The sequence below is a fragment of the Pyrus communis genome, chromosome 12, assembly GCF_041283825.1.
Source record: "Pyrus communis isolate YQ-2024b chromosome 12, ASM4128382v1, whole genome shotgun sequence".
Taxonomy (NCBI): Eukaryota; Viridiplantae; Streptophyta; class Magnoliopsida; order Rosales; family Rosaceae; genus Pyrus; species Pyrus communis.
Genome location: NC_142576.1, coordinates 20,707,728 through 20,851,210, shown reverse-complemented (window position 1 = coordinate 20,851,210; position 143,483 = coordinate 20,707,728). Strand labels below are relative to the sequence as shown.

The 143,483-nt window shown below is 37.3% G+C and overlaps 11 protein-coding genes, 1 non-coding gene and 1 pseudogene across 16 annotated transcripts; 5 read left to right on the top strand and 8 right to left on the bottom strand.

Annotated features, from left to right (window-relative positions):
* Positions 1 to 1,491: 1,491 nt before the first annotated feature.
* On the bottom strand, positions 1,492 to 3,694 carry LOC137744526 (disease resistance RPP13-like protein 4). Its single transcript, XM_068484322.2, has one exon. The coding sequence runs from the start codon at positions 3,692 to 3,694 to the stop codon at positions 1,736 to 1,738; it is 1,959 nt and encodes a 652-aa protein (XP_068340423.2). The 3' UTR covers positions 1,492 to 1,735.
* A 19,227-nt stretch (positions 3,695 to 22,921) lies between these two features.
* On the top strand, positions 22,922 to 25,178 carry LOC137744122 (putative L-type lectin-domain containing receptor kinase S.5 pseudogene; annotated as a pseudogene). The gene has a single exon (XR_015954298.1). The product of XR_015954298.1 is annotated as a putative L-type lectin-domain containing receptor kinase S.5 pseudogene (transcript).
* Positions 25,179 to 79,192: 54,014 nt separating this feature from the next.
* Positions 79,193 to 81,741, top strand: LOC137746306 (putative L-type lectin-domain containing receptor kinase S.5). Its single transcript, XM_068486384.2, has one exon. It carries the CDS (start codon positions 79,330 to 79,332, stop codon positions 81,331 to 81,333), a length of 2,004 nt encoding a protein of 667 aa, XP_068342485.2. The 5' UTR covers positions 79,193 to 79,329; the 3' UTR covers positions 81,334 to 81,741.
* A 2,701-nt stretch (positions 81,742 to 84,442) lies between these two features.
* LOC137745841 (metal tolerance protein C2-like) lies at positions 84,443 to 88,600 on the bottom strand. The gene is made up of 10 exons (XM_068485866.2): positions 87,992 to 88,600; positions 87,789 to 87,897; positions 87,649 to 87,688; positions 87,059 to 87,135; positions 86,290 to 86,378; positions 85,553 to 85,622; positions 85,267 to 85,305; positions 85,019 to 85,169; positions 84,840 to 84,929; positions 84,443 to 84,728 (listed from the first exon to the last, which is right to left on the bottom strand). Exons 1-10 carry the CDS (start codon positions 88,407 to 88,409, stop codon positions 84,627 to 84,629), a joined length of 1,185 nt encoding a protein of 394 aa, XP_068341967.2. The 5' UTR covers positions 88,410 to 88,600; the 3' UTR covers positions 84,443 to 84,626.
* Positions 88,601 to 89,616: 1,016 nt separating this feature from the next.
* Positions 89,617 to 93,799, bottom strand: LOC137745690 (nudix hydrolase 23, chloroplastic). Of its 3 annotated transcripts, none has more exons than XR_011069712.2 (8): positions 93,339 to 93,764; positions 92,535 to 92,666; positions 91,104 to 91,180; positions 90,819 to 90,954; positions 90,576 to 90,667; positions 90,429 to 90,487; positions 90,145 to 90,212; positions 89,617 to 89,920 (listed from the first exon to the last, which is right to left on the bottom strand). XR_011069712.2 is itself a non-coding variant. In XM_068485689.2 (8 exons), exons 1-7 carry the CDS (start codon positions 93,624 to 93,626, stop codon positions 90,152 to 90,154), a joined length of 894 nt encoding a protein of 297 aa, XP_068341790.2. In that variant the 5' UTR covers positions 93,627 to 93,799; the 3' UTR covers positions 89,617 to 89,926; positions 90,145 to 90,151. The 3 variants fall into 3 exon arrangements, 2 of the variants coding, with proteins under 2 accessions (XP_068341790.2, XP_068341791.2); XM_068485689.2 differs by having other exon boundaries at positions 89,617 to 89,926; positions 90,576 to 90,716; positions 93,339 to 93,799; XM_068485690.2 differs by having other exon boundaries at positions 90,576 to 90,716.
* Positions 93,800 to 95,161: 1,362 nt separating this feature from the next.
* LOC137745916 (uncharacterized) lies at positions 95,162 to 99,656 on the bottom strand. Its single transcript, XM_068485948.2, has 6 exons — positions 99,397 to 99,656; positions 97,551 to 97,643; positions 96,635 to 96,764; positions 96,008 to 96,287; positions 95,846 to 95,900; positions 95,162 to 95,456 (listed from the first exon to the last, which is right to left on the bottom strand). The coding sequence occupies exons 1-6, from the start codon at positions 99,517 to 99,519 to the stop codon at positions 95,379 to 95,381; spliced, it is 759 nt and encodes a 252-aa protein (XP_068342049.2). The 5' UTR covers positions 99,520 to 99,656; the 3' UTR covers positions 95,162 to 95,378.
* A 5,846-nt stretch (positions 99,657 to 105,502) lies between these two features.
* Positions 105,503 to 108,446, top strand: LOC137745208 (actin). The gene is made up of 5 exons (XM_068485123.2): positions 105,503 to 105,676; positions 106,204 to 106,276; positions 106,387 to 106,780; positions 107,333 to 107,946; positions 108,103 to 108,446. The coding sequence occupies exons 2-5, from the start codon at positions 106,217 to 106,219 to the stop codon at positions 108,166 to 108,168; spliced, it is 1,134 nt and encodes a 377-aa protein (XP_068341224.1). The 5' UTR covers positions 105,503 to 105,676; positions 106,204 to 106,216; the 3' UTR covers positions 108,169 to 108,446.
* Positions 108,447 to 110,943: 2,497 nt separating this feature from the next.
* LOC137745765 (putative protein phosphatase 2C 68) lies at positions 110,944 to 113,980 on the bottom strand. The gene is made up of 4 exons (XM_068485773.2): positions 113,339 to 113,980; positions 112,103 to 112,467; positions 111,769 to 112,005; positions 110,944 to 111,648 (listed from the first exon to the last, which is right to left on the bottom strand). The coding sequence occupies exons 1-4, from the start codon at positions 113,637 to 113,639 to the stop codon at positions 111,406 to 111,408; spliced, it is 1,146 nt and encodes a 381-aa protein (XP_068341874.2). The 5' UTR covers positions 113,640 to 113,980; the 3' UTR covers positions 110,944 to 111,405.
* A 4,683-nt stretch (positions 113,981 to 118,663) lies between these two features.
* On the bottom strand, positions 118,664 to 119,984 carry LOC137744039 (uncharacterized). Its single transcript, XM_068483903.2, has 2 exons — positions 119,547 to 119,984; positions 118,664 to 118,937 (listed from the first exon to the last, which is right to left on the bottom strand). Exons 1-2 carry the CDS (start codon positions 119,913 to 119,915, stop codon positions 118,848 to 118,850), a joined length of 459 nt encoding a protein of 152 aa, XP_068340004.2. The 5' UTR covers positions 119,916 to 119,984; the 3' UTR covers positions 118,664 to 118,847.
* A 1,156-nt stretch (positions 119,985 to 121,140) lies between these two features.
* POLD2 (DNA polymerase delta small subunit) lies at positions 121,141 to 126,381 on the bottom strand. Of its 2 annotated transcripts, none has more exons than XM_068485508.2 (15): positions 126,076 to 126,381; positions 125,689 to 125,818; positions 125,125 to 125,231; positions 124,919 to 125,045; positions 124,339 to 124,446; positions 123,656 to 123,771; positions 123,484 to 123,567; positions 123,150 to 123,218; positions 122,996 to 123,067; positions 122,817 to 122,908; positions 122,579 to 122,706; positions 122,266 to 122,367; positions 122,073 to 122,140; positions 121,866 to 121,929; positions 121,141 to 121,429 (listed from the first exon to the last, which is right to left on the bottom strand). In XM_068485508.2, exons 1-14 carry the CDS (start codon positions 126,139 to 126,141, stop codon positions 121,870 to 121,872), a joined length of 1,329 nt encoding a protein of 442 aa, XP_068341609.2. In that variant the 5' UTR covers positions 126,142 to 126,381; the 3' UTR covers positions 121,141 to 121,429; positions 121,866 to 121,869. The 2 variants fall into 2 exon arrangements, with proteins under 2 accessions (XP_068341609.2, XP_068341608.2); XM_068485507.2 differs by having other exon boundaries at positions 121,274 to 121,429; positions 121,866 to 121,948; positions 122,074 to 122,140; positions 126,076 to 126,232.
* On the top strand, positions 126,256 to 126,328 carry TRNAA-UGC (transfer RNA alanine (anticodon UGC)). Its single transcript has one exon. It is a non-coding gene; the product is annotated as a tRNA-Ala (tRNA).
* A 119-nt stretch (positions 126,382 to 126,500) lies between the features above and the next one.
* LOC137746195 (putative plastid-lipid-associated protein 13, chloroplastic) lies at positions 126,501 to 131,340 on the top strand. Its single transcript, XM_068486269.2, has 7 exons — positions 126,501 to 126,782; positions 127,171 to 127,292; positions 127,377 to 127,460; positions 127,604 to 127,700; positions 128,294 to 128,510; positions 130,048 to 130,100; positions 131,014 to 131,340. The coding sequence occupies exons 1-7, from the start codon at positions 126,501 to 126,503 to the stop codon at positions 131,098 to 131,100; spliced, it is 942 nt and encodes a 313-aa protein (XP_068342370.2). The 3' UTR covers positions 131,101 to 131,340.
* A 3,916-nt stretch (positions 131,341 to 135,256) lies between these two features.
* On the bottom strand, positions 135,257 to 136,281 carry LOC137744112 (VQ motif-containing protein 17-like). The gene has a single exon (XM_068483980.2). It carries the CDS (start codon positions 136,035 to 136,037, stop codon positions 135,504 to 135,506), a length of 534 nt encoding a protein of 177 aa, XP_068340081.2. The 5' UTR covers positions 136,038 to 136,281; the 3' UTR covers positions 135,257 to 135,503.
* Positions 136,282 to 143,483: the final 7,202 nt, after the last annotated feature.

Below are 143,483 nucleotides of genomic sequence, written 5' to 3'. Positions count from 1 at the left end.
TGAATTATTGAAACATTTGGGGCATTCTCACTGCCGGGTGGACACCGGTTGGAGGGTGGATGGGCTGAATATGGGTGGGTTAGACTTGGTGTTGGTGGAGAGGATGGTTGCTGGGGATAATGGGATGAAAGGAAATTCAGTGAGGGAGAAGACATGGGTTTGGATAGCAGAACAAAATATGTTTGGCAAAAAGGATAAAGCCTAATTGGCTATGTGTGGGCTGATTTGGATAGCAGAACAACATATGTTTGGCAAAAAAGATAAAAGGCTGATTTTTCATAAAAAAAAAAAAATTTATTTTTGTTTTTGAAATAGAAGGAGAGAGGAAGAGAGGGAGAGAGAACGTGGAAGTAGGAAGTTTATTTTTTATTTTTTTTTACAATTAGAGATATATTAGGAATACATGTAGGTAAGGTTTTGAAAAAAAAAATAGCAAAATTTGGTTGTGTGAAATTACATTTATGTCCCATATTTCTTATTCAAGTTTTGAAAAAAAAATAGCAAAATTTGGTTGTGTGAAATTACATTTATGTCCCATATTTCTTATTCATGTTCTGTATTAATTAGAGGGTTAAAATGGTAATTTTACAAATTTTTGGTTGACAATGAATGTTTTATTAATTAGTAAAGATTAGTAAAGATAAATATAAATGATGTTATTATTTTTTTGTTCCGTTTATTTGTTTCTCTCTCCATGGAGGGTATATGCTTAGTTAAACGTAGAGGTAAGCATATTTCATTTAGAGGCTTTATCACAGGAATCTTTATTTATTACAGATTTTTATATATTCATGTTTAATTATAAATTTGAAGTATTATTTTTAATATACGTAACATTTATTATAATTTTATTATATTTTATTGCCATACCCTTAGTCGTGTCCGTGTTCTATTTTTTGAGATTTGTTGTGTCATCGAGTCGCGTGTCATCGTATCCGTGTCCGTGCAACTTAGATGATAACAGCGGTATGAAAAGGAATGCATCATCTAAATAATTGTACAGGTAAATCACCTTTGGCTTTTGTTTGGCAAGATTTTATAAGCACCTTTGGCAGCCTCGTCACTCACTTGTCTGCATTGCCAAGTAATTCCTCGGTTTATTCCTGTTCCACAATGCCAGAAGAAGTTGACAGCACTATCGAATCGTAAGAGCTGCTAAAATTAGATCTGCAAATCCATTCTTTGCTGATCGCAACAACTCTGCAGAAGAAAAACAAAGATGCCAAGTTATGCACGAGAACATGAATATGTAGGAAACAACAACAGTAACTGAAAAAAGCAGAAACCCTGGTTCCATCCCTCCTTTCTTACATCCAATTAGTTTTACTTCAATCATTCTTCTCCGCGGATCAAAGCAGAAACCCTGGTTCCAGTTTCTTTTTAAGTTGGACTACAAAATATGGAAGTCCAAAGAAGTTTGAAACATTGTCCACTCTTTCTAGTGCATATTTGTAAACTCGAAGTGACATGAATCGTCTTTGCAGAGACGAGTAAGTATCAAAGTGTCTATAGTTTTATAGATTCCCATGACAATATTTACACAGAGGTAATTTCTCAATAGCTTGAATACAATCCACATTCAACTTTGGAGCAACATTAAATTTCAATAAACAGAACTAAATTCACTTTCCAAAGAAAAAGGCAAAAAGAGAGCATAGCATTAGGGGGAAAAAATTGACGATATACTTCAACCAATCTAGTGAACCTTCAGTTTAACTGTTTGAATGCATCACACTCACGCCGAGATGATTTCATTTGTTCCATTTCGCGGTTTCAACCAAACTCCACTCTCATCACATGGGAAGAAAGTGAGCCTAGGGCATCTAAATTTCTCCACATATGTTAAATGTGGAAATGACATCTGCAGTTCATTCCAGTCCATCTTTACTTCACTCAAGAACTTCAGACGTAATATCTCAACTGTCCACTTGTCATTCTCCTCCGCATGACCTAGATTTCGAAGCGGCCCTCCTCTAACGTAGAGCTTTTTTAGGCTCTTAGGCCTACCGGGCACCAACCAGCTAGGTGCTGTCATCCTAGGATAGCACTGAAGGTCCATCTTCTCAAGTTCCTCAAAATATTCTCGATTTTCCTGAATATGAGTTTTGGTCCCAGTTGGTCCTCCCAGCTCTGGTGCAGCATTGGCTTGGATGGATAACCCTCCCCACACTATTGTCAGCTTTCGAAGTGATTTAAGATGTTGGAAATCAATTAGCTCTTGTTTGCTGGGAAAATCTTCCCTGCTAGTGCTGATTGTCAATTTCCTCAACTTCTGCAATGCTGACAAATCCTGAAGAGTACATGGAGTATCATTCTTATGATATTCGCGAATTATGAATCCTTTAAGAACTTGAAGTTCTGAGAGCAAGGCAATCCCCTTAGGCATATGCTCTAGCAAGTAACACTCGGACATATCCAAGTGTGTGAGATTCTTAAGCAAGCCTATTCTTTCCGGAAGTACCTCTAAGTTGTGACAGGTACTGAGATCCAAGATCCTCAAACTAACAAGCTTGCATACAGAATCAGGAAGCTCCATGATCCTCGATATTCCTCGTAGACTGAAGAATATCAACTTTACCATATACTGCAACCCGTGGAAGAATTCAGTGTCATCTACTTCAATGTGATGCTTAGCTCTGTTGTGCCACCTTCCAAGATAAAGAACATTCACATTCCTCAACTTGGACCACTCCACTTTGGAAAAATCTGGATAGGACTCATTGACATTGAATATCGTCTGCAGGTTTTCTGGATCGCCATGAGCTCTTACCTGCATCAGATGCTGAGAACCATTCATCAAACACGCACGTCGAGACCATGAAAATTCGGTTGTGGGGTTCCCCTTATGGTCAAAACCAAAGAATCCCACTTCTTTGGCAAAAACAATCACCGCAGAACGAATAATAGGATTCATTTTAAAACTATGCACCACGGAAGGTCTCCGTTTCTTATTAACAGGTTCAACGCAGCCCTTCTTTGTTATTTCTTCAAATATACCATCAGCAATTTCCAGAACCGTCTCTTTGCCACCAACCGGAGGATTCACAAACCCTTCTCCAACCCACCATTGTATCAAAACCCTCTTCTTTACAACCTCATTCACAGGAAACACGGCAAAACACAACAAACAGAGCTTCGTAGTAACACGAAGACTGTTATAAACAACCTGAAATTCTTTATAAGCCGGGCTTTCTTCAAACACCTTACTGAAGTGTAAGCCAGACAATTTGTCAAGCACTTTGTTGGGATGATGGGACTCAATGCCAGTAGACAACAAAGACTTTTCCTTACTCAACAAAAGTTTATGTGGGGATGGAAGTAGGAGTTTCAGTTTGATGATGGTCTCGTTGAGCACCTGCAGTTTGGGCTGAAATTGCTTAGCTTGTGAGTCAAGGATGTGGGATCGCGTAGACTGCTGATACAATAGGTGGCGGAGGCTGTGTTGAGCCTGTTGGAGGATCTTGAAAAGATTACTTGCGCTTTCCTCAAAGTTCTTTAGTCCTGTAAATGCATGCTGGATGTAAGTGAGGTCTTTGCGTAATTTTTCAAATTGATTGGCCATTTCAAAGTGGCTGGCGGAGAGGTAGACTATGGCCGAGGAGAATTGGGCAAGGAGAGAGGGAATGATGGTTTCTCTGATTCTCTCGAGGGACAAGATTTCATTGGGATTTTCAGAGGAATTGGGAGTAGACATGTGTTAGACGAAGTCAGTATTGGAAGAAGGACAGCAGGCCAAACTGTACAGACAGCACAGCAAGCATTTGCTGACTCATGAACAGCAGGGAAAGGAATGTGCATGTGCATGTGTGCTGTCCGAAGTATTCCCATGCGTGCTTGGTTACTGCTAAAGCTTTTTCCCATGTGTGCTGTCAGAAGACAGCAGATGGTGCTGCTGCATGTGTGTGTAGTTTAATATGTAAAGGTGTATAGATGGTGCTGAGGCATGGGTGTGCATGCTGTCACCTAGTAGTTTAATATGTAAAGATGTTGTTGTGATGTACATATAAAAGCCTTCCCGTAAGGCTTGGAAACTGTGTGAGATTTTGAAGTATTATAATTGAGATCAGAAATTCTTTCATGGTATTGAGCCTCTCATTGTCTAACGACTAGATCCTGTTTGTTTGTTTTTTTTTCCACGCTTCAATGGCTGAAAACAATGTCAGTTCTTCCACCAACCCACCTACCACCAATCAGTTTCATCCGTTTTCCACTATTGTGTAATATCAAGCTTGACAGAACCAACTACCCACTGTGGTTGGCTCAAATTCTCCCAATTCTCAAAAGTAGAGATCTGATGGGGTATGTTGATGGTACTTTGGTGTGCCCTCCAAAAAACTTGCCTGGTGCTACCACTGTCAATCCTGCATACAGTGCGTGGATTCAACAAGATCAAATGATCTTGAGTTGGATAAATGGCTCCTTGACAGCGTCTGTTTTAGCTACTGTGGCAAGCAAGAGAACTGCGCGTGCCACTTGGGAAGCTTTAGAGCAAAGGTATGCCTCCACTTCTCAGAACAGAATTTTGTTCCTGCGGAATGAGTTGCTGCAGACAAAGAAAGGTAATCTTTCTGTTGCGGATTACCTGGATCGCATGAATGCGATTGCTGATAATCTTGCTCTCGCGGGTCAATCGGTCAGTGATGATGAACTCGTGCAGATTGTGTTGAACAATCTAGGACCTGCATTTGAGATGACAGTAAGTGCTGCTCAAGCTAGGGATACCCCGATCACCTATCCCACCCTTGAGGCACTTCTGTTGACAACTGAACGACGAATGGTGGATCAGAATAATTCCTTGGCTGAACCTGCACCTGTCAACGCCTTCGTTGCCACTAGAGGACGTGGCGGTGGACGATCGCGTGGGAATGGAAGAGGAATGTCTTCCTTCACCCGTGCTTCTCTGTCAAATCAGCGTGGCAACAATCCCCGCAATCCCACCAATCAGCGCAACCAGCAGTTTAATGGTGAGAAATCCTCGTTTTCTGGTGAGCGTATTATTTGCCAAATATGTGGCAAACTAGGTCATCCTGCGCTTGATTGCTTCCAAAGGATGAATTCTGCTTATGAAGGTCGGATTCCTGCTCACAAACTCACAGCCATGTTACCTCGCCTATTACTCTCAACAAGCAATCCAATGGTACCTGGCTGTTAGACAGTGGTGCGAATGCACATGTCACTCCCGACCTTCAAAATTTGGTTAATCCCAAAGAGTACACTAGTAATGAAACTATTGGAGGTGTAGGTAATGATTCTGGCATCACTATTTCTCATTTTGGTTTCCAACAACTAAATACTAAAGCTTGTTCTTTTGATTTGAATGATGTTCTTCACTGCCCAACTGCTTCTCAAAACATCATATCTGCTCATAGGTTTACTTTAGACAACAATTGCTACCTGCTAATCTTCCCATATTTTTTTCTTGTTAAGGACCTCAAGACTCGGAAGACGCTTTTCCGAGGGAGATGTGAGAATGGGTTATACCCATTTCCAAATGGCAGTGGACGGTTCCAGTCTTCAATGTCAGCCTTGGTAGGGGTACGGTGTTCAGTGCAAAAATGGCATGCTAGACTTGGTCATCCTGCCAACTCAATAATTAAGTTTTTAATTTCCAATAAACTAGTACCACTTCATGGTCCTCCTCATGTAAGCTTTTGTGAGTCATGTCCCTTAGGAAAGAGTAAAAAGTTACCTTTCAATTTGTCCGAGTCTGTTTCTACGTCTCCATTGGAACTTTTGCACTCTGATGTCTGGTCTTCTCCCGTTATTTCTAATGAAAATTTTCGTTACTATGTGTTGTTTGTGGATGACTACTCTAGGTATTCTTGGATTTTTCCCATGAAAAATAAAAGTGAAGTTTTTGAGATATTTGTAAAATTTAAAGCCACTGTCGAGAACATGTTTAATCTTGCCATTAAAACCTTTTAATGTGATGAAGGGGGGGAATATAAAAGTCGTGCTTTTCAACAGTTTCTTTATGACAGTGGGATTTCACAACGTTTTTCCTGCCCAAAACATCCTGAACAAAATGGACTTGCAGAAAGGAAACATCGCCATATTGTTGAAACCAGTATAGTTATGCTTTCTCAATCTCACGTTCCTAATCAGTTTTGGTTTGACGCTTGTTCTACCGCTACGTACCTGATAAATCGCATGCCAACAAAACTTTTATCCAATATGTCACCTTATGAGAAGTTGTTTAAAAGAGTTCCAAAGTATGACATGTTGAAAGTGTTTGGTTGTCGATGTTTTCCATGGTTAGTCCCATACACACAACATAAACTGCAACCAAAATCAAAAGCTTGTGTTTTCTTAGGTTATTCACTGAATCACCAAGGCTAAAAATGTTTGGAATTGTCCACAAGACGAATTTACTTGTCTCGCCATGTCCTATTCGATGAGGACTCTTTCCCTTTTAAGGGACTCACATCTACCTCAGAAAATGTCGTCGATTCAGGTACATTTAACTCTCCGTGGTATTATTTAATTTTGATGATATTAGCACGTCTCCTTTATCTCACTCACCTAATGTACCTGCTATTCCTCTCCGTCAAAATTGTCCTTCTAATGAAATTCTTTCCTTACCCTCCACTGCACCGTCTGAACCTGTCCCCAATCCTTCAATTGACTCATCCAGTCCACCCTCTACTACACCCGTGTCGGCCTTACCTCTGTCATCACCCATACCTTCACATGAACAAGCTGTGGTATCCATGGAATCAGTACAAGTGCTGTCAGAAAATAATGACCATCGAATGACTACACGATCAAAGTCTGGCATCCAAAAACCTAACCCTAAATATGCTCTGCATGTAACTGTTGACCAGTTTCCAATTGAACCGACTTGTTTCAGTCAAGCTGTTAAGTCTCAGGAATGGAGAAATGCCATGGTACAGGAATTTAATGCGCTACAACGATGTGGCACGTGGAGTTTGGTCCCGTTTCATCCAAAGATGAATTTGCTCCCAAATAAATGGGTGTTCAAATTGAAAAGACATGCAGATGGAACAATTGAGCGCTATAAGGCTCGCCTTGTCGCAAATGGTTTTCATCAGAAGGCTGGTGTGGATTATAATGAGACTTTTAGTCCTGTGGTTAAACACAGCACCATTAGGCTTGTTTTAAGTCTTGCAGTTTCCAAAGGTTGGCAAGTTAGGCAGCTTGACGTCCAAAATGCGTTTCTGCATGGTTTCTTGAACGAAGAAGTTTACATGCGTCAACCGTCGGGTTTTGTTGATCAACAGTTACCCAATCATGTTTGTAAACTTCAACGGAGCATTTACGGTCTTAAACAGGCTCCGAGGGCATGGTTTCAGAGGTTTTCAGATTTCCTGCTTCAACTTGGTTTTCAGGAATCAACTTGTGATTATAGTTTGTTTGTGTTCAACCAAAAAGGGGTGTATCTTATCCTGCTCATCTACGTGGATGATATTCTGATTACTGGCAACAGTTCTTCTCACATCATTCAGTTAATTCAAAAGCTGGGTACTTTGTTTTCCATGAAGGATTTGGGACTACTTAATTATTTTTTGGGTGTAGAGGTTAAGTACGATGGAAATCGAATGCATTTGTGCCAATCCAAGTATGCTCTTGACTTATTGTCACGCACACATTTCACTGATGCCAAACCGATTTCTACACCCATGTCTTCTGGTCAAAAACTCAGTGCATATGTTGGAGATCCGTTTGATAAACCAGAAATGTATTGTAGTGTTGTCGGTGCTCTACAATACTTAACGATAACTCGTCCCGATTTATCTTATGCAGTTAACCAAGTATGCCAGTTTATGCATGCTCCAACAATTCTTCACTGGATGGCAGTCAAACGGATTCTACGATACTTGAAGACGACGCATAGTCATGGTCTCCTTTACAAGCCAGGTACTACCCATCTTTCTGCTTTTTCAGATGGGGACTATGCTGGGAATCCGGATACTCGGCATTCAACTGGGGGGTTCTGTATTTATCTTGGTTCAAATCTGGTTTCATGGAGTTCAAAAAAACATAAAACTGTTTCTCGATCGAGTGCTGAGGCCGAGTATAGGCAACTTGCCTACACCGCAGCTGAGCTTTCGTGGTTGAGGTCTTTATTTCGGGACTTGCAGTTACATCTTACTCGACCTCAAATATGGTGTGACAATGTGTCTTCAATTGCTCTTGCTTCCAATCCAGTGTTCCATTCTAGAACCAAACATTTAGAGGTTGATTATCACTATGTCAGGGAGAAAGTGGTTCGTGGTGAACTGTTGGTTAATTATATTTGTTCACAAGATCAACTTGCAGATTTATTTACCAAAGGTCTGTCTTCGTCTCGATTCAATTTGTTGGTGTCCAAGCTTCCAGTTGCTCCTCAACCTGTTAGCTTGCGGGGGGGGGGGGGGGGGGGTGTTAGACGAAGTCAGTATTGGAAGAAGGACAGCAGGCCAAACTGTACAGACAGCACAGCAAGCATTTGCTGACTCATGAACAGCAGGGAAAGGAATATGCATGTGCATGTGTGCTGTCCGAAGTATTCCCATGCGTGCTTGGTTACTGCTAAAGCTTTTTCCCATGTGTGCTGTCAGAAGACAGCAGATGGTGCTGCTGCATGTGTGTGTAGTTTAATATGTAAAGGTGTATAGATGGTGCTGAGGCATGGGTGTGCATGCTGTCACCTAGTAGTTTAATATGTAAAGATGTTGTTGTGATGTACATATAAAAGCCTTCCCGTAAGGCTTGGAAACTGTGTGAGATTTTGAAGTATTATAATTGAGATCAGAAATTCTTTCAACATGGACGTGCTTCAAGAAAGCAAACAAAATCCTAAGCTTATAGCAACAATACAGAAAAAGCAAGAAAATAATTAAAATAAAATGTTTGTGCTGACAAGGTTAGCTTACCAGTGCTTTTATATAGAAATTTCTAATCGTCAGCAGTACAAGTCTCTTTTCCCAGACAATACGCCAGGTACAAAAAACTTTAGAAAAATGGAGGAGGAATCCAAATTATCTGGGTTGTACGCCAAAGATCAATTCCAACTAAAAAAAAGGAAAAAGAAAAAGGGAAAAAAAAGAAAAGGAATTGGAGGGGCCAATCCTGGGTCTTGATTCTTTCTTTTCGCTTGCGGATTTAGAGAATAAGGTTTTTATTGTTGTAGTTCAAGCCTTATAGGTAGATTGACTCACTTAATCTTTTATTATTCTTTAAAATAAAAAATAAAAAAATAAATAGTACTACTCAAAAGAGATTAAACATTTAAGCAGGGTGATCTCATTAGTCTTGTTTTGTGCACGATTGTTTCTTTTTTTATGGTTAAAATTCAAGTGTTTATTTGGTGCTTGTGGCTGTCATTTTCTGATTGTTAGACTTAGAGGTTTTTACATGGTGATGAAAAAAAGTTAAGCTATATTGTTTTCTTGTATAATTTGTGTAGAATTATCAGAGGACTTCCAACAACATCGATATTATCCCTAACTTGGTAATTACCACATGCACAATTCATCAGGTGTCAGGTTTCATCACAAAAGGCCTCAGGTGTGGGGTTTTATCACAAAAGGTCTCGGTATTAGTTGGAGTGAGATTATGGTATTTAAACTCTTCTTTTGTCATTGATACGGTCGATGTGGGACATCTCAATATGCCTCCCCCTCATGTGGGACCCAATTAGTGGGTCAAATGTGGAAGATCCACACATCGACAACCACGTAGAACCAAGGGAACTCACCCTACATGCGGGGCCAAGTGACCCACCCATCACGTGGCATTACAGTACAGGCCCGCTCCCTGGCTCTGATACCATGTAGAATTATCAGAGAGACAGATCATACTGTCCACTTCCAACAACACTGATATTGTCCCCAACTTGGTAATTATCACCTGCACAATCAAGTGTAGGGTTTTATCACAAAAGACATCGGTATTAGTTGAAGTGAGATTATGATATTTAAACTCCTCTTTTGTCATTGATACGGTCGATATGAGACATTTCAATAATTTGCTTAATTTGTGTAATAATTTGTTAGAGATTTGTAGTATCATACTATAATGATGAGATTGAACAAACAGATTTCGTATACTTTATGGCTGCATCTAACCTTCTCGTTAGACTGCCTACGTACACTAAATAGGGATCAAGCCATTTGTAGTTCATCATTCACTACACTTCGACGTTTATCACAGTACGTTCAAGCAGAAAAGCATAACATTCCTCAATCAATCATTTGGACTTAACAAGCATGAATTATTCGATTCAAGCTACATAATGAATCCACATGACAATCAAGGTTTCTATTTCATCCATTATATAAATCACTATGTTTTAACATAATATCACAATTCATAGCATGTAATATATCAAAGAATCAACTAAGCACAATAGTATCCTCTAGTCACATTGATCAACTAATCCAATCGTATTAATAACAATCATATCCAATATCATTCCGCAATCACTTCAAGTAACCAAGTCCATGAATCAAGGAGGCACAATATTAACATTTAATTACGTTAATCAGTCAACAAGATCACATATCAATGCACGCAATTCAATAAAGGAATTCTACATAATTCCCTGCCTGGATTCCAAGTAATAACATAATAATTCTAATTTATAAACATAACGCCTACTATGAGCAAGTCTCACTCACTCGAATCTAGGGTTGAACTAACTTTATGGAAATGAGTAAGAGTAGGGATTCCAGACCACTCAACGAAATCTAACCCAAAATATAATCGCCTATTGGAATGTACCAAGTACGCAGGTAGTGATCACCCAACGCGGATATACCAAGCATGATCACCCCTGAAATACGTATGATCCCCCAACATGGATATACCAAGCAAGACCACATCCTAACTCTAGGTAGTGATCACTCAACGCAGGTATACCAAGCATGATCACTCCTAGAATGCATATAGTCCCCCAACGCAGAAGTACCAAGTAGAACCATATGCATAGTCTAATAACGTAGGCAATGATCACCCAATGCGGATATACCAAGCATGATCACCCCTAACAGTCCCCCAAGGTGGATATACCAAGCAGGACTGTATCATATAGCTCTCGGTAGTGATCACCCAACGCGGATATACCGAGCATGATCACTCCTAGAATACGTATGGTCCCCCAGTGCGAATATACCAAGCAGAACCATAGCATAATCTCATTGTGCAGGTAGTGATCACCCAATGCAAATATACCAAGCATGATCACCCCTGAAATATGTATGATCCCCCAACGCGGATATACCAAGGGACCATCCGTGTACCACTGCTACATGGTGCAATTAGACTAACACACACCATATCTCCTACCTCCACGCTTATGATTTACAACATAAGTACATACACTATCCATTTCTGTATTTCCCATCTAGGTTCCAAAGCGTTGTTTCGAATTATTACTACAAGAACCCACCACCTCGATCAACTCCTATTCTCAAGTATATGCAATTATTAAATACATCACTTTCAACTCTAGTCTTAATTAGATTACTTGGAACTACTAATTCACACTATGAGATCCAAGTACTATTTTGGTTAACTTGAATTAACATGATCAAAATAAATGTAACATTTAAATGAATACACTTATAGAAAATAAGTGAAGATGCTTTCTTTTATAAATATAGATGTACCTGTATATAAAAGCTTTAACAGTTGATGTATATATATTTCCAGGGATATAAGTAAGTTCCTTTGAATATGCACGCATAAACATATGTATACGGTAAATAAAAAAAACAATTTCATCCCTTCAATATTCTATACATACATATAAGTATTCGTCCAACTTCAAACATATGCAAAAAGGTCTGATAATGTTAAACCAATGAGATGGAATTAATGCACTGAAACAAATATTACTAGAACCATAAGCTAATCACCCTACTTCAAACATGGCTGGGGACCAGAAAACGAAGTCTACACTCAAACAGATAACAAATTCGATGCTTATAAATTAAAAGACACAAGAAAACAAAATCCAGTACAACAACTAAAACAGTTCACTATCAAATTGAGGCAAAATCAAGAACCATACATAGAACTCGCTCGGTAGAAGATCGATTATTTGATTTAGTATAGCCAGTCTCAAGAAGCATTCGATGATTAAAAGAAAACAGCATTTATAGGCATAAAGTTTAGGCATCAAAATGCTGCTTAACTAGTGGATACTCTGGATCAGGTTAACCGATGCACAATGCAAGCAAAGCAATGTACTAGAGACGGCATACTTACTCACCTAAACACTGCCATAAATCATTAAGCAAAGGTGTAGACCGAAACTAAAAGACCTATAAATATGCATCCGATAAGACAGTAATCCTTCCACATAACCATCATAATCATTAGTTTAACAATGGATCATGAAATTATTTTTCATTTTCCTTCGCAGAAAGCATTTAGACAACAAAGAACAACAGTGCTGCAAATCACTGAAATTAACCAAACTAAACGACCACACCTGCTCCCAATTATGAACAGAAGAAGAGTGTGCAAAATACATGACCAAATTATTCACCACAACAACACTCGGCTATCAAATTGAAGAAATGTAAACAAGGACAGAAGAAGAACTTACAGCAGTAAGCTTTCTGATTCTGTGGAATTTGGGCAGCCATACTTTTTTGCAAGGCATAGTTTGGCGGCACGGAACGGCATCCAACGAAAAGGGGATGTCCTATTTACTTGCTCTTACACGTCCATAGCAACAAGTACTATCCATATTTGCTAACAGGTGTAACAAAACACAAAAGGATCCAATAAGTAGGATTCCACGTAGTCCAACATGGGCATTTTCATCATTTTACTTAACAAAAAAAAATTATACACCGTAAATATATACACAACATGACTATAAAATATGAAATACAATATTTAAATAGTGAAATCTAGGGATGGGATTTCACATCCTTCCCCCCTTATAAAAATTTCGTCCTCAAAATTTTCAATACTATCTACGCTTCCAAACTATTCTCAAATTTAGTTAGCATCAAGTTCGACACTTTCTAACTTCCATTCACAAGAATGACATCGTCACTCACGCCCGGCAACATCACTAATCTTTATACAAGAGCAATGCCACTTCTAACAATAAGTTAACCATAAAAGTACGAATCAATTCACAATCATCCATATCCATACTTTAAATGAAAGACATTCCAACTACAATACAATGAATAACAATCTAATACTCCAAAAGGAGTTCAACTGAATAACTTAGTCAACACATGAACCATATTCAAAGACAGCACCTCATATTATAAGTAACTTATTACAACACATCTACTCAATACAACGAATCTACCAATCAGGAGCAATGCCACATAAGCAACACATAAAACCAACAAGGTCAACCGTTCATGTAGAGTCTCGTCTTAGCTACCCAAAGGTCTTCCGAACTCTAAGGTAAAGGTACTAGAATCTTATACCTAAACTCTAATACCATTAAAACTTGTCACGCCCCGATCTCAATATTCGTCCAGGATCGACACATGGCGTCACGTGTCGATCCTGGATGAATGTTGGGATCAGGGCGTGACAACTAAATGGCTATACATGGATTAAGTTTTTGCAGTAAACATTCCTCACCCAAAGGTGTTGTATCTTATTGTGCTATTCCCTACCTCATTGTTTTTCTAACGTCTGTCTTCATGGCTTCTTTAGTGAATCCCATTTCAACGAATTTTTCCTCTATCGAGCCTCTAAGTGGGGGAAATTACAAAAAAATGGAGACAGGACGTAGAGATCATCCTAGGACTAATGGACTATGATATTTGCATTAAGGGAAGATGAGCCACAAGCACTAGATGACAAAAGCACCGTTGAACAAAGGTTGAAATTTGAAAAATGGGAGAAAGCAAATCGCATGGCACTGTTGGTGAAGCTGTTAGATGAGGCATTCCTGCAACTGACAAAGCAAAGAATTATCTGGAAGCAATTGAGGCCAAATTCGGTTTCAGAGAAGGGAGAAATGGGGAATCTCATGAGTACCTTGACAACTTTGAAATATGATAGGAAAGGCATTGTCAAAGAGCACATCCTGAAGCTAGTGGAGGCTGTTGCAAAGCTCATGGATATGGAGGTCCCCATTGATGATGCTTTTGTTGTTCACATGGCCCTTAATTCCCTCCCAGACACTTATGAACAACTGAAGACATCATACAACACACAAAAGGATAAGTGGAGCTTGAACGATCTCATTTCCATATGTGTCCAAGAGGAAAACGGGATAAAAAATGTGTCAAATGAAGCAGTGAATTTTATAAGGGCTGAAACTGCGAGGAAGACTATCTCGACATCTGGTAAGCCATATATTCTCATGCTACTGGAAATGACACTCCCTCATCCTCTAAGGGATCTCACGGTTTTAAAGGCAACATTGAAAATGTTAAATGCTACTTTTGCAAAGAATTTGGTCACCTGAAGAGGGATTGTGATAAACGAAAAAAATGAGCACCTAAGAAAGGTAATAAAATTGAAAATGTTTTTGTTTGTGTTAATGTTAATCTTGTTGAAGTCCCTTCAGATTCTTGGTGGTTTGACACTAGTTTTTCAGAGCATATTACCAATTCCTTGCAGGGATTCACAAGAAGGGAAATTTCAAGAAATGAAGTCTACGAAGTCCATGTTGGGGATGAGAATAAAGTAGTTGTGGAGGCGGTAGGCACCCTAAAGCTCAAGTTGTCAAGTGGTTTCGTTTTAGAGTTGCTAGATGTTCTTTATTTTCCTAGGTTAACTAGAAGTTTAATTTCTGCATCAAAGCTTGTAAAAGACGATTATATTTTTGTGGGAGATGAAGAAAGTGTACGGATTTACGAGAAAAATAATATGAATCCTTCGCTTGGTATTTGTTTTTTAGACAATGATCTTTGGAGGTTGAATTGTCAAGTAATGCTAAATACAAAATGTTTGGCGGTGGAATCAAATTTGTCTTTGAAAAGGTCTCTGAATGATGAAGGGTTTTCTATGCTTTAGCATAGGAGGCTTGGACATATTAATAAGAAAAGTTAGAAATTCTAGTTAAAGAACAAATGCTCCCAACGTTGGATTTTAATGATATGCAAAATTGTATCGACTGTTGGAAAGGGAAAATAACAAACACAAAGAAGATTGGTTCAACAAGAAGTCTTAACCTCTTAGAAGTTGTCTACTTAGATGTTTGTGGACCTTTCCCCACACAAACAATCTGCAAAAATGCCTACTCTATGTCTTTCATTGATGATTTTTCTAGTTATGGATATGCATATATCTTATATCTGAGAAAAATCAAGTGTTTGATTGCTTTAAAACTTTCAAAAATGAAGTGGAAAAACATCTTGAAAAGACAATTAAAATCTTGAGATAGGACCGTGAAGGGGAATATTATGGCAGGTACACAAAGAAAGGTCAACAAAAGGGTCCAATGGCTATGTTCTTGGAAGAAAATGGGATTCAAGTACAATATACCATTCCCAGAACACCATAACAAAATGGTGTAGCCGAGAGAAAAAATAGGACTTTGATTGAAATGGTGAGATGCATGATGAGTATGATTGATCTTCCTATGTTTCTATGGTGTGAGGCGCTTAAAATGGCAAATTATATCTCCAACAGAGTCCCAAGTAAGTCTGTGCACAAGACTCCATTTGAACTTTGGACTTCAAGAAAGCCTAGTTTGAATCATCTTCACATATGGGGTTGCAAGGCAATAACAAAAATGTACAATACAGAGGCAAAGAAACTTGAACCTAAGACTAGAAGTTGTAGCTTTATTGGTTTTCCAGAGAGATCAAAATGGTACAAGTTTTATCCTTCAACCCTACATACGAGAATATTTGAAACAAATAATGCAAGGTTTATTTAAGTGGAAGAATCAAATGGAAATGAGGCTCGTGATTTTGTTTTGGAAGAAGAAGAAGAATAAGAAGCTGTGACAACAACTTCCCCAAAGTTATCAACCAAAATTGATTTTGCAATTCTTAACACACAAAACCAAGTGTATGAAGATTTTTCTTAAAGTAATTTTAGTGGGGTTACTGACTTCCAGCATGCATTAATCAGCAACAATACACAAATATCCACCATGCAACATAATGGAGATGAAAATCATGGTACAACTGCCATGCAAGCAATGGTGGTCCCTGCGATAAGTAGGCAGCCTCAATGTACAAGAAAGTCACTAATTTTTGGAGATTTTCTTGTTCATGTGGGAGATGTTGAGAAACTAGACAAGGATGATGATGATTTTTTTGAGTTTCAACAAGCTAATAGAGATAAAATTGAACACGAGGAGGGTATAGAGATTGATCTAGTCACCTTCAAGCAAACAATGGCAAGTGAAAAAGGTGAACAATGAAAAATAGCTATGCAAGAGGAAATTGACTCCATGTATTTGAATGAAGTGTGGGTCTTGATAGAAGCAAATGAGTCCATGAAACTCATTGGGCGCAAATAGGAATACAAAACGAAGAAAGATTCGAAAGGAAAAGTTGAGAGGCATAAGGCAAGACTAGTTGCCAAGGGGTATACTCAGAGGGAAGGATTAGATTAATCCGATACATTCTCACCAGTTTCTTCAAAGGATTATCTTAGAATCATCCCTGCTATAGTTGCTCACTACAATCTAGAGCTCCACCAAATGGACGTGAAAACTGCATTCCTTAATGGAGTCCTAGATAAGGAGATTTACATGGTCCAGCCACCTAGATTTGTTGAAATAGGGCACGAACAAAAGGTGTGTAAACTGAGGAAGTCAATTTATGGGTTGAAACAAGCTTCTAGGCAGTGGTTCTTAAAGTTCGATGAGAAAGTAACCAGTTTTGGATTTGTTGAAAACAAAATTGACGATTGCTTGTATCTCAAGGTATGTGACTCGAGGTTTATCTTTCTAATCCTATATGTTAATGACATTTTATTAGCATGCAATGATCTTAATTTTTTGCTGGAAACAAAGAAATTGTTGCGACAAACGTTTGAAATGAAAGATATGGGCGAGGCTTCTTTTGTGGGCATAAAAATTGTTCGTGATAGAAGCAAATGTCTTTTGGGTCTTTCACAAAAGAGCTACATTGAAAAAATTCTAAAGAGGTACAACATATAAGATTGTTCAAAGGGTGAAGCACCAATGAGCAAAGAATATAAGTTGAACAATTCTCAGTGCCCTAGTAATGAAATTGAAATGTGAGGGATGGCAAACAGGTTATACGCGTCCATTGTTGGCAATCTAATGTATGCTCAAGTGTGCACTAGACCAGATTTGGCTTTTGCCATAAGTATGCTTGGGAGATTTCAAGCAAATCCAGGAGAAAAGCATTGGACAACATCCAATAAGCTTATAAGGTACCTACAAAGAACAAAAGATTACATGTTGGTGTATGAAAAAATTGAGAAATTAGAATTGGTTGGCTATTGTGATTCTGATTTCGTAGGTTGTGAGGATGACAAGAAGTCTACGAGTGGGTTTATTTTTCTTTTGGCTTGCGGTGCAATCTCTTGGAGAAATGCAAAACAAAAGACCTTGGCTACTTCAACAATGCAAGCTGAGTACATTTCATGTTTTGAAGCCACACAACAAGCTGGCTTCTTAAGGAATCTCATCACTGGAATGAAGATTGTTGAAAGCATAACCAAACCAATTGTCATTTTCTGTGACAATAAGGCAGTGGTGTTCTTCTCCAAAAACAATAAGAAATCTTATGCAATGAGGTTGATGGATGTAAAGTATCAATCAGTGAAAGAATAGGTGAAGGCTGGGATAGTTTCCGTTAAGCACATTAATACCTCAGAAATGATGGCAGATCCTTTCACAAAACCACTTCGAGTTGGAGTGTTTAAAGACCATGTAACATGCATAGGTGTTGTGGAGTCTTTTGATGCTTTTGTGACACATGCATGAAGGTTATTTTCTTTCATCAATTTTCTATTTTTCATGAAAATTTGAATAAGCATGGATTATTATATTCATATGTTTTTTTTTTTTTTTTAAACAATGAATTCAAGATGATTGTTTCAGTTATTGTGTGTATGTACAAATATATATGTATATATGCAGTGTTTGAAATGATGAGTTACTAATCAAAACGAGGTTAGTAAGCTGGTTATTGTAAAAGGCTTATCATTGGAGCCAAATAAAAGCTTGATAATGATGTTTGGTTTAATCAGTGGGAGTGTAAATAGTAGACATGTTAAATATGTTTGTTTGCTCTGTTAATATCATGCATGAGTAGTTTTGGGGGATGTGATCTCAGAGTGTTAGTACAAATTACGAAGTATGAATTTTCTGGAGTTTAACTCTTTGAAGCTATTCTTGGCAGATATGAGTTACTGTATGGTTGACATGACTCAAGTGATCACTTAAGGGATTGGTTTAATGTGTTGGACAATGAACATGATAAGTGGAAGTTCAAAAGTGGGAGAATGTTAGGTTTTGAACTTACACGTATCATGATAAGGATACCTAAACATGGGTTTAAACCAATTAGAAGTCATGGCCATGTCAACAACTGATCTCCTAGAATTAAGGGATTATGGGAACATCATACATTCACTAATCCCTTGATAGTTGGGATCACGTTAGGAATATACTCTATAAATATGAATGTCCCTGCTCATCAGATATACATTCACTCAATCACTAGACTATCACTAGTATTGGACATAAGGGCTGTGTGAGTAGAAGACCTTCTGTTAGTATTCTCTTCAGTGCATTCATACAATTTTTCATGGCTTCTTCAGGTATATGTGTGTGTGTGTGTGTATATAATGATTCAGTAGGAAGGATATTGTGCTCATAATTCTGCCCATTTCTTTTCATTAAATCTCAAGTTTCTTGTAGCCAAGGCCAAGGCACCTAACTTGTTTATTTATTGGCATTGAATTCTTACTTCATAGCAATTTTTTTTTCTTCTTATTTTTATGTTCACTCAATCAAGTAGACTTGTAAACGGGTTAGTTTTTAGGGAAATATACTAAAATGAGACAATTTCTTAATTTGGGGACAGAAATAGAACAAATCCGCAATGCACACCATGCACAAAACCAAAATTATTAAAATACCCTCATATAAATGGGCTATTCCTCACTTTCTGTCTCCCATTTTCTGATTTCTTTCTCTACTCTCTCTCTCTCTCTCTCTCTCTCCTTTCCTTATATCTCTGAGCTCCGATTTCGAAGAGTGAGCTGGGCTTTAGGTTCACCTCATACCTCTTATTTCGAAGAAAGGGAAGCGAGAGAGAGGTGAGAAGAGTAAGTTGGGTTTTGTACCATATTTTCTATTTTGGCCGAAAAGTTCTAGTTTTTTCTGCGCTTGAAGCTTTGGCATGCATAGTAAGGTATGGTGTTTAGTTCCAAGTTCCTTCATCAATGATTTATGGAATAAATGAGTTGTTTGTAAGATGAATTAATACTTAGAAGTTAAATTACGGTTAGTGTTTCATGTTGGGACGTATGGGTTGTGGAATAAATTTCAAGTTTTGACGTGCTACGAGACGGGGATGGAACAATTTCTAGTTCAAGTGTTCAATTGCAGAAATTTGTGAAAATTTTTCCGTAATGTGCATGTGGTGTGCATATGGTGTGCATGACTACATCTTAATATGAGAAGTGGGAATGTTCACTAGTTATGATGCACGTATGTTGTGCCTCAGAATTTAGCGAGTATGACCACAACCTAGTTGTCCTCAGTGAAAAACAAAATTAAGAAAAAACTTAGAGGACGTTAAGGTTATGCATGTCCTTGAAATAACGACAACGAGTATCATGTTTTCCACGTTCATGATTAAGCGGTGGTTAATATACGTAACATGAATTTTCAAGATATCATTGTAACCTTATATACATAACAATTATGTTTTAATTATATCCACTATACCAATACGTTGCTGTTAAAGTTTTTCTCGTTCCGTGCATATCATGTGCATGTATTGTACATATTATGTGCATGTGGTGTGCATATAGTGTATTATGTGTAGATGATGCGTATTTACATCTTTGATACTCTTCACATTAATGTAGTTTGCTACTTTTTCCTTTGATTTAGAGGCAGACCCTGCAAATACGAAAAAAGCGAACGAGTTCTTGAAACAATTTCCTTTGATTCAGTTGGGTTCTTATGTGCCCATTCAAACTGCAATTTTTTCAAATCCTTGAAATATTTGAACCCAATCAAATTTGATACCAAATTGAAATTATCAAATCTTTGATTCTTCATATAAAGTTTAGGGTCATTTATCTGATTGCGTCATTTTTCTAATTTCAAATAGAGAACTGTGAGCTATGGGTTTTTGGGTTGAGCTCAGATATGTGAGCATAACATGTGCATGTTATGTGCATGTCCTGTGCATGTCATGTGCATACAATGTATGAGCGAGCTTAATACGATGAGAGCGAACGAGTACATGAAACAATTTCGTCCATATCCTTCTCTTTTCCTTCTTTCCAATCTGATTTCTCTCTTTTCCCTCAAATTTTTCTCTTCTCCAAAAGGCAATTGACTTTTAATAAGTTTTTTCATTTAATTGCAGCAAAAGCCAAACCTTATTTTAGTGCTTATAAATTTGGATCAAAAGAGGGAGCAGAGGGAGGGAGAAGACAGAATAAATGAAAACCCACATATAAATTAGAGAAATGATAAAAAAAATAAAAAATAAAAATTGAAGGATTTGAGTCTCCTTTAAGAAACACCAAACCAATCACTTCAACTCCAAAAATCTATCAATCAAAAAGCAAAATTAAGTAAACCCATTTCACAAAACCTACGAATGAAAAGGTAAAAATCAAAGAAGATGAGTGGGTTAGAGAGAGAGCTCTTGTGCATATTTGAAGTGTAGAGAGAGAGGAGAGAGAGAGAAAGAGAGAGCTCTTAGATGAAGAAGATGGGTGTGTTAGGGTTCTTTGAACTAGAATTGGGGGAGATAGATTTTCTCCTTCCTCTCTGTTTCTCTCTACAAAATGAGAAATGAGAGCTGAAATTTCTAGATAGCCCATTTATATGAGACGAAAATTTGGTCATTTCAAAGTGTGGGAAAAATCATTTTTCTCTCTGATTGTTGTGGATTGCGTGTGCATACCGTGTGCATATTTGAAATGTCCTATTTCTGTCACAAGATTAAGAAACTGTCATAATTTTGGGTATTTCCCTAGTTTTTATGTGTTTGGGTTGGGTTCATTCTAAACAGTTAAGTCAATGAATCACGTAAACTCAATCTTGTACGCAATAGTTGTTGGATACGATCTTTCACCATCCGAATTCCATACCAGTACCATCGAATCGATACGGTGGCGATTCGGTTGTAAATTCAGTTGTCTCTCATTCTCTCAATTTGATCTCTCTCTCAATTTGGTGGCAGTGGCGCTGAAAGTGGAAACGGTAGAAATGCTACATTTACCACGTAGTTGTACCATCTCTCCGCTAGATGTAAGGGGCTTGCCAACGCATGTGAGTCCTATTTTTATTATAGAGATATTACAAATGATAGTACAAATAAGTGGTAAGAATAATATTTTTGTTATAGGAATCGGAAGAGAGAGTGGGTTGATGTGGGCCCAATTTGAAAATTTTGTTTTATTTAGTATTTTTTTTTAATCATGTTCAAACATGTATAAACGATATGTTTTTTTAGTTTCTTGTGCTCAAACTTCATATCCATGAAAATATTTTATCTTAAAAGACAACGTTAGTTTTATCAATATGAAAAATACTTTATATTATAAGAATGTTGGTGGGTTGATGTGGGCCCAATTTGAAAATTTTGTTTATTTTGGATTTTGTCACCAGGTTAAACATGTATTAATAATAACATGTTTTATTGGTTTCTTGTGCTCAAACTGACATCCAAAAAAATTATATTAAAATATAAGATTGCTATTATCAATATTAAAAAATAGTTTATAATATAAGAATGGAACATTGGTTTTATCAATTAAGAACATTTTATATTATTTTGGGTAAACAATCAAGAAAATTACTTACTTTTGATGATAACTACAAAATATAATTCTAAAATGTATAATTACAATATGTTTACAATATAATAAGGAAATAGTTATTAGCACTCCAAAAATTTCATTTGACATTCCAAACTTTTTATAATTAGAAAGAAAAATACTTGTAAGGGAGTGTAGAATGAGATTTTTGAAGTGCTAATAACATTTTCCTAAAATAAGTATATTCTTTAGTCAATTTAAAACAAGTAGAATTGAAAATTGTATTGTTTATGCTAATTCTTTGACGAATAATATTATAGGTTACTAGCGTATTTCAACCCAAACTGAACTGAGAAATTGAACCATACTCAATGTCTGGCATCTATGCTTTAAGCTAATAGGTCATTCAAACTCAAATTGTTAAATTAACAGGTCACCCGTTAACACCCATTCACACAAATCTACTGTTTCACATTGACAAACAAAAATCATAAAAAGAGGTGAAAAAACAAGAGGGGAAAGCATCGGGCCAGATTACTCTGTTTCTCTGACCATATCACATGATGACTAAGTATGTTTTAACCAACAAAGTGGAGATTGTGTGCTCTGCTAAATCAAATGATCATGAGTATGAGTACTTTGTCTAGTTGTTTGTCTTTTACAAGAAAGCAACTTACAAGAAATAAATACACCGTCATGATGGCGTCCTGGTACATATAAGTCTTTCTCCTGTTACATGTACATGATTAACATTCATCTTGACTTTTCTTTTTCCTCTTAATTTTGTTTTTTGTTTTTTTTTTTTTTTTTTTTCACTTTCTTCCTTGTGAGTGAACATTCCTCGTAAATTTCGTTAGGATAAAAAACAGGTTTAGAAGTATAAAAAAAAAGAATTCAGTTACCCCAGTTTTGTTGACTTTTCAATCCTCAAGTAACCATCATGGTGCTAAATAATATAAGCAAAATACAATTCTCTCCCTCTGTTCGAATCGATCGACGTCTCCTTCTAATACAGGTAATTAAATTGACCTCAATTAGCTTAAACATATTGCAAAACTGTGTCCTCCTCCTACTTGAACTTTGAAATTAACCCTCACCTTCTTCCTTGGATTTCTTTCGATCTCTCGAACTCTGTACCAAAAAACCTTCATGAGTAGGATGCAAGTTTCTTCGATGCGAAGGTCTGCAGTCCTACTAGCCCTCTTGCACTTGTGTGCTGTTAATCCAGCAGGAAGCTTGAATTTTAGCTATCCCACATTTCGAGAGCGCGTTGATGATGAGGATTTTCTATTCGAAAACTCTCGTATATATTTAAACGCCGTCCAGGTAACTCCTGATGTTAGTAACGCGGCCTTGATCATGAACCAAGCTGGAAGGTTTTTGTATAAAAAACCATTCAAACTTTGGGGGAAAGGCAAAGCTTCTTTCAATTCTACCTTTGTACTTAAAATCGATCCCAAAACCAATCCAGTTGGTGAAGGCTTGGCCTTTATCTTAACTGAAAGCCCCACTCTTCCGGAGCACAGCGAGGGTGAATGGCTTGGAATTGTAAATGCAACGTCAAACGGATCTGTTAAAGCTAAAATAGTTGCAGTAGAATTCGACACAAGAAAGAGCCACGCAGAAGATGTGGATGACAACCATGTGGGGTTGGACGTAAACAGCGTTTACTCGATTCAACAAGTGCCTTTGCTTGGCCATGGTGTTAATCTATCAAGCGGAACGAATTACACAGTGAGAATTGAGTATGCCAACCAGAACATCACCGTCTTTGTTTCCCAGACCAATGAAACTACGGAAGGAATGGAGAATGCTCCGGTTTTGTCTCGCACTCTCGATCTCTCAACCTATCTTTCGCAGGAGGTCTATGTTGGATTCTCAGCTTCCACGGGCAGTAACACTCAGCTAAATTGCATCCTGTCGTGGGAGTTCAACTCTTCGCATATAGATGAAGATTCAAACCTGCTGTGGGTTTGGATTCTGGTCCCAGTAGTAGTACTACTTTTGGTAACTGGAGTTTCTTGTTACTTCTTCTGGACAAGGCGAGGTGAAAACGAGGATGTGCTTCCGAGGATTCAAGATGAGATCCAAACAACTTCCATGGCTCCAACAAAATTCAAACTGAAAGAACTTCAAAGAGCAACAGGCAGATTCAATCCCAAGAACAAGCTCGGAAAAGGTGGCTTTGGAACCGTCTATAAGGGACTCCTGGGAGATAAAGAGATAGCAGTCAAGCGAGTCTCAAAGAATTCGCGTCAAGGCAAGCAAGAATTCATAGCAGAAGTCACCACAATCGGAAGCCTTCGTCACAAAAATCTGGTCAAATTAATTGGATGGTGCTACGAAAGCCATGAGCTTCTTATCGTTTATGAGTTCATGCCAAATGGAAGCCTAGACAGATTTATATACAGGGACGAGAGTGTTGGCACGGAGATGGGCAAACCAACACTGAGCTGGGAAAGAAGGCGCCGCATAATATTTGGAGTTGCTCAGGCGCTAGATTATCTTCACAATGGATGTGAGAAGAGAGTGCTTCACAGAGACATCAAAGCCAGCAATATCATGTTGGACTCAGATTTTATCGCGAGGCTGGGAGACTTTGGGCTCGCGCGTACCATTCAGCAAAGTAACTTGACTCACCACTCCACTAATGAGATTGCAGGAACGCCAGGCTACATGGCTCCGGAGACATTTCTTACTGGAAGGGCTACCGTTGAGACGGATGTTTATGCATTTGGTGTTCTTATGCTAGAAGTTGTCTGTGGACGAAGGCCTGGTAATCAAAACGAACAGAACAACTACAACAACAGCATAGTGTATTGGCTGTGGGATCTTTATAGCAGAGGAAGGATCCTTGAAGCTGTTGACTCAAGAATGGATGGAGACATCGATGAGGATGATATGGCATGCGTGCTGATGTTGGGGTTATCGTGTTGCCACCCTAACCCACATGAGAGGCCATCTATGAGAACCGTCCTTATGGTTCTTACAAGGGAAGATGATCCGCCAGCTTTGCCCCAAGAACGACCTGCTTTTGTGTGGCCAGCCATGCCTCCATCTTTCAAAGACGATACAGAATCTAATGTGGTTGAAGGTCAAATGACTCCACTCACAGACCTCAGCGGAAGATGACTAATTAATATAGCCTGATCAGAAATCAAGAAAATCCTTGGTCTTCTGGAAGTGTAAATCTGTAACAAAAATAAATAGTGTGTATGTGTTATGCTTGTTCATTTGTATCGTATCACGCAAGTTAATTAGTCATAGAAGTTTTGCTGAAGCACTTGATTTGCCCAAAACCCCTCTGCTTTACGCTTCGTTCTTGTAATTATATCCGCTTAGGAGAAGCCAAGGGCTCCTTTCCCTGCAGGCTGCAGACAATGCTACACTAATTATAACTCTTTTTCATTTTATTTCAGGGCATTGCATTTCTTCCTGCCGTATCAAACTCTACAGGCTTAGAATTCGCTGGAGTTTCGTGGTTATGTTATCTCAGCGCAATCAAAGTCATTTAAACTATGTTAATCTGATTAAAGTATAGCACGAGAACTAAATTTTAACAGGAAACTAATCAACCTTCGCATGCATGGCATATATAAAAAACTTGATCCATGCAAAAAGAGAGGAACACATATCTGAGCTCTGTTGCCGAAAGAAACCAAAAGTAAAAATGCATGTAAAATTTTGTTGGAGAGAACATTTTTACCCAACACCTAGGTGCCCCTAGAAGCTGTACCAAACGCAGCCTACGTTAATTTTTTTTTTTTTTTTTTTAGTTTTTTGTGAAAGTAAAGAATTGCCTGCACGGTAACTAAATTAAAAGTAAAGAATTACCTGCACTTCCATGGCTGAGGCTCCAAAGAAATTCAAACTGAAAAAAGGCAGGGAGATTGTTTTTTCTTTTTCTACTAATTACCTGCACTTCCATGCTTCATTACCTTTTTCACCTTTCCCACTCTCTCTCTCTCTTTCCCTCTCTCTCTCATCAAAATTTCACTCACTTTACTACTTTCCTGCTATCTTTCGGCTTTCTTCATTCTTCCACTCCCAATTCACTTCACTTGATGTTTTAATTTTGTCTATGTACAATAGAATTTTACGGCTTAATTTTTCATGTATTACATAATTGAGTATATAATACATACAATCCTTTTTCTCAAAGGAAAACTAAAAAAGGACACGAGATATCTTTCCTAATAAAAGACTCTAATATTTACACAATATTTACATTCCTATTTCTAAAGCTTACTCATAGCAACACTCGCCCTCAAGTTGGAGCATAGATGTCACACATGCCCAACTTGACAAGTGTGAGTCACCAAAAAACCTACTACACACGGCATGAGTAAGAATATCCTCAAGTTGTTCTTCTGAGTTCACAAACGGTATTGACACAATCTTCTTCTCAAGCTTTTCCTTAATGAAGTGTCAATCAACCGCCACATGCTTCGTTCTGTCATACTATACCGAGTTCTCTGCAATCTCTCGTGCTGACTTATTGTCACGGTACAAATTTGTAGCCTACTTGGGTTTGAAATCAAGACCCCAAAGCAACTTAGATAACCAAAGAACTTCGCATACTTCATGCACCATATCCTGAATTCGGCCTCCGCAGAAGACCTAGACACTACCTTTTGTTTCTTGCTCCTCCAAGTAACTAAATTTCCACCAACGAACGTAAAGTATCCATAAGTAGAATGCATATCAGTCACATCACCTGCCTAATCAGTATCAGTAAACCCCTCAATTTTTAGATGATCGGAATTTTTATACAAAATTCCTTTCCCCGGGGCCGACTTTAAATAAGCTAAAATTTGCATAACAGCAGACATATGATCCACACTTGGTGAGTCCATGAATTGACTCACCACACTTACTGTATAGGCTATATCCAGACGGGTATAAGCTAAATAAATTAGTCTTCCTACTAGTCTCTGATATCTACCTTTATCTATTGGTTCTTGATCTGAATAAATTCTCAAGTGATGTTTCTCCACAATAGGAGTATCCATAGGTTTACACCTAAGCATACCTGTTTCCTTTAACAAATCTAGAACATATTTTCATTGAGACAAGAAAATACCTTTGGATGAACGAGCAACCTCAACTCCAAGAAAATACTTTAAATCACCCAAACTCTTCATCTCAAACTTGGCAGCAATTTTTTTTTTTTTTTTTTTTTTCCAATTTGACAATCTCATCTGAATCATCACCTATTATTATCATATCATCCACATAAATAATTAAGGTTCTTACTTTACCCTTTTTTTGTTTCACAATAAAGTATGATCAGAATGACTTTGATAATACCCATTCTTCCTTATGGCCTGAGTGAATTTCACAAACCATGCATAAGATGACTACTTAAGGCCATAAAGTGACTTCCACAATTGGCACACTCCCGTTTTATTATATCTTGGAGGAAAATCCATATACACTTCCTCCTCCAAATGCCCATGAAGAAACATGTTTTTTATATCAAATTGTTTCAATGGCCAATCCAAATTTGCAGCTAATGAGATAAGAACTCGTACCGTATTCATCTTAGCTACCGGAGAAAAAGTTTCCTGTAATTAACACCATATGTTTGAGTATATCCTTTTGCTACCAACCTTGCTTTGTACCTGTCGAGTGATCCGTTAGCCTTGTATTTAACTGTAAAAACCCATCGGCACCCAACTGGTTTTTTTCCTTTCGGCAGCTCTACTACTTCCCATGTATTATTTTTCTACAGTGCCCTCATATTTTCATCCTTTGCTTCAGCCCATTCTCGATTCTTCAAAGCATCATCTACTCAAGTTGGTACTTGAATTGACGCCACATTGTTCACCCAAGCTTGACGTTCAGGTGAAAGATTTTTACATGATACATAATTGGCTATTGGATACTTCACTTTTCCTTCCGGAGAAAACCTGTCAAGGGGTACACCACGATTTTACCGTGGTGGCAACTTATATGTACTTATAACATCATTAGTTACATAAGCATCACTAGCACTTACCTCAGGGATATTCAGAGAAAACATATTGGATGACGACACTATCGAGCTAGAGAGAGGGGGAAAACATATTCCGCACAAGTCTTGGGGCTACTAGTTTCGGCAAAAGCCTACGGTGAAGCTAGCTCAGATTCAGCAGTGGCTAGATGAACGCCAGCACAAGGACACTCTGCACACCCTTTTTCGGCAATTAATGGCCGACCACCTGCAGTAGTTTTGGCAGGAAGGGACTGAGACTCTATTACATCACCCGGCACGGCACCATCAATATCACGGTGCACTCCCCTTGAAGCAATTACGTCTTGTACATCCAACCACCCAAAATCACCATCAAGATCACAAATATCATTCTCCCCCTTGTGATAAGAAGGTGATGATACTGGAGTATAAAAATATTCTGATTCAAAGAAAGTCACATCCATGGTTACTGTAGACATCGAAATTTCAGTAAAACAAATGTTCACCAATGCATTAAAGTTTTGACGTGTCAAGGCATACATGGCATACGCCACGTGTTGTACAAATTGTACACATGGCGTGTGACTCAACAAAATAGGAAGAAATACCCTTGAAGGATTAAACAAGTTTTTCTTCTCATTTTGGGCAATGACAAGGCAAGTACATTTCAATCCATTGAGGATCAAAACAAGTTTTTCTTCTCATGTTGGGCAATGACAAGGCAAGCACACTTCAATCCATTACGGATCAAAGCAAGTTTTTTCTCATTTGGGCAATGACAAAGCATACACATTTCAAGTTTAAAATGGTGTTAAGTGGGAAATTAGGCCATAAGTTAGACCACTTCAAGTTTAAAATGGTATTAAGTGGGAAATTAGGCCATAAGTTACACCACTTCAATTTCAATATTGCATTAAGTGGGAAAATTAGGCAATGGTGCTTGGAAAGGAAAAAAATATTTTGTGGTGGTGATTCATTCTCAAAGCCTATAAATAGGCTTCTCCATCAAGGTATCAAGCATCAACCAATTCACAAATACATTTCTCTACTCCCAAATTGGAAGAGAACTCCCCAAATCCTTGAAGCTTTGAAACTCTAAAGCTTTCAAGCAAATCCCGAAGGATCAAGAAAGCTCTCTTTATTCTTCGTTAAATCCTCTTTCAAGATCAAGCCCCGACGGCCCTTGAAGAAAGTGTTCATCCGTTCATCCTAAGCTCAAGCCCCAACGGCCCTTTGGATCAACAACCTCAACAAATCCACACATCCAATCGTTCTTCAAGATTAAGCCCAAAAGCCCTTGAAGATCCGCTCATCCATCAACCTTCAAGATCAAGCCCAAAAGCCCTTGAAGAAATCCTCACAACCATTATTCAAGATCAAGCCCCGACGGCCCTTGAAGAAAGTGTTCATCTGTTCATCAACTGTTCATCCTTAAATCAAGCCCTGACGGCCCTTTGGATCAACAACTCATCCACAAACCTACACCCTACGAAGATAGAATCAGAGGACCAAATTTGAGAGAGATCGTAACCCCAAAATCATAAACACAAAAATATTATTTTTGTACACGTTATTCTTGTTTCTTGTTTCAAGGAATCTTTCGTGTTCACAGTTACTGGTGTGATACGAATGTGACACACAAATTAAACCCTATTTGTGACAATTGTAGTAATGAAGTAAGTAGGGATCGTTCTAACCGGGGATTAACTAGGGGTGCTAATCTAATTTGAATTGACTCAAAAACACAAAAACTAAACTTAAAGACTCTTAACAAGACTAATATGACTCAGAACAGCTTTGAAACACTCAAAACTGCCTAAAACAATCGAATTAACTCAAACAGAAACTAGAACTTAGTTTGGATGAATTTGAAAGTGTTTATGACTCCAAATGCTTAAAAACACAAAATAAAACAAATACGAATGACTACGACTCAACAAAATATGGGGGGATTGTGGTTGGACAAATTTAAACTAAATGGGCAGATTGTAAAGAAAACAGATTTTAAGACGAAATTGTGATGAATCAATGGATGATGGAATAGCTAAGGGGTTCTTCTCCACACATGAAATATATGCAACGTAAATCAATTTCCAGTTATCACTTCAATAAGTTATGAACCTCGACACTCCAAGTTAATTAGGTCCGCTTAAATTAACCTTCAGATTTCCCTAGAATCATTGAATTGGATGAATATGCATCGCAAACAAATTATTCCTATCAAGTTCTCTATATGAACAGCATGATAAAGATACAAGTTAGAATCATTACGTTCTTTGGAAATCATAAGCATCGACAAGGCATTTGTAACTATGAAAAGCATGATACTTTTGCCAGGAATCTACTTAACATGATCATGACTACCGACCTTCACTACTTGTGAATATAAATTTATAACGATTAGGTGAAACAAACTTATATCCTAGCACCAAATTCAAGCATGAAAATTAAGCGTGCACTCTCAATCAACATACAAGAATAAGTTCTAAATCAAACGGTTAAGCAAATTGTATTCACGACTTATGCAACGATAACTGGAAGTAATCAACTTATTTCACATATATAATCATGGTTTCGAATACACCCTTAGCCAAAACGAATTTAGCCAATCATACTCAAAGCAAAACAAAGATTACATGAATTAGACATTGAAATATAAGATAGAATACACCTAAAATTGTTCAACAACTCAAAATGAAGAGCCAAACAATCGCGTGAATCTGTCCCTTTTCCTTGCTTGCGGCAGATTGGATAGTGATGGTTTATGGGCTGTTTTGATGATGTAGAATGAATTTTTGGGGGTGTAGAGGCACGGCAAGGGGTGTAGGTTGAGTGTGGATGGGTGTTTGATGGTTGGAAAGTTTGTATGGTGGCTGGAATGGTGGCTGGAGGGCACGGCAATGGAGAGAGTGGCTGGAGTGGTGCTTGCGGCTGAATGGGAATTTATATATCTCCCCCAAATGGAAGGGGAATGAACGACTTTATGTCCAAATGGGAGATAATGGAGCTGAAATATATAATGGGAAAGCATGTGGCTGACAGCTAAGGTGATTGGTGGATGCAATGGATTAAAAAGGGAATATGGAAGAGAATGGAGCTGAAATATATAATGGGAAAGCATGTGGCTGACAGCTAGGGTGATTGGTGGCTGCAATGGATTAAAGAGGGAATATGGAAGAGAATGTGCTGCAATGATGAAGAGTGAATGAATGGGAGAGCATGTGCTGCAATGATGAAGAGGGAAAACTAGAAATGGAAGGGGACTGCACAGCACAAAGGGAAAGCATGTGGCTGATGAATGAATAATGTCATGGTGGCTGAAATAATAGGAGTTAATGAATGTGACAGCTAGGGAATATGGAAGTGCAGCTGCAATATGAAAAGAATGACTAAATAATGCATGTAGGGTGCGGCTAAGGTTGGAAAGGTGTGGAAGATGGCTGGAATTGGTGGTGATGGAGGGGAAAGGCTACGGCAATGGTGTGTAATTGGGCTAGGGCCATTGTTTTGTGTCCTAAAGTGCCTACAAGGCCTTCAATTTCGTCCAACACTTTGGCTCCAAGCATAAGTTATCCATCCTTAGCCCAAAAGTGCTCCAAAAGGCTCCAAAATGCACTTCTTTGCTCCTTTAGCCCTTAGAACCTGAAAACATACGAAAATAACTTAAAAGACTTAAAGAACTAAGAAATAACAACGTAAATGCACAAGAACAAGCCAACTAAGTTGCCTAAATATGCTCCTATCAAATTCCCCCACGCTTAGCTTTTGCTAGTCCTCGAGCAAAACAAAACAACAAAAGAACACGAAACTAGACAAAACGAACAAAACACAACCTACACCTTCCAACATTTCCCTCAGGGATTTCCAATGCACATGACATGTTAAAAATCATCATTCTCACATATTTTAGTCATCTTCACACTTAAGTACATTCTTAATCATAGTCACCACATACTAGTTCACAATTAAGCATTTAAAACCATGTTTTGAATGTAGTAACATGCCTTAGAGAATTTGCTCAATTCCTTACAAGATATGCACTCAATTTTCACTCCAATTTTCTAACTACACACCCTAATCTAGTTATATGTGAGAAGATTGAAGTAAGCATGAAAACGAACACTCACATATATGTATCACAAAGAAAGCAATTTCTGGAGTTAATAAGCATGTTTAGATATGATCTCATGAATGGAATGCTACTACTTAGATGCGAGAACCAGTGACACCATATGCTCATACCAAGTTCAAACTCCACGAATTGAAACACATAACACTCAAGATTGAAGTCAAGGGTTGTAACGGGGCTTGGGGTATTGGCTCACAAGGAAAGGTAAGGATAAACAAAAGTTCTTTAAACAATAGCAAGCAAAGTAATGAAATTAAGACTTAGAATTCACTTGGCATGCAGAAATCAACTTTTAGACATAAGGGGGAGATTCAACAACTCTTAGGGCCTAATTCATTCTTTTGGGCCCTTACTTCAACAAACAATACTTTTCAACTCTTTTTTTTTTTTTTTTTTTTTTTTAGCCGTGCCTATGGCACATCAACTCTCATAAATACTCTTTCCCCCATACTTATTTTCTGCAACACCTTAATCAAAAGGAATTCATTGCTTACTATGCTTCAAGAACAAGGGTAAAGATGGTCCTATTCTAGGCTAGGTGAGGATAATGTGGGTTAACAAAGAACGTGGGCTAACACGGCTCAATGGGGTTAAACTTAAACACAAAATGAGTTAAGGGCACATGGTTTTTTGGCTTTGATGGTGGTCACTACACAACTTCATCTTGAATATGTGTTATGCAAATCAATAACATGCTTTGAATGAAATGGGCATGAGTTCTAGCATTTGGAACTAAGTGATGAAACGCCTTCTAAGTAGTAACCAAGCAAAGAATAATGAGACCATGCAATGACTTTAGAAAACAATAATGCACAGATTTTAACTCTCCAAATAACGTTTAGGCTCAAGTCTCACAAGGTTGTAGCGTTTGTATGAGTTCCTTCCTTCAAGCATGTTACAAAAAAAAACGAATTTTTCTTTTATGATTGCATGTGAAGTCATACATTATAACCATAACCAAGCATATACCAAGAGTAAATCAAACTTTCATCCATGTTTATAACTCTCTTTAACAGCCATGCAATTACAAACCGAATCCTCATCATTGTGTTGGAAGGTACCCTAAGACACAAACACACAAAAATGACTCAAAACACTCTTTTTAGGCTTTTCAAAACATGTTTTTCAAATTTTTATGTGATTTTCGAAGTTATAAAACAAAACACCCTAAAACACTCTAAAACAGCTTAAAAACACTTAAAAATAGCAAGGAACAACATTGGAAGTTATGGGTGATAAAATCCCACGAATTAGCCTCAACATACTTAGTTACCCCCCCACACTTCAATCAAACATTGCCCTCAATGTTTTAAGCCTAAAATCACACCAAACAAAAGTAAACACATAAACAGCAACTAAACATACTAAACATGGCAGAATGTAACTAACAAAGAGAAGAGTTTAGGGACGCAAATCTGGTTATGGAGTGTAAATTTCATCTTCTCCTTGGTGATTGCATTGAGGCTTGATCTTGAGTTTGACTGGAAGATTTTCTGGTTTCCTCCAATCGTTGATTTTCCACAGGCTTAATCTTGAATTGGGCTGGAGGATTCTTTTGGTCTCCCTCGAAGGTCTGAACTTACTCCTTTTATCTGGAGTTGAATTTGATTCAAGGGTGGTGAACACTTGATTTTGAATCGGACTTGTGATTTCTTCAAGGGCCATCGAGGTTTGATCTTGAGTAAAAATAGGACCATGAGCGGTTTCAGGATTCAGACACATGGCAGGCAAGTACGAGGTGGAGGTGATGACCTGTTTCTTTGTTCAATCTTTCCAATTCGTATTGAAGAGGGTTAGAGGATAACTCAGCATATGCAGTTGTTGCGTTTGCTGACGATCCACAAGATTGATGTTTCATTGTCACTCGTCTTAGCTGTTCTCCAAGCAGATGTGGTCCCTTCTCTGGAAGTGTATCAACCGTTGAAGATGACTACTCGAGAGCAACGCTAGGTAAGCAACCAGGGAATAGATTCCAGGTAGTCGATTCCAGATCGGAAGACTGACTCCAAGTGCCGGTTGATTGCTCCCTCTCACTTTGCTATGCGAGTAAGAACAAGGACAAAGGAAAAGACAGGGAAAGAGCATGATATGAGATGCCTTTGCTTTCGCCCTTGATGATATGAGATACTTTTGCTTTTGAAGAAGCAGCGAATGAATCAGCACATATATTTGTTGCGCTTGTCTCCACATGCTTCGATCTACCGTTTCGTCCTGCCTCATCTGTACTCCAAGCATCTGGTATATTCTTTGGGGGTACATCAATGGTTGAATAGGTGTTCTCAAGGGAAGAAGAAAACTGAGCATGTTGAGAGGTCTAGTTGCAACTACATTCTCGGCTGAGAAGAAAAGTCATGCGTTTTTGGATGTATGCCTTGCCATGAATGTTGACGTATATAGGAATTTTAATGGCAAGTAGTAGTGCGGATGCGGCTTTGTCACCCACGCTTGTCGGCAAAAGTGTGTAGTTGGGATAATGACCTCCACGCGTTTTCAACTTTGTCAGAGATCTTTTGACAAAGTTGCACGTGTTATCTGAAAAGCCGAGATTGTGTCTGAAGAGTGTTGACGAACTTTACGCAGGAAAATCCGGCTTTTTGAATCGGTGGTTGTGTCGCCTCTCCTTTTATAGTGGTATCGATCACCTCTAACATGCACACTTTGAAGATTGCCCATTCGTGAAAATCGTCTCCGGCCCTTTGAGATTTTACTACATCCAACCCTTCTCTTTTAACATCTTTGAAAATGGCTAACCCATCTAACATTTGCTTAGATTTGAGTCTCAGCAGTGATCCGGGTGCGCCGCGTCAGGGTAATGTATGGTGCCCGTCTTTCTTATCTTCTAATGGCCCTCTTACAGGTGAAGACTCCATGATGAAGGATGCAACAACAGCTACGATAGTAGCTAGGAACCTCCTCACTCCTAAAGATAGTAGGCTGCTTTCAGGACGGTCCGATGAGTTGGCCGTTCAAGAGTCCTTAGCTCTCAGTGTTTAGTGTGCGGGCTCTGTGTCCAACATGGGCCAACGCCTACTTGCTCGATCCCATCAAGTTGAATCATTGATGGCGGAGGTGGAAAATCTTAAGCAAGAGATCAAACAGCTTAAGCACGAGAATAGAGGTTTGCACGTGCTTGCAAATAATTATTCGACAAGCATGAAGAGGAAGCTTGATCAGCTGTAAGAATCTGAAGGTCGAATTCAAAGTGACCGTCAAAGGCTTGCGGCTTTCTTCCAGAGGCACCTTTTTCCTGCGTCATCTAGCGTTCCATCAAGTATTGAGGCCTCGAATGATCTATCTTCGATGCCTCCCGCTCCTGGAGTTTTGCCAAGTAGTGGGGCTTCACGTAAACAACCTTTGTGAAGGCTCCATCTTTCTTTTTCTTTTTTTCTTTTTTTCGCACTTGTAATTTATCGGAGATCAATGGACATGCTTTATTTTATTCAGTGTATTGGGTTGCCTCCCAAGTAGCGCTTTCTTTATCGTCTTGCAGCCGGACGATGGTATGCTCATTCCTCACTTAGAGCCCACGGCATGGAGGGGTATGTCCTCCACGGTATGCTCTTTGAAATTCTCGTAGTATACATCAATGAATGGGAGGGGATAGTGATCCTCCCTGATTGTGGTGTCTGGGTTCCTAAAGCCCGTGTAAGTGCTCCCACCACCTTGAACTTGCTTGGGTACCTGCACCAAATAAGGTAACAACCTATTAGTTGAAATGGGAATTGGAATTGGGATTGGAGACTTACTAGGATGTTGTGGCAATGCCCCTAGGGCCGCCACCATCTCCCCAATTTTATCACTAAGCACGGCCTTATTGGGTGTTTTTAGGGTAGTTGCGTGCTCCTTGTGCTCCACTCTAATTCCTTCCTCGATGGTGGTTCTAGATGCATCCTTCTTGATTGGTGCTGAACGTTCTTGCCCTAAATTTTTAATTATACCAATGGCACAACAAGAACGAACATCATTAGTATTCTTAATAGATTCAGAAACTTTAAAATTAATCATATCACCACCAAACTCCATAGTTAAGGCTCCTTTGGCCACGTCAATCTTGGTGTGGGCTGTTTTCATGAAAGGTCGTCCAAGTAAGAGTGGCGATGGTGGAGAGTGGGTTGAATCCTCCATGTCAAGCACATAGAAATCTGCAGGAAAAATCAAGTGGTCCACCTGCACCAAAACATCTTCCAAAACTCATCTCGGGTATGCATTAGATCAATCAACTAATTGAATAATGACACCATCATTTTTAAGCTCTCCTAGATTCATAGATGCATAAACAGAGTATGGCATGACATTAATTGATGCACCTAAATCTAGCATAGCATGTTCGAACCTTTTATTACCAATTACACAAGGGATGGTGAAACTACTGATAGGAGCATATTCATGCGACTTAAATGGCTTGTTCTCGTGCATTTACGTTATGTTTCTCTCGTTATTTTAGTCCTTTATGCTTCTTTTGTGTGTTTTCAGGTTCTAAGGGCCTAGGGAGCAAGAAAGTGCATTTTGAGGCCATTTGGAGCATTTTTGGGCATGGATTGGATAGCTTATCCATGGAGCCAAGAGGATGGACGAATTTGAAGGCCTTGTATGCACTTGAAGACACAAAACAATGGCTCTAGCCCAATCAAACACATTATGCCATACAAACCAACCTATTTTAGGCCCATTCTATGTACTTAAACCCTAGCCCTTTAAACTAGTTCATTTATCACTTATCAAACCATTCACTTATCACTCACCACATATCATTCACTTATCACTTAACATATCATTCATTTATTTCACTTCCATACTCCTCTTAATTCCACATGCATTCTCACACATGCACATCATTCACTCACATTTCCACCATTCATTCTTTATTCCTTTCCAAACATCTCACATGCATTCATCATAATTCACAACACAAAACAACTTCATTGCCGTGGGTTCCCATTTCCTTTCCAAACATCTCACATGCATTTCTTCATTATTTCCTAACCCTACATGCATTATTTATTGCATCTTCACATGCACATTCACACACACTTCACACAAACAACATTCACATGCAAACACAAGCTTTAACCAACAAACAAAACAGCCAACACATGCACCAAAACACCTTTGCCGTGGCCTTCACTCCCCCTTGCATTTTCAGCCATTCCACTTCATCATTACACCACCTTCTCCATCTTTAATCACATGCACCACCAATTCAACACATGCACTTGTTCCTCCATTAAATCAACCACATTCATCACCAAAGAACCTTTGTGCCGTGAGTTCCATTTCATTTCCAGCATCCTCACATGCATTCCCTTCACATTCACCCACATGCACATTCAATCATTCACACATCCACCACTCATTCTTCATCATTTCAACCACCTACATGCATTAATTATTAAACTCTTCATCATTGCATCCAGAAAATGAGCAAGAAAGCTTCCCAAACACATGCAAATCCATCCATGCCGTGGGTTCCCTTTGCTCCCCTTGTGCAATTCCAGTTTTCACATGTGTCCTAGCTATTTTTCCATCATTCCTCCACACAAATGCTTAAACAAACAGCCATATGTTCCCTCCACTACCCCTATAAATACCCTAGCATTCATTCATTCACTCCCCATTCAATTCATATCTCATATTTCCATTCACAACACTTCACACAACACAAATACCATTCCATTGCCGTGAGTCCCACTTCATTTTCTGCATATTTTCTCTTCATTCTTCCATCTCCAACCACTCCCTACTCCATTCCACATACACCTAAAGCCCTTAAGCTCACCTTAGACCTTGTGCTACAACAACGAGGAAGAAAAGAGTGCTTAAACGTTCATACAATTCAAGTTTGAGTTGTTGGAATGTTTAGGTGTTTCTTTGATTTCAAAGTTTAAATTTAATTCTCTTTGTTTTGTACGTATGAGAAGGGAAGAGAAGAGTGCCTAAACGTTCATACAATTCACGTTTGAGTTGTTCGAATGTTTAGGTGTTTCTTTGATTTCAAAGTTATGAGGAACTAAACCCCCCTTTAGCTAGGGGGTGATTCGAAACTATGTTTATATTTGCAATTTGAATTGATTACGTTTGGTTGGAATTTCATAAGTTGTGGATTCAATTCGTTTAACTGTTTGATTGATAACTTATTTATGTATGTTCATTGAGATTGCAAGCTTAATTTTCATGCATAAATATGACGCTAGAATATAAGTGCGTTAAACGAATTCTTGGCATAAGTTTCATGCGTATTCCATAGTAACGAATGCCTCGTCGATGTTTATGATTTCCGTTGAACTTAATGATCTTTGTTGAATGTCTCTATCATGCGTATTCCATAGTTAGGGACTTTGATTAAGAATAATTTGGTTGTAATGCGTATTCCATTCAATCCAACGAATTTAGGGAAATCTGAAAGTTAATCTAAGCGGATCTAATTAACTTGGAGCATTGAGTTTCACAACTTATCGAAAGACCAACTGAGAATCAATTTTGTTTGCAAGTGTAACATGTGTGGAGAAGAACCCCTTGGCTATTCCATCATCCATATTTTTATCACATTCATATTTACATTTTGCCTTTAATTATATTCTGTCTTTTTAATTTAATATCGTCCAAACACAATTCCCCCCCCCTCTATTTTGTTAAGTTTTAATCATTCGTATTTGTTTTATTTTTGTATCTTTAAGCTTTTGGAGTCATAAACATTTGCAAATTCGTCTAAATCAAGTTCTAGCTTCTATTTGAGTCAATTTGATTGTTTTAGACAATTTGAGTTTTTCAAAGCCATTCTGAGTCATAGTAGTCTTGTTAAGAGTATTTTAATTTAGTTTTTATGTTTTTAAGTCAATTTAGAAGGTTTTAGCAAGCCCTCCTAATCCCCGGTCTAGAACGATCCCTCACTTATCCATTCTACTACAATTGTCAAACGAGGGTTTAATTTGAGTGTCAAGTAATTCTCGCATCAAATTTTGGCGCCGTTGCCGGGGATTAGCAACTTTGCTAATCCTTTGTCTTTATTTTTATATATTTTTTTTTGTTTTTCATGCATTCTTATTTTAGATTCTTAGTTTGTTTGTTTCCTTGTTTTTTTAGGTACTGTGTATGACTCCTCGCTCTCGGCCTATTATAGAGAACATCTCCGACTTTGACGGTGATTTTGAACGCACTTTGAGGAGAACGAGGAGTCAACAAGAGCCACCACAACCTCCACCACAACCTGGGCTTGAAGAAGACGAAGTAGGTGTAGAAGAAAAGCCCACGGATCAGATTTTTGAAGAAGAACAAGCCATGGCAGCAGATAATAGAACCATCAAGGAGCTTTCGGCCTCAGGTTTGGATAATGCATTGCCTCTTTGTATCCAATACCCCACGGCTGCAGAGGGGAAGACTGAGGAATTTGAACTCAAATCCAGTTTGTTACACCATATTCCGAAGTTCCATGGCTTGTCTATGGAAGACCCCAACAAACACTTGAAGGAGTTCGAGGTGGTTTGTTCGAGCATGACCCCCGTCAATGTGGATGGGAGTATATTGAAGATGAAGGCCTTTCCATTTTCACTTATGGACAAGGCCAAAGATTGGCTCTACGAACTAGCCCCGGGAACTGTGACTTCGTGGGAGAGTATGAAGCGTGCTTTCTTGGAGAAATTCTTCCCTACTTCGAGAGTGATTCTCCTACGGAAGAAAATTAGTGGTATTCAACAGAATCATGGTGAGACATTCCCGGCTTATTATGAGCGCTTCAAGGGCCTTGTAGCTTCATGTCCTCAACATCAAATGAAGGAGGAACTTCTCCTTCAATATTTCTATGAGGGCCTCCTTCCTATCGAACGTCAAATGGTTGATGCATCAGCGGGATGAGCATTGGTGGACAAAACACCAAGGGATGCCAAGATTCTCATAGCCAACCGAGCGCTCAACGCTCAACAATATGAAGGAGTGGGCCAAAGGGAAGCCCCACGGCAACAAAGTGTAAATGAGGTGAGTGCTATTTCTGAAATTCAATCACAACTTGCTAATCTTACTTCTCTTGTTTCTCAGGTTGTGATTGGTCCAAAAGCACAAGAACACCAAGTATGTGGCGTGTGGAATCTGCCAATGCAATTGGTTTCCAAGGACAAAATCAAAACAACCCATACTCGAACACTTACAATGCCGGATGGAGGGACCATCCAAACTTCAAATGGAGGGAGCCACAACAAGCTGCCCAACAAGGAGGATTTAGGCCAAACCCCCCTGGTTTTTATTCCAAGCCGTATGCACCCCAACAATCCCAACAACCTTCGGCATCATCTCATTCAGGTACGTCTTTGGAAAGTAATCAAGCTATGCAATTACTAACCTCTATTTCGCAGGGGTTGCAAAATCAAAACAACCGAATAGAAAATAACGAGAAGGAGATGATGGATATGAAGAAACAAATAGGGCAGATTTCTGAGTTCCTTGGACAGATTAGAGAGCAAGGAAAGCTTCCTAGCTCAACCACAGTCAATCCAAAGGGAGGATTCGAATCCGCCAAGGCCATCACCCTAAGGGGTGGAAAAGAAGTTGGGACCGAGCCAAACAATCCCAAATCTGCCCAGAAAGTAGATGAAGAGACGACACAACCTGAGGCAGATCACCCTAACTCGGCCAAATCAGGTAATTTAAGTTCAAATTCATGTACTTCACGTCCTAATCTGCCCAATGTACCTTTTCCTCGCAGGTTCATGCAAGAAAAAAAGGAAGAAAGCGAGAAGGACATTCTTGAAACGTTCCGGAAAGTGCAAGTGAACATACCGCTTCTCGATGCAATCAAACAGGTTCCAAAGTATGCTAAATTCCTCAAGGACCTATGCAATACAAAGAGAAGAAGGGCAAACAAAGAGGTAGTGAAGGTAAGCGAGAATGTGTCCGCTGTTTTGCAACGTAAACTGCCTACCAAGTGCAAAGACCCCGGTAGTTTCACGATTCCTTGTGTAATTGGACATAATCGTTTTGAACATGCCATGCTTGATTTAGGTGCATCCATAAATGTCATGCCTTATTCTATTTATGCATCTATGAATTTGGGTGAATTAAAACAAGATGGTGTAATTATACAATTGGCTGATCGTTCTAACGCGTATCCAAAAGGAGTTTTGGAGGATGTGCTTGTGCAGGTGAACCATTTAATTTTTCCGGCTGATTTCTACGTCCTAGACATGGAGGATTCAGCCCATTCTACATCTTTGCCGATTCTCCTTGGTAGGCCATTCATGAAGACGGCCCGAACGAAGATTGATGTATACAAAGGCACCTTGACAATGGAATTCGATGGGGAAGTGATTGATTTTAATATTTCTGAAACTATGAGATATCCCGTTGATGACCATTCTTGTTTTTCCATTGATGTTATCGATTCTTTGGCGCAGGTATACCTTGAAGAATTGAACGAGGACGCCCTGGAAACAACCATCACTAAGGCCATAGAGCGCAAAAATGAAGGATTTGGGCCAATGCAAGGCCACGGCAATGAGGAGGAATTCTTTGCAATGGGTTCTAGTGAAGAAATAATTGAGGTTGTGGCAGCCCTTGAGTCATTGCCACAACAATATGGTAAGGTTCCACTCTCACTTTCAAATTCAGTTTCCACTAAGATGCTACCTTCTGTTGTTCAGGCACCATCGCTTGAACTTAAGCCGTTGCCGGACCATTTGAAGTATGTGTTTTTGGGAAAAGGCGAAACATTGCCCGTCATCATTTCATCAAGTCTCACGGCAATGGAGGAGGAGAAGCTTGTGAGGGTGCTGCGAGAGCACAAAACGGCCATAGGGTGGACTTTGGCCGACATTAAAGGAATAAGCCCTACCACATGCATGCACCGTATACTTCTTGAGGAGGGGGCTAAACCAACTCGAGAGGCTCAACGCCGTCTCAACCCTCCGATGATGGAAGTGGTTAAGAAGGAAATAATCAAGCTTTTGGATTGCGGAGTGATCTACCCTATCTCCGATAGCCGTTGGGTCTCTCCAGTTCAAGTCGTTCCCAAGAAGTCCGGAGTAACTGTTATCAAGAATGATGAGAATGAGCTCGTGCCTACACGCATTCAGACTGGATGGCGGGTATGTATCGATTACCGGAAGCTAAATGCCATGACTAGGAAAGATCACTTTCCTTTGCCATTCATCGACCAGATGCTCGAAAGGTTAGCCGGTCATGCTTTTTACTGTTTTCTTGATGGATACTCTGGATATAACCAAATTGTGATAGCCCCGGATGATCAAGAGAAGACCACATTCACATGTCCCTTTGGAACATTTGCTTATCGTCGCATGCCATTTGGCTTATGCAACGCACCGGCCACTTTCCAAAGGTGTATGGTAAGTATATTTTCCGATTTTGTTGAAAAGATCATTGAGGTTTTCATGGATGATTTCAGTGTATTTGGGAGTTCATTTGATAATTGCTTGGATAATCTGACCTTAATTTTGAAACGATGTGTTGAAACTAACCTTGTCTTGAATTGGGAGAAATGTCACTTTATGGTGAAACAAGGTATAGTTTTAGGACATATTGTTTCAGAAAAAGGAATTGAAGTAGATAAATCGAAAATAAACCTTGTACGTCACTTACCCTCTCCTACTTCGGTTAGAGAGGTACGTTCGTTTCTTGGCCATGCAGGGTTCTATAGGCGTTTTATCAAGGACTTCTCCAAGATGTCCAACCCTCTTTGCCGATTGCTTCAAAAAGATGTGCCATTCAAGTTTGATGAAGAGTGTAATTCGGCATTTAACCAACTCAAGGAGAAGCTAGTCTCGGCCCCCATTATTGTACCTCCAGATTGGAGCCTTCCGTTCGAGCTCATGTGCGATGCATCCGACTATGCATTAGGAGCTGTTCTAGGACAAAGAAGAGACAAGCGGCCGCATGTCATATACTATGCCTCTCGGACTCTCAATGATGCCCAATTAAACTACTCCACGACGGAAAAAGAACTTCTAGCTGTGGTTTTTGCTTTAGATAAATTCCGTTCATATTTAATTGGTACTAAAGTAATCGTTTATTCTGATCATGCAGCTTTGAGGTACTTGCTCACGAAAAAGGAAGCAAAGCTGAGGCTTATCCGTTGGATTCTTCTTCTTCAAGAATTTGATATTGAAATCCGGGATAAGAAAGGAAGCGAGAATGTAGTGGCTGACCATTTAAGCCGAATGATCCACGAGGAGCATGAACATGCCGTGCCTATCCCTGAAACTTTTCCCGATGAGCAGCTGCTATCCATTGAGGTAAGTGAACCATGGTATGCAGATTTAGTGAATTACTTGGTGGCTAAACAAATTCCAAATGAACTAAACAAGCACCAACGTGATAAGCTTAAAAATGATGCACGTTTTTATGTTTGGGATGACCCTTATTTGTGGAAGTATTGCTCAGATCAAATTGTACGTAGATGTGTGCATAATTCTGAATTTCACTCAATTCTAAGCTTTTGTCACACATATGCATGTGGTGGTCATTTTGGCACACAACGCACTGCCCTCAAGGTTCTAGAGTGTGGTTTTTATTGGCCGACTATATTTAGGGATGCTAGAACCTTTTGTATGTCTTGTGATCGTTGCCAACGAATGGGTAACATAGGTACCAAGGACCAAATGCCGCAAACCCCTGTCTTTAATGTTGAAATTTTTGATGTTTGGGGCATTGATTTCATGGGCCCTTTCCCTCCATCTTATGGTTTCACTTATATCTTGCTAGCCGTTGATTATGTTTCTAAATGGGTGGAAGCAAAAGCCACCCGTACTAACGATTCTAAGGTGGTTGCAGATTTCGTGAAAACTAACATTTTTGCTAGGTTTGGAATGCCGAGAGTAATCATAAGTGATGGAGGGTCTCACTTTTGCAATCGGACCATTGAGGCGTTGCTAAGAAAGTACCATGTCAACCATAAGGTCTCCACACCTTACCATCCTCAAACAAATGGCCAAGCCGAGGTGTCTAACCGAGAAATCAAACAAATTTTGGAGAAGACCGTTGGACCAACAAGGAGGGATTGGAGCTTACGTTTAGATGATGCACTGTGGGCATATCGTACGGCATACAAAACACCCATTGGGATGTCACCTTTTCGGCTCGTCTATGGTAAGCCATGTCATTTGCCCGTAGAGTTAGAGCACAAGGCACATTGGGCCGTGAAGACTTTCAACATGGACATAGATGCAGCGGGAGTTCATAGGAAGCTCCAATTGAATGAACTTGAGGAGATTCGGAATGAAGCCTATGAGAATGCCGGGATGTACAAAGCCAAGACCAAAGCATTCCATGATAAAATGATTCGAACCAAGACCTTCACAGTTGGGCAGAAAGTGTTACTTTTCAACTCTCGCCTACGTTTGTTTCCTGGTAAGTTGCGTTCTAAATGGATTGGCCCGTTTATTGTTACTAATGTTTTCCCTCATGGTGCAGTGCAAATCAAAAGTTCAAGGACGCAGCAAGAATTCAAAGTGAATGGGCATCGATTGAAGCCCTATTACGAGATGTTTGAGGAGCATGTCGTGGAGGAGGTACCCCTCCATGCCGTGGAACCTAGTCAAGCTTAAACGGAGGTACCGTCCGGCTGCAAGACGTAAAAGAAAGCGCTTCGTGGGAGGCAACCCATGCATCCGAATAGAGAAGAACTTGGAAACCCCTTTAAGAGACTTATTTTTATTCCTTTCTTTTTCTTTACTGCCTTTACTTTGCTTTCTTTCTCGTATTTGTTTATTTGCTTGCTCTGTTGTGACTTTCTGCTTAAAACATTGAGGACAAAGTTTGATTTAAGTGTGGGGGGGTAAACAATTTGTATTTGCATGAATTTCGTGGGATTTATTCACCTTTCACTTAGAATGTTGTTTCTTGCTGTTTTAAGCGTTTTTAGAGTGTTTTAGTGTGTTTTATAGTGTCTTGGTATAAAACTCCGAAAATTTGATAAAAATAAAAAAAAAATAAAAAATAAAAAATAAAAATAAAAAAAAACTCTTCTCTTTGTTGCTATTTCGTTTCTGCCTTGTTAGGTTGTTTACTTGTTATTGTTTGTTTGTTTATTAATTGTGTGAGTCTATGATTGTAACATTGAGAAAATGTTTGATTTATTGATAGGCACTGCTAAACAAAGAAAGATGGTGCTTCACAAAGGTTGTTTGCTTGAGGCCCCACTACGTGGTTTTACTCTTGAAGCGGAAGGCGTAGGAACAGAAGGCATCGGAGCGGAAGGCGTAGGAACAGAAGGCATCGGAGCGGAAGGCGTAGGAGCAGAAGGCATCGAAGATAGAGCATTCCAGGCCTCAATACTTGGCCAAGCGCTGGATGAGCCAGGAAAAAGGTGCCTCTGGAGGAAAGAAGAGAACCTTTGACGGTCACTGTGAATCCGACCTTCAGACTCTTGCAGCTCATCAAGCTTCCTCTTCAAGCCCGTCGAATAGTTGTTTGCAAGCACGTGCAAACTTCTATTCTCATACTTCAGCTGCTGGATCTCCTGCTTGAGACTTTCCACCTCTGCCATCAATGATTCCACCTGACGGGAGCGGGCAAGCAGGCGTTGGCCCATGTTGGACACAGAACTCGCACACTGAACACTAAGTGCGAGGGACTCTTGAACGGCCAGCTCATCGGACCGTCCTGACAGCAGCCTACTATCTTTCGGAGTGAGGAGGTTCCTAGCTACTATTGTAGCTGTTGTGGCGTCCTGCATCCCGGAGTCTTCACCTGTGAGAGGACTGTTAGAAGAAAAGAAAGAAGGGCGCCATACGTTACCTTGACGCGGCGCGCCCGTATCACTGCTAAGGCTCAATTCCAAGCTAAGGTTCGATGAGTTTGCCATTTTTCAAAAGTGTTCAAAGAGAAGGGATGGAGTTAAATTTCAAAGGGCCGGAGTCGATTTTCAAGAATGGGAAATCTTCAGAATGTGTTTGTTGTGGTGATCGATAGCTCAATAAAAAAGCCAAGGCGACGCGTCCACCAATTCAAAAAGCCGGAATTTCCGGCGTAATTTAGGCGACGCTTTCTCGGCTTTTCAGAAGGCGCGTTCAACTTTGTCAAAAGATTTCTTCTTTTCTGACAACACGTGGAGGCCATCATCACAACTACACATCTTTAGCCGACAAGCGCAAAAGTTCGGCGACGCTTTCTCAGCTTTTCAGAAGACGCGTGCAGCTTTGTCAAAAGGAGCCGCATCTGCACTACCACGTGTCGTTCAGAAAGCGAAGGGGCGTCGTTCAGAAATCGAAGGGGCGCCTGCTCAGAAATCGAAGAGGCGTGTTCAGAGATCGAAGAGGCGCCATTATTTCAAAAAGCCGGATTTGCGGGATCAAAACGTTTGTCGACAAAGGTAAAAAGTACCACAACTTGATATTATCTCTATATATGTCGACCTTCGTCTTTTATGGCAGGGCAAACCTGAAGAAAATGCCCAACTCTCTCTCACCTCTGAGGGCGCACTCCCAGCAAAGCCTTTCGAAATACTCAATTCTTTCTTCTTCCCCAAAGATGATACCAGATGCCTGGAGTACATATGACCCAGGAGGAAGCAGCACAACAAATACATGTGCTGATTCATTCACCGCTTCTTCAAAAGCAAAGGTATCTCATATCATCAAGGTCAAAAGCAAAAGTATCTCATATCATGCTCTTTCCCTGTCTTTTTCTTTGTCCTTGTTCTTACTCGCATGGCAAAGTAAAAGAAGCAATCAGCCGGCACTTGGAGTCAGTCTTCCGATCTGGAGCCAACTGCCTGGGATCTATTCCTGATTGCTTACCTAGCGTTGCTCTCGAGTAGTCATCTTCAACGGTTGATACACTTCCGGAGAAGGGACCACTTCTGCAAAGGGGAGCGAGTAAGGCAAGTGAAAATGATACATTGAAGCATGTGGAGACAAACATAGGCTGAGTTATCCTCCAACCCTTTTCAATACGAATTGGAAAGATTGAACAAAGAAACAGACCAAAGGGGTAAGCTCAGACCTTCGGGGAAGACCAAAAGAATCCTCCAGCCCAGTAGCACAAAGGAAAATCAACAAGTGGAGGAGACCAAAAGATTCCTGCTGCCCAGTTCAAGAAGTAGCACAAAGGAAAATCAACGATGGGCAGAAACCAGTTCAAGAGTAAGCCTGTGGAATCACAAAGATCAAAGCCTCAATGCAATTACCAAGGAGAAGATGGAATTTACACTCTATAACCAGATTTGCGTCTCTAAACTCTTCTCTTTGTTAATTACATTATGCCATGTTTAGTATGTTTAAGTGCTTTTTGTGTATTTACTTATGCTTTGTGTGAATCTATGCTTAAAACATTGAGGACAATGTTTGATTTAAGTGTGGGGGGGTAACTAAGTATATTTGATGCAAATTCGTTGGATTTTATCACCTATCACTTCACATGTTGTTTCTCACTGTTTTAAAACTGTTTTAGTGTGTTTTGTCTTAAAAATTCGAAAATCCCATAAAAATTTGAAAAAAATTGTTTTGAAAAACCCAAAAAGAGTTGTTTTAAAGTTGTTTTTGTGTGTGTGTTTGTGTCTTAGGATACCTTCCAACACAATGATAAGGATTTGGTTTGTAATTGCATGACTGTTAAAAAGAGTTATTAACATAGAGAAAAGTTTGATTTACTCTTGGTATATGCTTGGTTATGGTTATAATGTATGACTTCACATGCAATCATAAAAGAAAATTTAGTTTTTGTAACATGCCTGAAGGAAGGAACTCAAACAAATGCTACAACCCTGAGAGACTTGAGCCTATAACGTTCTTTGGAGAGTATAATCTGTGATTTCTTGTTTTCTAAAATCGTTGCATGATCTCATTATTCTTTGCTTGGTTACTACTTAGAAGGCGTTTCATCATATAGTTCCAAATGCTAGAACTCATGCCCATTTCATTCAAAGCATGTTATTGATTTGCATAACATATATCAAGATGAAGTTGTGTAGTTGCCACCATAGCCAAATAGCCTCGCTTCCCATATTTCGTATATGTTGTAAGTTTTACCCCCGTTGAGCCATGTTAACCCATGTTCTTTGTTAACCCACTTTATCTTCACCTAACCTAGAATATGACCGTTACCCTTGTTCTTAAAAGATAGTGAGCATGACTTAATTGAATTCCTTTTGAGTTACATTATGAAAGAAAATAAGTGTGGGGGAGAGAATGTTTAAGTGTTTTTGTTTTGAGATTCAAAAGAAAAAAAAAAAAAAAAAAAAAAAAAAAAAAGAAAAAAAAGAGAAAAGAATAAGTGATTGAAGAAAGGTTCCAAAACACCAATTCTGGGCGTAAATTGTCTAAATTCTCCCTTTTTGTTCAAAAGTTGAGTTTTCATTCAAAAGTGAATTCTAAGTTGATTCAAATGCTTTGCTCACTATTTCTTTAAGAACCTTTGTTTTCCATATCCCTTCTTTGTTATCCACATACCCAAAGCCCCGTTACAACCCTTGACTTCTATCTTGAGTGTTGTGTATTTCAATTTGTGGAGTTTGAACTTGGTATGAGCTTATGGTGTCACTGGTTCTCGCGTCTAAGTAGTAGCATTCCATTCATGAGATCATATCTAAACTTGATTATTAACTCCAGAATTTGCGTTCTTTGTGATACATATATGTGAGTGTCGTTTTCATGTTTACATCAATCTTCTCACATATGACTAGATTAGGGTGTGTAGTTAGAAAATCTGAGTAAAAATTGAGTGCATATCTTGAAAGGAATTGAGCAAATTCTCTAAGGCATGTTACTACATTCAAAACATGGTTTTAAATGCTTAATTGTGAAATAGTATATGGTGACTATGATTAAGAATGTACTTAAGTGTGAAGATGACTAAAATCTGTGAGAATGATGATTTTTAACATGTCATGTGCATTGGAAATCCCTAAGACGGTTGTTGGAAGGTTTAGGTTGTGTTTTACGTGTTTAGTGTCGTTTTGTTTATTTGTTTTTATTCTGTTTTGCTCGAGGACTAGCAAAAGCTAAGTGTGGGGGTATTTGATAGGAGCATATTCATGCGACTTAAATGGCTTGTTCTCGTGCATTTACGTTATGTTTCTCTCGTTATTTTAGTCCTTTATGCTTCTTTTGTGTGTTTTCAGGTTCTAAGGGCCTAGGGAGCAAGAAAGTGCATTTTGAGGCCATTTGGAGCATTTTTGGGCATGGATTGGATAGCTTATCCATGGAGCCAAGAGGATGGACGAATTTGAAGGCCTTGTATGCACTTGAAGACACAAAACAATGGCTCTAGCCCAATCAAACACATTATGCCATACAAACCAACCTATTTTAGGCCCATTCTATGTACTTAAACCCTAGCCCTTTAAACTAGTTCATTTATCACTTATCAAACCATTCACTTATCACTCACCACATATCATTCACTTATCACTTAACATATCATTCATTTATTTCACTTCCATACTCCTCTTAATTCCACATGCATTCTCACACATGCACATCATTCACTCACATTTCCACCATTCATTCTTTATTCCTTTCCAAACATCTCACATGCATTCATCATAATTCACAACACAAAACAACTTCATTGCCGTGGGTTCCCATTTCCTTTCCAAACATCTCACATGCATTTCTTCATTATTTCCTAACCCTACATGCATTATTTATTGCATCTTCACATGCACATTCACACACACTTCACACAAACAACATTCACATGCAAACACAAGCTTTAACCAACAAACAAAACAGCCAACACATGCACCAAAACACCTTTGCCGTGGCCTTCACTCCCCCTTGCATTTTCAGCCATTCCACTTCATCATTACACCACCTTCTCCATCTTTAATCACATGCACCACCAATTCAACACATGCACTTGTTCCTCCATTAAATCAACCACATTCATCACCAAAGAACCTTTGTGCCGTGAGTTCCATTTCATTTCCAGCATCCTCACATGCATTCCCTTCACATTCACCCACATGCACATTCAATCATTCACACATCCACCACTCATTCTTCATCATTTCAACCACCTACATGCATTAATTATTAAACTCTTCATCATTGCATCCAGAAAATGAGCAAGAAAGCTTCCCAAACACATGCAAATCCATCCATGTCGTGGGTTCCCTTTGCTCCCCTTGTGCAATTCCAGTTTTCACATGTGTCCTAGCTGTTTTTCCATCATTCCTCCACACAAATGCTTAAACAAACAGCCATATGTTCCCTCCACTACCCCTATAAATACCCTAGCATTCATTCATTCACTCCCCATTCAATTCATATCTCATATTTCCATTCACAACACTTCACACAACACAAATACCATTCCATTGCCGTGAGTCCCACTTCATTTTCTGCATATTTTCTCTTCATTCTTCCATCTCCAACCACTCCCTACTCCATTCCACATACACCTAAAGCCCTTAAGCTCACCTTAGACCTTGTGCTACAACAACGAGGAAGAAAAGAGTGCTTAAACGTTCATACAATTCAAGTTTGAGTTGTTGGAATGTTTAGGTGTTTCTTTGATTTCAAAGTTTAAATTTAATTCTCTTTGTTTTGTACGTATGAGAAGGGAAGAGAAGAGTGCCTAAACGTTCATACAATTCACGTTTGAGTTGTTCGAATGTTTAGGTGTTTCTTTGATTTCAAAGTTATGAGGAACTAAACCCCCCTTTAGCTAGGGGGTGATTCGAAACTATGTTTATATTTGCAATTTGAATTGATTACGTTTGGTTGGAATTTCATAAGTTGTGGATTCAATTCGTTTAACTGTTTGATTGATAACTTATTTATGTATGTTCATTGAGATTGCAAGCTTAATTTTCATGCATAAATATGACGCTAGAATATAAGTGCGTTAAACGAATTCTTGGCATAAGTTTCATGCGTATTCCATAGTAACGAATGCCTCGTCGATGTTTATGATTTCCGTTGAACTTAATGATCTTTGTTGAATGTCTCTATCATGTGTATTCCATAGTTAGGGACTTTGATTAAGAATAATTTGGTTGTAATGCGTATTCCATTCAATCCAACGAATTTAGGGAAATCTGAAAGTTAATCTAAGCGGATCTAATTAACTTGGAGCATTGAGTTTCACAACTTATCGAAAGACCAACTGAGAATCAATTTTGTTTGCAAGTGTAACATGTGTGGAGAAGAACCCCTTGGCTATTCCATCATCCATATTTTTATCACATTCATATTTACATTTTGCCTTTAATTATATTCTGTCTTTTTAATTTAATATCGTCCAAACACAATTCCCCCCCTCTATTTTGTTAAGTTTTAATCATTCGTATTTGTTTTATTTTTGTATCTTTAAGCTTTTGGAGTCATAAACATTTGCAAATTCGTCTAAATCAAGTTCTAGCTTCTATTTGAGTCAATTTGATTGTTTTAGACAATTTGAGTTTTTCAAAGCCATTCTGAGTCATAGTAGTCTTGTTAAGAGTATTTTAATTTAGTTTTTATGTTTTTAAGTCAATTTAGAAGGTTTTAGCAAGCCCTCCTAATCCCCGGTCTAGAACTATCCCTCACTTATCCATTCTACTACAATTGTCAAACGAGGGTTTAATTTGAGTGTCAAGTAATTCTCGCATCAACTACCTGGATCTTTGCATTTAGGTGGTAACTTTCTTTGCAATATTGCAGAGACATTCTCACTTACATGTACCACCTCTTTCTCCCGAATCCGTTTCCTTGTTGTACAAATCTTCTTCAAAAACTTAGCGTACTTTGGAATTTGCTTTATTGCATCAAGGAGTGGGATATTGACATGCACCTTCCTAAACGTCTCCAGGATGTCTTTTTCATCCTCATCTATCTTGGCTTGCATAAACCTGCTAGGAAAGGGCACATTTGGTGGAATCACATTAGAAACAATTGAGTTTGGACCTACCTTACATTTGTTGGACGGCCTAGGAGCTTGAAGTGGTTGCGGCAAAGGTTGCTCCACCCTTGCCGTGGCTTTGCCCTTGCTCTCTTCCTCTTTCAGCAACCTTTCATCCTCTTCTTGGCTTGATTTTGGTGGTTGTGAGGTGGTTCCAACTTCCTTGCCACTTCTTAAGGTGATTGCATTGGCGGTTTCGAAACCACCCTTTGGATTGACTACCGTAGTGCTTGGTAACTTACCATTTTCACGGAATTGTCCCAAAAATTTGGCCATTTGGCCCATTTGCTTCTTTAGCTCATTAACCTCCTTTGCTTGGTTCTGCATTCCCTGCGCCATTGTGGTTAGTAACTAATATGTTTTATCGTCATTCATAGACGTACCTGAGTTGGTTTAGGATGAGTGTGCTTGAGAAGGTGGTTGTGGTGCCATTGGCCTTGGAAAGAAACCCGGGGGTTGTCGGAATCCACTTTGTTGGGCATATTGTGGTGCATCTCTCCATCTGAAATTGGGGTGGTCACACCATCCCTGATTGTATGTGTTGGAGAAAGGATCACCTCTTGGTTGGTTTTGATTCCTATAGCCCACGGCATTGGCAGATTCCCACCCTCCGTTCTCAATTAATTGAGGGCATTGATTAGATTGGTGTCCTTGAATGGAGCATACACCACAGATTGTAGTTCCTTGCGTTTTAGGGCCTTCAACAAACTGCGATAACATAGACGTAAGGTTAGCCATCTGGGATTGTAACTCAAAAATAGAACTTACCTCATTTACATGATGTGGCCGTGGGGTGTCTTTCTGCCCAACACCTTCATATTTTTGTGCATTGAGTGCTCGATTAGCAATGAGAGTTTTGGCATCCCTAGGTGTCTTGTCCACTAGAGCTCCTCCCGCGGATGCATCCAACATTTGCCGTTCAAGTGGTAGAAGACCTTCGTAAAAATATTGAAGAAGTAGCTCCTTCTTCATTTGGTGATGTGGACATGAAGCAACAAGAGTTTTAAAACATTCATAATAAGTTGGAAAAGATTCACCTTGGCTTTGCTGAATTCCACTAATCTTCTTGCGAAGAAGAATGACTCGTGATGTCGGAAAGAACTTCTCTAAGAAGGCTCGCTTCATACTCTCCCATGATGTGACAGTTCCGGGAGCCAACTCATACAACCAATCCTTGGCCTTCTCCAACAAAGAAAAAGGAAAAGTCTTCATCTTCAATATGTTGTTGTCCACGTTCACCGGTGTCATACTTGAGCATACGACTTCGAACTCCTTTAAATGCTTATTGGGGTCCTCCATTGCTAACCCATGGAACTTGGGTATATGATGTAGCAAACTGGACTTCAACTCAAATTCATCGGTCTTCTCAGGGGCTGCCCTAGGGTATTGGATGCAAAGAGGGGCTGCATTGGCCAAACCCGAGGCAGAAAGCTCTTTGATGGTTCGATTGTCCACTGCCATGGTTGGTACTTCCTTTTTAACCCAATTCGTGGCCTCCTCTTCAACCTCAACTTCAACTTCCTGCTCTTCTAATTCAGGTTCGGGACTAGGAGGATTAGACGCTTGCGATTTCTTTTTCCTTCTCAAAGTCCTCTCGAAATCACCGTCAAAGTCGGAGATATGCTCACGAACAGGTTGTGAGCCACGGGTCATAAACTAGTACCTGCACACAAAAACTAACAAGGTTAGCAATCAATCTAATAGACTCGGCACAAGTAAGGAAATAAGGTGCCACACACGTCACAAAAACAAAACACACACACACGGTGCAAAAAAAAAAAATTAAAACAAAACAGAAACTAAACAATTTAAACAAGACTCAAGACAAGGGATTAGCAACTTTGCTAATCCCCGGCAACGGCGCCAAAATTTGGTGCCATACGAATGTGACACACAAATTAAACCCTATTTGTGACAATTGTAGTAATGAAGTAAGTAGGGATCGTTCTAACCGGGGATTAACTAGGGGTGCTAATCTAATTTGAATTGACTCAAAAACACAAAAACTAAACTTAAAGACTCTTAACAAGACTAATATGACTCAGAACAACTTTGAAACACTCAAAACTGCCTAAAACAATCGAATTAACTCAAACAGAAACTAGAACTTAGTTTGGACGAATTTGAAAGTGTTTATGACTCCAAATCTTAAAAACACAAAATAAAACAAATAAAAATGACTACGACTCAACAAAATATGGGGGGATTGTGGTTGGACGAATTTAAACTAAATGGGCAGATTGTAAAGAAAACAGATTTTAAGACGAAATTGTGATGAATCAATGGATGATGGAATAGCTAAGGGGTTCTTCTCCACACATGAAATATATGCAACGTAAATCAATTTCCAGTTATCACTTCAATAAGTTATGAACCTCGACACTCCAAGTTAATTAGGTCCGCTTAAATTAACCTTCAAATTTCCCTAGAATCATTGAATTGGATGAATATGCATCGCAAACAAATTATTCCTAACAAGTTCTCTATATGAACAGCATGATAAAGATACAAGTTAGAATCATTACGTTCTTTGGAAATCATAAGCATCGACAAGGCATTTGTAACTATGAAAAGCATGATACTCTTGCCAGGAATCTACTTAACATGATCATGACTAGCGACATTCACTACTTGTGAATATAAATTCATAACGATTAGGTGAAACAAACTTATATCCTAGCACCAAATTCAAGCATGCAAATTAAGCATGCACTCTCAATCAACATACAAGAATAAGTTCTAAATCAAACGGTTAAGCAAATTGTATTCACGACTTATGCAACGATAACTGGAAGTAATCAACTTATTTCACATATATAATCATGGTTTCGAATACACCCTTAGCCGAAACGAATTTAGCTAATCATACTCAAAGCAAAACAAAGATTACATGAATTAGACATTGAAATATAAGATAGAATACACCTAAAATTGTTCAACAACTCAAAATGAAGAGCCAAACAATCGCGTGAATCTGTCCCTTTTCCTTGCTTGCGGCAGATTGGATAGTGATGGTTTATGGGCTGTTTTGATGATGTAGAATGGATTTTTGGGGGTGGAGAGGCACGGCAAGGGGTGTAGGTTGAGTGTGGATGGGTGTTTGATGGTTAGAAGGTTTGTATGGTGGCTGGAATAGTGGCTGGAGGGCACGGCAATGGAAAGAGTGGCTGGAGTGGTGCTTGCGGCTGAATGGGAATTTATATATCTCCCCCAAATGGAAGGGGAATGCACGGCTTTATATCCAAATGGGAGAGAATGGAGCTGAAATATATAATGGGAAAGCATGTGGCTGACAGCTAGGGTGATTAGTGGCTGCAATGGATTAAAAAGGGAATATGGAAGAGAATGGAGCTGAAATATATAATGGGAAAGCATGTGGCTGACAGCTAGGGTGATTGGTGGCTGCAATGGATTAAAGAGGGAATATGGAAGAGAATGTGCTGCAATGATGATGAGTGAATGAATGGGAGAGCATGTGCTGCAATGATGAAGAGGGAAAGCTGGAAATGGAAGGGGAATGCACAGCACAAAGGGAAAGCATGTGACTGATGAATGAATAATGTCATGGTGGCTGAAATAATGGGAGTTAATGAATGTGACAGCTAGGGAATATGGAAGTGTGCAGCTGCAATATGAAAAGAATGACTAAATAATGCATGTAGGGTGCGGCTAAGGTTGGAAAGGTGTGGAAGATGGCTGGAATTGGTGGTGATGGAGGGGAAAGGCTACGGCAATGGTGTGTAATTGGGCTAGGGCCATTGTTTTGTGTCCTAAAGTGCCTACAAGGCCTTCAATTTCGTCCAACACTTTGGCTCCAAGCATAAGTTATCCATCCTTAGCCCAAAAGTGCTCCAAAAGGCTCCAAAATGCACTTCTTTGCTCCTTTAGCCCTTAGAACCTGAAAACATACGAAAATAACTTAAAAGACTTAAAGAACTAAGAAATAACAACGTAAATGCACAAGAACAAGCCAACTAAGTTGCCTAAATATGCTCCTATCAGTTACATACATGTGGCAGGTTTCAAGGTGATAGCACTTATAACCTTTATGTTAGGATGCAAATTCAACAAAGACATATCGAAGAGTACAGGGATCCAATTTACTACAATGAATCTTGTGGATATGAACATAAGCAACACATCCAAACACCCAAGGAGTAAGAGTGTTGGTAGAGACAACAGGAACATGTTCCATTAATACTTGGAGTGGAGTACGAAATTCTAATTTCTACAACCCATGATGGCATGCGATTAATGACATACACTGCATAAGTGATAGTGCCTGGCCAAAAACTCTCAGGTACGGACGCACCAATAAGCAATGCACAAGCAGTTTCCAAAATATGACGATTTTTTCTCTCAGCAACCCCATTTTGTCGTGGGGTATGAGGACAAGTTGTCTCATGGAGGATTCCTTGATCATGGAAAAAAGAAAATAGGTCAGACTTAACATATTCACCCCCGTTATCAAAACGAAGAACCTTAATAATAGAGGAATATTGTAAAGCCATCATTTGAGAGAAAAACCGAATAATCATACTAAAAACACTTTTATGTTTCAACACATATACCCATGTCATACGAATGCAATCACCAACAAACGTAACAAACCACTTAACCCCTGAAACGGTATTAATGGGTGAAGGCCCCCAAACATCTGAATGCACAATCTCAAACAGAAGCAATTTTTTAATTATACTAGGAAAAAACGAAGCACGATGACTCTTAGCAAGAATACATACTTCACAATGTAAGTTTGATTCTTTTATTTCATGAAACAAACTAGGCAACATATGCCCTAAATAACTAAAAGAAGCATGTCCTAACCAACGATGCAACAAGCAAACTTCTTCCAGATTACTAGTATGGAATGCTCGAACTACATTGGCTCTGCCAGGAACGACGTTATCCACGTAATACAACCCCTATCTCTTAGTGCCACACCCAATTATCTCCTTGGTCTGAATATCCTGAAGTAAACAAAAAACAGATACATAAGTACAACACAATCTAATTGCTCAGTAACTTGGGGAATAGATAATAAAAGATAAAACAACGATGGAACAAGCAAACAGTGGTGAAGAGAGAGAGACGGTGTAAGGTCCATTGTACCGGCCCTAGTCACCATGGCAGTGGTGCCATTCGCCGTTGCTACGCACTTTTGATAAGTCATTGTCATACACGTAGATAACTTTTTATCGAATGTCATATGATATGTTGCACCAGAGTCTAGAATCTAACCTATATGGTGCTGAGTATCAAAGGCTAAAAGAACACATCCAACAGTACCTGTATTGGACGAGGATTTACTAGGATTGGTCTTAGTCAAAAAAGTTTAACTCGAATCCCCTTGAGTATGCACAGCCTCCTTGTTACTAGGTGTTGCAGCGGCTACGGATGCATGACTCCCACTGGCTCCATTAGTAGCACGCTTATTTGCACACAATTTTTTCTTTAATTCCAAGAACCATTCAGGTACTCCATGTTTTTTAAAACATGTATCTTCTGTATGACGGGTTTGCCCATAAAAAGTCCTGCTAGAAAAGCAAACACACTGTCCAATTGGATCTTTTCTCAAAGTGTCTTCAAGTCAATAGCATATTCCATCTTGATTGGTCTTCTTTGATCCAGTTATTGCCAGATAGCTTTGAGATCAATATAGTATACACCAATAGGCCACCCTTCTTGTCGAAGTCAAAATGACTTTACCTTCAACTCATAAATCTGAGAGATATCAAACCCATCATAATACACTCGAGTAACTTCTTCCCATACTTCTTTAGCGATACGAAGATGGATGAAAAACCCCATGATGGTAGGATCCATGGAATTAATCAACCACTATTTCACAATTGCATTCCCAGTCTCCCAAGTTTCATACTCGACATTGTCTTCCTTGGGCTCCTTAATACTCCTTTTGTCATGAACCATTTATTACCACACCCAACAATATGCATCTCCAATACTTTGGACCAAAGAGGATAATTTGATCCATTGAGTTTTACGATATTCGGTACGTTTGAAGCATCATTATGTATCACTACAGGCCTTATAACTGAATTGTCGGTGGTCGTATGTAACCCCCCTCTAACTTCAGTCGTGAGTCTTCGACACTGGTCATCTTGATTCACAGGCAACGATTTCCTACGAAGAGCAGAAACAAAACACACGGCAGGGACACACGGCTCACAGCAGAGCAGCAAGCACTACCCTTGCCGTAGTGGCACGGTACAGAAATTGTTTTCCGGTTTAAGGTTACGACAACAAGGCTCTGATGCCAAATAAAATTTTATGGCTTAATTTTTCATGTATTGCATAATTAAGTATATAATACATACAATCCTTGTTCTCAAAGGAAAACTAAAAAATGACACAAGAGATATCTTTCCTAATAAAAGACTCTAATATTTACACAATATTTACATTCCTATTTCTAAAGCTTACTCACGGCAACATGTACTCGATACTTGCTTGTTCATTGTTTACAGGATAGTCATGGCTCTAAGAAATATTGTTGCCTAGTTTCATCATCACGATGCTTTTCTTTGGTGCTTGTTCCGCTACCGTTTATACAATTGGTAGGGATGAAGGGTAGAGTTTTAGTGGCGCTGTTAATACGAATGGGCTTCATCAAAAGAATTTCACTTCGGCCATGAATTCGTACTTAACTACAAACATGAAGACAATTTTTTGACATTAGTGACTAGAGAAGTAGATTACAATCATTGCATTTCACCATTACTTGCCCTATCTGATTATGGTGGCTTTGCCACCTTAACTTTTAACATACCAAACAACTACTATGTTATTTGTGCTGAACTAGAAAATTCAATCTCAAGTCCAATCCCCTCTTCTTCTCCATCATGGATGCAAATTTCCGTCTTCTTCTTCTTGGACAAAATTGCACCTACAAAACAAGTAACACCTTAGGTCAAGGTCAAGAGCCTCATACGCCCACGATGAATGAGGGGCTTTGGCCGAAGAACCTTCGATGCCAAAGTTAGAATTTTGAAGGAAAAGTGTTTGGAGAACTTAGAGAATTTTGCAAGAGAGTTGGAATTGAGTTTGGGAGAAAATGAGAGTGTTTATATAGGGGTGTGGCCAGCCCCTTTGGGAGGAGATGGACCGGCCACTTGGATGGTTTTTTGGGTGAGATTCATGATTTGTAGCTAATTAATAAATTAATTGAATAATAAATTAATTAATTAGCTAATTAATATAATTTGAAAGGAAAGACTTGGGGGTTACATTGTGGAGGATATTTGATGAGGATGGATGAAATAGGTTTTGAATAAATACCTATTTTGGGCACTTTTGACTTGATTGAGGGATGGTTATCCATTGCTCGCGGGTAGGAGTTCCGGTGTTCCTCAAGGGTAATTTTGTCCTTTTTACCCTCAAATCCATGTGTCACCTCTATATTCTTCTTGATTATTTTTGGCTCCACACTCACCATCAGGTTCTCCTTTTGATGCCTGGCTTGGTTGTTACTAGTCTTATGATTTTAGTGTTTGTTGTTTCATATTTTATCAACTGTCGTTGTTTAACTGAATATCAAATGCAGATCCCAAAAAAAAAAAATCAGGTTGAATGTAAAAGTTGTGAATGAATTTGTATTAGCAATAGTTGAATTTATTTTCTTCGGATTGATTATAAATGAATTTGTACTATGTTTCATTAATTGTAGTTGTTTGTAATATATTATTTATTTGATTTTTAACATGAGATTAGACATAACAACAAAATGCAAACTAATGAAACATGAACAGAATCGTAAAACTCCTTTGCTAGCACGATTACTTTCCTTCAATAAACGAGAAAAATATTTGATTACAATGACACAGATCGGATCCAATTAAATTCCTCTCTTGTGAAACTATATTGCACATTTTTTTTCACCCACTGGAAATACCATGGCTTCAAATGAAAAAAACAAAAAAACAAAAAAAAAAAAAAAAAAAAAAAAATGCAGAAACCAGAACAAAAATTCTCAAACATTGTTAGCTTGCACTGTCAAGTCCTGTATTCCCAAATCTTGGTACAAATCATGAACATATCGAAGAATGAGGTGATAAGTGTCAATCAAACCGTGCTTTTGAAACTTCAGAAATATCTTCACGGGCAGTAATTTGACAAAATATATTGTCAATCAAACATCAATAACTCCATTACTAACAAAACAATAATATCACACCATACTTCAATAAATATACTCCACTTGTCTCCAGCATTTGCTCAATGTTGAAGGTAGAACATTCGGTGGTGCCATTTGGAGTAGAATACCACCACTCGCTCTAAACCATGGCATTAAGAGCATAAAACCTACAACTGAAATTAATCTGAAACACAACACCTCTGCATTCTAAACCCTACATAGTTAAAAACATATCTCAAATGGAAAGCGAAAATCAATGTTGGTGCATAAGTGTTTTGCAAGAATGGAATGGCTGAATAAGCTCTTACAGTTGTTTTATTTTTTGATTAAATGCAAGCCCTTGGATCACAATCCAAGTGTGCATCTCAGATTCATTTAGTTAAGTGGCTAATTTTGCCACATGTAACTATCTCATAGGATAGATGAATGAATGGTTAGTTTCTTGATGTAAGAAAGAGAAACTCTCACTCTCTCTCCTATATGGTTGTAACGGTAATATGCTTCACAAAAGTTTGGTGTGAAAGCTAAAATGGAATCCAAGAATTCTTAGCGCTCTCTCTCTCATTTCTTCATCTTCGAGCAACATACATCTTCTGTGCATGACTCATGCACACTATTTTTCATTAATCATCAAAACAAACATATTCTAACATGGCCTCAGAGCCAAGTTCTTTCAAAATATGGGCGTGAATCTATGAATCAAGGTACTGAAGAATCATGAGCTTAATCGAGCTTCGATACAAAGGAAATTGAACTTTCTGAGTTTTCTGGGTTACTCGATAACAAGTCTAACATGGTTGGATCGAGTTATGCAGATATTCGTGCACCAATTTTCAATGGGGAAAACTTTGATTACTAGCATATACAAATGAAGACCATATTTCAATCCCATGAGTTCTGGGATATGGTTAAGAAAGGCTTCGATGGTCCAGTAAAGAAGAAGAATGAACTTACTACGAACGAGAGCAAGCTGTTAAGGGAGAATATACTCAAAGATGTGAAGGCCCTTGGCATTATTCAGAGTGCAGTCTCTGATCAAATCTTTCCAAGGATTGCTACACTATTAACGGCAAATGAGGCCTAAAATGTGTTGAAGCAAGAGTTTGTGGGAGACAAACAAGTAAGATTTGTGAAACTTCAAGGCTTAAGGCATGATTTTGAATACACTTGAATGGGTGAGCATGAATCATTTTCTGTATATCTTGTTCGATTGCATGAATTAGTTATTCAAATGAAAAGTTATCGTGAACATATTGGTAATCAAAGAATTTTGCAGAAGTTATTGCTAAGTTTGCCTAAGTCCTATGATATATTATGTCTATAATAGAGAATACTAAGGATTTAGAGACTTTAGATGTTCAGGATGTGATTGCTACTCTAAAAGGGTATGAGCAAAGGATTGAGAGACATTCTGAAAATCAAAATGAAAAGGCATTTGCTAGTTTGAGTGTTACTCCCAAATAGAACAAGTATAATGCAAATTAGAACTTCAAGCCACAAAAAAAATTGGAAGAATAAAGGGGAAAAATGGATAATAGGCCTACATATCAATAAGGAAAGTCTACACCAGCTACTAATACAGCTAAAAATTCTTGCAAACACTGTGATAAACTTCATTTTGGTGAGTGTTAGCTTAAGGGAAAGCCTAAATGTCATATTTGTGATAAGTTTGGGCATATAGCTAAAGACTGTCATGGCAAGAAACTTGTTCAGCGTGTACACTATGCAAATCATGTTAAAGAACTCCCACTATGTTTTATGCTTATCAAGTTGCCATTGTGAAGAAACTTGAGAATGTGTGGTATGTAAATAGTGGTTGCAGCAACCATATGACAAGTACAGAAAATTTGTTGGTTAACATTGATAGAAGGGTTACTGCCAAGGTTGAGATGTGCACAGGGCAACTAGTGGATGTAGTTGGCAAGGGAAACTTAGTGGTGAAAGCAAAACTAGGGAAAAGATATATAAAAGAAGTGATGTTGGTGTCTGGTTTGAAGGAAAATCTTCTAAGTGTGGGACAGATGATGGAGCATGGCTACTTTTGTTGGAAATGTGCCCTAAAACCAATTATATGATGATACTTTACGGACATTTCACAAAGTTAAACTAATGTAGTTTAAATGTAAAGGGCAAAGATTATTGTTTGAGCCGTCTCATATAAATGTTATATGCTTAAACGATAAGTCCAAGGAATATGTGATTGGAAGAATGCGATCTAAAAAAGTTAGATTCATGAGACCATTCTTTCGTTGACACATCCTAAACGTTCCTGATCATAGGATTGTCAATTGGGCATTGACAGTCCGTTAAGATCAGTACGTGCTATGTCTTCTCTCAGGGAGAGTGACTAGTCTCGAGTCATTGGTGTGTGTGACATCAAGACAAGTACGTAGGTGCTCAATAGAGAATGAGTTCACTGAACACGATCAACGAAGAGTTCTCATATTCATGTCACATGAGAACTCATGGTTGGGATAATGCAAATTAGTCTTTTGACCTGAGGCATCACAGTTGTCTTGTGGTTAGGTCCTTAATCTTTGATTATGTCAAAGTCACTCCATCAGGAGGGTGTCCACGACATCGTTGGGGTTAAGCCACTTAGCCATGGAGGCAAGTGAATGCGCAACAAGGGATCTTTAACCTTCAAACTGTTTGAGGGAGAATACTCTATGATATGATTAAGAATCTTTGGCCAAAGTATGAATGAGATTTAGGAATGTGTTCCAAATCACATTCAAGGTAATCATATAAGCACAAGACTCACATTGGATAGTAGACATGAATAAACTATCAAACCAAACAATGTGGTCAAGAGTATTGTATTAGAGAAATACCGTATTGCATTTGTAATCCTAAAACTGAATAGGTTCTCCACCTCTTCTTATTAGCTTGGGTAACCATGACATGCTGCTAGGCGTCAACCATGGTTTGTGAAAGCCCTAAAAGTGTATTATCACTAACGGGAGAATTGAAAGTAAGTTCCAATTCACAATCGATTTGAAAGAGTTTGAATCGCCCACTGCCTCGCTAAAAGGAACCTAATGGATCGTACACCGTGTAAGGTAAAGATTGAAGATTCAACGGAGATGAGTAAGAATAATTAAATGGTTTAATTATTTATGGCAAGGATTAATTAATATGTTAATTAATCAAACGAATAAGTTCGTTAAAGACCTCGGGATAGTTTTGGACCTTAAGGCCCAATGGGCTTCGAACGTCAAGTCATATGACTTAAGTTGTATGACAACTTAATGAATAATGATTCACAAAGGCCCAAATAGCCCAATAAATCCCCTTAGGCCGGCCATTTAGAGGAGGGTAGTGAACTTGGCTTAATTGCAAGTTTGCCACTCCATTGTGAGGTGGTATAAAGACATCTTTATAGCCATTTCATCCTTAGGGTTTTCTTAGGAGTAAAGATGAGAACACAAACTTCCCTTTGCTCTCAAAGAGGCCGGCCAATCTAGAGGGGAAAAGCTAGCAATCTTACTTCCTCTAGGCCACTCATTTCTTCTTCAATATGCCTTGGTGTGGAGACTTAGAGGTTCTCAATTTTGGGAACTTGGAGAAACCTTTTCATCCATCCAAATCCATGGATCTAAGATGCAAGGAATGAAGGCCCTCTCTTTGGGTGATTAGCCTTTGCTTATGCAAAGAGGAATCTACAAAGGTATTGATTTCTCAACTCACTTTGTTTTGAGTTGAGTCTTGGTTCACCTATCTACTAGGCTTTGAAGTTCATGGGTTAAGTTTTGTTTTTGAGTGCATATAAACATGATTCCACCTTTTAATTGTTAATTGCATGTTGTTGATGTTGCTCAAATGAACTTGTTTTTCACAAATCTTCCTTCAAGTGGTATCAAGAGCCTAAGTCTAATAGTTGGTGAATCCTTTTAGGTTTTGTAGTTCATAGTTTGTGATTTGAATGTTGTAATTGTTACAAGCTTTATTCTTGCTTCTTTGAATGTAAATTTTGTTAGAAAATTTGCCATCTCAAATGTTGTAGATGTAGTTCATATGAGCATGAATTTTGGAGCTAAATTTTGGTGCCATGTTTTTGGGGAAATTCGGCCAAATCCAAAGGGTGGATTGTTGGGTTCTTGTTTGACTTGTTAAAAGTGTTTTAAAGTGACTTTTGGAACCCCTATATACCCTAGTATGGTTGTATGTTATTTCCCTTAAGTTTGAGTGGTTTTGGGATGTTTTTGGGTGAAGAATGTTCATGGAGCTCTTATGGGTTTTTCATGAATGTTCTTCATTGTTCTTGATATGTTCTTGCCAAGAACAAAAGGTTTGGTGTTTTGATTCAAAGTTTTGATTTATTTCATAAAGTTTTTGTTTTGAAATATTTCTTATGTTTAAATATATTAGATATTTATTTTGAAAAATTAAAGAAATTTTAGTGGGTAGGTGTGTAATGATTTATTCCATTTCACACACCCCACTTACAAAAACTTTGAAATTTTTTTTATTACTTTGCTTCAAAACCGGCCACCCTACTCAATTAGGGTCCTTGTGGGGCTTTTATGCAATTACATAAAGTTTTGATACTTTTGTGTATTTGTACTTTGACCCAAAAGTTTACGTTTTTACGTAAAGGTCCAAAATCACTAAAAGGACAAATTGTTTTGCTCCTTTAATGAAGTTTTAGCTTTTGTGGAAATTTTTGGGTTCTAGTTTTAATTACATGAAGTAGTGGACTTTTGTGTTTTTACAAAGTGACCCCAAAAGTTTAAGTTTTTGCAAAATAGCCCAAAAGTTGAGGTTAATTGCACTATGGCCCAAACAAGTTGAGGTCATAGCATTTTGGCCCAAATTAGGTAGAGAACAAAATTGTTTTGTCTCTTTAAATGAGAATTGGATTTTCATTTCATTTAGCTCCATTTAAATCAATTCTATGGATACAAAAAACCAAATGAAAATGTTGCATTCAAGTTTAATTAGTTAAAGCGTTAATTAATTAAAGAAAGGGTGATTATGAACCTTAGCCTACGATAATTGAGCTATGTGAATGGCCGTTTCAAATTTGTTTGAACCATGGGAATGAGTAGATTAGATTTTGGTTGTAATTTGATTTGATCAAATGTTGTAAAAGGGCATAAGCTCTTCTTTACTTTAAAGTAATTAGTTATATTCAATTGTTGTAAGAGCATAAGCTCATATTTACTTTGAAGTACTTCTTTCTTGCTTTATTTGATATGCATGAAATGAAGTAGTTGGGTCCAACGCCCTAAGACAACACGCCTTAATGTGATTAAACGCGTAACTAAAATTAATCTCCATCCCTAGTCCGAGATTCAACACAAGGCTCGTGTTGGATCTAATCAAAGGTTCATAGTCATCCTAAGGCCCTAAGGCAACTATATAGTCCATCAATGAATGCAAACCTTATGTTAGTAGTTTCATATACTCTTACTTTAAAAACCGTTTTAAAAGCTTAGTGGGAGTATTATATACAACTAAATCAATCATATGGACCAATAGTTGTAATAGGACCAAAATTGTTTTAATTATGATTAAAATGAATATATATATATGTGATGAGACCTAAAACCCTCAACAAACGAATATTAAGTTGATAAACGAGAGATGTTTTGAACATTTCTTCGTAGGCCTTCCACCGTGGTGGGCTCCAATCGTTTGTGACTCATGCACCGGCTTCACCCTATAATGGGGAAGTACAAAGTATGTGCTTACATCCAGGAGGAGTCCATAAACATATGATGAGGTGAGTGTAGACAACGAGTATGACCAACATGATATAATTCTGAGGTTGTGCTTGAACCTCTACATAAACTAACCATGGTGGGAATAACTTAACTAAGTGCAATGGTGCCAACATGATATAATTCTGAGGCATTCATTCTCTAGAGGCCAAACTAGATGGGTAATTACAAGAGTTGTAAATGACTAAAGTGTTATTCTCTCATCATTATTTTTGCTAACCAACATGATATAATTCTGAGGTGGGCTTGGTAATGGTGAGTCTCCCATGCCCCGCTAAGAGTTCAACAAAACTCTCGAATTCCGATGAGGGATATGGAATTTGCCAAAAATAGTGGGTGGTGCTATTTGATTTAAAGACCCGAATCAGATGGCTTAAAATCAATCAATTTATATTCGTTATGTATTTGTTTACCAATATATTTGCAAACGCTATCCAAAACTTGACAAAGAAAAGCCGAATGCTTTAATTTCCGGACTTAGTTCTACAATCCCATAGATTGTCTTTAATGGCTTGTAGATGTAACTAAGTAGTCTCATCCTCACAATCTTCCTATTGATAATGTATCATTGGAAGAATATGTTAAATAAGTCTAACACGAGAAGGACAACACTTTTAATGTCATAATTCTTCAAATACAAATTGTTGTATGAAGAAATAAGAGTTGCTTTAAACAACCCTTAATCAACACAAACTTTAGTGCTTGTTTCTTTGTTACATAAACAAGGAACTTTTGAAGTAAGCAAAAGGGCATGGACACTTTATGTGCCATGATTCTTCACTTACAAATTGTTGTATGAAGAAATGAGAGTTGCCTTGAACAACTCTTGAAAGTTTGTAATTATGTTTAGAACATAATGGTTGGTTGACAAAAATAGTCCATCAACATGGACTTATGATGATTTTGAATCATTGAGTGTTGAAGTGTTAAACCACTTAACGAGACGGAAATTAGGCAAGGACTTCACCTTTGTGTCCCTATCCTAATGGTTCACTAAGTTTATTGTAAACTATATAGTGAACAATAACCACACACTCTCCAAATTGTTTGATGTGTATAACACAATTGAAATAAGTTTCAAAAGAGATAGTGGGAGTTTAGGGACCATGACTATTGTAGTCAAAGGAGAAGTCAAATGAAGAAGGCAAAATAACTCCAAGGGAACAAACTTTCTTTATGAAAGGATGGACATTGGAAGGGGTATTTGCAAGAAATGTCTTGCAAGTGTCAATAACACATCTTTCGAAGGTGTTGTAATATGTTCTTGAAATAGTTCAAAACAGTTGGTTCTTCTACTTGAATACTTGATTCCGTATTAGTAACTATGTTTTACAATTGTTGTAAAAGTGTGCTAATAAAAAGTAGAAGATTAATGAGAGAAGAGAAAGTACTTCACATTCGGAAAGTGAATAAAATATAGATCTCTGCGAAAGCGGATTGTACTTACTTCCTCATATGAACTACCAAAGAAATTGGAAAATACTAAAGATTGTCTTTACATTCCAATTTTAAGGAACTTAAATCCGTCACTATAGTAGAGATGGATAAATGTTTTGTTTGACAAAACATTGTTCTTTATTAATCAATAATTAGATTATTGTAATTTAATTGGTTGTCTCTATAGTAGAGATGATGTGGTAGTTTAACTGTTTAGAATACGATGATGCTTAAAACCCAAAAGGTTGCAAGGTAGTGACTAATCCCAACTGAGTTGTGATACCTCTAAAACATAAGTTACGAGTTGGTCATAGATGGATGCTTTGGATCGTTAGATCCGGATCCAATACCTTCTTGTTAAAATTGTATAGAGGCGAAATGTTCGAATCTTTATTCTTTTGGAAAGAAGAAAGAATCACAAAGTTGTTGAGGTTAATTCACTTAGATGTTAGTGTCACTTGTCCACAACATAATACTACTCATGTTGTATGACATTCACCGAAGATCACTCTCGGTTGGACTATAGTTTATTTTGAATAAACACAAGTCCGAATACTTTGCAAAAGGTTTCAAAGAATTCAAGAAATGTAAGTAGATGAGTAAGACGTCTAAAGTATTTACCTCCTTAGATTTGATCCAAGGAAAAAGTAACACTTTAGATTAATTTCCTTGAAAAATATCAAGGAAAGTAGCATCGTAAGATAATGAATTTCTCCATTAGGAGAAGAATGAACATGAATAAGATTTAGTTCGTTGGACATTATCAATTACCCATATATATATGATATATACTTCTAAGACAACCTAGTTCCTATACCACAAGCTCCAAGGTAGTCCAGAAGGATTTATAAACCGTCTCAGTTGAATGGTTTGAACTTTATGACTATGTCATAGAGTTGCACCTCTTAATTCGAAAGAAATAAGAATGAAAATCCTTATGACTACATTGAGTGTATATACGATATATACTCAAGGAAATGGTAAAGTACCATTTGACCCGAAATAATGAAACCTTCACAGCTAATTGGTAGCTTAAGGTGACTACACTCAAAGAGAATGGTTGACTTTGAAGAAACCATCTTTGACGTAGTCTTGGTTTCAATTAATTCGAAGATTGCTAGCTACAACTAAATGGTGATTTAATGTTTGGACATAATATGGGTTTCCGAAACCATTATTAAGATAGTCTTGATAATATATGTCTAAAACAATAAATCACAAGACAGGTTAGTTGTAGAGATCCATCCATCATGGATCTTAGCAAGCTAGTGGGAGCTATAAGCGTCTTATGAGAAAAGATCAATTGTTTGATTTCTCATAAAGATGTAAATGAATCGTTTGTTTACTAGGTTTACAAAAGATTAGTGGGAGTTAATCGTATTCCTAAATTTAAATATATATATATGATATATTAATTTTTGGAAATGAAAAGAGTACTTCTTCGTTAAAGTTATTCTATAACGATAGAATGTATATGGGAGATATAGTCTATATAATGGAATGGAAGTCTATAATGATATATTTCAAGATATAATTGGATTATATCAATCCCTAAAATAGACAAGAGATGCTAGGAAGTTTCTCATTTGATGATAAACTTCAATTAGAATGACAATTCTAGTGAGACTAGGAAGTTGTTCTTCTCAAAGGGAATGTACCCTTTGACTCCCAAAGAAATAATGCGTAAATAGAATCCTTTATGCATAAGCAGAAAGGTGATTTATGTATTTCATATTGTATGAAAAACATTGATATAAGATGTACCTAGAAAGGTACAAGACAATATCAGTGCAAGCCCAGGATCAGAACCATGGCAACTGTCAAGTGAGTCCTTAAGTATTTGAGAAATACTAAAAGATATATTACTCAATAATTGAGAAAGAATTAGAGTAACGTAATGGAAGCGTAAATGTATTAGATTATGAATCTAATCCATCATTGGATATTTCTTCATTATGAATGAAGAGATAAACATATATCTCTTTATTATGACTAAAAGGTATTTGGATGGAAACATTAAAGTAATGACTTTAGTGTGTTCCATTATGAATGCAAAATATATTGCCATATAGAAGTTTAAAACAATGTTGTTTGGATGGGAAAGTTCATTTATGAACTCTCTATTCGGTTCCAACCAGAAAGTGTATGACACTAATGGGGCGATAGCTCAAGCCAGGGAATCAAGGTCTCATCAAGGTCCGAACTCAAATGAGAGACTGAACCACATGATTGGGAATCATGAATAATGGTGACGTCGTTATTCTCAAGGTTGCTTCTATGGATAACATATAGATATCCATCTTGTTTAGGCCTACTACTCAGCCATTTATGAAATGAATTACATAAGAGGTATCATCACTGATAACCAAGCTAATTGGCTCTAGTGCAAGTGGGAGATTGTTGGAAATGTGCCCTAAAACCAATCATATGATGATACTTTACAGACATTTCACAAAGTTAAACTAATGTAGTTTAAATGTAAAGGGCAAAGATTATTGTTTGAGCCGTCTCATATAAATGTTATATGCTTAAACGATAAGTCCAAGGAATATGTGATTAGAAGAATGCGATCTAAAGAAGTTAGATTCATGAGACCATTCTTTCGTTGACACATCCTAAACGTTCCTGATCATAGGATTGTCAATTGGGCATTGACAGTCCGTTAAGATCAGTACGTGCTATGTCTTCTCTCAGGGAGAGTGACTAGTCTCGAGTCATTGGTGTGTGTGACATCAAGACAAGTACGTAGGTGCTCAATAGAGAATGAGTTCACTGAACACGATCAACGAAGAGTTCTCATATTCATGTCACATGAGAACTCATGGTTGGGATAATGCAAATTAGTCTTTTGACCTGAGGCATCACAGTTGTCTTGTGGTTAGGTCCTTAATCTTTGATTATGTCAAAGTCACTCCATCAGGAGGGTGTCCACGACATCGTTGGGGTTAAGCCACTTAGCCATGGAGGCAAGTGAATGCGCAACAAGGGATCTCTAACCTTCAAACTGTTTGAGGGAGAATACTCTATGATATGATTAAGAATCTTTGGCCAAAGTATGAATGAGATTTAGGAATGTGTTCCAAATCACATTCAAGGTAATCATATAAGCACAAGACTCACATTGGATAGTAGACATGAATAAACTATCAAACCAAACAATGTGGTCAAGAGTATTGTATTAGAGAAAGACCGTATTGCATTTGTAATCCTAAAACTGAATAGGTTCTCCACCTCTTCTTATTAGCTTGGGTAACCATGACATGCTGCTAGGCGTCAACCATGGTTTGTGGAAGCCCTAAAAGTGTATTATCACTAACGGGAGAATTGAAAGTAAGTTCCAATTCACAATCGATTTGAAAGAGTTTGAATCGCCCACTGCCTCGCTAAAAGGAACCTAATGGATCGTACACCGTGTAAGGTAAAGATTGAAGATTCAACGGAGATGAGTAAGAATAATTAAATGGTTTAATTATTTATGGCAAGGATTAATTAATATGTTAATTAATCAAACGAATAAGTTCGTTAAAGACCTCGGGATAGTTTTGGACCTTAAGGCCCAATGGGCTTCGAACGTCAAGTCCAATGACTTAAGTTGTATGACAACTTAATGAATAATGATTCACAAAGGCCCAAATAGCCCAATAAATCCCCTTAGGCCGGCCATTTAGAGGAGGGTAGTGAACTTGGCTTAATTGCAAGTTTGCCACTCCATTGTGAGGTGGTATAAAGACATCTTTATAGCCATTTCATCCTTAGGGTTTTCTTAGGAGTAAAGATGAGAACACAAACTTCCCTTTGCTCTCAAAGAGGCCGGCCAATCTAGAGGGGAAAAGCTAGCAATCTTACTTCCTCTAGGCCACTCATTTCTTCTTCAATATGCCTTGGTGTGGAGACTTAGAGGTTCTCAATTTTGGGAACTTGGAGAAACCTTTTCATCCATCCAAATCCATGGATCTAAGATGCAAGGAATGAAGGCCCTCTCTTTGGGTGATTAGCCTTTGCTTATGCAAAGAGGAATCTACAAAGGTATTGATTTCTCAACTCACTTTGTTTTGAGTTGAGTCTTGGTTCACCTATCTACTAGGCTTTGAAGTTCATGGGTTAAGTTTTTGAGTGCATATAAACATGATTCCGCCTTTTAATTGTTAATTGCATGTTGTTGATGTTGCTCAAATGAACTTGTTTTTCACAAATCTTCCTTCAACTTTCTTATCTTTTAAGGGAATAAAGTTGAAGTCTATGAAAATAGTTCTCTCACTAATCTAGTGGTAAAGGTTCCAATGAAAGGTAACATAAGCTTTCCTCTAAACTTGCAATTAGGAACTCAAATTGCAATGAGAGCTAATGTGTGTCAGCCTGCAGAGATTTAGCATAGGAGATTGGGTCACTTAAATGTGAATTCATTAAAACAATTGCAAAAGCAAGAAAGGTTGTTGGTATGCCAAAATTGAAGTATGTTGGAGCTATCTATGAAGGATATGCACTTGGCAAGCATAGCAGGGATGCATTCCCAAGGGAAGCTACTTAGAGAGCATCATTTCCACTAGAATTGGTCCATTTAGACATATGGGGACCTATGCAAACCTCTACAAAGGCTAGGAATAGATACTTTCTCACTTTTATAGATGATTGTACTAAAATGTGCTAGATTTATTATATGAGAAACAAGTTTGAAACATTCAATGTGTTCTAGAAGTTCAAAGCTACTGTGGAATTACAAAGTAGTTACAAGTTAAAGGAATTAAGAAGTGATAGGGGTGGTGAATTCACATCACTTGAATTCACACAATTCTGTGAAAGCTTAGGGTTAGAAAGGCAACTGACTGTGGCATATTCACCACAACAAAATGGTGTGGTAGAAAGGAAAAATATAACCATAATTGAAATGGCTAAATGCATGATGATTGAGAAGTGCATTCCCCTTGAATTTTGGGCAAAAGTTGTCAACACTGCATTGTACATTTTGAATAGGTGTCCTACTAAGTCTTAGGAAAGGAAAATTGTTTTTGAAGCCTATAGTGGAAGGAAGTCTAGGATCAAGCATATAAAGGTATTTGGATCTCTTTGCTATGCTCACATTCCACATCAGCTAAGACAAAAGTTGGATGAAACCAGCTACAAATGTATATTTCTAAGATATGGAAATCGTGAGAAGGGTTATAAACTTTATAATCTTGAAACTGGAAAGGTGATAATATTCAGGGATGCGACTTTCAATGAGGATGCTATTTGGGATTGGAAGAATGGGACTGCAAAGATCATGGAAGTCTCAATTGGTACTGATAATTCTAAAGAAGCATGTGGAGAAGAAGGGAGCATAGTTGAATCTAAATGAATACAATTTATACCAGAAGAATCTCATGATCTGAGCAATGATGAACTTGGTTCTCCTACAAGTAATGTCATTGAACATGGAGACACAAGTCCACATGAGTATGATCACACTCCTATCAAGTTCAGAAGTTTGAATGAAATATATGATGCAATCTCTGCGTAATTAAACCTAGGTGCTTTGAAGAAGCAGCAAAGGATGAATCATGGTAGCAAGCAATGAGTGCTGATATTGAAATGATAGAGAAGAATTGTACTTGGGATTTAGTTAATAACCATTTGATAAGCCAATTATTAGGGTGAAATAGGTTTACAAGACAAAGTTGAACTTGGACGGATCTGTGCAAAAGAATAAAGCAAGACTGGTAGCTAAAAGCTATGCTCAAAGGCCAGGTGTCAATTTTAATGAGACTTTTGCACCTGTTGCTAGATTGGATACCATCAAGACCTTGATTGCATTGCCAGCTCAAAAGGGTTGGAAATTATTCCAACTGGATGTTAAGTTTGCATTCTTAAATGGTGTTCTACATGAAGAAGTGTATGTGGATTAGCGCCTAGGTTTTGTGATCAGTGGTTAAGAAGAAAAAGCTTACATGTTGAAGAAATCATTGTATTGATTGAAGCAAGCTCCCAGAGCTTGGTATGATGAAATTGACACTTATTTCAACAAATCTGGTTTCAAGAGAAGTCCAAGTGAAGCTACTTTATACATTAAATCCACTAATGCAGGTATTCTAATTGTCTCATTATATGTGAATGATATCATTTATACTAGTAATTCTAAAGCTATGATTGAAGAATTTAAAGTAGAAATGATGAAACAGTATGAAATGACTTATTTGGGCCTTTTGCATCATTTTCTTAGTTTAGGAGTGATTCAAACTGAGAAGAGTATCTTTATACACCAGAAGAAATATGCAAAGGCATTACTGGAGAAATTTGGGCTCAAGGATTGTAAGTCAGTGGCTACTCCACTTGCAGTCAATGAGAAACTATGCAAATCTAATGAAGGTGAATGTGTTGATGAGAGTTTGTATATGAAGATTGTTGGCAGTTTGTTATATTTAACTACAACAAATGGGAACAACAAAGAGAGTTCTAAGATACATTCAAGGAACTCTAGACTATGGAATTAAGTATGAAAAGGGAAAATCTACAATGCTAATTGGCTACTATGATAGTGATTGGGCAGGGAGTGAGGATGACATGAGAATTACCTCTGGTTATGCTTTCAGTTTTGGATCTGGGGTGTTTTCTTAGGCATCAGTCAAACAACAAAGTATGGCTTTATCCACTGCAGAGGCTGAGTATTTTAGTGCTACAAAAGCCATTGCTTAAGCCATTAGTATGAGGTTTGCGTTAGCATACTTTGGAGAAAAGCAATTTGATGCTACACCATTACTCTGTGACAACAATTCAGCTATAGCCATGACTAAAAACCCTATGTTTCACCAGAAAACTAGGCATATCAGCAGAAGGTTTCATTTTATCAGAGATGCATTGCAAGATGGAACAATTGATTTGATGTATTGCAAGACAAATGAGCAATCGGCAAATATATTCACCAAAGCACTTGCTCGAGATTGATTTGAATATCTCATAAATGCATTTGAAGTAAAGGCAACCAAACACTTAGAAGGAAGTGTTGGTGCATAAATGTTTTGCAAGAATGGAATGGCTGAATAAGAAGTTGTTTTATTTTTCGATTAAATGTAAACCCTTGGATCACAGTCCAAGTGCACATCTTAGATTCATTTAGTTAAGTAACTGATCTTGCCACATGTAACTATCTCTAGATGAATGAAGGGCTAGATTTGCTTGATGTAAGACAAAGAAACTCTCACTCTCTCTCTCCTATATGGTTGTAACGGTAATATGCTTCACAAAAGTTTGATGTGAAAGCTGAAATGAAATCCAAAAATTCTTAGCTCTCTCTCATTTCTTCATCTTCGAGCAACATGCATCTTCTGTGTAGGATTCATACACACTATTTTTCATTAATCATCAAAACAAACATATTCTAACATGGCCTTAAAGCCATGTTCTTTCAAAATCTAGGCGTGAATCTGTGAATCAAGGTACTGGAGGATCGTGAGCTAAATCAAGCTTCGATACAAAGGAATTTGAAGTTTCTGAGTTTTCTTGGTTACTCGATGACAAGTCTAACATGGCTAGATCGAGTGGTGCAGATCTTCGTGCACCAATTTTCAATGGGGAAAACTTTGATTACTGGCATACGAATGAAGACCATATTTCGATCCCATGAGCTTTGGGATATGGTTGAGAAAGGCTTCGTTGGCCCAGTAAAGAAGGAGGATGAACTTACTGCGAATGGGAGCAAGTTGTTAAGGGGATAATATAGCCAAAGAAGTGAAGGCACTTGGCATTATTCAGAGTGCAGTCTTTGATCAGATCTTTCCAAGGATTGCTATACTATAAATGGCGAATGAGGCCTGGAATATGTTGAAGCAAGAGTTTGTGGGAGACAAATAGGTAAGATCTGTAAAACTTCAAGGCTTAAGGCGTGCTTTTGAATACACTCGAATGGGTGAGCATGAATCATTTTCTATATATCTTGTTCGATTGCTTGAATTAGTTATTCAGATGAAAAGTTGTGGTGAAGATATTGGTAATCAAAGAATTGTGCAGAAGTTATTTATAATTTTGCCTAAGTCCTATGATAGTATTGTGTTTGTAATAGCGAATAGTAAGGATTTGGAGACTGTAGATGTTCAAGATGTGATTGCTACTTTAAAAGGGTATGAGCAAAGGATTGAGAGACATTCTAAGAATCAAAATGAAAAGGCATTTGCTAGTTTGAGTGTTACTCCCAAAACAGAACAAATATAATGCAAACTAGAACTTCAAGCCATGGAAATTATTGCAAATATTTTGATAAACTTCATTTTGGTGAGTGTTGGTTTAATGGAAAGCCTAAATGTCATATTAGTGATAAGTTTGGGCACATAACTAAAGACTGTCATGGCAAGAAAGCTGTTCAGCATGTAAACTATGCAAATCATCTTGAAGAAACTCCCAAAAGAATGCAAAAGAGCAGTGACAAACTTTATAATTAGACTAACTCTGGGCAATTTTTTTGGTAGTTTAAGGGCATGTCTCATAAACAAACACCATGGTGAATTTCATAGACGGTCAAGTCAATCACAAATGGTTCACCATACCAAAACATGGTTCTCAATACCAAAACATAATATACAGCCGAAAATTTACGAAGTTTTACACGAGCATAATTTCTGAAGAACCAAACACCAATAAGGTTCACCAGTAGGTTTGTCACAGCCGAAACAATCAAGTACTGCCTACAACCAGATAATTGGCGGACAACAAAATCCATCAGAATAAAAACGACGACCACAAAAGCAGGAACCAAAAACTTTCTACCACAGTAGTTTGCCTAATGATGAATAGACCAGTGGAAATCCCGGTCCAATTTATTTGCTAAATACATAAGTATCACTTTAAAATCATAAGATCACTTTAAAATAAAATCATTATCTGATACCCATGCTGACTGCCCAGTTTAAGTCGGAGATACTTATTAAACATGTGAACCTACAAAAAATTTGGTAAAGATACAGCAGAGCTTTATACTACAAAGCTTACTGAAGACAATTTTAGAACTATACCTTAATGTTACACCAAACTGAACTTTATCAGAATTAGTCTTCAATAGTAATTTCTTAGCAAGTCAATGAACCACGCTAGAAGATTTCTCACATGCATGATGCCTAGCACATGTAAAACTAGACCACAAAGACAACCATCTGAAGACGCATGAAATAATATAAATATATGAAACGTTTTGGAACAAAAATGAAAGCAAATGAAATAGTGATTCCAGAAGCGAAATGTGTATATGCCAAAATACATAATATGAGGAAACGTCGAGTTCAACTGACACAATCATTGGAAAAGGACCTTGAATTGTCAAATGTCAGATCATTGCAGTTTGCATAACCAACTTACTTGCGTGCAGATTCATCCTGTATGAAAGCATGAAGTGCTTCGACGGCCATGGGGACTGACATAAACAAAAGAAACAGCTGTCTACATGTGCAGCAGAATCAAAACAAAGTCCATATATTAGCCGAGCAGAAACATAGAAGGAACTAATTCAATAGTTGAGATACATAAAAGATGTAAGAGTGAAAACATATGTACATCATCAGAAAGGCAACATCTAAAAGTGTATATGGACACGACCTAATAGAATAAAACAAAGGCATTTGGATTGCAAATTTCCCAAGAAAATCTGTACTAAAAATTCCCATAATTAAATTTGAGTTTTCAACAATACGGACTGTTTCCAGTGCCAAGATGTTGCAAGACACAAGTAATGTTGCACAAGACACCAAAAGTAAAAGAATCAAAGTGTTTCAAAATACTAATGCTCTACGCAAACATCGTCGCCTAAAAATAAAGAAACTACATATCTTAAAATGCATAAAGAAAGCTTCCTGATTTACTACGAAAGGCTGTAAATTGCCATGAAATGGGAAATGTGAAATACTTACAGCATTGGTAAAAGCAGACAGAACTTTTAGCCTTTTATACCTGATTTACAGAATAAAAGGAACTCATTACACACATTATTCTCAATCCAAATTATGCCCAAAGACATTAATATTCCAACTCATCTTACTAATAATCTTACCCGTAAGTGTAAATTTCATCCGGTTTCTTTCGAGAAGCAGCCATAGCGAATAACGAAAATGTTAATAAGCCACAACCAAAACTTAACTAAAAAGAATCCGACCCCAAACCTGAAAACAAACTCAATTTGATGCCTCAAACATGTTCGATTTGGCTAATATTTTGCAAAGCTGGTCTATGAGATGCAACTTAAAAAATAAACAGTTTGGATATTTGAAGTTTGACATGGTAAAATGGGCATATAATATACAGACACACACACATTGTCAATGATCTTGTAACTTAAGTCCACTTACTCTTGCTCGCAAGAAATCGTTCTCCCTAAAAGAAATGTGGCCGATCTATTATTTTTTATACAGAGTGACCAATTCTATTTAATCTGCACAGTGAAGACGGACATGTGCTACCAGCTGACCTAAATTTAATATTGGAACTAATTAACTTTATATTTTCTAGGAATTTCCTGTGGAAAGACCTTAACTTGCATGAGAATACTACAAAATTCAAGAATTTCCAAATTGAATCAACGGAATAATCTATGAGAAGAGGATTTGTATTTCTTAATTTTCTTCCTGATCACGTCAGTTGGCAGTGAACCTTCCTTTTAGATTTCGTTAGGAGAAAAACAGGTTAGAGAAGTATAAAAAATGAATTCATTAACCGCAATTTTATGACTTTTTTCTGAATTACCTAGAAACTGGCTTCATTCATTTGACTCACACTCCTCTCAAAACCGTCTCATATGGACAGCATACTGGGGATTCGCTTATGGTTGTGCAAGTGTCGCTTTACTCTTCCAAACTCTTACACCCGAGGCTCTTGAACACACCCTCATACTCGACGGAGAATGGGGCGATAACTGTTGTGGAGGACTGTGCTAAAATCCATCCAAGGATGCGATTCAGTTGTTGGAAGTGCAACGTTCATCTGTGTGTTTCGTGTGTTGAAGTACCTCCTACAACTAGGCACAACTCACAAATTCGGTGGCCTCTCATTCTCTCAAATTTCTCTCTCTCTCAATTTGGTGCCGGTGGCGCTGAAAGTGGAAACGGTGGAAATGCCACATTTACCACTTAAGTTGTGTATAATAAAAATAGGAAAAAATTAGTATCTGGTCTCTAGTTTTTAATGTTTATTGATTAAGATATTATCAGTAAGTTACATTATTTTTTAATGAATTATATGTAAGTTACATCATTTTTATAATAAAAATTAGTAATTGATTTAGAGATTTAATACTCACACCCTTATTAAATTCTTAATTAATTTTCAATTCAAACATTTCCAAAATATAAATAAAACTACAATAAGTTTGTATAATCTTATATGCACCAAGTCTTAAATATATCAATTTGTTATATGAAAAATATGCCTTTTTGAAATATAAAATGTACCATTTTTTATTAAAAATTCATTCAATCTTTTCACTAATTCATTTTTTAAACTTATATTGGTACATTCTATTTCATTGATTTACTATCATTTGTATCATCTCTATCCACAAACAAATGTGAATTCTATTTATATTAAAAAAAATGGTAAAAATAATGGTACAAAATAAAAATAATGTTTTTGTTCTAGAAATTGGAAGAGGGAGTGGGCTGATGTGGGCCCAGTTTGAAAATTTTGTTTTATTAGTATTGTTTTATCAAGTTCAAACATGCACGTATAATATCTTTTTTTAGTTTCTTGTGCTCAAACTAATAAAAATTTTGTTTTATTTAGTTTTTTTTTTTTTTTATCAGGTTCAAACATTTATAAATAATAACTTGTTTTATTCGTTTCTTGTGCTCAAACTGACTTTCATGAAAGTATTTTATATTAAAATATTTTAACATCCATCTTGACTTTACTTTTTCCTCTTAAATTTTCTTTTTTTTTGGTTTCTTCCTCGTGAGTGAACTTTCCATGCAAATTTCTTTAGGAGAAAAAACAGGTTTAGAAGTATAAAAATGGAATTCAATAACCCCAGTTTTGTTGACTTTTCAATCCTCAAGTAACCATCATGATGCTGAATAATATGAACACAATACAATTCTAAATCCGTTTATTCGGATCGATCGACTTTTCCTTCTAATACAAGTCATCAGACTCTGCCCTCGATTAGCTTAAATATATTGCAAAACTGTGTCCTCCTTCTACTTGAACCTTGAAATTAACCCTCACCTTCTACCTTGGATTTCTTTCGATCTCTCGAACTCTGTACCGAAAAACCTTCATGAGTAGGATGCAAGTTTCCTTGATACGAAGGTCTGCAGTCCTCCTACTGGCCCTCTTGCACTTGTGTGCTGTTAATCCAGCACGAAGCTTGAATTTTAGCTATCCCACATTTCTAGACAACGTTGATTATGAGGATTTTGTATTCAGCAACTCATATATAGTTTTAAACGCCGTCCAAGTGACTCCTGATGTTAGTCGCGGGGCCTCCATCGTGAACAAAGCTGGAAGGTTTTTGTATAAAAAACCATTCAAACTTTGGGGGAAAGGCAAAGGCGCCGATCGCAGCAGAGCTTCTTTCAATTCTACCTTTGTACTTAACATCGCTCCGAAAACCAACCCAGGTGGTGAAGGCTTGGCCTTTATCTTAACCGAAAGCTCCGCTCTTCCGGAGAAAAGCGACGGTGAATGGCTTGGAATTGTAAATGCAGCGTCAAACGGATCTGCTGAAGCTAAAATAGTGGCAGTAGAATTCGACACAAGAAAGAGCTACGCAGAAGATGTGAATGACAACCATGTGGGGTTGGACGTAAACAGCGTTTACTCGATTCAACAAGTGCCTTTGCTTGGCTATGGTGTTAATCTATCAAGCGGAACGGATTACACGGTGAGAATTGAGTATGCCAACCAGAACATCACCGTCTTTGTTTCCCAGACCAATGAAACTACGGAAGGAATGGAGAATGCTCCGGTTTTGTCTCGCACTCTCGATCTCTCAACCTATCTTTCGCAGGAGGTCTATGTTGGATTCTCAGCTTCCACGGGCAGTAACACTCAGCTAAATTGCATCCTGTCGTGGGAGTTCAACTCTTCGCATATAGATGAAGATTCAAACCTGCTGTGGGTTTGGATTCTGGTCCCAGCAGTAGTACTACTTTTGGTAACTGGAGTTTCTTGTTACTTCTTCTGGACAAGGCGAGGTGAAAACGAGGATGTGCTTCCGAGGATTCAAGATGAGATCCAAACAACTTCCATGGCTCCAACAAAATTCAAACTGAAAGAACTTCAAAGAGCAACAGGCAGATTCAATCCCAAGAACAAGCTCGGAAAAGGTGGCTTCGGAACCGTCTATAAGGGACTCCTGGGAGATAAAGAGATAGCAGTCAAGCGAGTCTCAAAGAATTCGCGTCAAGGCAAGCAAGAATTCATAGCAGAAGTCACCACAATCGGCAGCCTTCGTCACAAAAATCTGGTCAAACTAATTGGATGGTGCTACGAAAGCCATGAGCTTCTTATCGTCTATGAGTTCATGCCAAATGGAAGCCTAGACAGATTTGTATACAGGGACGAGAGTGTTGGCACAGAGATGGGCAAACCAACACTGAGCTGGGAAAGAAGGCGCAGCATAATATTTGGAGTTGCTCAGGCGCTAGATTATCTTCACAATGGATGTGAGAAGAGAGTGCTTCACAGAGACATCAAAGCCAGCAATATCATGTTGGACTCAGATTTCATCGCGAGGCTGGGAGACTTTGGGCTCGCACGTACCATTCAGCAAAGTAACTTGACTCACCACTCCACAAATGAGATTGCAGGAACGCCAGGTTACATGGCTCCGGAGACATTTCTAACTGGAAGGGCAACTGTTGAGACGGATGTTTATGCATTTGGGGTTCTTATGCTGGAAGTTGTCTGTGGACGAAGGCCTGGTAATCAAAACGAACAGAACAACTACAACAACAGCATAGTGTATTGGCTGTGGGATCTTTATAGAAGAGGAAGGATCCTTGAAGCTGTTGACTCAAGAATGGATGGAGACATCGACGAGGATGATATGGCATGCGTGCTGATGTTGGGGTTAACGTGTTGCCACCCTAATCCACATGAGAGGCCGTCTATGAGAACCGTCCTTATGGTTCTTACAAGGGAAGCTGATCTGCCAGCTTTGCCCCAAGAACGACCTGCTTTTGTGTGGCCGGCCATGCCTCCATCGTTCAAAGACGATACAGAATCTAATGTGGCTGGAGGTCAACTGACTCAACACACACATCTCAGCGGAAGATGACTAATATAGCCAGATCAGAAACCAAGAGAAGCCTTTGTCTTCTGGAAATGTAAAGAAATAATGTGTGTGTATATGTTATGCGTGTTCATTTGTATCGTATCACGCAAGTTAATTAGGATAGAAGTTTTACCGAAGCACTTGATTCACTCATAACCCCTCTGCTTTACGCTTAGGTCTTGTAATAGATCCGCTTAGGAAGTGAGAGGTTTTTTGTTCGATTTCGTGGATGACGAATTCGATACCAAATTAGGTTGATCATTGTATGACTTAGCCGATCTTCCTCTCTCCTAGTGTATATCATTGTACTAAAAAAAATTCCGCTTAGGAAAAGCCAAGGGCTACTTTCCCTGCAGGCTGCAGACAATGCTACATTAATTATCTCTATTTTGCATTTTATTTATTTCAGGGTATTGCTTCATTTTTTTTTTCTTTTTTTTTTCTAGTGCATCAATATTTTTACATTAGGGGAGAGGTAGTTCGGCTAAACCACACAATGGCCAACGTAATTTGGTATTGAATTCACCATCCACGATATTCGAACCTAAGATATTTCACTTTTAAGCAAAGAGATATACCATCAGACCATAGTACTGAGTGGCAAGGCATTGCATATTTATAAGGGTGGGCACTTGGAACCGAAAACCGAAACCGAAACACGAATCGAATCGGACCGTACCGAACAGTTTGGTTTTGCGATTTTGAAATGGTTGCGGTTTCAAAATAGAACCGCAGCAAAGAAAACGGTTTGGTTTCGGTTTTGGGTTTTCAAAACCGCACTGAAACCAAAACTGAAACCGCACCATTTATTGAATGTTATGTTTTAATTAGTTCAACTAGACTAGTCATCCAATTTTGCACCATTATTCGACATCGGTGCCCTAAACTCACTGCTTGCATCTGTCTGTCTCTCTCTTTCTTAAAACCCATCTTATCTCTCTCTCTCAAAATTCATCTTCATCTCTTCCACAGTCAACATCAGTACCCTGAACTCACTGCTTGCATCTCTGCATGTGACCTGGCTGCTTGCATCTCTGCGACCTCACTGACCTTTTTATCCATGGTTGTAGTGTGGTTCTTGCCATCACAAGGCTTTAGTGGCCTTGGTGGGACCATTATATCCATCCCATGGCTTCTAGCATAATATACATTACTTAACTGTACAAATCCTTTTACCTGTAGAACCAAATTAGATGAGAAAATTCTTCTATGTGCAATACAGTGTTTATTGATGAACATTTCAAATTTTCTCGAGTTTATATTGATGACTTAATCATTGCCTTATCTCTACTCCTTCCACTAATTACTACTGTAGGAAAATACTTGGCAAGATTTGTCATAAGATCACAACTAAGTCCAAATGGCTAGAAGTAGAACGTACCACCCAAGAATTATAAGCTAAATCTGAGGAGAGTGGTCTATTAGGGGTAGAGATGTCATGCAGGTTTGACGGTCTTATGCATAAATAGGTATATATTTTAAATTGTACATTTTTTTCTCAAAAACCAAACCGAAACCATTTGAAACCGCACTGAACCGAACCAAACGGTTTGGTTTCATTTCGGTTTTGGCTTCAAAACCGCACCGAACCTCACCACAAAAAAATTTCAGTTTCGGTTGTGTTTTCACTCAAAACCACACCGAACCGTACCGTGCTCACCCCTACATATTTAATTACTTGCCCTATCGAAGCTTGTTCATATTTAATTACAAACATGACAAGGATTTTGAAACTTTAGTCACTGAACAAGTACAATATGACAATTGCATTTCACCATTACTTGCCCTATCCAATTCGTTGGCTTTACCACCTTAACTTTTAAAATAACAGGCACCTAATATATTAGTTGCAGGGATTTGTTATTAGCATTCCAAAAATCTCATTTGACACTCCAAATTTTCTATAATTAAAAAGAAAAATACACTTGTGAGGAGTGTATAATGAGATTTTTGAAGTGCTAATAACAATCTCTTAGTTGTGCTGAACTTGATCACTGCCAAACCGGACAAAAGATTAAAATCAAGATCAATGCCCCAAACCAGAAAATTCAATCTCAATGCCAATCCCCTCTCCTCCATCCACACCATCAAGTTTGTCAAGTTTAAGCGAAGAGATATATCATCAGACCGTAGTACTGAGTGGCAGAGCATTGCATATTTAGTTACTTGCCCTATCCAAGTTTGTTCATATTTAATTACAAACATGACAAGAATTTCGTGACTTTAATCACTGAACAAGTACAATATGACAATTGCATTTCACCATCACTTGCCCCATCCAATTCGTTGGCTTTACCACCTTAACTTTTAAAATAGCAGGCACATAATATGTTAGTTGCGCTGAACCTGATCACTGCCAAGCCAAAACAAAAGATTAAAATCAAGATCAATGCCCTCAAACCAGAAAATTCAATCTCATTTCCAATCCCCTCTCCTCCAACCACACCATCAGGTTCTCCTTTTGAAGAAGCAATGTCACTCAGCTCAACTAAAAGGACACTCTGAAAGCGTTTCCAATGGAATCCCTATTTAGGGACTTCCACCACCATTTTTTAGTACTTATTGAAGGACCTCATAGTAGAATCTCTAAATTTGAAGTTTTTATGATTCTATGTTATAATTTGATTAGGTGCATATTTTTTGCTAATGTTAATATATATATATATATATATATTATGATTTTATGTTATAATTTGATTAGGTGCACATTTTTTGTTAATGTTAACATTTTTTTTTTTTTATGATTTTATGTTATAATTTGATTAGATGCACATTTTTTTGTGAATGTTAACATTTTTTTAATTAATTAAAAGCATTAAAAGCTTCCATCAAGATTGTGAGCCCCATTTTCAACTCAAGATTGTCCCTGTACAATATGCATCCGATAAGTCTCTATAGACTCACTTTCCAATCCATTGGAAATTCAATTTGCCCCTGTATTTGTTTTACACCCTTTTATACCGTGATTGTTCATATTTAAAGACTCCACTAGAGATGCTCTTAGTTTTTTGATAATTGGGTCGGCTGTTACCGTTTAGTGTTTGTGGTTTCATATTTTATCTACCGTCATTTAACTGAATGTCAAATGCAGACCCAGGAAAAAAAATGCAGCTCGTTAAAACATAAATGTATTTGATTATAAATGTATAATTATATTAGACTTTTTTTTTTTTTCACCCACTGGTAACACCATGGCTTCAAATGAAAAAAGTTAAGAACAAATCTAAATCTTAGACTCGGATCCAATACCATCTTCACCAACTACCAAACAACGCAGAAAGCCGAACAAAAATTTCTCAGACACTGTCAGCTTGCACTGCCAAGTCCTGTATTCCCAAATCATGGTACAAACCGTGAACATATCGAAGAACGGGGCGATCATCTATCCCCTTCTTTACCTGTTACCATCATCGACTAAAATCAGACCCTCTAAAGGTGGAATATCCTCATCGACAATTGACTGCATCAAAATGCACGAAGTACAGAAGTTGATTTACAATAATTGTTACCTGTACTGAGAGCGACCCAACAACGTGACCAGGAACCAGTTCCCAAAACCGTGCTTGTGAAACTTCAGAAACATCTTCACAGGCAGTAATCTGACGAAATATATTGTCAATCAAACATCAATAACTCCATTACTAACAAAACATTAGTATTGCGCCATATTTCAATAAATATATACCACCTGTCGCCAGCATTTGCTCAATGCTGAAGGTGGAACATTCGGTGGTGCCATTTGGAGTAGAATACCACCACTTGCTCTAAACAGTGGCATTACGAGCATAAAAACTGCAACTGACACTAATCCGAAACACAAAACCTCTGCATTCTGAACCCTACATAGTTGAAGATGGATCTCAAAAATGGGAAACAAAAAACAAGGCAAACAAAATAGAAGAAAAATAGACAGAAAATCAAGCATTAATTACCCACCCAATTGACAGAAACCAGGATGCCAATATCAACCCTGCACTGGGAAACAAATTTCCATATACCAGCTTCAGATAGAAGTTCACATGATAAATATATAGGGTCTCGCGCGACTTATGTTGGCAGACCGATTCTGGAACAGAATTCTAATAAGAATAAACTGATTTAACTGTCTAGATTCAGTGTCTGGCAATATAATCATCTTATGCTGCCAGACAGACTGGGAAGACAATATTTCTGTTGTTACATGTATTCACAAAAAGAGATAACGAGAGGAAGCATATTGTACCTGCGAATTGAATCTGCAAGAACATGCAGACAAACAGAGTGATTGTTCATATCTTCTGCATTTCTGTAAACTGCATGACATATGTGCACCACATAAAACAGAAGTAAAGGATGGAAACCAAAAAATATCATTCCCAATGCTCATTCACAGAAGTAAAGCCCTTAAAAGGGGCATGAGACATTGATACAGTGTGCATAAATTAATCATATCCCACACATTTACCAATAGCCTCTATATTTGTTTTGTGATGATCTGAAGTCACTTAATTAGGATGCACAAAGATAATAAAGGCTAAACGGAACACTGATGGATACACCAATAACAGTGGTCTCCAGAAAATACAACATATCATGAGGCTAATGTATGTGTAAGGAACGTGACCGCACCATTCCGATGTGTCATTGAAAACTTTACTTTCCGATTGTAAGCCAAAATCTTTCAACTAATCGTGTATTACTGTAAATATTTAGGTTACGGCAAAAACCAGAATGATTTCTCTGGCCTTTGATGCCAAGTTAACTAAGTTGCACACCAAGTTATATACTAACTCCACTATCCTGAACTTTCAAAAGAATGCAAAAGAGCAGTGGCAAAATTTCTAATTAGACTAACCCTGGGGAATGTTTCGGTAGTTAAGGGGAAGTCCCAAAAACAAATACCATGGTGAATTTCATAGACGGTCAAGTCAATCACAAATGGTCTCAATGCCAAAACATAAAATACAGCTGAAAACTTACCAAGATTTACACGAGCATAATTTCTGAAGAACCAAACACCAATAAGGTTCACCAGTAGATTTGTCACAGCCGAAACAATCAAGTAATGCCTACAACCAGATAATTGGCAGAAGACAAAATCCATCAGAATAAAAACTACAGCCACAAAAACAAGTAACCAAAAATTTTCTACCACAGTAGTTTGCCTAATGATGAATAGACCAGTGGAAATCCGGGTCCAATTTATTAGAAAAATACATAAGTATCTACTATGTACCAAATCATGAGATCACTTTCAAATAAAATCATCTGATACCCTTGCTAACTGCCCATTTTAAGTCAGAGATACTTATTAAACATGTGACCTACAAAAAATTTGGTAAAGATACAGCAGAGCTATAAACTACAAAGCTTACTGAAGACAATATTAGAATTACACTTTAATGTTACACCAAAATGAACTTTCTCAGAATTAGTCTTCAACAGTAATGTCTTAGCAAGTCAATGAACCACACTAGCCTAGGGGATTTCTCACATGCATGATGCCTAGCACATATAATAATAGACCACAAAGACAACCATCTGAAGACACATGAAATAATATAAATATATATAACATCTATTGGAACAACAATGAAAGAAGGCAAATGAAATAGTGATCCCGGAAGTGAAAAGTGCATATGGCAAAATACATAATATGAAGAAAATTTAAGTTCAAATGACACAATCATTGGAAAAGGACCCTGAATTGTCGAATGTCAGATCATTGTAGTTTGCATAACCAACTTACTTGTGTTCAGATTCATCCTGTATGAAAGCATGAAGTGCTTCGACAGCCAAGGAGAATGACATAAACAAAAGAAACAGCTGTCTACATGTGCAGCAGAATCAAAACAAAGTCCATATATTAGCCAAGCAGAAACATGGAAGGAAATAATTCAAATGTTACAATCAAATAAAAAGAAAAGGGATGGCAATCTCATCCAATGCAACAAGTTGAGCTACATAAGAGATGTAAAAGTGAAAACATTTATACATCATCAGAAGGGCAACATCTAAAAGTGTCTATACCCGAATAAAACAAAGGCATTTGGATTGCAACCAAGAAAATCTGTACTAAAAATTCACAAAAATTTGAGTTTTTAACAATATGGATTGTTCCCGGTGCCAAGAATACTGCAAGACACAAGTACTGTTTAACAAGACACCAAAAGTAATAGAATCAAAGTGTTTCAAAATACTAATGCTCTACGCAAACATCGTCGCCTAAAAATAAAGAAACTACATATGTTAAAATGCATAAAGAAAGCTTTCTAATTTACTACGAAAGGCTGTAAATTGCCATGATATGCCATGATATGGGAAATGTGAAATACTTACAGCATTGGTAAAAGCAGACAGAACTTGTAGCCTTTTATACCTGATTTACAGAATAAAAGGAACTCATTACACACATCATTCTCAAACCAAATTATGCCCAAAGACATTAATCTTCCAACTCATCTTACTAACAATCTTACCCATAAGTGTAAATTTCATCCGGTTTCTTTCGAGAAGCCGCCATAGCGAATAAAGAAAACGTTAATAAGCCACAACCAAAACTTAAATGAAAAGAATCCGACACCAAACCTGAAAACAAACCAAAACAACAATTCAACCAAATTTCGAACGATAACATCGAAAATTTCATATAAATTTAGGTAATCAGTGATTTTTTTCGAACCTATACGTCCAGTGAAGAGTCCAATAAATAACTCCACTGTCGAATACGCGACATTAAGCGAAATCAACAAGAACAACCTCTTCATATACCGGTTTCCCGACCTCAATATCCGAAACACCGATTCAAAAACCACCAAAACCGACAACTTCTCGGCAGAAACGCTCCGGCCCCCGAAAATCTTGTCGCTTTCCTCCGTCAAATACGCCCCCGGCGGAACGTCGATGCTGGACACGCTCCGGGAGAGAAACGGCGTCGCCTCGGAGTCGTTGAGATTGATGGAGACCGGCGTGTGCGGAGGTTCGCGGTGCTGCTGGAACGAGGCTTGGCGGGAAAATGCCAATCTTCGATCGGTGGCGCCGAGTCCGAAGTCGGCGCTCCATGGATTCTGAGAGGCTTTGAAGGAATTGGATTTGTCCATGAAGACTGATGGGAAATCTGATTTGAATAGTTAGGGTTTGGATTGAAAGGATCGAAGTCTGAGATTCATACTTGCTTAGAAACCCCTAATATGAGGGACAGGAGAAGACTGAGAGTCAAGTAAACGGAGCTCCAGGCTGAAGAACACGACTTGTTCAAAAATGTGGGGTCCCGTTTTTGTGGAATTTGCCTGCCGTCTGATTTCGGATCAACGGAGTACATTTGAGAATCAGACGATTTTTATTGTGATTCTTTTTAGTGCTGCTCTGCCCACCTGGTTTTCCCTCGTAAATTTTAATGAGAATTTAAATTTTTATCACAAATGATCTCTGAAGTTAACTCGCTTCATCAAAATAATTTTTGCAATTAAAAATCGATCAAGGTTGTAGTTCTTAAAAATGGATGTCACAAATCAATATGGTATTTCCATTCCAATTTTTATATATGCTGATATGGTAGATAACTAGATACCACAAATCTAATTTAGTACATCTGGTCGATAAAATCAAAGAATTTTTTTTGTTTTACGTCTAGTTTACTTCTTTTGAGTTCCCTAAAACTCCCTGAACTTCCCAAGGGTCGAGTTAAGCCTTATGGCTGCTATTGTAATCATCATTCAAGAATTATTCAAATAAACTTTTTGGTTTGCTCCCAAAATTTTCTGGATTCCAAAACGTTGTTCTTCAGGGCTTACATTGGTATCCCTTCTACGCTCGTACTGTGTCAATTTCTCAATTTAATGTATTGTTTGCCCACATCATAACATATGTATGAGCGAACCTTACACCGCAATCGCCAATGGAGAGGGCTAAAGGTCCAAAAGCCAAAATATAAACACCCCCCCCCCCTCCTCTTAGCCCTTTTTTGGAACTCAACTCTTATGTTGCAATAATTCATTTAAATTCAACGACTATATTTGAAAAAATCCAACAGTAATTTAACTAAATTGCCAATAAATTTAAAGTATAAATTAAAACTAATAAATTATTAAAAGGGGTTATATTTAACCCCTTCGATTAGAGATAGTACATGAGTATAACCTGACATTGTTCATTAACAAAATAATTTGTTGTAGGGCTATAATTCTGGACGGGGCTTTGCTAAGCCCTTTCGGTTGGAGATAGCCTAAGTACCCAAAAATTCTTCAAAGAGGAATATTGATTATCACCGGAAAATAAAGAAATCTTTGTTCCAACATAAACATCAGATGGAGAGAAAAAAAATTCATTAGTTTTTGAATCTCTGTTCAAGCTTTACACAGTCTGGTTCTCTACAGGAGAAGTGGGCATTTTGAGACAGCTCCAGAAATATGCACATCTACTGACTGTACGGCTGAATAATTTGACATTATGCAGAGTGCCAAGTAGTAGAGCCAACATCAAATTTCGATCGGTACAGCGGGTTCTGAGGTTGGAGAAGATATACCGGCTCCATTTTTCTACGAAGATACACTCCCTGCGTCACCGATGCGCTTACAAGTTTCAACTCCAATTTTCAGACACCAACTGGGTTCTGCAACTGGCAAGCAACAAGATTAGATAACAAAGCTTAAACAAACATATAGATTAAGACTTAAGGGCATTGTAGATGCTGGAAAATTTTAATACATGGCTCGGATCTATAATTTATGTATAAATGGAACGGACTGACCCGTTACTCCATGAATTAGTGTCACAAACATCACATTTGTAGGTGGGGAAGGAAATGCCAAACGATAAAGATATTATGAGACTCACCATCTTGTCATGACTGTAGATGATAATCTAAAGTATACGCGTGAATGTCAGAAGGACTTGTGCCGGGCCTGAAAACAAACACCAAGCGTGTAGTATCATTTAGAATATATTCGATACTGGAAACATTCAACAGAAATCAAATTTGAAGAACTTGACAACGGAATAATTCAAATCTAGAAGTGGTTGAATTATTTTGATCATTAAAACAGCAGAAATTGCACTCATTCCAGTATGGGAGTTCAACTATTCTTTTGTAATTGGAAGATCATATAAACTGAACCTACCTTTTATTAATGGTACCATAGTGGAAATTGAGCTTTCCGGCCTTTATGTCTTCAATATACTGCAGCCAAAAGAGATAAGAAACTGTGATGTAAGATAAATTTCTACAGGAAATCAAATAGATGTTAGCATCTGAAAGACGTCCATACCAATTTTAAGGTAACAACCATTGACGAGAATGACAGAGAATCAAAAGGTATCTCATCAAGTGCAAAAAGCTGGCATTCTGATGATTCTGGACCTGGTGAAAAGTGGGGTGTCTTGAGCCTTGCTAAGAAAATTACATAAGTCTGCTCCGAAAAACACAACGCAAGCACAAATACATATTTATCAACTGTAAATGAATTTGTTTAACTTGAAGAAAAAAGGTAAACTAAAGATTTCTCGCTTACCTGGCCAATTAGTGGGATGTCCAATTGAGAAAAAGGTGACACCACTTCCACTTCTGCACATGCTTCTTCCCAAGTTTCCCTGATGGCTCCTTCTGCAGCTGATTCCCCAATTTCCATGTAACCTGCAGGAAGAGTCCTAAATGACAACACCAAACAATTAAATATACATCAAAGATACAAGATAGTACATTCAACACAATGAAATCTACTACCCCAGTTGCTGAGACATTACGACTAGCCAGGTGACCCTTCCCAAATACAAACTTTATCCATTAACAAACATACCAAAGGCCATATGATGGTTGAATCTTCCTTTTGCAAAGTAGGACCTTGTTATCATGCTCAATCAGACAACCTACAACCTGTAAGCATCAGTTGAACAACACGTAAATTAATCACATTTGAAATAAAACAATTACTCCTAATATGCATAGTACATATCATAAGGAGGACCAAATGTAGACAATCAAAATCCTGTGTCCATAGGCTCTGGAACTTCAAAATCAAATCCTGAGCACATAATATTTGTAAAGCTTCCTCCTTTCCAAATTCGACCATAGCATTTATTCCAGATTTACAATTATAGAAACTGACTCCAGTTGATGAAAAGAGGAAAAAAGTGAGCAGGACAAACTGGTGAATACTGAATAGTAGAAGCAGAGTTACAATTAGAGGAAATTGGAGAACTGGTTCTTGAACAAATTGTATCTGAATTTAAAATCCATAAGGTTTGGTATCTGAATTTAAATAACCGTGGAGCATTGGTCCTCAACTCTCACATTGGAAGGAGGCAAGTTGCAGATATCACTTTTAACACCGTTTTGACCAAAATGCATCAACTGGTCAACAATATGATTTCATGGAGCGAAGCCAAGTTGGCTTTCAGAGTCTGGCCAATGGGGCTGCGGGACGAGGCTCAAGGTGGGGGTTAGGGTTTAGGATTGGGTGAGGCTGCGAGATGGGGGTTGGACCAACCTCCAATTTACTCTTACAAATAAATAAATGTTTGTCAGAGTGAACAGGTGTGTCAGTATGCGAAGGCACACATGCATAGAAAATCTATTAGACAGCACTATTGTGAAGAAAAGAACCAGGGTAGCCTTTCGAGTATCCAATCTGGTTTGAGTCTAAAACAACAGGTGAAGAAATAACATAGTTAAACTTATTTTTCATTACCATCAAAATCAGATTTTGGAATCAACAAAAACTCCTACAACCCAGTAACGTGAAAAATTATCCCAAACGTTGCAGAGTTACAAAAGGAAAAAAGAATATACAACTAATGCCAGTTTGGAAGCATCATGTGATCTAGATTTTAAGCGTAAGTGAGAGGAACACCTGGATGGAATTGGGACAAATATCAAAGTTGCCCATTTGTCATAAATACTACATCTACGGATATCATACATTTTAGACTAACCATAAAAACTTCATATTGTCATACAAAGGAAAGACAATAATCTACAAGATATTATGTATGAGATTGCTAAATTGCTATGTACTTACCCAATGTAATCTTAATAAACAGACTGATGATGTATTAACAACTAAAGGAATGAATTCAGTATATTTCGACTAATACTCAAAAGTTTCAAACTCATTGTTATAACCTACATTATATTGAAAAACTTTGAATCATTTTTTCATGGATTGGCACATGCACAGCACAAATCAATAATTTGAACTGGAAAACAAACTCTAACTTGAATAGCATACCATTTTTGGGTTCTCATAGGCAATCCTCTCACAAACTGTGCATATAGCTCTTATCTTCTCCTCACCATCGGGTATCTCATACTTTGTTGGACCACCACACGACTGGCAGAAATTAATCTTACGAGCATTGCCCTTCACAGTAATAGAAACTAAATTTGTAAAGAAAATATGAAATAACCAATGAAAAGAAAATGTAGACAAGTAAACACAAAACCCTCAATATGGGTTATAATCTGTAATGTATAACATCGTCTACTTATCGTAGAAAACACAGATGATGACTACACGAAACCCTCAATATGGGTGGTAATGTATAATGTATAACATCGAGTACTTATCGTAGAAAACATAGATGATGACTTGTTAAAGATACGCAAGCAGGCAAATGAAAAAGCTGCAATCTTTAATCAATCTGAAATGTACTACACACCCCACTTTGATTCCATGACTTATTTACTTGGTACAATACGTTGTCCTTATGAGTTCAAGCTATGCCTATGTCTACCAATTTTTCTTGCAAATACAACAAATGATAAAGGGATGCCTAAAGAAACTTCTAATTACTCAATATACTCAAATTAAGAGGTCAACCAAATCTGTCCTCAATTATAAACTAGATACAAACAAGTGCTTTAACTTCAAATTTTCAATATTTAACAAAAAAAAACCACAACGCCAGCATCAAAAGCAACCAAATTTCTCCAGAACCCACCAAATAAATTGAACATCCAATTCCCAAAAATCCATATCAAACCCATCATTACAAAAATGGAAAAAAAAAAGAAAAAGAAAACAGAGGCTTACAGCAGACTGAACCGGAACTGAAGACGAAGGGCCATCTGGGTTGGACCCAGAAGGAGCTGAGGACATGCTGAAAGCTCCAAAACGAGGGCGGCGAGTGGAAGAGGACCAAGTGGTGGTAGTTGTGGACAATAACGTTGATGACGAAGAAGAAAAGGAATAAGATAATGATGGGTTGGAGCAGGTGGAGATAGAAAGGAAGGAGAGGCTACCACCTGTAGCAGAATATGGCTTCCAGCGATGAGAAACGAAGCCTGATGAACAACCCAAGATCTGTATGTTCTTTAGCATTATATATATACACACACATCTATATGTTTCTCCTGAATTTTGTTACCCAGAAGATTATCAAAACCCGATAGACTCAATCAACCCCAAAAAAATTATACAGACGCTGGTTTCAGAAACCAGAGTTACAACAACAGTATCAATATCCTTTTTATTTTTCATTTTTTTCTTATATCAGGCTTTTTTGTTTTACGGACTATTTAGGCCATCTCTAACCATAGCACTCTAATCTTGCAAGATATTAATATTTTAATAAACAGTACAGAATCATATTTGTCCCCATCTTCAACCGAGGATCAAAGGGCCATAGGACTCGTTTTAGCCCTATCACAAAAAACCGTCTCCAACCGTAGCCCTCTGATCCTCCAAGATATTAATATTTTAAGGATCATATTTGCCTCTATCTCCAACCAAGAGTCAAAGGACCATAGGGCTCATTTTAGCCATGTCACAAAAAACCGTCTACAACCAAGAGCCAACGGGTCATAGGGCCAAACATAATTTATTAGTTAAATTTAATATTATTTAATGTTGTTTCATATTGTTTAATGTTGTTTCATGTTACTTAATTTAATTTAATGTTGTATAATGGCTTAGGAATTTATAGGAAAAAAATAGAATTTAAAAAAAAAATTAAAAATTTTGTAAAGAAAAGAAAAAGGCCTACCATTCATGTCGGCTATAACCGATAGAAATAAGTACAATGTTGTCGGATATAACCGACAGAAATAATGAAAATTCTAGCCAGCCCCAGGCTGACTAGCTGAGTTGGGCTAGCCGGTTGGCCCTTTGGCCCTTTTTTGTCCAGTGGGGCCCACAAACCCTTTAGCCTAGCCCTCAGTTAAAGACGGTTTTCGAGCTATTTTTGGCCCTCTAAACCCTTCGGTTGGAGATGATCTTACGGTTGGGAAGTCAACTTTAATTAACATCAGGCTTTTTTTTTTCTTTTAAAATGCTATTTGTTTTGTGAACTAATTACAATTGACAAGTTCACTTAGTACTACGGTATAGTGTTCTTACTCTTTTGTCAATAAGTCTTAAATTTGATTCTCTTCAAATATGAATTTAAACTACATTACTATTAACTCATTATGAGTCTTAGCCTTTAGCCCACTCCCCCAAATTCTCTTTTGCTCAAAAAACTACGATTGGCAAGTCAACCTTAAATTCTCTCTTTGAAATTTTTGAAATGTCATATGAAATTATAAAAAAAATTTCAATTTGTCATGTAAACTAAAATTTTAAGCGATTTGTTGTATTAACTTTTCGAAGTCATTAATTTAACATTTGATTTTATTACCGTTAAGTTTTAAATCCAAAATACTTGCACGTAGCTTGTATTCATGCTCTAGCAAGTTGGAATCCAAGCATGGCTTGCTGCTCTTCTCCCACCACCATTGCCTGAGGCTGAGGCTTAGCTTCCAATGTTGTGTTGTGGTGGTTGCCTCTTGTTTTGGCAGTCTAATAAGCAAACTTTATCTTTGCTTACCCAAGAACCCTGGTTCATGGCGTGTGCGTGGGAAGCGCTCACAACATAGTTCAATCAAGCACAAATTATTCTCTGATATCAAGTTGAAAATAAAACATTTGTTGTAAATTTCATTCTGTACTTGCGGTACAACGTAAACCGGCTAAAAAACTACTAACTTGACTTGACTAGTAATCGGCTTAAAACCACAAACTTTAATAAAAATGTGATGAAATGTTGCATCTTCTAGCTACCTCTGGTTACACTAAATTAGCAGGCTTGAAGCTTCATCCCACCGCAGCCAGTTTACAGTACAATGATTGATATGCTGCACTGCAAAGCTTGAACTTTTCCTCTGCAGCTGCCTGCATCAATGTAACCTAATCATCAGCCTCTGTACAACTAGATTTGTGTATACGAGTCTGCTAAAATTGCAAAATAGACCGCCTGAGCGACTGGTGCTCAATTTATTTCCAGGCGTTGGATCATCTTAACCACTTGCAACGGATATTCAATTCCACTTATAGTAAATGACCCAGGACTCGGAATACAGTAAACACTTACAATTGCTTCGTCAACGTGTAGCTTTGCTGGGAAATATTGGGTAAATAGTAGTATAGTACCCGTGAATGATTTACCACTTAACAGTCTGGTAAAAATACTATGATTTTCTCGTTCTAAATATGATAAGTGAAATTACTCTTACTTTACTACTCATGGCATTCCACGTCAAAGATCGGTTAGATCATATTACCTTGGAAGAACCCTGGTGACGATCTGGATGCCATTTCAGCGCACAGATTCGATACCTGAAATTTTTAAACGTAGGATTTGGGTGAGATGATAAAGAATATTAATATATGAGTGGACAAGAGTGATTAAGAAGTAAAAATGCAACCCAGCTAAAAGAACTCACGCATTCTTGACATCATCAAGTGTTAGAGGACCCGAAGCATGCAACCCGAGGGCCAACCTTTCATCTGACTCCATATTCTCAGGCTCAGATTCATATTGATACTCTTCCTTATTGTTATGTCTCCAATTCCAAGACCTCCCATAGTTAGAGTAATTACTAGAGCTCCTCCACTGTGAATTCTCTTCATTAATGAATGACCAATAATAAAATTTGTTTCCACCAAACATGGATCGGAAAATGGTCTCCACGTCTTCATCTTCTTCACAAAACCGGAAATCACCTGAAATGGCAATGGACTGAGATCGTATGAAAATGAACTACAAAAAATCAGGACATAACATCAATCATGCAAGGAATATGTAAGGTGCCCTGATGCACAATTTATGCTCAAAAGGTAAAACTATATACCGCAGACTTACACCCAATGATCTCTGTTGAACAAAGGGAATACTTGAGCCCTCAAGAAAGGCTCCAATGAAAATTCTACCAAGAATACAGGCAGAGTATTTCCTGAATGAAGCAACTAAAATACATGCCCACCCTGACCCGGGTTAACAGATGCACCGGTCATATATCTAATTCAACAAGATCTACTACATGTCCTTTTCTGCATAACTACTTTCTTACTTCTTCCGTATTTCCAGGCTCCTTGATTGCCTGCCTTCATTTTGGACCCCTTGGCGGAATATTGCTTTTTAAGCCATGAGGTGCCTCTGCTTGAAGATGGCTCCTCATCATCATACTCATTCTGCCAACTCTGCAACATTCAAAAGATATACAATTGAGATTAAAAAAAAAGATATGTAATTCCAAGGTAATTAAAAATTTTGAAACAGAACAAAATAGAATGACGATAAAAAGTTCAAAAGTTCACCCATGCATAAATTAAAAGTGCCAACAAAAGTACAAAGATGAGGAATCCATGAGAAAGAGAAATATATCAAACCATTATTAGGATAAAACCGCTAAAAAAAACAGGCTGTTGCTGGAAATCATAATCATCAAAAGTGGGAAACCAAGAGAAGGTGTTCTATATCAGTGAAATTCATTTCTGTACAAGTATTTTACAAAGGAAAAAGGCGAAAAAGGTTAAAAAAGACAGTGCTCTTTCCTGAAACTTTAAGAATCATCCCCACAACGGACTTTAACGTCCCATGGAATATAGGTAAAATATGTTAGGAATGCAAAATAAAAATTGGATATCGAGGGACATTTTTTTTTTTTACCGAAATTTGATAGGAGGACTGGAAAATGACTAGATGCAATACATTTGAAAGTCATTTATTTAGTGTCTTTGTTGTAATCAGTAGTGTTTTAGTAGTAGCTTTGTAGTGCTTGAGTAATTCATTGGTAGTGTTCTTGTAGTGCATTTATAACAACAATTGGTATAAAGTTCCTTGGTACTTCAAGTTTAAGGTCCCTCATCTAAACATAGCATTTGGAAATTTCCGGCAGAAGATTATTAACAGGTGAAAGTTAAATGTGATGACAAGCACCAATTTCATAATATAATATGAAACAAGTTACAACAAGAATGGAGAACCTGAAATAAGAAGTCTGCATAAGCATTGACATTGCGCGTTAAAGTTTGCTTTCCATGGAACCTTCTGGACCTTCTTCCATAGTTGTTAAATCTCTGCAAATAAAAAGATGCATTCACTGTCAGAATTAAGAAATAGAATATAAGGTCTTATGACTCAAAAGGAGAAAGAATGGGGATAAGGAAACAAAGAATGCAAATGAACAAAAAAATTTGACACGTCCTAAAAGAAATGTACAGCATCACATTAGATGGAAACAGAACTTTGAATAAATTCATTTGGTTAACATAAAATAAAAATTGAAATGCAGAAAAATAGACAAAATTAACAAGGCTACAACCTAAGGACGATTACATGGTCCTTCTTCGTGCCACAAACTGGCCACTTACTAGACAACGAGAAAAGAAAACATATGCTTGAAATTGTTTTAACACTTTGACCCAACCCTGTGCAGGCTAAGCATTATGGCAAAGACGCCTATTTATTTATTTTTCAGAGGAGTATGGCTCCTAAAATACTCTAATGGTATAACACATACATATGTAATACGTTTGGTTCCAAAAGTACCTGTTTTTTCCACATAATTGAGAAGAGTACGGGACACGGAAGTAATTTTAAAAACTATTACGCGAATTTACTGACTGGGCAGAGGATTGAGGCATGTGTATGCTCAGCCTGGGCTGCTATGTAGGCTAGAAAGGGGGGAGTGTTACAGTGTGCTGTTAACACTATCCATCTTTAAAGTAATGTATGTTCTCTCTTTATATTGCAGCAAAGATATAAGGGCAGCTTTCAATCTGTAACATTTTCCAATCATTTGTTAAAAGCTAATGTCTATGGACTCATTTCCAAATTCAATAATTTGCAAACAAGTTTGGAGATATATATTTAGTGGCAAAAACCAGAATCAGGGATGAAAATACAGCACATAATTGGTATGGTTTAGATACTCATAAAAGAATACTATGCAAGGAATATTCCCAAAATATGGACTGAATATGAGTAGAGAAGATGGATGACGATAGAACATAACAATTTGAATTGCCATTGACTTTTCAAGAAAAGGTAGAAATGCAACACACACATATGTCGAGATGATAAGGGTCAACTCCTTGAACCAACGTTCCTATCAGTTCCGGAGAAAATATATGACATCTCATTTCAATTTCCATACATGAGTTCTTATGCGTTTCTACAGCCCTTCAAGTGATGAATAGCATCTCGTTGAACCTTACTAAATTCTGAACAGCATTTCAAAGGTCCTTTTGCATTCAGGGTTAAAATTCTCATAATTTCCAAACAATTAAAAGTGAGTACCCTGCAGGATGCAATAAGAGACAGTTGTGCCCTAGTTTATCGTTCGAAAGCTTGAATTTTTACTGCAATGCACTGCCTAATTGATGAGGAAACTCAAATTTCAATCCATCAACTTCAGCTCAGAAGTCCCAACTACGCATTTTTTTCAGACAACGATAACAAAATTCTTTCTTTTATCAAATCCCCAGAACAAAATGAAACATAACCCACAAAATTCCATCGATTTCTCACTTCCACTAAGTTTTCACAGCCAAACCAAGCAAAAGGCAAACATTAAGCGTAACAAAGAAAAAAAAAACCAAAATTACCAATTTTTTTGGATTCTTAATTATCTTATATCAACACAAAGTGGGCATCCCCAATAACCCAAATCACCAAAAGTTTCAAACTTTAGCAGAAATTATCAAAATTAAACAAAATGGACATTGACCCAGAAACATATACACATAGCTGATGAATATATACATACATATATATATATATATATATAGAGAGAGAGAGAGAGAGAGAGAGAGAGAGAGAGAGAATTACAGGTTCTGAGTAGGATCGTCGCTTACGATCCAAGACAGGGGTGGAATGAAAGAGGGCGGCCCTCACATAAATGCAGCAGTTGGGATTGGAGATTGTGAGAGCCGCTTTCATGGCGGTGTTCATTTTGCTTGAAATATGATTGTCGCAGAAAGGCAGAGGCAGCTCAACAAAAAGGAAGAAGCAGAGGTGAAGCCCACGGCCCTGAACCTACGCTTACGCTAAGCCGATATAATTATTGTTCGCAAACGTTATTCGGTAGGATTATGGGTCGGCATTTCAATGTCTACCGATCTTATTGGGTTGGCAACGGGGCGGAGCAGGGAGGGGCTGCCCCTCCTCCATCCGATTTTTCTTCGGGGCGTTTCTAGGCCCACCGGACCTAAACCCATTAGGCTTCTACAGTTGCCAAGACCGTTACCAAACGAAAGAAGTACATCTTGTAAAGACATAACCTTTTAATAAGTTACAATTGCAAACCTTGATATATAAAATACCAAAAATATATTTAAAATACACCAAATTGTTAATTTTTCCAAAATACAACAAGTGTCGTCTTTGACAATTTAGGGCCATGTGGGAATGATATAAAGGGGCCTTCCAATAAATTTTTTTGGACAACGTAACCATGTTAAATTTTGACAAATAAAATCCCCACTTAATCAACGTCAACATCTCACTTCAACTAATCAATAATCTTACTAAATAATTTGTTGCTTCATCTGCCATGAAGTTATGGTTTAAGGTTCATTCGTGAAAAAAAAAGGTGCATGATTGCTAAAGAGATAAGAGAATCCGCTTGTGTTTGTGGGAAAAAGGTAATATACAATTTAATTTGTTATTGTTAGGAAACAATGATATGTTAATATAATAATTGTAGGCTCTAATTACCCTTTTTAAATGAATTGTGATATCTAAACTAAATTTTTTTTATTAATTTGTTGTTAGGAAATTCAACATGTGCGTTTGAAATATTTAGAATGATAAAAATTGGGTCCCTCTGAACTACTTGCATGCGCTTAACGCTGCTGCCTCTTTGAATAACACTTTGGGTAAGGCCTAACTTGTTAGGGATCATGTTGAGTGACACTATTAGCCGCATAAAACTTGCCACGTGATAAAGAACAAACTACAAATAAACTTCTTAAATAAACTTAACACAAACAGATTGACCGAAAAAAAAAGGAAGACAAATAGAAGCGGATGCCAAATCAAGACGAAAACAAATAAATAAAATTGACAACTTTCCATATATCATAACTAGAGAAACCAAACCAAAGGAGAAATGAAGGAGATTAAAAGAAGTGATACACAAACCAAACAAGAGACGAACTGAATGCACAACGAGTGATCGAATCCGCTATGATGTCATGTTACCAATTAAGGATGTAAAAAGAAGGAAAACTTATTGCAAACTGTGATTCTTAATTAGTTTACAAAGATAAGGTGTATGCATAAAGATCTTGAAGCTATAAATTGCCGAGATTGCTACATAACGGAAGGACTAAACTTGTCAAGACTTACTGTCTGGTGGTATTTCTCTTCACTTTGAAGTAAAAGGTCTTAAGTTTGAATCTCGTGAATGACAAATTCGATATCAAATTAGGTTGCTCATTGTGGCTTAGCCGAACTCCCCCTCCTCCTAATGTAAAATTATCGATGTACTAAAAAAAAAACTCTAAACAAACATAAAATAATAAAAAAATCTAATACATAAAATATCAAAATTATCCAAACTTAAATTATACCAAATTGAGAAATATAAGAGGAGGTATGATGACGCTCTGAACTTGAATTCATGAGGGTCAGAGACCTATTAGGTGTGTCCTTTTCGGGATCGTGAACGAAATTGTATTCTTTTTACGTGTGAATACGAGTAACTACCCTATAAATCAGGGAGTTTTATCGAATTATTGAGAGAATTTTCCTTAATTTTTGTGTTATTATGTCATCATTTATGAAATGACTTCTTCACTTTCCAAATGTCGGCCAACATGTCACTATCCTAATGTTCACTTAGACATTTGGATTGAAGTTTAAGGGGAAGTTGGATACTTTTAATTTATCTAATATGTGGACCCATGAATTGTTCAAAAATAAGAAGAAAAATAAGAATGAGGATCCTTTTCGGATCGTCTTTGTGAGGATTCTGGAGATTCTCCAATCACATATGTTCATCGTACATCTTTTACAATGATTTCTGATCACACAATATATAATGAACGAATGTAATTAGATGATTCTCAAGATCCTCACAAAGAGAACCCGAAGAGGATCCTCAATCAAAAAATAACGAAACAAAATAAGTAGGGAATGTATGTGTTGATCCTAAAAATTACAAAACCTACGTGGCGCGCAGGCCGAGTAACTAATAAGCTAACTACGTCCTTCGGTCGAATGCGGGGCGTGCCAACTCGTCGGCCGAGCCTGGCCGAGGAGTAAAATCTGTTGATGTAGCTTTGAGCGCGTTGCTGACTTCTTTAACTTGCGATTGCGACCGAGGAAGGAACACTCTCGGTCTCTGGGTTCTACAGCCTGAAGACAAGGCTGCTAATTCTGCGGAGTTCACAAATCGTCCGAGCCCGATTCGGTCACTGTGATTATATTCGTGAGAGTATAAGCACGTCGAATCGAGACCAAGGTGTATGGGCACAGGTACTCGAACGTGATATATGTCTTGATGGTAAACGTAGTTCGGCCGTCGGAATGCCGAACCCTGAAACTCACCTGTGAGTATCCAATCATAAAACCACTCGGCGACCAGTACGCCGAGCAATGTAATTCGTAACACCTAACTATGCCGGGAAAGCTTAGTAAGGTGACCTCTGCCAACAAAGGTTCGAAAACCTTCTTCGACCGAGACTTGGATAGATAATCGGTCGACCTCGACGCAGTGCTGTTTATCCAAACTGAAGATGCTTCTTGGTCGGCTGATTCTGCGGCAGCAGTGCTGTTTATCCAAACTGAAGGTGCTCGCCGGTTGCTTCCACAGTGCTGTTTATCCAAACTGAAGGTGTGTCGGCAGGAAAAAGAAAAGGAAAAATCTCAAGGTGATTGAGAGGTTTTGCGCAGGGCAATTGTATGCTGAGTTCAAGGTCCTCTGAATGTTGCATGATCTCGTGTATTTATAGTACCCCATTCCTTGAAATCTCCTCTGATTTGGATTGGGAGTCCTTGTCCCATTTCGATTCTGGTTCGAACAAACCTACTCCCACTGGGATTCTGAATCTTCCTCCCTTTGAGGCTTTATTTCTTGCTGGTCGAGAATCCTGGTCGCACCAGGATTTCCTCAATCCTTCCTATTTATCTGGACCTCTTGAGATAGGATTCGGCTGACCCTGCCAGCTGGCCCGGGTTTTATTATCCGGCCCACAGCATCTGTTATTACCTTGGGCCGAGCACATATGACTACTCGGCCTGCCCAAGATATTTTGGGCCCAAACAGTATGAAAAGAAAATTTTCTAAATAAAGAAAGCATACCTCCTCTTAATGAACTTGACCCATGCAATGCATTGGTGCATTACACAGTTTGATGAGTAGGTGTCTATGTGGCCATGCCCAAAAGAAGACTGTTAAAAAGAAAATAGTTTCTCTAGCGTACATGCGGGACCAAAGTAGCCATGATAGCCAGCTCCAAAAGATGTTCTTCACATGGATAAAGATGTGCAATTAGATCCCATTTCCAACTAAACAATGCCTTTGTCATACATCACTATACCAAAAAGTATACCTCTTAACTCATCATATGACAATGGGGTAATTCTCAGCTCTGGTGTTAATTACCAATTAATGATGCTATTTTTTCGACTGTTAGATCGTAAATTTCTTTCACAAAGACAAGATAAATAATCATTCTCAAATAAATTTGAATTCCATATCATTACATTGCTTCTTATTTTGTTACGAACTTATTGTCACTCAACCACTTCGTCGAATGCGTTGTTTCCTCCCCATTTCTTAAGCAAACATAGTCAATAACTAAATGAGGCAATATTAGTCATTTCTTGCTCTTTGATTACTCCACCGTTGTTCATTTGACAGTAAAATTTAGTAACTAATTGTTATTCGTTGTAACATTACAGCTACAATTAACTATTTACATGTTGGTCAAGTAATCAATTATTATGATGATAACTTTGCGTTGTATATAAAATTAATTCTCTAACATCCATTGTGCTAACACCCTTCGCAATCCATTAAAGATTCATTGGATTACTCATAAATTATTAAAAGGATTAATTGGATTATAAAATTTAAAAAGAAAACTAAAGAATGTTTAGGAAATTTTAAAAGAAAAAAAAACTTTTGTAGAATGATTTGGAACCCATCTGGATTCAAATTGTGAGATCCTAAAAATTCTCACATCTTAGTCATTTATTATGTATCATGCGGTCAGAAATCATTTTTTATATTTAAAATTAAATATAAATAGTACCTAACGAAAACTGATTACACGATGTATGATGAATATGAATCCTCACAAAATGAATCCGGAGAAGACCGTCTTCCTTTGTAGAAGACTGGCTCAAAGATGTGTAACCACGTTGTGAGCTTCGCCGGTAGTTACGCGTTTCACGTTTCCGTTAAGAGAGAGTCTGATTACATGTGTTTGATCCGCCGTTAGTTTCGCCGTTGACGAACTCCACGTTTCCGTTTAGCGAGGAGGAGCGATAAGATAGGCGAAACGAGCGAGCGTCCGTGGAAGCGGCCGCACGGGAACACACCACGCCGACATGATCTCCCATCAGTTGGAAACTGAATTGCTGAGTTGGCAATTTGCTGTTTTCGCAAAAACGCACCGTCCCCGTATGATTACTGCCACCCAACCCCACATACCTCCCACCCACTTGGATAAAGCGATTCAAGGGGCATCCTATTTGGCTGAATAAAACGTTCTCTTTTGCATGACCAATTTGCCCTACTCTCCTTTATAATTTGACAACCATACAAGTACAAGGGTATTCCTGGAAACTAAGTTTGGTAGTACCTATTTGCCGTCTTTTTATTTCTTTTTTCTCCAAAAAAAATCAGATTAGTCAGTTCAATCTTTTGGGAGTCCAAAAAGACTAACAAAGGCATTTTAATCTTCTTTAACATTATCGTGTGATTCACCCAATTCCCAGAAATTGAACTCAGAATATGTCATGTGGAATACGAGCTTGAAATTCGTCTCCAATCACTGATAACATATTTTTTTTGTAGGGAAGTGTTATTGGTACTCCAAAAATTTCATTCTACACTCCTCATAAGTGTATTTTTCTTTTCAAATATATAAAGTTTGGAGTGTAAAATGAGATTTTTAGAGTGCCAATAATAATTCCTTTTTTTGTATGATCAACTAACTTATGCCATACTTGCACTCTACAAATTGTTACTATACCTAACCAATAGTTGTTCATATTGAGATAATTAGCAACAAAACTAATGATGTATAGTTTGATCTTTTTGTAAGTGTACTTATTTACTTTATTAAAATATTGCAGATGTTTTATTGCCTTGGGCATAGTGGCATAACCTAATAGACTAGAGCAGATGTGATCTTTCTATGAACAGAAAAAAAAAAAAAAAAGTATGATATTAAACATAAATCCTCTTCAATCTATGTTGCAATTGGAGGAAGTGCTCGCCACTTAGGTGTCACACCTCAAAACAAATATTTACTAATGAAGCTCCTACAATAGTTTAATCCACATCGACATAGTTACGACCAACAAGACATATAACATACGACAACCCAATTCGGGGTAACATTTGAAATTTGAAGGACAAAATCATGTTAAACTTTTTTGAATAAAACTACAATTACCAAAGCTAAGTCCTAAAAAAAAATCTTATTAATATGCTCTCTCTGTTCGATTTGTTAGTGATTCAAATTTAAAAAGAAACAAATAAGTAACGATTTTAGTAATTCATTTGGGAAAGGGGGTTATGAAATTAACCATGATTCCCAATATACCCTCGGTAACAAAACCAAAGGACAGGTGGGCCAATAGCAGTAATGGCAGGGGCACATCCGTCCTCACAAATCACAAAGACCGAAAGCGATGCCAGCTGTTTCCACCATCAACGTGACTTGTCATGGGGTCCGTTGATCAGATATTCCCAACCGACGGTCAGGATCTGAAGATGGCGAATTTGGGGTTCATTTAAGGTGAATTTCATTCGGGAGAGCTTCCTTTTTTAAAACAAAGAGGGCGGGTACCTCAGCCAGTCTCTTAACAAAGAGAGAGAAAAGGAACACACAACCCAAACAGTTTCTTCCATTTCCATTTCCATTCAAAGGTACAACCTTTTTTCATTTTCCCTTTGTTTTTTGCATTGATTTCGTTTCGTTTGATGGATTTTTATCTGGGTTTTGCTTCATTGTCGGTTATTCGAGCGATATTCTAATCTAATTTAAACTACGAGAATGGGGATTCGAAGTTGAATATGGTTCTTGAAAAAATTGATGGGTTTTGCTTGATCATCTGGAATATTACCGGCATTTGTGATTTGGGAAGGCATGTTATGTGTTTGTAGTTTGGTCTCTGTGGTGGGTTTAGGTTCACAAACTTGGTTAGTCATTGGATTGATATTGCCTTTCAATTTTTCGTGTTTCTGTGATGGTCTGCACAACTTGATTGCTTTTATGGAATAAAGGAATGTGGCAACAATGGTGCTGTTTATGTCATCGTTTGATGCTGATTTCGATATGTTGATTTCCCATCATTTATAAATTGCCAGCATTTGTAGATGCAAATGAATCTGATCTGAGGGATGAACTATTGTTTTGCAATAATTTGATCCAATTGTTTGGTTTCTTTCTGCAGAAAGCAATAGAAAATGGCAGATTCCGAAGACATCCAGCCCCTTGTTTGTGACAATGGTACTGGAATGGTCAAGGTACATGTCCCGGAACACCATTCTTTTATGATCCTGTGATGGCTTACTCTTTTAAATTTATGGAGGGCTTTTTTAAGTACTGAATGTTTGAGCTGATCTTGGTGATGCAGGCAGGATTTGCCGGAGATGATGCTCCAAGGGCTGTATTTCCCAGCATTGTAGGTCGCCCTCGTCACACTGGTGTGATGGTTGGTATGGGCCAAAAGGATGCCTATGTAGGGGATGAGGCTCAATCAAAGAGAGGTATCTTGACCTTGAAATATCCAATTGAGCACGGTATTGTTAGCAATTGGGATGACATGGAGAAGATCTGGCATCACACATTCTACAATGAGCTCCGTGTGGCTCCAGAAGAGCATCCAGTCCTCCTGACAGAAGCACCCCTTAACCCCAAGGCCAATCGTGAAAAAATGACTCAAATTATGTTTGAGACATTCAACACCCCGGCTATGTACGTTGCAATTCAGGCTGTCCTTTCCCTCTATGCTAGTGGACGTACAACTGGTGAGCAATTCAATTGAGTAATTGATATGTTTTCTCTGTATGATGCATCATGTATTATCATCATTATCAGAAATGTTTTGGAACCAAAAATAGTTCCGTTGGATCTCATAGAAGAAGAAATACAGGTGAAGTAATCAAACATTTTATCTTTTTATGTTTGCTATATTAAAAGTGCGGACAACTATATGCACCTCATTATTAAAATGTCCTTATAATGAAAAAAAGAATCGAATGCATGCTCAGAACATGAGCTCTTCTACGTCATGTATTGCTCTCTGATGGGCAACCCGTTCAAGCACTCTATCAAATATATCATCTAATTTCCATTTCCCTTAATCTATTGCACGATTGCATTCACGGTTTTGCTTAGGGAACAAAATATCTCTGTGCCAAGGTTCATTATTTATGCTAAGGAGTAAGTTAGTAACAGATGATATTTGTGAAACTACTGCTCTAGAAATCTTGAAAGAAAAAACAATGTTGGTTTTTAGAGTCTCAAAGATAGTGGTAAAACTTGCATTCTAATGCAGTCATGTATGTTTTTCTGTTTAGGTATTGTTCTCGACTCAGGAGATGGTGTGAGCCACACAGTTCCAATTTATGAAGGGTATGCCCTCCCACATGCCATCCTTCGTTTGGACCTGGCGGGTCGTGATCTTACAGATGCTCTCATGAAAATTTTGACTGAACGTGGTTACTCTTTCACCACTACTGCTGAGCGGGAAATTGTGAGGGACATGAAGGAGAAATTGGCCTATATTGCTCTCGACTATGAACAAGAGCTAGAGACATCAAAGACCAGCTCATCCGTGGAGAAGAGTTATGAGCTACCTGATGGGCAAGTAATCACCATTGGAGCTGAAAGATTCCGCTGCCCTGAAGTCCTCTTCCAGCCATCCATGATTGGAATGGAAGCTGCTGGTATCCATGAAACGACATACAACTCTATTATGAAGTGTGATGTTGATATTAGGAAGGATCTGTATGGAAATATTGTCCTCAGTGGAGGCTCCACTATGTTCCCTGGAATTGCTGATAGGATGAGCAAGGAGATTACAGCCTTGGCTCCAAGTAGCATGAAGATTAAGGTTGTAGCACCGCCAGAGAGGAAATACAGTGTCTGGATCGGGGGCTCCATTTTGGCATCCCTCAGCACCTTCCAACAGGTAATGTGTCGTGTATGTGTGTGTGTGTCTTTTCAACCGAGAACAGCTAAAACACCTCCTTTTGTTCCTTTTCTTCTCTGTCAAAATACTAATGTGACAATTCACTTGGTAACTTAACATATTTATACTGAACGATATTTCAATTTCTGAGTGCAGATGTGGATTGCAAAGGCAGAGTACGATGAGTCTGGTCCCTCAATTGTTCACAGGAAATGCTTCTAATCGCGCAAAGCAAGCGGCGGACAAAGAATTTACACGTAACAGATTTTGTACTACAGAAAGGCTTCTTCTATTTAAGTGGTTGCAGAATTTCTTTTTCTATTCATTTTCGAATTTCATTCATGTCGATTTCTCTGTGTTTGTTATGTTGGGACATGAGCATGGAGGCGAGCAAATTATGATTAAGATTCAATTTTTTCATTACTACTGTTTTGTTGTAGAGAAATTATGTATTGTTACCGATTTGGTTTGGTTGAAATCAAGAATCCCCGTCACTACTCCTTTTGGTTTCTACTTTGTACCATGATTTGCCAATACAGGAGTTGACAGTGCAAGCTGACGGTGTCTGAGATTTTTTACTGTTAAGGCGCAAATAACATAGGACATAGGAGGTGTTTGGTTTATTAAAAGTTAAGGTGGTGAAGCTATGGTAATCGAATGGGGCAAGTGTGGTGAAATGCAATGGTCATAAACCACTTGTTCAGTGATTAACGTAACAAAATCGTCGTCATGTTTGTAAGTAATATGAATTCTTCGCCGACAAGAAATTCTTTTGATGAAGCCCACTCATTGTAATCAATTGCGCCACTAGATTTTTTAACTATTGAATTTTATTATAACAAGGCCAAAAGCTCAATTTTCTTGCGTTTTGTCAGCAATTTTGCTATCACTTTTCCTTTTATGCCCACTGAACGCTTTTTTTATTAGAATTAAATTTAGTGGTACAAGATTAACATCAGTAGAGATTTGCTTGAAGATTTATAGAATTGACAACTGCTTTTGCTTTTACTTTCAACTTCTTCTTCTTTCATGTATAGTGACTTTTTCGATAAATCTCTAAATTATGATGAATTATGTAAAAGAGATGAAACATTTTAAAAATATTGTAAGTAATAATTACGGTAGCGAGAATCGAATTTGGTGCATAAAAAGCTTCCAATTTCTTATCAGCCTTTGTTTTGCTGTCTTTATGCCATGGCCAAAGACAAGACTTTTTGACTTTTTGCCTGATTTTCAAGAGAAAGGTCACTGCCTTGGTGTCGCTGGCCGTGACAAGAGGGATAGGAAGAGGGGGCCAATGACACCAGATAAAGAAGCATTTCTCCCAATGGCGAGGCCTCGAATTCATGGTAGTGATTGCCCCCCTCTATGTGATGAGCTATAGGAAGAGGGGACCAGTGACGCAGGACAGAGAAATATGTAATTTTTTCCCATAGTGAGGTTCGAGTCACCAACTTGGAGCCGCCAAAAGGTGGGTGACACTTTTATGGTGGGCATAGTTCAATACCCAATGATGGTAGCCAACAAAGTATACGATATAGATGTCTTGACTTGCAACCCAAGTAATCATTCTTTATGATAAAGCAAACAAGAACAAAAGAGAACACAACAAATTGAAAGACTTCAAAATAATGGCTTTGCATTGTAAAAGAAGATAGGATAAGAATTCTGCATTTCAGAATTACACTACTGGTTTTCTACCTACCTGAGGACCAGTAAGGTTTCACGTACTTCACTAGCTGGACATTCTTAAAACACTAACAGTAACTGAAAAGGCGTAACAAAACAAATTTATTGAAACGAAACACATTGCACAGCTTTTGGGTGTATACAGACTCCAACTTATGAACCCCGAAAAAAATCTGAAGCTTACCCATAACCTTTGCCTAGGGTGCATAGTTTTACGGAGAGAAATGAGTTTATATAAGAAACGTCAAAACACCTTTGCCTAGGGTGCTGTTAAGGCGCAAATAACATAGGACATAGGAGGTGTTTGGTTTATTAAAAGTTAAGGTGGTAAAGCTATGGTAATCGAACGGGGCAAGTGTGGTGAAATGCAATGGTCATAACCACTTGGTCAGTGACTAACGTAACAAAATTATCGTCATGTTTGTAAGTAATATGAATTCTTCGCCAACATGAAATTCTTTTGATGAAGCACACTCATTGTAATCAACTACGCCACTAGATTTTTTGACAATTGAATTTTATTATAACAAGGCTGAAAGCTCAATTTTCTCATGTTTTGTCGTCAATTTTGCTACCACTTTTCCCAATGCTCACTGCCATTGGCGTTCCCTCAAGCCATGCCTCTCTCCGGAGTTCAGAAGAAGCAGAGAGAAAGAGAGAGAGAGAGCAGTGAAAAAAATAATGAACCATGGAAGTGCAGGTAATTCTTTAACTTTGAACATTTTTTTATTAGAATTAAATTTAGTGGTACGAGATTAACATCAGTAGAGATTTGCTTGAAGATTTGTAAAATTGACAACTGCTTTTACTTTTACTTTTAACTTCTACTTCTTTCATGTATGATGATTTTTTCGATAAATCTCTAGATTATGACGAATTATGTAAAAGAGAGGAAATATTTTAAATACATTGTAAAAGACAATTACGGAAGCGAGAATCAAATTCAGTGCATAAAAGGCTTCCAATTTCTTATTAGCTTTTGTTAATCTTTGTTGCTGTCTTTATGTCATGGCCAATGGTGAGGCCTCGAATTCATGGTAGTGATTACCCCCCTCTACGTGATGAGCAATAGGAAGAGGGGGCCAGTGACGCAGGACAGAGAAATTTGTAATTTTCTTCCCATAGTGAGGTTCAAGTCACCTACTTGGAGCCGCCAAAAGGTAGGCGACACTTTTATGGTGGGAATAGTTGAATATCAAATGATGGTAGCCAACAAAGTAAACGATATAGATGTCTTGACTTGCAACGCAAGTAATCATTCTTTCTGATAAAGCAAACAAGAACAAAAGAGATCACAACAAATTGAAAGACTTCAAAATAATGGCTTTGCATTGTAAAAGAAGATAACATAAGAATTCTGCAGTTTGGAATTACACCACTGGTTTTCCACCAACTCGAGGACCAATAAGGTTTCAAGTCACTTCACTAGCTCCACATTCTCAAAACACTAACAGTAATTTATAAGGCGTAACAAGAACGGATTTATTAAAACGAAATACATTGCAAAGCTTTTGGGTGTATACAGACTCCAACTTATGAACCCTGAAAAAAATCTGAAGCTTATCCATAACCTTTGCCTAGGGTGCATAGTTTTACGGAAAGAAATGAGTTTATATAAGAAAAGTCAAATGGAGCAAAGAAAAAACACTAGAAGAAAACAAGCCAATGTTAGAAAATTGTTTAAGGAGAATAAAACTTACTGAAACCGGTTGCTTAAGACCAGGCTCAGTCAATGAAGTTACTGGGTGCCATACCGACTTCACATATATGTCAATCCTTGAACATGTTAAACCTTGACGGTCCAACAGTGTCAACGAACCCTCTTACTGACAGCTCAGGCGCGGGTTGGTTCTTCCCGAGTAAATCGTGATCTATAAAAATGACAACAATCGTAATGTCATCGTGAAAGAACCGCCTAACTCCCTTTTCAACCTTCTTAAGGTCATCGTGTCCCATCTCCCTTTTCCTAGCTGCCTCACTCAAAGCTGTTTTAAGAAGTCTTTTCGCAATTCCCTGACAATTTGTGAAAAAAAAAAAAAAAAAAAAAAAAAAAAGAGAGAGAAGAAAGAACTATTGGTATCCAGATAGTAACGGGGAAAAAGGACCCAAGAGGCATTCAAAGAAAAAACATACTGCTCGAGGATTATTGTGTACAATCTCCACAGCTTCCTGATTTGTCATGTGCTCCCATAGTCCATCGGATGCGAATATTACAAATTTATCATTGGGCTGTAGCACTCTAGCACATACAGATGGTTCTGCTGTTAGCACAGGTCGCCCAAGAGGTTCAGGAAGGTGGAACCTCGGAAACGTAGGATCAAGCGAAAACTCTGGTCTCTTTAAGTATGCATCACCGATAGATCTAGATACCTGATAGCAAGCAAGGAAACACACAAAAGCAGAAATTTAAGTAATTACTAATAACTTGTCAAATATCTTCAGTTAAAGAGACAGAAAGTGAGTAAACCTGTATGATGCCTTTGATACGCCAAACTCCCTGCTTCATAACTACGATATGTGAATCATCTGGATGCAAAGACCTGAGTTCTTGTCTAACCTCCTCCATACTTGCATTGTGCTCCCTATTTAGCTGTTCGGCACCTATCTTATTCGATCTACCTACAGAACCAATGACTGCTCGGGAGTCTCCTAGATTAGCAACATACAATGTCCCCCTCCAGATAACTCCAACCAGACAACAAGACCCAATTGCTGCCATTAATGGCTTTATTCCACATGTCCTACGCACAAGAGTAAGGAACCCATCCTCAGTTGAAGAAAAGGCACTTCTAAGGATATCTTCAGATATGGTTCCCTTTTCTCGAGCATGTCCTGTCACAAAACCACTTAAATCAGTTGGAATTCTAAGAATCCACAAGTACTTGCTGTATGCAACAATTGCAATTGGAGGCTGAAGCTTAGAATACAAAAAATAAGCAGTATTCCAACAGAAGCGCGGCAATCGCACATAACTAAAAGGCTCTCGCTACTGGGATACCAAAAATAGTCTTCGACTCTGGAGTGGAAGAGGCAATGCATCAAAGAAACAAAAAATTTCTTTGCATACACCGGTAGAGAAAGATATATTAAACCGCATTAAAGAAACAAATTTTCAAATTTCAGATTGAACATTCAACTCTACTCCAACTACGCAGAACAAAATAGATGAACAACATAGCTCAACCTTTGATGAGTCCATTAATGGAACGGATTCTTTCTTCCGCCTTTTCTTTAAGATAAATAAATTAAACTTCTGCAAATAACATCGCGATGTATATTTCAGCACCATCAAGGCAAACCCAACTGACAAGGTGAGTCTAGGATACAGATTAGGCCAAAAGAAAAAAAAGAAGAAAAAATTTACTCAAAAGAGAAAAAACCAAGATGCTGCTTGAAACCAATTGACCATCAAATATACACACACTTCACATTCAAAATTAAAAGAAGCATAAAAAGAAAACAAGACCACTCCTTTATAAAAACACACAAATCCACAAATCACAAACAATCCATCAAAACGCACATCTCCAACAATCCCAAGAAAAAAGCACTCCCTACGCACGCAAAGTTGACTAGAGTAGTATGCATACAAGTTCAAATCTCCGTATTTAGATTAAATTAGAATATCGCTCGAATCAAAACAAGAAAGACAACAATCCCAATAAAGAACAAAAATCCAAAAACCAAGATATGGCTCACTCACTCATGAGATGAAGAAAGAGATGGTCATTAATGAAGCGAGAAGCATCAGGTCCACCATGTCCGTCATATACACCGACGAAGGTGGCGTCACGGCCGGTCTCCACTTGGCTGTGATCCTCAATAACTTCATTGGCCTGCACGACAGCGAAGGAGAATTCTCCATAGCTGTGCCTGTCGAGGCTTCTGCACCACAGCAAAGGGTCCTCCAACGACGAGTCCTCGACATCATCCTTGTTCATACGGGCATATCTCCTCAATGGCTTCCAACACGTACACGCTATCCTTGCCAGCCACGAAAACATCCCTCATTTCCCAACAACAACCCCAACAACTGATACTTTTCTCTGTAATCCGACAACCCTTTCGTGGATTTCTGGTGTTCTTTGAGAAAATTAAAGATTTGGGGTCGCGTTGATAAAGGTTCAAAATTTGGGAAGATTTTGGAGGTTTGGATTAGAAATCCAAAAGGGGTTGTTGACAAAAGGCTCAAAGGGTCTGGGTTTTTCCACTCTTCCTCTGTCCTGTGTGTGTAGAGAGAGAGAGGTCTTGCGGGGTGGAAATGGAAGGGGAAAGTTGACGAAAGCGTGTGAGAGGCACTCTATTTTTTCTTTCTTTCTATTTTTTTTTTTTTAGGAATTTGCGCAAATACCACCTGAATTTTCAGGGTGTATACATTATCCACCTAAAGAAAATTTTTTGACAATTACCCACCTAGACTTTAGCATTGATGTTAATCTACCACCTCCGTTTGATTCCGTCAAGCATGCGGATAAATTCAAGGGCATGTTTGTCTATTCAAAACAAAGAAATAAAAAACTAATAGAAATTTAGAAAATAAAAAGTTGCGGACGAAACAGAGAGAGATATGATGTAGGGGAAGGAGGTGATATGGGCTCCCATGGAGGTTTAAGGGCACATGGAGTCAGCAATTGCACTGTGTGGGAGGGGGAGCTGATTAAGAGGAGTTGCGATGGAGGGTCAAATAGGGTTGAAAAGTCCGAGCTTCGAGAATCGGATCGTGCATTTAGGGTCACAAATTCTTATAAAACGAAAATTTGAGGAAGACCAGACTAGAGAGATTATGAAGTGAGAGCCAATCGCAAAGGTGAAGAATTTTAAAATTTGAAAAGTGATACATTGAGTTGACGGAATGTTAACAAAAATAGATGGAACTGGTAAGTTAGCACCAAACTTAAAGTCTAAGTGGGTAATTGACAAACTGTTCCTCTCGGTTGCAAATTTACACACCTTTGAAAATTCAGGTGGTATCTACGCAAATTTCCGATTTTTTTGGGTTTTTTCGATTGGTGTTTGTAAACTGACGTAAATGCCATTGGTGTAGTGATTAAACTACAGGTATGCCACTACACTGGGATGATAACCGGCCCGCGGATTTGGCAAAACTTTGTTTTCAAATTGTTTTCTTTCCTTTTTTTTTGTTTTTTTGGCTAGAATTTAAAATATATTTTTTTCGTGGGGTCTCACCACTCACATGATTCATCTCCCCAACAACACATTGTCCTTTTCTATTTGTTCAAAAAATAAAAAATGTCTTTTTCTAAATTTCTCTCTAATTTCTTTTTGAAATTAAAAGAAAATATTAATTAAAAAATGACTGAAGGCTTTTAGTGATGACGACCTCATTTAGTAATATGAATTTAAAATGTAATAGGGGCATGGAGCGATGTGAAGTGTGCAATTAGAACCGCTCTTCACGCGCACTGTGAAAATAAAAGTATTCTAAGGAGCTAAGGCGGGTTATGCTAGTAAATTGTAGCAGTGTAAATCTTTATACTTAAATTCTAATTAGAGTAGTTTAAAAAAAATTCAATTTTGCTTTGTCAATACAAATTTTTACATGGGGTTAGCCTAGTGGTAAGGGCGGATATTTTGATAAGTAAGAGTATACTAGATACAGAATTTAAAACCCTCCAATATGACAAGAAGAAATTCCGTGATAAGTATTTGTAGCATTAATTTAGCTTTGCAGAATAAAATAGTGGGAAAAGAAAATTCATATGTTCTATAACTTAAGAGATAAGTTATGGTCAATCTCATGTTTAAAGTGACAATATTGACCAAGTACTTGACAGATTTTAATAATTATAAAAATTTATCTCAAACTAGAAGATGAAATTGTTAGAATATCTAAAGTTTTTACAACCCTGCTTTCTATTCATGATCAACTTTTGTATAGTTCGTTTAGAAGTACTTTTAAAATAGTTAAATGCACTTTTGATGAAAATATTTTTGAAACCAATATTTAGTAAAACTGTAAGTTCTTTTGAAATCCAAAATATTTTTTTTTAAAAACACTTTCAGTTATTTTAAAAGAACTTTTAAACAATTGTTAAAGAGAGTACAATCGATTAGCCACAATAAATTTCAAAAGTGTGATTTTTTTTCTTTTCCTTACAATATTCTAAATTGGGTGGAGCAGATTGCATGTTGACCTTACACTTTAATAAAGAGATTGTATGAAGCTTCCATTTAGCATTGTAAAGTCTTTAGATTCATACAAATTGAAATATATTATATCCCTCATCATGTGCAATGTGGATTGTGCGATGCAAGTGCAAACCTTTTTTTTTTTTTTTTTTCTTTACAACTTTATAAAATTTATGCATCTAATAACAATAAGCCATACCACTTATCTTCTCCAATTATATCCAACTATTTCAAACTAGTCACAATTATTTTTTTTTTAACTTAAATATATATGATTATATATATCTATCTATTCTATTAAGAGAAGAGGGTTTGTCAACTTTTTGCCCTATTTTTTTTTCAATTTTGCCCTCACTTTTGAATACACAATCTTGACATGAGGAGGGTAAAATAGTAATTTTGTATCTTTTGAACTTTTTGCCATTTTTTCCTATTTTACCCTCACTTTTGATACACAATATTTACATAAGGAGGGCAAAATAGTAATTTTGTATCAAAATATTTACATAAGATAAAAATATGCACTTATTAAGAGAAATTATCTCACCATCATTTTTTCATACAGGTAAGTGAAATCATGATGTTTTTTGGATAGTTTGAATGAACTGAAGCGGTTGCGCTTGAGGAGAACGTGGGAGGAGGTGGACGGTTGTTCACACACAAAGTGTGTGCTCTCTGTTAATAATCTTTAAAGAAAGGGATCTCCATATTTTTTTAAAATGGGGATTAGTGGTGAGGTTCACACTACATTGAACTTCAACGATCCAAACCATTTATTTTTCAAGTTGCACATCATAAATCATCTTTGCAAAATATTAGCCAAATCGGAAATATTTGAGACATCTAATTGAATTTAAAGAAATTGACTAACATTATGGTCTAAAAAACATTGAAATTTTATCTTAACAATCAAATAGGCAAATGGTTTCGGATTGAATTGAATTTTTGTAAGGATAATCTATGAATCGAGACTTATAAAATAAACGGTTCGGATAGTTAAAGTCGATGTGGTTTAGTCCCCACAACTAATCCCTATTTTTTGAGAAAAATGAAATCTCTCTCTAGTTAAGGAGCCCACTCTACATGGAATTTCAACGATCCAAATTGTCTATTTTGTATTCATAGATCATCCTTGCAAAAATTCAATTCAATTTGAAAACATTTGTCTATTTAATTACCAAGATAAAATTTCATTGTTTCTTATATAACAAAGTATCCGTTAATTTCTTTGAACTCAATTAGATGTTTTAAATATTTCCGATTTAGCTAATATTTTGTAAGAATGATCTATGAAGTGCAACTTGAAAAATAAACTGTTCAGATCTTTAAAGTTCGATATGTTATGAACTCCACAATTAATCCCTATTAAAAAATAAAAAAAAAATCCCTTCCGACTTCCTCTATATATTTATTTGAGTAGACTTTTGTGGACAAATATATTCGGTCATATCAGACGATGATATCAGATCCAACCCTAGAGAACACGTGTGAGTGATGTGGGTCGGTGTAACCATGAAATGTAAAGTTTATCAAAAACCTTTTTGTCCTTTTCTTATGAACGGAGGAAATGCAGCAGAGGTAGGAGGGACGGCATCGAAATGTTGCTTTCCAAGAAACTAAAAAAAATTAAAGGGTCTGAAAACACATGTCGCATGTGAGCAACCCTGGCTTTTGCCTTTCTGTCACAGCATTCACTGTTCAGGTTGCCTGCTGCCTCTCCATCTCTCTCTCTGTCTAACATAATCTAGAAAGATGATGAATCCCCATTACAACACAAGGAGGCACTCATGGGATGGATGATGGTACAGTTGCAAATTAAAAGATGATGCAGTTGCCACGGATGGGAGGCAGATTATCCGCCCTCCTATTTATGTGTCATTCCCATTATCTCCTATTTTGTACGGTTACGGTTAAGTCATGTTAACATTTTATATTAATTTTTTTATAGAGATAATAAGACAAAAAACAATATGAATATAAAATGTTGACGTGGTTTAACCGTAACCGCATAAATAAGAGATGATGGAAAGAACATCCAAACAGGAGGGCAGACAATCCGCCTTGCCACGGATGGGATTAGATTTGACTCCATCAATCCCATCAGACGGTTGTGCTGTCTCCTTGTGGCCAATGTCACATGTCCAAGTGCTGCTCTTTTATTTGGGCAACGAATTGGGTTGGAAACTCCATTTTTGCCATATAGAGGAGGTGGAGAATTTTACTAGCAGGGGTGGACACAGTTCGGATTGAGTATTGGCTTTATCGGAAATGATTTGGATCAACTAGTTGTTTGGGTTGAAACTAGATTGACCTGATTGTGTCAAGAAACTAAAACCACATACCAAACGAGTAAAATTTGTGAAGCATATTTATACTAATAGACAATGATTTTAAACGACACATTCTGAAAATGAACGCGAAAAAGGAAATATGTTTTCTTACATAGATTCTTATATGTGTGGCTATGAATAACATATCGATTTTTTTTATTTATATGGATCCATTTGATTCACGTTCGATTCGTGCGAGCTGGATGATGAAAAATTATCATTTCCGGTTCTTTATTTGTGAAGCATATTTATACTAATAGATAATGATTTTAAACGACACATTCTAAAAATGGATGCGAAAAAGGAAATCTTTTTTCTTACATAGAATCATTCATATATGTGTGGCTATGAATAACATATCGATTTTTTTTTATATGGATCCATTTGATTCGCACGAGCTGGATGATGAAAAATTAGCATGTCCTGTTCTTTCAAGGGATGGATCTAGAATAATTCACCTATCCTAATAACAAAAAACAACCGGAAATGTTAAAAAAAAAAAAAAAAACAAACAAAAACAAAAAAGAAGTAGGATTTTAAATGACACGTTCAGAAAATGGACGATTAGATTAATAGCTCCGATTGATAATCTAACAACAAAAGCACTTACAATTCCTTATACATAAATAATAAATTAGAAAAAGAATGAAGAATACAAGTTTGATGCAAAAATTTGGGGTTTCAACATAGAAATTTCTGAAATTTGATGTAAGAGAGTGTTTGTGTGTTGAGCTAGACAATGTCATTGATCAAACGCTTGTGCCTATTGTAATGCTTTTCCATGAAAACCTTTGAAGCTCCTTCAATGGTCCTTCTCCATGTCTGCACAACAACATCATCACAACACACAGAAAAACCAGTAACATCAATATAAGTTGACTTTTCATTTCCACTTGTAATAAACAATGTATTAAAAATATTCACAAATCTTCATCAACTGTGGAAGTAGTGGAGAAAGGATAATCAAAGGAAGACCTCAAAATCTCGTATGTAAGTGTGACAGGGCCAGATATTTTCAATTGGGCGGGCTACCTAATCCATTACTAATATAGAGAATTTCTAATGAGTTTAATGCTACTAAGTTTAGTTTGGGTGGGCTACAAGGTTTGATTTGAGTTACAACCCATGGCAGCTTTGTATGTCACTATTCTTTTCAATACTCTTAATTACTTGAGCTACAAGTTTCGAAAACGTTTTCTAATAGTTAATTTTTGATTTATTTTATGAAATGTTGGGACTCTTTGAGCACTATGTTCAACAGATTAAACAAATAATTATAAACTCATCTCTTAAAATGCATTTACACCTGCATCTGAGATCCCGAGTTCGGGATCTTTTTTTCCTCTGTAGATTGTATCTCGACACATATTTTATAAAAATAAACATTTGATGTAATGTAATAAATAAAAAATAAAAAATAAAAAATCTAACCTTGCGAATTGAACCGAAGAGGGACTTGTTCCTGATATCCGTCGCCCTGAGGTGTGAACCCCTGCCGCCATGAATCCCAATTTTCCTAAACAAGGCCTTGTTTTTAGTCCCAGCAGGAAGCAGAGACCTCCTCTCCACCAATCCAGTACTCCTCCCGTTCGACGGACTATCGCACTGATGATCCCCTTCCCCGTTCACCCGGCTTCTTTTCCGGCGCTTCGACAACCTCACCGCCAGCTGTTTCCTCGCCGGGGCATCGGCCTCGTCCCCGGAATCAGCAAATTTCCTCAGCAGCTCGTCTGAAGACTTCTTGGTCACATGCTGAACACTAGCACGAGTAGTAGGAGTTGCAGTAGTGAGGGATTCCATTGTAAATTTGTAAAATTAGAGAGAGAGAGAGAGAGAGCATGCAAAATTGCAATGTGGATTATAATGTATGTTTTTGGGTTGGAGTAATTTGGTGATTAATAATGTACGTACACTGTATGTGTGAGAAAATGGAAATGGACCGTTGGAGTTAGTGAATTATTATTATTTGAATAATTGGGGGAGTGAGGGAAATATAGCCGTTATAAGAGACAAAGAGGAGCCTGGAGATGCAGTGTATGTATGTTATTATCTGATGAGATATATATTTCCATGACAAAAATCCCACCTTCAATCCTCACATGCATTTGCAGTGTTGTCGCAGATGCGGATGATGCGGCGACGAGAAAGTTGGATCGATCATCCAAGCAAGAGTGGTACAAAAATTGGATTAAAATCTGCGACAACACTGCAAATGCATGTGAGGATTGAAGGTACAAAAATTAGGGTTTTGGACCAAAAGTTGGATCGATCATCCAAAAGTTGGATCTGATTCCGGGTTTTGGACCAAGCAACGGTAATAATCTGGGTTTGGTGAGAAATTAGGCCACAACATGTCGTTTTGATCGATCTATTTGAGTCTAAACAGATTTTAATCCAATTTTTGTACCACTCTTGCCCGAACTTGTTCAATCCCATGGATCACAAAATTATAATTTTTCAGACAAAATGCCCCTTCTCTTTTTAAGGAATAGTAGTTGACTCTGCAGATAAAGTACTGTTTTTCTTTAGATGAAGGTGTGTCATTATTTTATTGTACAAATCTTATAGTACAAACCGATTTTCTTTATCCTTATCTAAAGATCGTCTCTAGAAAAATATATTTAATTTGAAAATTGTTTAGCCATCCATATGTTGGAACAAATTGACTTTCTTTTAGGTTAACAAATAACATCCTCGTGATCAACCATCGCCTGGTTTGATTCATATAACTAAGGGAGGTTTGTGAAGATTTTGAAAATCTTTTATACTAGGTAATTTAGTATCTATATGCATGAAGATAATCAATTCGGTCGTTGTGGTATGACTCTATAATGGATTTTTGACCACATTCTCCACAGGACCGTCTTATCTCTTCCTTCTCCAAGCTCGGATTATGGAAGAAGAAGGAACTAGGAGCAAAATATTAACTGTTTCTAAACCAAATGAAATTTTCTAGAGATTGATAAAGAGAATGAACTGTTTAAATTATGACGTTTGTACAGTGAAATCATTTGCACAATGAAGATAGATAAGTAACTAAAGAAATCTAATGCCTGAATAATGTTTAACACCACATCGTCAAAAATTGTATCAGTTGATAAAATTTACATCCCACGTTTGGAACTTGAAAGCCTACTTGAAAATAAATACCATAAAGATTACACCAAAAGCCATTTGTAGAACATATATAAGATATTCAACAAGCAAATGTTACAATAAGAAACAAATACACACTCTGGCTCCGCATATTCCATCCATTCGGATTTCTTTTCAATGGATCTCCACAAACGCTGTTAGAGGATGTCTTCGGATGTCTGAAATTTCGAATTTTAACCGAGAAAATTTCAGTAAGCATCTTAATGTTGGTTTTGGGACATGCATTTCCATATGTTCAAGAAATTCCGCACATGACAACATCTCGACAACACATCAATAGTATAGACTTCTTTCAAGCAAGTTGGATGAGTTAAAAATCCATCGAAACGAGTTTTGAGTCATCAGTGCTTCTATGACATTACTTCCAGATATTTCAACTAAAATCAATTAGCATGTTGTGCCATAAAGCATCATAATTTCACGTTCTTTCAGAGTTTGTGTAACTTGATCTTACAGGAAAAGCCTTCTTTCTAATCTAAACTGAAAGTTTAATAAAATATACTTCTACATCTCCTTTGATTATCACTTGTAAAGAAAACATTGACCGGAGGCAAATTACGAAGAAGTCAGAACTGTAATTGATGAACTCCATACCTCGTTATGTGCTGAATTGAGTCCCAAAACTGATTGTATGGCATTCAAGATTCCCCAAGTTTAACTGTATAATTGGGAAACACCGACATAAGCATGAATGTGAGAAATTATCCAACAGATGTACACAAAAACTTGTCTAACATCATGATGACATCAAAATTTATTCCTCGAGAAGTTCTCAGCATGCTCAAATATCAAACAGCTTACCACAACAGCAATTCCCGTCTCACAGAATTTAGGAATGCTAATGAGTCTCACCATCTGCCCTTCAGATCCTGCAATTGGAAGTTTGTAGACCATTCAAGTGATGAACATAAAAAATAAAAAATAAAAATAAAAAATCCATTTTTGGCATGAAAAATATTTTTATTAAATGATTACTGAAGTTACAAGAAAATACCCTTTACTAAGCGACTATCATATTTATCCTGATTACCAACAAAGTAAACGTGAGGACAACTCTCGATCAGGAATGGATCCCTGTCTGTGAAAGGATAACACCCTGAAACATAACAATAACAGGAGAAACTCAAACAAAAACTCATGGGAAGATCAAAATTACAAAAGATTGTCCTAATTATTTTCATTGTTTATTCTCAAATTGGAGACAAATTTCAGCCAAGCTGAAATTTCCAAACCAGACAACGACTTTAACATAGCAAATTGATTTGGATGACCAACAAAACTACACAAGTAAAAGATATAATTCATACCAAGAGTATTAGGTGCTGTTGGTGCCAGATGCCTCCACCTCAATGTCCTTTCAATAAAATCAAGTTTATCCTTAGCTTCTGAATACTTATCAAGATCATCTATATTTTGCCCCGATGTTCCAAGAAACCTGAAAACCACAATACCAGTACGTCAAAATAATTACCCCACAAGTAATGCCAAAACAGAAATTTTGATCAACAATGCCAAAGTCAAATTAGATCTACAATTTTATTTTACCTGACATCGTCAAGATCAAAGCAATGAGGATTGGTACATGATCTAAACGTGTTATAAGCCGATGACCCAGGGAAAAGGCATCTGTTCAAAGGCTGAAAGGAAAAGCATATCAGCAAAAAACAAACCTGCTGGGCACAGAATAGTTGATGTATATATACTTTCACGGACAAAGATCAAACCTGCTGTGGCAAGGCAAAATTAGCAGGGTCATCGAGACCAGGCATGATATCCAAAGGCAAACCTGCAGCAATCTAGAATATGTAGATTAAAGCAGTGTGGTTCATGATAGGAGCACAGATGAGGTATATTGATTAATTAAATGACTAAACAAACCTGAGTCAACAATATATCCAACTCCTTAATTGGCTCAGACAACCTTGATTGGTCCTTTAACGCTAAATTCTAGCAACAATGAACAAAACGACTATTAAAAAGAAAACTACTAAGTTTTGCTTGTAGCAAATAGACCTATCAGGCATCTCAATTAAAATCTTGAGAAACTAAACTACAAAAGGTTTAGGCTTTCCATTTTATTATTTCAATGAAGATTAAAAAACTTCAAAACTATATTCGTTCACATTGCCCTCTCCACCTACAGTTTATAAGAAATCATTAAAGTTAAACAATTATATTCATCCTTATTATCAGAAAGATCTAAATGGTTTACCTGTCCATTAAGAAGTCCACGAGGAACCTCAATAGAATTTCCAGCAATTACAACATGAACTATTTGTGCTGCAATACCTTGTTCCTATTCAATGTTATACAAAGTTAGCATGTTAAGACACTTTTATATATAATGCACAGCACACAATAATGAAGGATAAGACGGCACAAACCTTCTCATCTCCTAAATGTCCTGTGATATGATCAACAAGAAGCTGAAACTGCAGAGGGTTTAAAGAGCTGCTTCCAACACGAAGTCCAGATACAAAAACAACATATTTGCCTTCTCCTGTGTCAAACAAATTAAAATTAGTATAAAATGGTTGAGGTAAAGGTAATAGTGGAAGAACAAGAATACTAGAGGAAATGAGAAACTAAATACAAGACAAACATTGTATAAAAAATAGAAATATAAACAGTAACTTCCTTTTTCCTTTTTACTTGTAATGAAAATGGCATTGTAACTTCCTAGAACTGAGAAAACTTGAAGAAAGTTCAAAGGGGACTAAAAGCCAAGACTCTCCACTTAACAAGCAAAGGTTTTAAGTTGCACTTTCTGTGAATTTAGCTCCTCCTTAAACATATTTTTTTATAGCGAATATTGTCGAACATACTTTTGCATAAATTCGAAGTTTTTTCAAATGTACATTTCTCACCTATATTATAATTCTAGCATTACTCTCTTTCAATCTCTGCAACAGGTTGTCGTATTCAACTTGCATGAATTGGTTTAGATTCCAAAAGTTATTAGACCCTTCTATAATAATATTAAACTATAAGGTGAAAGTCTAAAGAAACAAATGGCCAAGCACAAACATTTCTGCAAAGAAGAAAATTTGCAAAGTAAAAAGAGTACTTGATTTCAATGGCAATTCTATCTGGGGTGGTAAGCCAGCTTCAAGGACATCTAGGACTAAGAAGTCACCGGCATCAGTCTCCTTTCCATGTAAACCAACAACAGTCCCTATCAACATGTTAATGTAGAATGAGCCGTGATACAGGAGCCAAGTCGGAAATTAAGAAATTAGAGTATTTCAAGTTTCTTATGCAGTTTACACATTTACTGTTCATTGCCTTTGAGTCCCTGTATGTTATAAAAATAATGCATTAAGTGTCATATATTAGTCTTTAGAATTTCTAACTATGTGGACCTTTCCATATTCATTTACCAATTAGCCTATAAAAAGGGCTAATTTTCAAAAAAGGAATGGATACACCATTGGTGGAAGTGACTCCAATACAGCTTTGGTTTGATGCTGAAGGCCAGAGTGACTCCGGATATCTTCTATGTTCCTAGCTATTCCTATTGTCCTACATTACCATGCTTCAAATATATTGATTCATAGTAGAATGTTAAGCAATTTGGACTCTTCCCGACCATAATCAAAATAGTTCAAGTAACTATTTTTCTTTGTTGTAGTATCTTTTACACAGACCTGTTACATACACAGTAGGTGAAAGCACATTCCCAGAAAGCTTAACTCTTCCACTTTCATCTTCCAAAATCAGATGGTCATCCGGGTGCACAAAATTATGAGGCTTGACAAGTGGTGTCACAGTTCTCTGTAAAATTTACAGTATTATAAACAAGTAAAGTAGAAAATCTCAGAACTTAGTAATTAACATTGCACAAGTACACTACCGTCTTAGAGTACTCATCAAGGACACAAGGCTTGAGTTTCATGTGCTTGTAGAGGGTTCCAACAACGATGCATTCCTTGTCCCTTTCCAATTCCAAAACTGTGCAAACTACAACACCATACAGAACACCCAATATTTCAGATTGCGATTTTAACAGAAAGACAAAACACTGATACTTCACACTTAACATAAATGAAAAAAAAATCCCAACAAGTAGCCAAAAGAAAATCCTGCCTTCATTCTAACCAAATGACACGTACGAATAGTTGACCCCCATTCTTCCTATCAAAATTATAACTTTCTGCAAACCCCTATTTCAGTAAGAAGAGATTTTGATATGCAGATATCATAAAAAAAAAAAAAAAAAAAAAAAAACATGACAATCAATGCAAAAGATTGAAACTTTAAATTAATTTATACAAAGCCGATTATCTTCCACAGGTAGCCAATTCAAAGACAAATTTACGGGCAATGTGCTATCAACTCCGTCGAGAACACCATTTAACAAGAAAACCGAAATCTAAAATTTAGAAAATGCTGAAGTAAATAAAAAAAAATTGAGAACCTGGCAAATGGGGTTTCCAGTTAGGGACAAGGGAATAGAGGAGCGTCCTCATCATATGTAGACGGGCGAAGTATATTTGGCTGTACTGTTGACCCCTGTACATTTCCTTCTGAATCTCAAACCTCTCGTCCTACAATTAAGTTAATTAACACATAATCTCAAAGAAAATAAAAGCCCAATAAACAAACTTTGAAATCAAGAAGTAATTTCATGATAGTTGCTCAGAAAATGTCAGTTGTGGCTCGTAATTTGGGAACGGTTGCTGAGAAACCCTAGAAAAAGAACTGAACTTTCGGAATGAGCAAGAAAAAATTTATACTTTCTCGGCAAACAAACAAGTTGATGTAAGAAGTAAAATTTCTTGACAGAGAGAGAGAGAGTATAGACCAGCAAGGTGTAGGCGCAATGCTTCCTGTGGAGGTTCTTCTCCGAATCGATTTCCATGGCTTCCATGGCGGGAAAATAAGAAAGAGCAGCGGAGAATTTCACCGGCCAAAGCTAAGTAGGGCAAACTAAACACTGATTATTCTCGATAAATGTGCTAATATCATATCAAAAAGTGAAGATGGGGATGTAGCTCACATGGTAGAGCGCTCGCTTTGCATGCGAGAGGTACGGGGTTCGATACCCCGCATCTCCATATTCCACTTTTTTGTCAACCTCATTTATCCAATGACGAAAGTACCCCTCCCTCGGACGCACGCGAGCTTCCCAAGCACCCTTCAACCACGCCTCTCACTGTAGCATCAGACTATTCAACGCCACTACACTTCTCCTCTCTCAGCTCTCTCCCTAGGGTTTCCCTCTCTCCAATGGCGTCCGTGCAGAGCCACCTCTCTGCCGTTTCTTCGATTGCCTCGCGCTGTTTGTCTCCTTCTTCACCGCCGTCGTCGTCCTTCTCTTCGACCGCTGCCACTTCGCTGGTCCCCGTTGGCAGGTCGCCGCAGTGTCGCCGGAAATGCTCCGGAGTGGGGATGATTCGGCTCCGGCGGTCCGTGTGCCGGGCGATGGTTCAGCAGGCCGTGCCCGGCGCTTCTTCTGCGTATGCTAAGGAAATGGAGAGGCTTGCCGCCAAAGAATCGCTGCTTCTCGCTGTGAGCCTGTGCAATTTTACATAGAATTCTGTTAATTAGAAGAGAAATAGTTAGCTGTTTGCACTAATTGGTTGTTTAGGAAGTTTCAATGAGAGTCATGGCAATTGTAAGGCACTGTTTGGTTGCTATTTTCAAATTACAAGTGTGCTGATGCATGCAGGTTCAAAATGATCGGGATTACTGAGTTTCATATATGTGTCCCACTATTTTATAGGAATGAAACTCATGAGACCCATATAGTAACAATTAAACTCTCGTTTTCGATCAAATTTTCTAGTTCATTGTGTGATGTTGATTTTAATTTTTAAGAACCTTTTGTATTAATAGTAAAAGGTCTTGTTGTAGAATTTCTCTGTCAAAAAGTTAATGTGAAAACCTTTTGTTTCAGTTTAAGGATGCTGGGGGTTTTGAGGCGTTAGTCACAGGGAAGACAACAGACATGGAGCGGATTGATGTGAATGAGAGGATAACTGCTTTGGAACGAGTCAATCCAACACAACGTCCTACAACGTAAGCGCATATCTAAACAACGCATTACAACACCTTTTCTTTTTGGTTTGGATGAGATGTTCAATGGTTTGTTCAGCTACCCAGGTCGCCTTTTTTGGAAGGTCGATGGAATTTCGAGTGGTTTGGATCTGGAAGCCCACGTCTATTTGCTGCCAGATTTTTGTTTGAGTAAGTGCTGCACACGTTTATCTATTTCATTGTTTGGTTGGTCTAGAAATTTTTCTGGGTTTTTATATGTAATTAATTTGAAGTTTGGATTAAAAGGTAGCTTACTGTATTGATGCATTTAAGCAATGTTTCTATTGCCGCAGGAGGTTTCCTTCAACTTTGGCTAGTTTGACAAAAATGGAGGTGGTCCTCAAGGATGAGAATGCAAAGATTACAGCAAAATTGAAAGTGTTGAACTCGGTATATATTTTTACTTTAAAAGTCCTCAGTCCATTGTATATGCCCAATTATATGATGAAGCACTCAGGGTAAATACCGCACTTGTCACATATCCATGTGAAATCACAGCTCTAGCACAATTTTAAGGACATTGAACTGACATGAATCATATTTATGCTATAACAACAGCGTTTGATTGGGCCAAGTTGGTTTATGCTATAACAACAGTGTTTGGTTAGGGCAAGTTGGTTGTGTTTGCACCAGAACCTTGGCTTGCATGTGTAATTTGTTGAGGTACCACATCACAAGAGCAGCCAGTAGATCTCTGTAAACCAAATTTTGCAACTTGTTTTCATCCTTTTTCCTGGAATCTTAGGAATAGTAGCAAATAGCCTCTAATTAAATTCATGTAATATGGTTGTTAGATACAAATGAAAGTGAGAAAGGGAGAGAGAAAGAAGTAAAGGTTTTAGTCTGCTAGTATTTTCTAAGATAAGAAATAGTGAAGCCATACTTTTGATTTAGATATGATGTTACCTATCATTTCTTCTATTTGTCTGTTATAATTTTTTAATCTGAGCATTCACTATGAAACTCGCGCTGGTGCTGTGCAGATAGAAGGCACGTTTACTTTGTCAACCAAGTTAACTGTGGAGGGTCCAGTTCGAATGAAAGAGGAATATGTTGAGGGGGTTCTTGCGACACCAAAAGTAATTGAAGAGGCAATACCAGACCAGCTAAAAGGTGCACTTGGTCAGGCCGTAAACATAGTGCAACAACTTCCTCTGCCTATTAGGGATGCCTTTTCCAGCGGGCTGAAAGTTCCTTTAAGTGAGTGTGATGCTTTTCTAAGCCAGTTATTTCTTTATCTTAATTGCATAGTTGAGTCTCAAGCTCCAGTAAACTCCTTTAAACGTGTTGTCAGAATAATATCTGCCATGTTTTGGGCTTGTAATACACAATGAAACAGTACTTGTATATTAAATTATGGATAACCAACTATTGGGATAGAAGATGCTTGCGAATTTCTTTGCAGTCTATGAAATTTGAATCACTTCAATCAAGCCATAGTCAGAAGAATATGTGCTCTTTTGTGGTCAGGTAGTATTTAGTATTTACTAAGACAGTATATGAACGTTGGAAACTGACTATTTGGGATAAAGATGCTAAGATGCTGGGGAGTTCTTTTATCCTATGAATCCTAACCCTCCCTGCATGTTAATCAGCTGTTACGTCTCCTTTCTGTAAATCCAAGGGTGCCAATAGTCTTCTGTGAGGTACTGTTGGCAGTTGATCAAACGTCATATGCCTACCTTAAAGTTTCTGAAAATGTTGTTGCTGTTCTTTAAGTCTTTTAATTTATTTCATTTTTTTATAAATATACAAAAAGTTTTTTTTTTTTTTTCTTTCTTTCTTTCTTTTGAACAAACAATATTATCTACACTAGGGGTGGGGGAGTGGGCTAAGCCTCACATTGGGCTAGCAATAATGTGATTCAAACTCGCCTTTGGCGAGAATCTAACCTAAGACCTCTCACTTACAAGTGAGGAGGAATACCACTTAATCATAGTTAATCTTTCCTTTTACAGTAGAAGTTTTCCCTTTATTTCCCTGTTAATTGAATTTAGGTGGAATTAAGAGAGCTATAAAACATTTGCTTTCCTTGAAAGATGAGCTGCTTCTTCTTCCTTCTCAAAATGATAAATACCTAAGTCTGAAGGGGCAGTCATTGATGGTGACTATGGGTAGTGGTACGATGTCTTGAAGGAGATTTTTCTATCTGTAAATGTAAGTCTCTCATGTTACTCTCTGTCAGTTAGAATTTTTTTGTTGGTTGTCCTAAATACTAAGGTGCTCTAAAGCATGGCCATAACCAGAGAATAAATCTTTTGACTGAGATTCAAACATTGTGGCATCAACTGCTGAATATGCTTGATCTGTTTGCAGCCTAGAATCCAGAATATTAAGGGGATGTTTGGTATCCTTCTTGGATCCAATTTTTAGTTTTAAAATGATGAATGTAGCGAAATTGCTTAGTACTTCTTAGTTTCAAAAACAAAAAAAATGGATCCAATAACCCTCATTCAATTTTGTAGTAGCATATGTCGCACCTTGCTAAAGCTCAATCCGATAACCCTCGCCCAGTTTTGCCTTATCTCATTTTTTGCCTATATGCTAACCTAGCTCCATATTAAGTGTTTATGTGCTCACGTGTTATTTGTATTAGTATGTGCTGCTCCCTGCTAATGCTCTATCCAAGATGATAAATTAAAGCATTACTTTCTACCCTCATCCCATACTGATTTCTCTCTATGTTCACCCAGTTCTTATTATGAATCCATGCTGATCATTTACTTTGTGCATGCAGCTGGAGCTTTTGAGAGACTCTTCATGATCTCCTATCTTGATTCGGAGATACTTGTAAGCATTATACTGCGTATTAATCTTGTGGTTCTGTTTCAATTTGTTTCACATGCGTTTTACTTCGTAAAAATATGACCCCTATCTCACTATGATTAAGAGAATTGCAGGGCTACAAAAAAATAATTAATCTGCTTAGTTTGACATATCAAAACTTGGTGAAACTTAAAACAGGTGGTTCATTTATGTTTTAAATAGTTTTAAAATATAGCTAAATTAATGGTAAAACATCTCGCATGAGGAAGTTAATTTGTAGAGGAAGATGAAGTTATTTCCCTTTTCTTGGTAGCAACTGCAATAAATTTTCCTTTCCTTGCCATGGGAAAGAATTGAGAGTCCTCAAGTTTTTCCAAAAATATTTAATCTGATGCATTTTCATGTGTGTGGTAGAAAGTTTTCTAAATTTTAAAATACTTTCGTAAAGAGGGTGAAACTTATAAATGCATCATGTATGCTGTTTTTATTTTTTTATTTTTTTATTTTTTTGTATTCAGAATCCACTGTTTTCACTAGATACTAGATAACGACCTTGACTAATTTCATTAGTCTGTGCTGTTTTTTTATATGAACTATCTCTGGATATTGCTATAAATAAATCTTACTTAGCATGTATGATTTTCTGACTGTTAAAGTCTACATCAACAGACGAACGATTGAACACTATTTTCACAAACCCCGCGCACAAGTTTTGTAGAGTCAAACTTAGACATTTGAATTTTGAGTGGTTTACCTCATCCAACAGCTTTGCTCATACGGTTGATGGTGAGAGGAGTGATGCATACGTTAGGGGCTATATGTGATACGCTGTTTGTAATCACCGTATAAGATCGTTTTAATGTTCGATATATTGAAGTTGCTGTGTAGCACGTTATACGTTATCACGTTTTGAGTTGTGCAACTGGGTTTGGTACAGATAATACGAGATGCTGCTGGAGTTCCTGAAGTTCTTACAAGGTTGGAGTCTCCGCTGGAAGAAAGCGTCATAGAGTATGAAAGCTAAAAGGTGCTTTTATGTAAGATAACTCAACTTTTCTACTTTTTCCACATATTTTAGTTAAAAAAAAGTTCTATATTTACCACTTCCTCTCTTACTATTTCCGTTTTATGTCCCGAAATTCTTCCAAATAATCGGCGATGAAAATATTAAAATTAGTTGAAATGTTTCCGTCTTTGTAAAATACTAAAAGTCAAGTCAATGAACCAAACTTTGAGTTGGGTTCGGGTTTGTTGTCCTCTGGAAGTCTTGAGCATTTTTAATGTCTTTTATTTTTAGTTGTGTGTGATAAATTAGTAATTAGAGATTAACTGGATAAGAAGAGGGATTATATTTGCTAAATTAAAGGTTGGTGTCAAGTGTGAGAATGTTTGACTAAATTGCACCACGTTGTTTGACTAAGATGTGCTCTCTGCTGTCATGCTAATTGCACATCAAGGCTCGCAGCCTCTCAGCCTTGACCTTACATCACCTGGAAGGGCATTCCAATATTTAATTCGGAAAATGATTTTCACGCTCCCGTTTTACTCCTCGTGCACTCCTCTACTTGTTTCTGCACGTTAATCCACCGTTAATTTATTCAATTTGTGACTAGAAACCCGCGGACGGTGCAGAGGATAAAAGAGAGTGAAACTCGCTTCCTTTTTCCTTGGCCTGGTGGTCAGAATTTTTTTTCTAATCCTTACTGAATTGACTTAAAACTTAAGGAACCTTGGAGGTGTATAATATGTGGTGTAGCTTCAACTTCAAATCAATTTCTATAGGATGGTATGATATTTTCTTCCTATACCGTATACTCGGAAATATGCATTCAAATATGATTCTGCTTGATTAGTGGTAGGCTTTTTAGTTGAAATGGCATCTGAGATTGGTATAACTTCTGACTCTGGTCTTTGAGATTTAAAATTGATAGAAGTGGTTGTTTAGATTTTTCGTCGTCAATTATTTTGATCATTTTGTGAAAATTTTCTATTAAATTGAAGATATTTTTGTCAAATCAATCCTTCCACTTGAATTGCTGATTTCTTTAATTGAATAGAGTTTTTTCATAGAATAACCATAATGATCGATGATGGAGAATCTCAGTGATCACTTTCATCAATTTAAATCTCGAGGACCAGAATTAGGAGTTCTAACAATTTTAAGGACCATTTCGGCTAAAAAGTCTTTGTGGTATGAGGATGTAGGCTTGTAACACCTTCCACTAGATATCGATTTTAAACCGTTCTTCATTAGGGTTTGAAGCCTCCCCAAGTTACCACTGCCTCGGTTTTCCATGATTCTACTTCTGAATCCGGTCTAATACATTACCGGAAGAATATAAGATAAAAATTAGAGGTAACAAAATCGCATAAACAAATTTATATGGGATTAGTGAGAATTGAGCATCTTATTCAGTTGTAACAGTAAATACTCTAAACTACTTGAGTGAAGTTAACGGGGCTTGCTACTCAACCATCAAGAGAATTCATCCTTACACTCGCGGAGGTCTTGTGTTTGATTCTACCTCTCCCACAACCACAACAATTAGCAAAGTGAGAAATCGAACACAAGAACTTGTCGTAAATGCTCTCTATCTACTTACAAATTTTGGAAATATGTTTAATGGTTGACTCTTGGTGTACGGTCGTTGTGTGATGACACTATTAAAGCATTGTCGGAGGCACAAATGGTGCCTTGAGTAATCCCAGTCCCACCGCCATCTTAATTATTTGCAAATAATAAATTCAACAAAAACTTGACTTTCCGCCTCTGTTTCTTAAGTCAACCATTAATATAAACTGTGAAATTGGGTTTTTTTTTATTTTTATTTTTTAGTTCTTATAATTTAAGTTTATCTAACCAGATGTGTTCACTCACACAATTATAGACGATCAAACTGGTTCGTATACAGAGGATATTTTTTTGAATAAAGTATATTATCAACACTAAGCGGGTGGAAGAGTAGGTTAATGGAGGATTTTTCTAGTTAGAAACAACATTGAAGGATGACTTAAAATACAAATGGTTGCGGTCAAATAAATGCATTTTGAAGTAGCCATAAGAATAAATTGTGCAACTTTTTATGTAGACGAAAAAGATAGCAGTAGCAATTTTATTAAATATCAATGAGGACATTTGAGATAACATTAAGAAGGTCTCAATACAAAGAAACTTTGACAAAACATAAAGGCCAATTTGGCCAAACAATTTGCCACTTCTTTTAATAAGGACATTGTTGACATAGAGTAGGTCGACAAATCCATAACGCATACATATATACACATAGGTTGTCCGTATAATTACATATGAGACATCATATACAATAACGTTAGAAAATAGACACAAAACAGATTAATCTGCAGTAACTATTTATATACATAAAGACATTCTTTTTTTAACAACATTTGAAGAATGACTTGAAATATAGATAGTTCTAATCAAATAGCCACATTTTGGGGAAGCCCTAAGAAGGAAGCATGCACCTTTTCCTACGATAAGGACAAATGTACATTGTCCGTACACTTGCAGATGGGATATTTATATAAAATAGTACTAGAAAATAGATAAACATAATCATCTAAATTACGGCGAAAAAAGAAAAATGAATTCAATCCGAACGTACTGAACTTGTCCCCAAAAAACTAAACTCGTAATCCCGAATCGTTAGGTAATCAAAACCGAAACTTGCTGAAAATTTTAGTATGGTATTCGGAATCCATGAAGGGTTTGTTGGATAAAACTAAACCAAACCAAACCGACAATGCTTTTATTAAAAGGAAAACTAATGAAAATGGTTTGAAAACTTTGAGTTTTAACGATAAGGACAAAATAAAAGGTAAAGTGAATAGTATCAGGATTGACTTTTTAGTGTAAAAATGTGGTTTTTCTTTAAAGTGAACAGTACCTGAAACTTTTCGTTAAAGTTTCTTTATTATATGAATTGATATTAATTGTTGGCTTTCCTTGAGATTGAATCTTAAACCTCTGTTTAGAATCAACTCTCTCCTTGTTGGGTCCTTCTCTTTCTGTCGACTCATTTTGCAACTTCTCTGGCCACACTACACCACCTTCGACCTTCTCTCTTTATATCCCTTCGACCCTCTCTGTTTATCCTCTCCACCGTCATTCCCCACCACCAACTACTTTATCATCTCGTCGTCGATCGACCTCACATATGTGTGCTCTCTCCGGCGTTCAAGGTAAGATATTTCGAATTTGATTTTAGGGCTAGGGATACCAGCTGCCTCAGACGGGAATCGGCGCCAGATTTGGAGAAATGGCTAGCGTCTTGGGACGGTGGATTACGGCGTTGGCCCGAGGAACATGCAAAGATCAGTTTACCTAAATTAACCTACCAAATACTGAATTTTTTTTCCGTGCTCCCAATTTTAAATAAACCGAAAAAATCAATTCGGTTTCGGTTATTTTATTCATATACCGAAATTATCGGTTCGAGATTTTTGGTATGAAGCCCTAATCTAAATCATCCCTCATCGCTACTTTTCTCTTACTCTATTTTATGGGTTTCAATTTATTAATCACTAACCAACTAGGCAGACGTGTGTATTAAATCAAGTTATATATGCATACATATACATACATATATATATATATATATATATATATATATATATGTATATATATATTTATTTATTTATTTATGATGAGGAACAAGTGGGTTATGCAGAATCAAGAAATGTGTTTAATTTCATATGGGCAATAAAAGAATTGGAAGTTTCTGAGAAGGACTAACTGTAACTAAACTTAGGAGGAGCGTGCATCTGCAATTAATTTCCAAAAGACGACTTGTGCTAATCATAATTAATCAGGAAATAATTAATTAATTAGTTGCAACAAGATTCTTGCAAGAAAAGTATTACTTTTATCAAAAAGAAAATGTTATTGGTATTTTAAAATTTTTATTCTACACTCCTAATAAATTAATTTTTTTTTAATATAAAAAATTTAAAATGTAAAATAATATTTTCGAAATGCTAATAACAATTCCCTTACCAAAATCCTATAGTTTTCCTTTCAACTCGTTCCTATTTGGTTTTTTTTATTTTTACCAAACCCTAATTGTCTACTCCATCCAGACAAACAGGTGGACCCCACATACAAACGACAAGTAGCAACTCCCACATCCAAAAGGTTAAATATTAATTATTCAATTAAAAACTAAAAAACAAATAAATTATTTATTAAAGTAATATTATAATCTTTACACAAGAAATTAATAGAGACAGATAAGAACATCAGAAAAATTAGAAAAATGCAAAGACAGATGAATAGACAAGTAATTTCACTAGAATTAAGTTAAAACCCTCTAAAATCCCAAGAAAATTAAACAAAATGTTTCAGACTACTCTAATGAAAACCACAGATTTTTCTTGAATTACACAGAAAATATTAATTTTTTTGACCTTCTAGACAAGTTGGGTTCCTTCAAAGCCATGAAGGAGGTGAGAATTTGGAGCATCCATAGTAGGCAGCAAAGGAAATTCACCACCAAATTCTTGAATGAACCCCTCCAAATCTGCAAATCTCTCAAGAAACCCACCAGATTTTTCTGCATTCCACATCAGGCCTTCTTCTCCCTTAATTCTTTCTCTCGATTGGTCCACAAATCCCTTGCACCCAGCTGTCATCTTGTCAGCCATGATCAATGCATTCTTTTTGCTGGGTTTGGGTTCTTCTCTGCTGGGTATACTTGTTGGGTTTTTCTTGTTGTTCCTCCTGTTGCTGCAGCCGCCGTTTTCGGATGGTTTTCCGGTGAGTCTCTGAACCAGCTCCCTGAAGTTTGCCACGTCAGTCTTGATGATCTCTGGGGCATATATGTGAATAATTCGGATTTTGGGCTTTGGTTTTGATATTGTTTGTGAGTGTCTGTGGATTGCAAGTGCTTCTGGCATATTTAAGCAGAAAGTTTGCTTCTTGGTTAGTGTCTGAGCCTCCTCCATGGGAAATATCTAGAGAGAGAAACAAGAAAGAGAGGGGTCTGGGTCCTTTGGGAGAGATAGGGGGATTGAGGAAGTTGGTGTAATATTTGTTCAGAATTGTGGTGAAGGTGAGGTTTATATGTAAGGGGAAAAGAATAATAGAAGGGGTGGTTAGTTGTCATTAATTTAAATTGGGAGGACAAATGGAAAAAAACTAAGAAAAAGAACAAGATGGGAGACAAAGGCTGGCTTTTGGAGGGAGGGGTTGGATGAATCCTTGTGTGGCAAAATGTTAAGAGTCAATGGAGAGATTAATGGAACTCATTGGTCCCCTCTTTTCCAATTGGGATTTCATTATAATTTGTATGTGTATATTATATGTATGTTATGTTTTGGTAGAAGATGTGCAAAGTTGTACGATGTATCTTTATCAGACATGACATGCCTCAAATCATCCCAATTTTCCATTCAACTTGTAACTAATAAGTCAACGGTCTTGTGTTTGAATCGCCTTCCCCCGTAAAATAAAGTTTGTGTAGATTGTTCTATCATTTGTCCAAAAAAAAATGTCAATTGTAAAATTGTAACGCATGTAGTTTGTTAGTTAGGGTTGAATCACTTAATACGCTATTTAAACACACAAAACTGATATACTTCATAAAATTCATATTTAACGCATTTGGCATAGTCTAGTTTTGTCTAGTGTGGTAATGTAACATGGTATTAATAGTGATAACCAATAAGAAGATGCAAGGGCCACAAAATAAGAAAATTAATGTAGTCGGAGTGGTTCCTTTTAAGAAGTATATATGTGTATATCTAATAGCACTAGATCGTAGTACTAATGACCAATCTCTGTATCTACAAACTTTTTATGAGGAAAAAGTTCACTTATCCTCTCCATCTCCATATGGGTAATATTTCCTTATGCATGGATTATATATGGATCATTACACAAAACCGTACGTGTAGGTAGAAGAAAAACAAAGTCATGGCCGGTTCATGGCTTGCACAAGCGTACGACAGCGGTACCTAATCCCGCGTTTCAGGCCAATACAAATTCAACAAGATCTAAAACTTGCTATGAGAAGCAAACCGACGAGCAACCACATTTTTTAGGTTAAAGTAATCTAAATAAACTGTGTACAATCCAGCAAAGCACGCGGCAATAGTTGAGTGCATGATGCCTGTAGCTGGGTAGAATCGAAGAAAATAATTCAATTAGCTGTGCATACTAGTATGTGTGTGTATGTATATACAGTTCTTCTATACGACCATATATTGACAACTTTAACTTCACAACATCGATATCTATAGTATCAACAATACAGACAGCATACCTATAGCATATCGACTACACATATATCTGCATTTTCTTTAAATGCAGTTAACTGTAACCTAGGAGGGTAATTAGCACATATCACGAGTTCAAATCATGCATGTCACTAAGGAAAGACCATGTTAATTTTGAAAGCTACCTCATCCAAAAGTTTGACATTAATTAAACTAATTAATTTTGAGACGATATCTATTTTGATAAGGGCAACACTATTCCATCGTATTCAGATCAATCTACCCACGAACAGTGAGATATGTTATGTTACAAAACTATCGATATGAACCAATAATAACATGGACGTTGTTAAATATTGGTCTAATTAAGTTGAGTACTTAAACAATGGAAGATTATTTACGTAAGAGAATCTAATTATCTTTCATAGTTATGTATATAAAAGCAAACTTGTACGGATGCATGAGGTATATCTCACTAACCGACTTGGATGTCGATCTCTTAACCATTAATTTTGTCAATATGCTTTCACCTCATAGCTACACGTACAGAGAGTACCTACCATGAATGGCCGGTTCTAAGTATTGTCACTACTCACTTACGGAGCTTTCGATCCCAAACACTTAGGCAAAACCCAAACAAACTCATTTGTTTAACTCTTAATTATCTTACAAATTCATAAGATAATTATATTGACTGTGTCTTTGCACTGGATTTAAGATTGGGTCTCGCACTAGGCATCATGTATAAAATGATGAAGGCAAAACGATATAATAGCATGTAATGGACAAATGAAAACATTCGGTAGAATTTTGTAACTAGGCATAAGTGAGATTAGGATAGGCCTAAATACTAGATTAATTAGCAGTATTTTCTTAACAGAGGTCTCGTTTTACTGTAACAAAACAAAATAGGCATATGATTCGTTGTAGGATTTAGTATTCATCATATAAAATCTCTTTTCTTTTGCTCAAGAATACGAGATTCATATACGACAAATCATCCTGGTTTGACTAGAGTAAACTAAAATTCCTGCTAAGAAATGTTGATAATGCTACTAGAAGGTATGCATGAATGCATGGCATATAAACAAAATGTTTAGGTTAGAATTTTGCTCAGTGGCGGATGACTGCTTGCAGAACAATTTGCTCAACTGCTTAAACTTTTTGACCTTTTTACACGTTCATGCATGCAGGGAAAGGAAGTCATGCCAATGAGAACGCAACCCTTAAATGGTGTTTTACTTTTTAATCTTACCGTTAGAAGGGAAAAATTTTAAAATTATTACAATAATTCAGAGGAGAGAGAGTTTCGAACCCAGGAACGCATGATAGAAATTCAACAACCTATTATACTAGAATACTGCACCACATGTAAAGCAGAAAAAAGTTTCTAGGCAGAAACACTTTTTTTTTTAAGTCTCTATGCTCTATTCGTAGAATAACATTGTTGTATAAAACTGACACTAAACACACATTTTCGTGTCTATAAATCAAACTGCACAGTTTTTTAATATATGCATCAACAAGATGCATGAGAGATCTCCCATTCATCAAAGATTAATAATTTGTACGATAAAAGAAATTAGGAATTTAATTAGAGATTCTTTTTTTTTTTTTTTCCTGGTGGAGAGCATGATAAATAATTGGGAGTTTTAATGAAAATCTCACGGTACTGTTCACTTTAACGAAAAACCATATTTTTACATTAAAAAGTCAAACTTGATACTATTCACTTTACATTTTATTTTGCCCTTATCATTAAAACTCAAAATTTTCAAACTCTTTTCATTAGTTTTCTTTAAATAATTTGATAGCCGGTAGATAAAATATTTTATGTAATATTATTTATTCGATATTTGAGTGTACGGGTGAAAGATCTTCCGGTTTTGATTCGGCGAATAATAACCGTCGGATGTGCACGTGATGAACTGACACCCTTGAATCCATGATGATGGTGTTTGCGTCATCGGGGAGAGCACACGAGTCTCGTGCGTGCCGGCTTGGGCCGGCCCACGGCCCAACTCATATGCATGATATGGTACGATATTATGTGATGGCATCTTTTCACTCACAGCGAAGACTCAATCTCAACTGCCACGTGGCGACGTGCGTGCTGTGGCTCCGATGTGGGAGCCAATCCAACGAGAAAGAGTGCGAGGCCACTTTTTTGAATTTTGAACTTTTTTTTTAGTTTTTAGTTTTTAGTTTTTATTTATTTTTATAAAATCTTGACATCCTTCTTAATTAGATAAAAGGTTAAATTACAGCAGAAGTCCTTAAACTATACCATAAGTTTAGTTTTGGTCTATGAACTTTTTAATAATTGCTCTCGTCTTTGAATTTTGTAATGTGTTGCACGTGTGTTCCTTTCGTAATTCCGTCAAATTTTCTATGAAGTTAAGGGGTAAGATGTGTATTTTATCCAAAGATGAAAACAAAATAATAACATGAGAAAAATGGAGCAATTAGAATTTTTTTATCTCAACTTTTATAAATTCTTTATAGTTAGTTTGACTCCGTAAAGTTAAGGAGGAGTTTCTCTTCAAAATACTTTGTGGCCTATTCACCAAATTTCTTACTTATGATCGAAACCGTTCATATTTTGTTTTTTTTTTATTTAACAAAAAACCGTTCGTATTATAAATCACTATGTAAAGATCATCTCTGCAAAAAATTATTTTAAGGAGTTCTTCCTCAATCCTTGAAGAGCCCGGTATTTCTCTTGAAAAAAAAAATTTTTATTTTCTTATTTTTTTATAAAATTCTTATTTTTTTTATAAAATTCTTATTTTATCCCCTCAACTTAACGGATGAGTTGACAGATTTAATGAAAATGACTACTGATGCAACAAAGTGACATAATTTGAGGACGAGACAAATTATTAGTAGAATTTAAAGACGAAAAATAAACTCATGGTATCAATCAAGGACCTTTGCTACAATTTAATCTTAGGTAAAATTAGAACTTGGGTTGCACAACATCCCTCTTCTCTTGTAAGCTTAGCTGGATGATCTTGTTCAAAGATCGTATAAAAAAAATGCTCTTTGAAGCCTTGAGTAGGATTTTAGGCTCTTTCAAATGAGTTAGGTTTTTTTTTTTTTTTTTTTTTTCCCCTAGTGTGCCATCGTTGGCTTAGACGAACGGAATGATTTGTATGTTGTTATTGTTAGATCGTTAATTTGTGCCACAAGTAAATCAATTTTTTTATTAAAAGACTGTACCATAGGAATAAATATATATTAAGTTCTTTTCTGTGCCTTGTTACTAAGGCCTTCATATATTTTATTTGTGTTATATCAAGTGATAATCACAATTTGATCGAATCTCATTTCACCTCAGTTTGCAATTCTCATGTAAACGTTAGACAGAATGTAAAGCAAGTTATATGATAAAGAAAAGACGGTAAGTAAAGTAAGTTAAATATATATTAATTAATAAAATATAATAAATATATAAATAAATGGACCTATTCATCTTTGTACATGTTTCTACATAATACACACACACACACACATACGATAATCCACCATTTTATTATTCGTATTAGTAGTTATTATCTTTTCTTGTCCTATAAATTTCATTAATTTAATAAAAATTAAATGTATTTCCTAAAAACTCCCAAAGAATTCGTTATAATACGATCCAACAAAAAGGATTCTTAGTGGGAGATTATTTTTGGGAGATATAGAAAAATGCAAGACCTTGTTAACTAATTCCACGGAAGAAAGTGAAAGAATTCACTCTTTTATTTTGTTTAATAAAGATTTTCTAAAAAGTAGGTTGCAGGGCTTTGAAGTCTTTATGTATGTTGAGTTGAGTGTTATTGTCTTCTACCTTTCTGTTGCCTTTATAGAACAAGCTTTCCTTCGAGTTTAAGCTTTTCCTCTTAGATCATTCCTCTCTGATCCCAGTTGCTGATGTGACTACTATCAGAGAATAAGTTCTCAACTTTATCCCTGTGAAACTACCCAACTGTCATCTGAAAGCATCTTCCTTCTGTAAAAAAACCGGCTGAGTTGCCATCGTTAGTGTGAAGGAGGGCTTCTTGGATCCACGACAAAACTGAGCAAATTGGGCATCGAATAGGCCCAATGCAAAATTCAGTCCAAACAGCCTGTATATGTATACATTAAATTTGAAATAAAGTTCTTCCATATGATCATGAGTATGAATCTGACGATTCCATCTTAATTACTGCATGCATTTTGAGAGTGTAGTGTCCATGGTACTACTACTGGACTGATAATTTTCTTATCTCCGCTAATATCATATTCATACGGGAAATGATGACTACACACTTTTTTTCTTTCTTTCCTTATGTCTCTAGCCCCATAAGTTAATTACTACATAAGGTACGGAAATAATAACTACACATCTTCTCTTTTCTTCTTATATGTATGTGTATCTCTTTTTATTTCTAGCTATCAAATTAGAAAAAACAAACAAAAACAACCGACATAATTAAATACGAGTATGTACTTCCTACCAAGGTAATTTGACTGAAGCCCTAGGTTTTTATAGCATAATCAGGAAGAAAAAAAAAATTTGCGCGCGTATCTATATAAAATAAAACATGACTAACAAACCAAAAGATTTAGGCCAATAAGTTATTAGAGAAAATCCAAACCCCCTAATAAGGCTACGTGAGCATGCATGCGCCATGTAATGTATAATTAGTCATATAGTTCGTATATTACTGACCCACGCAAGATTTTCTCTAATCTCAATAGTTAACGATCAACAATATCTAATCAGTTACTTTTAGAGACCAGTTCATGGCATGTTTTTATATTATCTGTCAAACATTTGCAGCAGCAAATCAAGTCCTACGTAACTGCCTACATTTTCAACAACTCACTTGAGATTTTAATATAATTTTACTTTTACTGTTTCGTTTTTATGTGCCGTGTGTCAAAGGTCGTCGGCTGCTTCAGTAGAGAAGTATTGCATTCACAGTAAACCTTTTGCATGTCTGTTATCAGTTGCTTTCATGGTCGATTTGCGGTCCTGCAGGATTACCCAAATGTTCTCGTCAAGGCAAATCCTTGACATGCATGGCAGCGTCTCCCCTGTGTATGCTACCAACTTAATTATACGACTTAATTAATAACAAGTAATAACTAATTAACTAACGTGTGTGAACAAACAGGGACTCATTGAGATTTGATGTTGATTTGTTTTAAGAATTAGAAATTCTTTTCTTATTTTCTACTAGCGTTTCCTGTTTTGATTGATAGTATTTGTAACTCAGTAGATGAGAATGTTCCATTTGTCTTGGCTCTTCCTCCCTCCTCTCTCCAATATCATCATCCTCCACTGTATAACCACATGATGACATGATGGTGCTTCCACCCTCCTTCGGCGATCACATGGTGATTGTTCTGCTATGCCACCTAATTATTATCTGTTTCACAGGGAAGGTGAAAGAAGGGTTTAAGAAGAAAATATTAATAAAATAAATACAAATTACCGTTAAGATGTACACCTCGGCTGCCACATCATGTGGTACACTATATGTAGTATAAATTATAATAAGATGGTAATAATAACATTATTGGACTAAAACAGGTAAAATGATTGTGGGGTTAAATATATAACAAATTTTTATTGTTTTCCAATGAAGCATTATCTAGAAAAGTGCTTTTCGGGAAGCGCTTTCAAGAAATATTTGAAATTTTAATCAAAATTCATATAGTTCTAATAAAAGCAGTGCTTATTGAAGCATTCCAAAACAAGGCCTTGAAATTTCGCTTATCACTTACTACTTTCTTTTCATACAAATTACAGTTAGAGGGGGAATCAAATGTGGAAACTCGGTGTGCAAGCCTAAATGCTTTTAGGCAACTAAACTACAAACTCCTTGCATCAATTACTACATTTAGACAAAAGTAACTGATATGCAGGGACTATATTGGTGCTTATCGTTTGGAAAGTGGAAATATAGAGAATGAATTAAGGCCCTTTCTAGACTAGCAAAAAAGATAAAGCTCCGTCTAAATGTGATTTCAGGAGGGCCAGAATCACTTCTCTGAAAAAACACGTAATAGGTGATTCTCCAGAAGTTCAAATTCACTCCAACAGGTCCTTAGTTATGCAAATCAATGGGTCGGGCTTGTGTTCGAAGCTCATTTTTAATGGTAATAGCCCTAGAACATTCAGCTGCCCGAACTAGC

Excerpts from the sequence above, each read along its gene's own strand:
- LOC137746195 (XM_068486269.2), top strand. The coding sequence starts at position 126,501 with ATGGCGTCCGTGCAGAGCCACCTCTCTGCCGTTTCTTCGATTGCCTCG. Across the intron at positions 127,701-128,293 it reads AATTGAAAGTGTTGAACTCG|ATAGAAGGCACGTTTACTTT; the intron begins GTATATATTTTT and ends GGTGCTGTGCAG. Across the intron at positions 128,511-130,047 it reads CGGGCTGAAAGTTCCTTTAA|CTGGAGCTTTTGAGAGACTC; the intron begins GTGAGTGTGATG and ends TTGTGCATGCAG.
- LOC137744112 (XM_068483980.2), bottom strand. The coding sequence starts at position 136,037 with ATGGAGGAGGCTCAGACACTAACCAAGAAGCAAACTTTCTGCTTAAAT.
- LOC137745916 (XM_068485948.2), bottom strand. The coding sequence starts at position 99,519 with ATGAACACCGCCATGAAAGCGGCTCTCACAATCTCCAATCCCAACTGC. Across the intron at positions 96,765-97,550 it reads ATGCAGACTTCTTATTTCAG|AGTTGGCAGAATGAGTATGA; the intron begins GTTCTCCATTCT and ends TGAATGTTGCAG. Across the intron at positions 96,288-96,634 it reads AGCCTGGAAATACGGAAGAA|GTGATTTCCGGTTTTGTGAA; the intron begins GTAAGAAAGTAG and ends TTGCCATTTCAG.
- POLD2 (XM_068485507.2), bottom strand. The coding sequence starts at position 126,141 with ATGGAAGCCATGGAAATCGATTCGGAGAAGAACCTCCACAGGAAGCAT. Across the intron at positions 124,447-124,918 it reads ACCTACTGTGTATGTAACAG|GGACTGTTGTTGGTTTACAT; the intron begins GTCTGTGTAAAA and ends ACATGTTGATAG. Across the intron at positions 123,068-123,149 it reads TGGATATATTGTTGACTCAG|ATTGCTGCAGGTTTGCCTTT; the intron begins GTTTGTTTAGTC and ends TACATATTCTAG.
- LOC137744039 (XM_068483903.2), bottom strand. The coding sequence starts at position 119,915 with ATGGAATCCCTCACTACTGCAACTCCTACTACTCGTGCTAGTGTTCAG. Across the intron at positions 118,938-119,546 it reads TCTTCGGTTCAATTCGCAAG|ACATGGAGAAGGACCATTGA; the intron begins GTTAGATTTTTT and ends GTTGTTGTGCAG.
- LOC137744526 (XM_068484322.2), bottom strand. The coding sequence starts at position 3,694 with ATGTCTACTCCCAATTCCTCTGAAAATCCCAATGAAATCTTGTCCCTC.
- LOC137745208 (XM_068485123.2), top strand. The coding sequence starts at position 106,217 with ATGGCAGATTCCGAAGACATCCAGCCCCTTGTTTGTGACAATGGTACT. Across the intron at positions 106,277-106,386 it reads ATGGTACTGGAATGGTCAAG|GCAGGATTTGCCGGAGATGA; the intron begins GTACATGTCCCG and ends TTGGTGATGCAG. Across the intron at positions 106,781-107,332 it reads TGCTAGTGGACGTACAACTG|GTATTGTTCTCGACTCAGGA; the intron begins GTGAGCAATTCA and ends TTTTCTGTTTAG.
- LOC137745765 (XM_068485773.2), bottom strand. The coding sequence starts at position 113,639 with ATGTTTTCGTGGCTGGCAAGGATAGCGTGTACGTGTTGGAAGCCATTG. Across the intron at positions 112,468-113,338 it reads TCTCTTTCTTCATCTCATGA|GACATGCTCGAGAAAAGGGA; the intron begins GTGAGTGAGCCA and ends GTTTTGTGACAG. Across the intron at positions 111,649-111,768 it reads TACACAATAATCCTCGAGCA|GGAATTGCGAAAAGACTTCT; the intron begins GTATGTTTTTTC and ends ACAAATTGTCAG.
- LOC137745841 (XM_068485866.2), bottom strand. The coding sequence starts at position 88,409 with ATGGACAAATCCAATTCCTTCAAAGCCTCTCAGAATCCATGGAGCGCC. Across the intron at positions 87,689-87,788 it reads GATGAAATTTACACTTATGG|GTATAAAAGGCTACAAGTTC; the intron begins GTAAGATTGTTA and ends TCTGTAAATCAG. Across the intron at positions 86,379-87,058 it reads CAGGATGAATCTGAACACAA|GCATTACTTGATTGTTTCGG; the intron begins GTAAGTTGGTTA and ends ATCTGGTTGTAG.
- LOC137746306 (XM_068486384.2), top strand. The coding sequence starts at position 79,330 with ATGAGTAGGATGCAAGTTTCCTTGATACGAAGGTCTGCAGTCCTCCTA.
- LOC137745690 (XM_068485689.2), bottom strand. The coding sequence starts at position 93,626 with ATGCTAAAGAACATACAGATCTTGGGTTGTTCATCAGGCTTCGTTTCT. Across the intron at positions 90,717-90,818 it reads ACATCCCACTAATTGGCCAG|ACTTATGTAATTTTCTTAGC; the intron begins GTAAGCGAGAAA and ends TTTTCGGAGCAG. Across the intron at positions 90,213-90,428 it reads TATGGTACCATTAATAAAAG|GCCCGGCACAAGTCCTTCTG; the intron begins GTAGGTTCAGTT and ends GTTTGTTTTCAG.